This window comes from Corvus hawaiiensis, chromosome 4 (assembly GCF_020740725.1).
Source record: "Corvus hawaiiensis isolate bCorHaw1 chromosome 4, bCorHaw1.pri.cur, whole genome shotgun sequence".
NCBI classification, from domain to species: domain Eukaryota; kingdom Metazoa; phylum Chordata; class Aves; order Passeriformes; family Corvidae; genus Corvus; species Corvus hawaiiensis.
This window is the reverse complement of record NC_063216.1, coordinates 64,739,064-64,881,334: the sequence shown is the minus strand read 5'-3', so window position 1 is coordinate 64,881,334 and position 142,271 is coordinate 64,739,064. Positions and strand designations below refer to the sequence as shown.

At 43.2% G+C, this 142,271-nt stretch overlaps 5 protein-coding genes and 1 long non-coding RNA gene across 13 annotated transcripts in view; 3 read left to right on the top strand and 3 right to left on the bottom strand.

Moving 5' to 3' along the window:
* Positions 1 to 45,369: 45,369 nt before the first annotated feature.
* Positions 45,370 to 50,686, bottom strand: ALG10 (ALG10 alpha-1,2-glucosyltransferase). The gene is made up of 3 exons (XM_048300989.1): positions 50,485 to 50,686; positions 50,038 to 50,235; positions 45,370 to 48,222 (listed from the first exon to the last, which is right to left on the bottom strand). Exons 1-3 carry the CDS (start codon positions 50,647 to 50,649, stop codon positions 47,167 to 47,169), a joined length of 1,419 nt encoding a protein of 472 aa, XP_048156946.1. The 5' UTR covers positions 50,650 to 50,686; the 3' UTR covers positions 45,370 to 47,166.
* Positions 50,687 to 50,703: 17 nt separating this feature from the next.
* TPRKB (TP53RK binding protein) lies at positions 50,704 to 53,030 on the top strand. The gene is made up of 4 exons (XM_048300990.1): positions 50,704 to 51,025; positions 51,496 to 51,618; positions 51,911 to 52,087; positions 52,914 to 53,030. The coding sequence occupies exons 1-4, from the start codon at positions 50,885 to 50,887 to the stop codon at positions 52,998 to 53,000; spliced, it is 528 nt and encodes a 175-aa protein (XP_048156947.1). The 5' UTR covers positions 50,704 to 50,884; the 3' UTR covers positions 53,001 to 53,030.
* A 3,444-nt stretch (positions 53,031 to 56,474) lies between these two features.
* LOC125324736 lies at positions 56,475 to 60,271 on the bottom strand. Its single transcript, XR_007203109.1, has 2 exons — positions 58,491 to 60,271; positions 56,475 to 57,258 (listed from the first exon to the last, which is right to left on the bottom strand). It is a non-coding gene; the product is annotated as an uncharacterized LOC125324736 (long non-coding RNA).
* A 651-nt stretch (positions 60,272 to 60,922) lies between these two features.
* Positions 60,923 to 72,770, top strand: GTSE1 (G2 and S-phase expressed 1). 2 transcript variants are annotated; one of them, XM_048302473.1, is made up of 12 exons: positions 60,923 to 61,019; positions 61,525 to 61,608; positions 62,307 to 62,370; positions 62,447 to 63,050; positions 64,148 to 64,318; positions 65,677 to 65,830; positions 67,018 to 67,395; positions 67,586 to 67,658; positions 68,067 to 68,297; positions 69,437 to 69,614; positions 71,221 to 71,361; positions 72,348 to 72,770. In XM_048302473.1, the coding sequence occupies exons 2-12, from the start codon at positions 61,530 to 61,532 to the stop codon at positions 72,429 to 72,431; spliced, it is 2,157 nt and encodes a 718-aa protein (XP_048158430.1). In that variant the 5' UTR covers positions 60,923 to 61,019; positions 61,525 to 61,529; the 3' UTR covers positions 72,432 to 72,770. The 2 variants fall into 2 exon arrangements, with proteins under 2 accessions (XP_048158430.1, XP_048158431.1); XM_048302474.1 differs by having other exon boundaries at positions 60,938 to 61,051.
* Positions 72,771 to 73,267: 497 nt separating this feature from the next.
* TRMU (tRNA mitochondrial 2-thiouridylase) lies at positions 73,268 to 83,926 on the top strand. Of its 3 annotated transcripts, XM_048301846.1 has the most exons (11): positions 73,268 to 73,385; positions 73,797 to 73,962; positions 76,122 to 76,228; positions 76,785 to 76,907; positions 78,049 to 78,221; positions 79,202 to 79,255; positions 79,762 to 79,828; positions 80,646 to 80,746; positions 81,736 to 81,880; positions 82,128 to 82,210; positions 83,405 to 83,926. In XM_048301846.1, the coding sequence occupies exons 1-11, from the start codon at positions 73,298 to 73,300 to the stop codon at positions 83,549 to 83,551; spliced, it is 1,254 nt and encodes a 417-aa protein (XP_048157803.1). In that variant the 5' UTR covers positions 73,268 to 73,297; the 3' UTR covers positions 83,552 to 83,926. The 3 variants fall into 3 exon arrangements, with proteins under 3 accessions (XP_048157803.1, XP_048157804.1, XP_048157805.1); XM_048301847.1 differs by lacking the exon at positions 83,405 to 83,926 and having other exon boundaries at positions 82,102 to 82,183; XM_048301848.1 differs by lacking the exons at positions 73,268 to 73,385; positions 73,797 to 73,962 and having other exon boundaries at positions 73,970 to 76,907; positions 78,108 to 78,221.
* Positions 83,927 to 113,975: 30,049 nt separating this feature from the next.
* CELSR1 (cadherin EGF LAG seven-pass G-type receptor 1) overlaps positions 113,976 to 142,271 on the bottom strand; it is a 176,979-nt gene continuing 148,683 nt past the window's right edge. Inside the window, exons 20-35 of one of the 5 annotated variants that reach the window (XM_048301140.1) lie at positions 141,941 to 142,084; positions 140,599 to 140,800; positions 140,097 to 140,264; positions 137,594 to 137,720; positions 137,018 to 137,218; positions 131,987 to 132,161; positions 126,242 to 126,354; positions 124,845 to 124,924; positions 123,205 to 123,331; positions 121,170 to 121,295; positions 120,726 to 120,862; positions 120,141 to 120,244; positions 119,175 to 119,342; positions 118,065 to 118,307; positions 117,503 to 117,767; positions 113,976 to 116,190 (exon numbers count right to left, since the gene is read on the bottom strand). In XM_048301140.1, coding sequence (XP_048157097.1) covers positions 116,166 to 116,190; positions 117,503 to 117,767; positions 118,065 to 118,307; positions 119,175 to 119,342; positions 120,141 to 120,244; positions 120,726 to 120,862; positions 121,170 to 121,295; positions 123,205 to 123,331; positions 124,845 to 124,924; positions 126,242 to 126,354; positions 131,987 to 132,161; positions 137,018 to 137,218; positions 137,594 to 137,720; positions 140,097 to 140,264; positions 140,599 to 140,800; positions 141,941 to 142,084 — 2,405 coding nt within the window. In that variant the 3' untranslated portion in view covers positions 113,976 to 116,165. Of the gene's footprint in view, positions 116,191 to 117,498; positions 117,768 to 118,064; positions 118,308 to 119,174; positions 119,343 to 120,140; positions 120,245 to 120,725; positions 120,863 to 121,169; positions 121,296 to 123,204; positions 123,332 to 124,844; positions 124,925 to 126,241; positions 126,355 to 131,986; positions 132,162 to 137,017; positions 137,219 to 137,593; positions 137,721 to 140,096; positions 140,265 to 140,598; positions 140,801 to 141,940; positions 142,085 to 142,271 lie in introns of those variants that run through there. The other 4 variants (XM_048301141.1, XM_048301136.1, XM_048301138.1 and 1 more) reach the window with 4 other exon arrangements.

Here is a 142,271-nt window from a genome sequence, read left to right as displayed (position 1 = left end):
CCTTCAAAGAGCAAGGTGAGGTGCCCTACGTGTTGTCAGACACTTGTTTTTTAATCTCTTCTCAGGAAGAGAGGGATGTTTCAGTTTAAGTTGTTAGTTTAGTTGGTTGAGTTGCTTATTTGCCATTTGCCTGTTGATGGCATTTATTACAGTTATTTGCATACGCATTATGCTTATCTTGAGAGGAGGGCAGGTCAAAGAAATGTGCTCTGAATCTATAATGGCAAGTAGTGTGATCAGTATGGTCTTTTTCTCTTTCCAACAGGTCCTGAAAAGTTGTGTTTGGTTCCGTGATAAGCTTTATCCTTTCTGCACAGAGCAGGGTTGTCTAAATTACTGATTTTTAAGGTCAAAAGTAGAAAATTAACATTAAAAAAAAAATCACTTCAAGACAACTCAAGATTGAAATCTTTCAAAGTTTGAATCACATTTAGAAAGTTTATTTTAGGACAGGTTGCAAATTCTTGATTGGTTTCATTTTTCTAAGGACTTAGTGAGAGCAGGAAGCAGCCTGGCAGGTGGAGCAGAGCCTAGTTTTCCTTCCTCTAGCTCCCTACAGCAGCAACTTTGCAGCAGCTTACAGGGTCTGGAAGTGCACCCTCCCTCCATGGGCCTGGGTACTTGCTTGTCCACACACAAAGCTGCCTCTCAGCAGAGAAAACAACAGTAAATGTCCCTGGAAAACATGGAGATTACATGCAACTCCAAGCTCAAGTAAAAATCATTATTAAAAATATTTAAATCTGGATGTTAAGATGATTTTTAGGCTCTGAGTCCCAATGTTGAGGCTCTCCCCATGGCAGTGGGGCTTGGGAACATGGGGGGCTAATAGCCCCTCCTGGGCCTGAGCTTTGAGCAGTAGATCATGTAGATCATGTTTGGTCTTGGCTGTGCTCATTCCTTGTTCCATGCTGACCATGCTGCAGGAGGTGAAAATCTCCATGCCCCCAGGTCAGCCAGGCTGGCAGTGTAGGTACCCCCCACACAGGAGAGGGGAAGACAAGGTGCTGAGACTACCTCATCCATGAGCCCTGTGCTGAGGCCACAAGGAGTTTGGCAGGACCCAGCAAGGAGACCTTTGCCTTCTGTCGAGGTCCCTCCCCCCCTGCCATGGAGCCCTGGGAGAGGGGCCCTGGGGGGAGACACGGGGTTTCCCTGCCCCTTGTAAACCTCGTCCCCCATGGGTTGTTTTGTGTTCCCCTGTGTGGGCAAGGACCCTCGGGTCCCGTGATTGCCTCAGTTCCTCGGCAGAGCCTCAGCCATGTGGCTGGAGAAATAAACATCTCTCTGAAACATCTATCAAGAATCAGTCCGTATATATTTCTTTTCCATGGGCCTCGTTGATTTATACGTGTGTTGCAGTTTTCCCACTGTAACACCTTCAGTGCAGCTTGGAGCTTGAGCTTTTGGAATGGTCACCCCAGTCATTACAGGAAACACCTCTAATTTTGGCAAGATGGTTTGGTCAGTCAGGAGTATTCTCACACCTCACCCCACCCCCCAGTACACTCATGACCCTTCCTAGCTTTCTGCTATTTAAAATTTGAATAAATGCAGTTCTTAGTTTATCATCCAAGTCATTGGCAAAAATATTGTGTTACTTGGGGCCCAGGAGAGGTGCCCATGGAAAGCATGGCTGGTGTGTCCATGTTGGCCATGGAGCGTGGATCATGGTCCTGCAGCCAGCTCGTCAAAGTGCAGAAACAGGAGCTCCTTCCTGAAACGTGGTGCTGACCTCCTTCTTGTGGCCCACGAGGCCTGTCATGCTGGTGTAAATGGAAATGACCTCTGTTAAAGATCCTACATTCCTGACAAATCCCTGATAGCTGTTACTTATCCTTCATTATCTTCTGGGTGTTTACTGATGGTTGGATTATTTCTTCCCATTTTAGGAGGAGAAGATAAACTGGCAAAACTGCAATTCACCAGTTCACCCTCTTCCCCATCATAAAGATAAGCAGGCTCCCAACCATACCCGTCCTCTGGTTTTCAGTGATTAGCCTCTAATTGCTGTCAGATGTGTTTCATCTGGTTTTCAAAATTACCTGTGCAATTTCATTTGTTCCAGAGAAATTTTTTGGGAAAAAAATCAATTTACTGATTTGTGGTCTCAGCAGATTTTCTATTTCTACCTGAATTCATACCCTTTTTCACTGTTGTCCCAGGGAACGCTGAGGCAAAAAAGAAACAAAACACTTCAGTCTTCTCGATATCATTTATAAATAGCTTCTTCTCCCTCTGAGTAGAAGACCAACTCTTCCTTTCATAATCCTCTCACTATTAATCTAAACTTAGAGTATTTGCTTGTTACCTTTCATGTCCCTTTCTAGATATGTGACATTTTATGCATGGACTTTCTAATTTTCTCCTTATATGCTTGCACTATTCTTGTATGCAGCTCCCTAGACATGTGACCTGGTGTCTAGCCCTGTATACTTTCAATATGCCATCTGTATGAGATCACTGAAAAGCTCACTATTTAATCTCATTTTCTTTGTAATGTTTTATATTCCTCATCCTTTTTTATAAAACATGCAGATTTCTCTGGTATACTGATTAGTAGGCACATGCTCACACTAAGCCTTTGTTAAAATATTGGCCAAAATAGACTTCACAGTCTGAGCAGAGTACAAACTGTTTACACAGTGGTAAATATGCTGACAAGGTCAACAGGGTGGTAAACATGAACATCTGCTGAAGGAATGAGTAATGGAAAAAAGCCTTCCAAGGCTTGCACAGTGCTCATACGATAAGGGTGGAATGTGAACATATTGATATGAGGGCAAATAAGGTACAAAGTATTGGACAATTTGAGAGAGAAATATGAGACATACTTGCTTTAGTCAACATGTAAAACGGAAGTGAAAAACTTCATAAATTTTGTATTAACCGTGAGGATGACATTTTCTTTGATATAATGATGTCCAGGTGGGTGATGCCACATGGTATTCCCTTGGTTCTTGATCATATAGAAAGCTCCCTGGCATTGCAGTAAGATTTGGAGATACAGAAACAGCTTCACATCCATTCATGTTGAATTATCTCCCTTCAGATTTGCAAAACTGTTCATCCTGGCTGCAAATTAAGCTGCTTTCCATGCCTCCTGTCCATTCCTCACAGTCCTGCCTCGGTGATTCAACTGCTCCAGTGCCAGCAACCAGCCTCCTCCTGCTCCTTTCTTTCATGAACTTAGCAAGACCAAGCCCACGTGTCCCAGTTTATGAATCTTTCCTTGGCCACACTTGTTCACACCCAGAGCAGAGCATCTCTCTGTCCAGCTGCAGGCACAGAGGAAGATATGAAGGAGGAATAATCAAGGTATGTAAGGGAATCTGAAGGGAAGGTGCCAAGAGGATGAAGCCAGGCTCTTCTTGGTGGTGTCAAGTAACAAGAGGCAGCAGGCGCAAACTGATGCACAGGAAGTTGCAGCTGAATATGAGGAAGAACTTTATTGTGCAGCGACCATGCACTGCAACAGGTTTCCCAGAGAGGCTGTGGAGTCTCCCTCACTGGAGATATTCAAGAGCTGTCTGGATGCAATCCTGTGCCATGTGCTCTAGGATGACCCTGCTTCAGCTGGGAGGTTGGACCAGATGACCCCTGTGGTCCCTTCCAATCTTACCTGTTCTGTGATCCTGTGAACAAAGCAATCTTCTTTAGCCTTTGCCCTGTAAATCTAGCTGCTAGTAATAGTCATTAGTTATAACTGTTATATGCATACATAACATTTGTGAGGACATATATTAAAAATAGGTAAGTGCCTCTATTTCCTGGGTGTGCACTGCCACTGCAGGTCTCCTTGGGCAGTGTTCTTGCTGATTTGCACTCATACTCCACAAAATCATTCCCTAGGTACAGTACAGGAAACCAGTGCTCAGCCCAGGGCAGGGTTCCACAGCAGGGTCTAGATATATGGAAATCTGCATTGATTATATTCAGTAATAAGCCATGATTACCTAGTTAATGAAGAAATAACTGCGTCATTTGACTTGTCTTCATTCATCAGTGGGATAAACTCATTAAGGAAAAAGCAGCTGTCTATACTTCTGATTTGATCTATTCACTGCACCACCTAAAACTAGCAAAGTGATTATTTTATTGTCATTTGCCCAAGGAACTGAAATGCATTATTCTCTTACTTTGCTGTAAGCAAACTAAAGCTTTAAAATATCTCATCTCCTTATCCATTATTATTCCTTGTCACCATTAAACTGTAGTCAACAAAAGGGTCTAAAAAGGATCTTCTTGGTGCTTTCTACTATACTGAAGTTATTTGACCTTCAGCTCAGCTCAAGAAGAAAGAAATCTTGGAAAGAAATCTCCTTGAGACTGTATTAACTGTATTCATTATTCAGCTCACTTCCATTACTCCCTAAGTGAAGACCTAAAGTAACAAAAAGAAATGCAGAATAAGAGTACTGGAAAGTTTTCTGTCTGCATTTTAATGCTATTCTGTCTTTATGAATCTACTCATTTGATTAGATGATGGCTCAGTGAGTTTTATGTGTAATGTTTCATTATATTTTTAAGGATTTCCCATGGCATCTAGCAGTAACTAGAGATAATATAAGCTCTGCTTTTTTGAAGAAAATTTAAAATTATCTTCAAATCTTCTTAGAATCTCTCAGAAGTATAGGAACAAGAATGAGGGTTAAAATATAAATTTATTTTCATGTCATGTTTGTTTCAAGAATCATGATGGAAGTAATACAATTCAGAGATTATATAGCAAGAGAAAAGAGTTGTAAAGAAGTTTGCTTCAAAGCTTACATAATACATAGTAGAAACCAAACAGCACCTTTGTAAACATCTTTGAAACTCTCTAAAACTATTGAAAAGAATTATGGGAATTATATCATCTATTACATCATATACAGCCTTTCTGTTAAATCAACAAATTAAACTGTGATTCCTCTGGCCCCATCGCCAGTTGGATATAAACAATTGGATGATCAAATTTCTCTGCATTCACTTGTTAAACTGGCATGTATCCCCCTCTGCCTTGCATTAGTTTTTGGGCTTTTGCCTCCTACTAAGGCAAAGTCTTTCATCTCACAGATCCAAAATTCAAATGATTGGAACCAAGTCTGGCATTGTCCCACATGTTTGGAACACAAGACTGTCATCTCCACAGTCTCATCCTCTAGGAGATTAATTTCTTTAGTCTGGGACATTAATGTCTTAGGCAGAACTGTGTTTATCCCTGAAATTTATAGTGTTCCACTTACCTTAGAATAAGGGAGCCAAAGGAAGCAGTTCTGCACTTCATATTAGTCCAACAGTTGTTGCAAAATTTATAAAACTTTCAAGAAGACAAACAGGCGGATTTTAAGGGAAAACTGACACCACATAATTAAATAAAAAAATCAATTAAATTCAAAGAAAGCAGTACAGCTGTAAAATGTCCTTTGGAAAAATCACTTCCACCCCAGCAGCTCACATTCTATTTAATCTATTTTGTTGTATCCAATTCTGTCCCTCCATTAATCTGTTTGGCAAGAGTCAAGCAGATCATGTTGTAAAGATACAGAGAGAAAATGTTGTGTGGTAAAGAGCACAAAAAATACTCACATTGGTTGGCCTAAACAGAACCAGGCAACTCAAATAATGCACACAGTGCAACCTGGATGCAGGATCACTGCTTCAGTCTTTCCAAGACTGCCTCAACCAAAAATATTTGAGCATTTTGAGATTCCTTTCCTCCCAACATCCAAACTTGTCATTTTTGTTACATGCCTTGCTACTAGTACAAAAATGTCTCCTCCCTAGAGTCACAAACACACTTTGCTTCTATATCTGAGCACTGACAAAAAGTAGGACCCCTGTTTTACACTCTTTGATAGAAAGGACGTGCATTTTTCTGCCCTTTCATTTAAAAATATTTCAGCTGAAATGAAAGTTGATTTTCCCTATTTTTTTTACTTGTTTCAGAAGTCAGTATTATGGCTTTTCTATTTGAATCCAGGAGATATATTAATTCAGACCTTGATTTGCAGCGTTCACAACTGGTGTGAGAGAAACTGGATTTGCAAGGTGAGGTCAAATTAAAAATGCAGAATAACAAAGTATAAAAACAAAAGAATTAACAAATTCCAAAACTATAAACGAAGCCTTTATTACATGCTTGGAGACCTGCAAACAAATTTTGAATTTGAGGGACACACTCACTTTATCTTTCTGCATTACCTCCCTACCCTCCTTTCCTCTGACCAAGTACCCCTGGGCTGTACAGGTGTTGGGGTTTTAGTTTAGTCTTAGGTTTTCCTGTTAAAGGAATTTTCTCCCATATGCATGTTGCTAGGGGACAAATAGCTGTACTTAAGAAAGACAAAAAGGGGAGTGGGGCGGGCCTGGCTACTCCTTTGTCTACACCTGGGTGTGGGGACAGTTCGCTCTGAGCGTCCGGAGAGAGAAGCTGCAGAGAAAGGAGCTGCTGCTGCTTTCTTTTTGGCCGTTCTTTCTTCCTGCTGGAAGCAACGCCGGGACCCCAAAAGCCGCTTTCCCTGCCCTGCTGGAGACCCGGCTGTGGCTGCCCTGCCCCGCTGCTGCTTCGAGCTTTCGCTACGCTGTAGCCCTGCTCGCCCTGCCTGCCTGGGCCTCCATGGTTTTTTCCCATCTGGATACATCTCGTCTGCCACCCGGGATTTGCGTCCGTCCCTGCCATTCCAGCCTGCTGTTCCTGAGAGTCCGGGATCAGCTGCCCAGGGGTTTGTGAAGCCTTTGTTCCATCCTTCCCGGGATCCCAGGGCACCAGAGCCGCGGGTTTCCCGAGCTCGCTCCGGAGCGCCCCCTGCAGCCGCGGGGGAACCATCGCACCTGCCCTGCTCACCGGGAGCCGCCAGCGCCCCTGCCGGCTGCGAGCGGAACTGCACCCGAGGGGAAAGGGCCCGACAGCCGAGAAGGCTGGGACTGGGTTTGTGATTGCTGTTACTGCCAGAGTTGTTGTTGTTTTGTTTGACTGGTTATATACATATATATATATAGTAAAGAACTGTTATTCCTATTTCCCACATCTTCGCCTAAAGGCTCTTGATTTCAAAATATAATAACTTGGAGGGAAAAGGGGTTATATCTGCCACTTCAAGGGGGGCCTCTGCCTTCCTTAGCAGACACCTGTCTTTCAAAACCGAGACAACAGGCAAACTTGCACCAGTTGCACCCATGTACATCCTGATACAGATACATTTCCCTTCACTGAGGTGGGAACAGCCGGCTGCACATCTCTGGCATGAGAACAAGTGTCTGGGTAACAGCTCTGCAGAGGATGGTCCAGGGTGAATCAGAGAGCAGCATGAGTCAGTGGTGCTGACCCACTGTGGAGAGGGGCATGCCCCCTGGGGGTAAACAGATAACTCGTCCTGCAAGACATAAGGACTAACCCTTCCGTGGTTTCCAGTGCTGCTGGTGGCCCTGCTGCAGCCCTGTGTTCAGCTGGGAGTAATGTGTCCCCAGGAAGACATGGTGCAGGCAAGGGGGAGTTAAGTGGATGAAGATGAGAAGTTCTGTCCTTTGAAGGAAAATTGAAAAAATTGGAATTGTATAGCCAGGAGGGGGAGAGAATTAGTAACACTCCTCAAGGACAGAAAAGGCTGTTGTGAAGAAGAACGCAATAAACTGGATTTTGTGTCCTAAAAATATCTGTACTGAATCAGACTAAACTTTTGCCTGCCAGGATCATATTTCTGACAGCACCAAAGTGAATGTCTGGGGAAGTAAGAAAACAGGGCAAGTATATGAAAAATAATTTCCCCAAACATTCCAGCCCCCAGCTGTCTTCAGATTGGAGACTTCCCAGTCGAGACGTTCACGTTCGCTATGAGTGGGACAAATGGCCACTGACCTGCCAGAGGAAGTGGCATTTGAGGTTGGTATCAGGAAATTTTTCCAACACAGGACAGCAAACCATGAGCAGGCTGGCTGGGGAACCAATATTCCCTTCATCAATGCAAAGCAGAGCTGGATCATAGCTTGAAAAATCAACGAGCCTCCATTTAAAAATGAATGCCAACAAATTCAAAATAGCAGACAGCAGAATGGCATGTTACCTTCTTCTCCCCTCATACTCTGACCTTCTGCCAGAATGTGATCTGGCCTCTGAATTTACAGAGCTGGCACCCCTCTTCTGGAAGGAAGGAGCACAGTCACAAATGTAGAGCAGTCTGTTGGGTTTACACACTGCCAGCTGTGCCACAGTTTGGGAGAGAAACAAAATTAAACTTGTTGCTATTTTGGCAAGAGACAGAAGGAATGAGCCTTGGGCAATCTGTTTTCTAAAGAAGGTACTCTGAAAATAGCCACTGAAAAAATATATGTAAGGTGGGTCTAAGTGGTGTGTGTAAAATTTAACAATAGAACACATATTCTTATATAATATGTATATTATTATAACATGTTTATGTTTTGAATTAAATATTATAACATGCCAGTTGGATCTTAACATAAAAACAATTAGATATTTGTACTTTTTAAAATTCAATGAGTGACAGTCAGTGAGGTGATGTTCCTTATGCAGCTTTGGGAAGCTGTTGCACAGACAAAACACACTGGTGAAAAATACCTATACACTATATATAGTATATATATCCACTATATAAATAGTGTGTATATATATATATATATATATATATATATATATGCCTATATGCTATATATACAGAGAGTTAAATATTGAAGATTGCTGCCTGTCCCTTTGATAAATCAGAACTCACAGAGAAAGAAAAGAAAACATTAAAGCAAGGCTTGAATCCTCAGCTCACCTCTCCCCATTATTTCCACCAGCAACATGTGAGCTGGGCTATCACTTTTCTATACAGTCCCAAAGTTACATAGTCATTACCGGAGCTGACATTTGCTCTCACTCCATCCATTTCCTAAAGATTATTAACGTCAAACAAAAAGTTGGTTTTACACAGTTGATCCTTGACCTTCGCTCATGTTCCCAAGCAGCAGGCTTTTTTTTCACCAGCTCCAGCCCCTGCTCCCTTCCATGAGTCATCCAGCAAAGAAACACTTGCATTACTGAAGTTATCCTTCAGATCACACTGCGATCGTAGATTCTCTGGCATACTGTTTGCTCCTCTGTGCTTCTAATTTTCTCCTGGAACAGCTGTGTCTGAGGTAGAGCATTTGATTGCTTGACACTCAAATAATTAAAATACTTTTGGTTTGGCGGAAAACTGGTGAGAAATGACTAAGATCAATTTATTCTCATGGATCTGTAAAATTCACGTAACAGCTTGCCAGTGCCAGGGATCAAATCTGCTCCTGCAGGAGCAGACAGGGAGGTGGTTTAGTCCATGTGTTCCTGATATTGCTTTGACAGGACCAGACATCCCAAATGCACCTGGGAATGAATTATGTACATGTTTTTTGTTCCAATGTTTCATAGAGATACCTGAGTAAATAAATACATCTTGATAAGGAGCCTTGTTTCAATGGTTCTTTTGGGCTGTGGTCCAGCAGCCTTGGGAGCTCAGAGGCAGTTTTAGGGAGTCTGAGGGTCCATCTGAGACACTAAAAGCATCAACATTTCCCAAGCTCACTCTGGAATCCTTCTTGATTTTTATTTTTTCTGTGTGCAGTCACATAATCTGAACAGCACTGAAAAGGGACAAGATCAGCCTAGTCTTCAGCATACTCAGACTGGGTGTTGCTTTACCACCTAAATACAAGTTACTGTGGAAAACATCTTAAAACATCTAAAGATATTTCAAATAATGCACATAGTACAAAGGTTATTTCACTGTATACCACTTTAATGAACCAGATTTTAAAGTTGGCAGTAGAATTAGCAGTTAACAGAGTCACACAAGTGCAGTGCCTGAATCTTCCCTCTGTGATCTGGTGGCACAACACAATGGAAATGTCACCTGCCCGGTTCCTATGTGCTGAGACCACCTTGAGTCCTGCTTTTTTCTACATCTCATAACAAAAACAAAGCATTCAAACAAGAAATATGTGAATTCTTGTTTAGGGAGGCAGCAGAAGGGCATAAAATATAATCCCCTCAAAGGAGAACCGACCCCATGTTGAACCCAGCCACTCTCTCCAAATATTGGACTATTAAATATAGGGGACCTGTGATCTGCAAAAATGCACTTGGGGAGTTTTTATACAACTTATTTATGCGTCACACCAGTGTTGAGGTCAAGAGGGCTTATATATAAGCCAGAAGAAAAGGAAAGGTGTGTGGCAGCAAATGCCAGACACTCTGCTGATGGATTCGAGTGGCCTGGTGGGGAGCAGAAGGGCTATTGAGTGATGAGAGCTACTGGTGACAGCACCAAGGTACAGAGATATGCCAACAACATCACCTTGTCTTTCCTAGCCTGCACCCTGGCAACCCCTCATGAGGAGCTTTCTGTGTAACCATGTGCTGACATGCAGACCGTTCCCTCATGGATAAGCACAGACCTCCCAGGCACTGGGCACTCCTGGCTTTCCCCCTCAGGGTTTATTCCTTTCCTTCTACTTATAGAGTTCCAGGGCAGGATCCTGTACTTGTACTCTATTTCCAGTAGCCAGTGTGGATGTGGAAACAGTACTTTTACAATTCCTTTCAGCTCAGGGTGAGGCCGTGGGAGGTGTATTTTCACTTGTACATACTCTATAGGCACCAAAGAGCTTTCTCCTTGTCATCACATCTTCCAAGGACCAACAGCTGCCTGCAGGGACTCAGAAAAGGAAGAGAGAGAAAGCTAAAAAATATCCTGAAAAGTAGATTTGTGGGCAGCCAAGCCAGTAGGACATATTGTCCTACTAATACAAATCCTTCATTCCCTGAACATCCTCCTTCCTTAAGTAACCTCCATTCCTCTCTTGTCCTCTATGGCATTCCCACTTGGCAGGACACAACATGAGCTGTGGTTAGTCCAAATTAAAGCTAGAGCCTTGCACTTACTGCTTGGTTATCTAGGGGCTGACAAGCAATGGGAAATACCAAAGTTTTCCGAGCTCTTTCCTTGGTGGAAGCCCTAAAAGCTGTTTTTTAAAAAGGCTCTGTAAAGACCTTCACACCAGTTTGCACAGAATCCATAGGGAAAATTGATCTTTGAGGCTTCCAGCCCTCTGTCTCATGGGAGATAAACCAGTCAATGGGCTCAGGAGTTGAGAGAAAAGAGGAGAGGGAAAGGTAAAGGTCATGCTCAGATGGTTTTGTTTCCTTAGGAAACTGGACTAAAGTCACAGTGGAACTAGAGAAATGCTTCAGGCAAGATGCACTGTGCTATGTTTGTCTAGGAGAGCTAGGATGCCACGGACCAGGGAACCTTGGCATTGTCCATGATTGGAAATCATGCTGTCACTTGCTGGTAGCAAACCATGGACCTAAATAACTTGGTATTACAAGAAAACATTTTTAAAATCCGCTTTTTCAGGGATTTACGTGGAATGTGTAATGTCATGGCACCAAAATCAATTATTAAATACAAAACAAACAAAAACCCCCACAAACTTAAATAAATAGATAATAATTAAGTAAAAAGACAATTAGTCACACTACTATACAGACCTCTTCTCCATTTTGGCTATACATCAGTGCAAGGCCTTTTAATCCATTTGTATAATAGGTCAGTTTGTTTCACCAGCAAAATCCCTCTTGAAGTGTGAAGTAAAGGGCAAAGTGTCTCGTGTTGCACCACAGGACAGAAGACAAATGCTAGATTCATGGGCCTTCTGTCAAATCTGGGACCTTCCAGGTAAACTTCATTTCAGATGCAGCAGCTCCTCTTCATTTGCTGTTTTTTGAGAGAAAACATTCCATTTTCCTCATCATTTACTAGACCAACTCCACTCCAAGCAATGCCTGTTCTTGTTTTTTCACATGGGGGGCCGTGGGGCATGACAGGTAATGGTTTACAGGTGGTTCTATTTACCTCTGCTACTCAGGCTCTGAGATCAAAAATAAATGTTTCTCCAGTGAACATAAATAGCTATTTCAGAGTTATTTTCTGCTGTATGCCTCAAAGTGTTACAGGCAGGTCATTTTTCAACTGTTTAGATTCAGTTGGTGTGGCTAAATGAAATGTGGCTGATGATCTCACCCTCCATTTTGGGTGGTGTTCCAAAAACCTGCAGTGGGATGCAACAAGTAATCCTTGTGCAGAGAGACTGCAGTGATTAGGGCAGCATGCAATTTCCTATTGCCCTTTAGGCAGGTAAAACTGAACATGTACATGGCACACTGTATAGAAAAGCTCAGCCTTTGGCACTTACACCGTGTTTGTCTGGCTGTCTCCTGCAATAGCCTCTCGGCTTTTGTGAAAACAAATATTTTCTCAATTTGTCATTTTCTCCTGTGAGTTGTGAACACATGTAAAATTAAGGTAAACATCAGAAGGCAAAACGAAATCTCTTTGCATGTTGCAGCACAAAGTAAAAAATGTAGCTGCCAGACTCAGGGACTCAGTGCAACTCAGCTCCTGCAGCACTGGCCATCCCAGTGTTCACTTCACCACAAAAATGAACCTCAGCTGCCATAGAGCATTAACTTTCATATGCTACAAATTCGACTCTGGGACAAAGGTTTCTGGTGGGATCTGTTTTGCTTTTCACTTCTCTATGCAAAATGTGTAAGAAGTCAGAGAATCTACCAAAACTCCATTCAACCAAAAAGAAAAGCATTTCCCTGACATTTCCATGTTTGCTTTGGGACACCATCACATATACCATAGTGTGGCGGGAGCTCGACTGGCTCCTGGGTAGGGATGGGGTCCACAGCTCCTCTGCCCAGCTTCTCCCAGGGATATACTATCTGGATTACAACTGTCTTTCAAACACTATTTCTTTCCCCATTTTAGTTTCTTAAAAATTTTTTCCTGGGATCCTCAGTTGAGCTGTCTCCTTGAAACAACTTACTCTGATCCGCTTTTCAGCCAATAGGCCGGCACTCCTTTGTCTGCACATTTTTAGCCATTTTTTCTCCTAAAGCTTCCCACGTTTGGAGAACAGCTCATTGCTGATCTTGCACCTTCAGTACGGAAACACGTCATGCTTTCCATGCTGACAAAAGGGAAGGTGTGTGGCCTTTTCTCATCCCAGATCTCTCCTTGTGGTGCTCCCTCAGCTCATCTCCCAGGAAGGTAGAGGACTTAAGTATGTAGTTCAAGTTCTTACTTTGTTGTTCTCATTGCAGTATCTAATCTCTTTCCAGATATGTGAAGCAAAGTGACTGGCACCTATCACATCTCTGCACTTTCCTCCTCTGCCCTGGGGAATAAGTGTGTGCAAAGGAGTATCTTGGCCTTGAGCCCATCTATTTTAAGCTTGATTTTCCTAATGCAGGGCTTATGTATGTCATTTCCCCACCCCAGACACTACCAGACCATCTGCTCACTTTCAATCTAACTTCACAAAGGGACAACGGCCCTCAAGACAAGATGCCCTGACAAGGGCCAAACAGAAGAGAGAGAGATGAGTATCTCGTGTCTCTGATCTCAGGAAGAATCTGCAGCAGGAATTAATCCCTGTTCAGATGGTGGGACCTTGGCTCCAGAACACCACTGTTGTTGGTAAAGAAAACTTCATAGAACACCTTATTGATGTCTGTGGCAACCCTTTTTCCTAGGCCAGCCCTGTCTACAGTTTGCCACACCACGAGTTCTTTCATAGGTGCCATGGGTGGCCTCAGTTGAGCAGAGTCACTGTCTGTGCTCTTTGTCCTGGTCTTCTAACTCATCTGGTGGGTACATGAAGCAGTTTGAGGCACAGTGACTGGGAAGCTGATGAGCAATTCCATGGGAAGACATTACAGTGATGATGGTGGCAAGCCATGCCTTAGCCTTGTCTGCCAGCTGGTGTGCAGGGATTGCCTTAGGCTTCATACCAGGGATGTTGCAATGCTCTAGGCAAGCCAAGAGGTTCAAGTCACTGAGACCAAGTCAATGCTGTGTAAAGCTGTTTGCTAAAGAAAAAGAAGGAGTTGCTCCTAGGCACTGCTGCAGAGCCGGACATGGTCAGCAAACATTAGAGTAGTGCTGCAGCTGAGGCTCAGGCCACGAGATGGACCTTCAGACAATGGTGACATGTGTGGATGGATTTCTATCCAAATACTGTCCTATGACTGACACCTTCATCATGCTTGGATGTTAGAGAAGATTAATCAAGACCTAGCCCTGAAAAATGGAAACATACTGTTTTAGGGTAAAGATGAGACATGCAGCTGATCACAGAGCTCCTGCAGAAAGGCACCCAGTGCTGGAGGGCTCACTTGAAGTACAGGGATTTGCCACTGCCATGTGCTTTGCTTCTGGGTAACCCTCAAAGCAAGTGCCATAGTGAAAAGTGGGTGTCTTTAGTGTAGGACACAGTAAGGGGACAACTCTGTCACGACACATTTTTGGCATCTAGATCACAGCTGGTGCACAGCACGCAGGGACCAAGAGCATAAGGGAGCTATTGATCACTGAAACCCACACAACCAATAGCTCCTCCAGCTGCTCTCTTATCAGCCCGAAACCTTTTATCAGTAGGCAGGAGTTGCAAGAGCGAGAGCTGAGAGGGGCTGCCTTTGTTATACTCCTCCTTGCCTGGGAGAGGCTGTGATTCCTGCCTGGGCTGCATCACTCATGGGACATGACTTCAAAAAATATTTTCTTTTGGATCTGTTCTGCATTCCAAGCATTACTTCTGTCAGGGAGGATTAATGAAGCATTTAATTTATTAAATGGGAGCATTTGGCTTCAGCAAACTCATGCGGTTGTTTACAATTTGCTTCTCTGCACATTGTTTTTGACAAATGTTTCTGTTTTAATCTGTACATTTGCTATAATCTCTTCCTTTATGTCAGCATTTCTCCAAGTTAACAGCATTAATGAACATTTATATGCCACATGCTGAACAAAACTGCCTGCCCACAAACACTGTTTACCTAATTTGCTTAAGCCAGTTGGTTGTTTATTTACCTGGCATCTACCTACAAGGGATAGCAGGCAGCTTTCTAGCTTAACAGTGCTAGCAAAACATATTGACTTAAAACTTATACACATGTTTGACAGCAGTGAAAAGCAGCCCTCTGAAATAATTCTGAGCTCCTGAATAAACTTAATACCTTATCTCACTTTTTGCTCATTTATTTTCTCAGGGTTTTTTTGACTTGTTTTCTTGGATGTAAAGAATACAGAAAAAGAGAACGGGGAGGAAGTGTTTCTAAATCTCTAGCTGCTTTTAAGGCACACTAAATAGGTGGGGTTTTTTTACTTGTGATGCTCCTAAGAACTACTGAGAATATGGGACAGTGAATTTGTTGGATAGACCAGACTGTGAATACTTGTCCATGTTTTATTTAAACAGGTACAGCTTGTATGGCTGATGTGAGCAGACTAAGAGGAGAGCTGAGACGGTAATGAGTGAGCTACCTCTGGACTCACCATTTAATACTTGCTTTGGTTTAGGCTTTTCTTTTTCTTTCACTATCTTTCAAATTCGATGAGTTTTATGAGGCCCATGAACTACAGATGTTCGGGATATCTGCTTGTTGTCCAGGTCAGAAAATAATGCTCCCTGAGCATAACTTCTCGAAGAAGCCAAGTGTGGTCAGCATATGAATGTGCTGATTCTGAATCTAAGTATTTCAGAAAAAAAATAAAAATATGTAAAAGATACAAAAAAAAAAAGAAAAGTGGGTGTAGTACAGCCAAGATGCTGAGTTGCTGGAGGATGAGGAGGTCATAGAGGTGAGCTGCAGTAAAAAGTTACCTGTGTTATTCAGTAAGTGGCAACACCCTGCTTTTCTGCAAAATACCATTTATCTCTGAATTTCTGACTGTTTCTGGCCCCAATCAAAGACTGGATTTTATAACATATTTTATATCTCATGTTTTTAAAAACATCAGGAAACAACTGAGGAATCAAGAGTGAAGCTCAGATCTGCTCTCATTCAGTGAGACCCCTGTCAATGAGGTAAAAATTCTACCATTAATCTTTTCCCATTGCACGTTCTATTGATAGAAGTAGAGATTGGTCAAGCTCTTCTGACTCCTCCTGGTCGCTACAATTTTTCTTATGAAACTGTGTCTTTCCCTAAGAAAGGCATCAGGATGGCAATGTCAGCTTTCTGAACTACCCTTTTGTGCATTGTTTCCTTGTGGAGAACATAAAATATTGCAATTTATCTGCAGCAAGAAAGGTTTCTGCATCAAAATGTTTCTTAACTGTGTCTCATGTGGTTTGCCTCAGCAAAACAGTAGAAAACACTTTCTTCTTTTCTGTAGTATGAAGGTGCTAAAGGTCTCCCATGATAATCAAAGACCTGTCAGAAACAGTCAAGATAGCTCTTGCTCTAATATATGGGCAGCAGAAGGATGGAGCAAGGGAGATGAGGGGAAACGGCAGAAAGAAATGAAAAAAGATGGGGCAAGAAGGAGTTCCTTACCTTTTGTGTGAGAACAGTGGGAGGACATCAAAGGCAAACTTCGTACACATAGCAAGCCAAAAGATCAGAGCTGGATGGGGGCAACAGCCCAGCAAACTCTGGGCAGGCTGGAAAACAGACCTTCTCCCACATCCTTAACATTGTCGCCCAACACCATCACCACCACCTTCTGCTCCCTTTTTGGAGGAAAAGACACTGTTCTCTGCTGTCTTCACCGTTTCTCTGTTGGACAGACACCAAGCTGTGGGTAAAGCTGTAGGACATCCTGCAGGACTGGGGTTTCAGCCCAGCAGAACAGGCGATGTTCCTCTCGGGGAGCCTATGCAGGCAGTGCAGGCCACCTGAGCCTCCTGGCAGAGGTGTGGAGAGCCTCGAAGTGTGATGCTGATGTCTGGTCATCCTTCCTGGGTCTTGGAGCAACAAAGATTTAGGCACCCATATCGCTTTAAGCTGGCCTCAGATTAGTAAAAAAAAAAGGTAAAAACCAAGGATTGGATTGAACAACGCAGGCATGAATCAGACAAACCGCCTATGCCCACCTTTGAGTTTGTTATCTACTTCCATGACATCCAAAGATCCAGCAACTTTTTTTTACTTCAAATAGTGAATTCAAGACATACTAATTCTTTTTTTTCAGACAGCAACTGGCCTAATCATACTATAATCTTTAAAAATATGTTTTGTCTCCTTTAACTTATTCTCCAGCACATTCAGAATCTCATTACAGAACAGCATTTCCGTTTCAAGAGTGACCTAAGGTTTAATAAAACCCTTAAAGGATTCAGTCCTCCAAAATAAAATGTTTGTTTTCCTGTCAGATTAATTGTCATTTGCACAATTCTGTACCTCAGTTGTGCTGATGACTCTTGAGCATAGACTGTACTGGCTGTCACCTTCCAGAGAAAAGCTTTCCATAACAATCTAAACTCCTCACAAACAAGAGTTATGCTTGAAATTCCATCATTGAGAATGTTTTTTAATTAGCTTATGGTTTCTCACCTTCTTTTGCCTTAAACCAGAACTGCCCTTATCTAACTTGTGAAATATTTGTTCTCTGAACCCTTTTTATGTAAATGTCCCTCCATTTTAAATTGTGTTTCAAGCGGGGATTAGAACACTCTTTTAGAAATGTGTTGGTTTGTTTTAACAAACTGTGCCATCTGGTGAGATAATATGTCCCTGTCATTCTGCTTTTAGCTTTATTATATCAGAAACTTTCCCAGTACCTGAGGCTGAGTCTGGGCTGTATATTAATCTGTGCATATTAATTATCTGCAAAGCTTTAAACATATAGCTTAATATAATGGTAATAAATTCTGAAAATCCTAAATGTGAATTTGGGTGAATGTATCGATAATGAGTTACTTTATGCTGACATCAAGTGGTGTCTCTTCAGTCAAAACACACCAGCACAGCTGCTGGATGCTGTAACTGATTTGGCACAGGCACAACAGAAAAATATTTGTGTTCCCAGCACAACTGAGGCAGTGCTGGAAACTCACAGCATGCAAAAGGGCCACCACTCATCTGCTCGGCAAACCTGTGACTCCAAAGCTGGCACAGTGCATACGCGCCTTCCCTTCCCAGCGCCCTTTCCCAGTGCAAGCAGGCGCAGTGGTCCGAGCGGGATGTGTCCCATGCTCTCCTGCACGGCCCTTGGGGAGCAACCCCCCTTTGCATTCCATGCCACTGTGGCTGACCCTGAGCAAGGCAGAGTGGCAGGGGGGACAGCTTCATCCTGCCCTGAGCAATGTTGATACCTGCTTGCATCTCCTGGGTAACACTTCTGCTGCCACAAAAGTGCTCCACCTGCTGAAGAGGATCAGAGGAAAGAGAAGGATGGGGTTCTGCTATCTCTGTGCTCACACTGCCACGCAGCTGTGCAGCACAGGAGGTCCTGGGGCTCAGGTTTGGGAGACAGGCTTGTGTTGAGATCCAGCCACTCACTACAGATTGCAATTAAATAGTCATTGTTTATTGGATGGAGAAATATGACATGCTTGAATTTTCTATGTAGTCTTTATCTGATCCCAAGAAAAGGAATCCATAGTTCTGTCTTCTAAATGTCTTGTTATGTACATCATCCCACATCACTCTGTTTCTCTTGCAATTTTACATGAAAACTTTTTTCTACTTTCCTGAACTTTTAGATCAGGCTAGAGGAGCAGATCTTTTGCAGCACAATGCTGAAAGTGTAGGAGCAGTGTGGGGCATCAGCAGCATCTGTGCTGTTTCTGCACCTTGGACTGTCCCTGCAAACTCCCATCACTACAGTTCCCTCCACAGCTGAGCCAGTTTGGCAGGGTGTGAGAACAACCTGGCAATACAAAAGTATATACAACCAGTGCCTCATAGAAACACGCTTCTGCTTCCTTTTTTTCCCCTCAAAGTGATTTGTCTGTGCCTGGAGAGACTGGGCCAGGAGCAAGGTAGAAGTGGTTAATGAGGATTTAACCAAAGGCTGTGCTGCTGGTTGTGAAGTTTTCTCATAATTGGCAGGTTTCCCTGCATTTGGGTTCAGCTGTGATGCGCTCAGCTGGAGGGAAGCAGCTCTCCAAAAGCTGTGACTCAGGTGGCCCTCGGCACACACAGACTCACTAAGCCACCCCACATTCATCCAGCCTTGTTAAAGCCCAACATAAAAATAAAATCATTCATCATCTGTGATTAAATTAGTGCCCCTATGAAATTTTGATATGTCTTCTGAAAATCAGTCACATTCAGAAAGCACTGTCCTAAATATTTCATCAAAAGCTTTCCACAGCAGTGGCCACACTGCAAATCTTTTTATTTACAATGACAATGTTTTAGGTTAATTGCAGTGTTAAAGACAATGCAAGTTCTCTGCTGAATTGCCTCTTGCACAGAGGCTCACTCCCACTTCCCAACCAACCTTTGTGCAGAATGTGTCTCATTGTGTTTTGAAACACACATCATTTCTTATGCAAAGATTCGTAATTTGGGTAGGTTATTTTAAGTAGTCTAAACAAGATACTGTGGGAGCAGCGCTGGGATGATTAAAGGCATTTGTGTGTTGCACAATGCCGTTACTGAGGCACCTGTGGCAGTCACCCTGTTTGCAGCATAGATTGTGTAGGAGGGTATAATTCCTCTCTGTGTGCTGAAATAATCAGAGTTCGTGGTTTAAAGCCAGGGTAAGGTCTATGGTGCAACACAATGCAAAGAGAAGCATAAAGCTATCAGTACAGCAGTACAACTGTTACTGTTAGTGCTATTTGTTCAGTGGTAATTACATTCTAGACTTCATGCAAGTCATGAAATAACAGCTCCTGCTCTGAACTGTTTGCAGATTTGTCTAATATGTGGTCTCTACCAGGCTGGCCACTGGGTCTCCAGCCCTGATGCATCCTTTCCCCTCTCTGTGGAGGGGTTTGTTCCCCTGGCACCAACAGCCAAATGCTGAGCAAGCCACACGTGTGCTCTGGCTCTCGACAGGGAGAACATGCTGCTTCTGCAAGTGTTTGCTAAGAGGGAGCAGGAATTCAGAGCTGGGGCTTTCACATACTGGTGAATACCACCAAAAACAAGTAATGGGGCAACTGTAGAACATGGATGTCAGTTTTCTTATAAAAGCTTAAAGAATCTTAAATTCACTCACATGTGAAAATGAAATTGTTGTATTATTAATTTATACCAATTAGTGAGGACTCTGAATTGCAAAGCAAATCTTGATGTGCTTTTACATACAGCACAGGGACAATGTTTTAGGGCCCTTCGTTATGCTGCTGACAGGAACCAGCAACTGTTTTCCTGAAACCAGGATATTTCCCAACGTGCAGTCTTGTGTTCCAGCCCTCTGAAGAGCTACTTATTCCTTCAGCAGTAATTTTGAAGTCTCTAACACCTTCATGTTTTTTCTTGACTAAAACTGCTAAGAATATATGTTCTTTCCTGAAAAAAAAAAAAAAAAGTTGTCTCTTGAAATCTTTACTATTTGTTATGTTCAGGAAAACACAAGTGCTCTCTGATTCATTTGTTCTCTGGAGAACTCAGTTACAGAGTTTTGATAATGAGTGGAACTTTTCAATCTTTTAACATAAGTAGATGGTTTGCTTAGGCTCAAGACACCAATCCTTCAGCAGACATCCTTACTGCCAGCTTTACAAAGAAATAAGGCTCTCAGTTAAAACACAAAACCATGTTAGCATACATGACACATGCAGTACTGGCATTTTTAAATGAGGTTAATGTGTGCTCAGCAATAGAATGAAAGAGCCATTTTGTGGTATCCTATTTTCCTATTCTTCAAACATTGTTTTCAGACTGCACAATTTCACCTTCTCACCTTCAGAAGAGGCTTCAGGCAAGATGTGCCATAGGTAAGAAGAGAGAAAGCAAATGCTGCTTTACTGATATCAAGGCTTGGCTGCCCCATTAGATGTGGATTTACCATGGGGACTGGGGTTTACCCAGAACTGTGTCCCACCACCATCTGTGGCAATCAGCCATGTGTGCATGCAATGAGCCCTGAGACCCATCTCACGTGGCCTCAAGCTGCCAGGTGCCACAGAGCTTTCAAAAAGCAATGTCATGCTGGTGGATAGTAGTGGAAACATGGAGGAGGGTGATGGGACACAGCTTGAGAGGAACTATAAACATGACTGTGTGCTCGTGCAGAAAAACCCTGCTTTTTGAATGGTATGTAAAAGAGCACGGCAGCAATAACTCTGAGAAGTAAGAAAACTTAGGGAGTTATTGAGACAGGCTCTGCAGAGATTCATAACCCAGGAAACAGAGCAGACCTTTCATCACAAAGAAAAACAAAGTGCAAAGGATTTGTGAAGCACTAATAACACTGCTTTGAGATGATGTACTATAGAAAGTGTCTTTTCATTTGTGCACCAGAAATGGACAAAATTAATAGTGCAAAATACTGCAAAGTAGGTTGTCCATGTTCTGAATTGCTAAAATAGAAAATGTCAGATGAGGAGTGTTTCCAAGTCCTCAGAAAACTTACTAACCCAGAGGTGGAAGGAATGACTAATACCATAGCAAGAGCAATTGCATCTTTGAAGTAACACAAACACAGTGAGATTTGGCCACAGAGTATATCTGTCATAAGAGAGATGTTCTGTTCAGAGGCCAGCTCCCCATCATGCCTGGATGATGCAAGGAAAAATGTTTCAGGTAGCCCAACCACTCACTGCTTCCCTGGCTAGCCCACCAGCCTGCCGTAGATCAGCGGGTGCTGACAGCTGAGCTGAGAGCAGCAAAGAGCCTGGCCTTCAGGCAGACCCTGCAGTGGGTGAGGAAACTCTTTTGGAGAGAGATCCAAGTGATTTAGCTTCTCAATGCTCAGAGCTGAAGCAAGATTTCATCAATATGCCTCCTTCAGGCAGGCACTTCTGTATCATTTCAGCAGCACAGAAGGAAGACTGAGCTCATTAGCTGGGCTGGAACTGATAAACTCCTCTACCAGGATGTACTCTTTTCAGTTACACACAGAAGAAATATCACCTGTCAAAGTATGTTTAGGTGCTGTGTGCTTTGAAGCCATCAGCATTAGCATGGATCTTATTCAAATCCTAGATAAACTGGGAGACCACATGCTTTATTCAATTGCAGAGGAATCTGATAAGGCCGTTTTCCTCCAGAAGTTAAAATAAGCCTTCAACCAAGACATATTCCTGCCAGTAAAAACTCGCCCCTACATACACTAGTCTTATTTGGGGAAACATTATTGAGGGGAAAAAATTTAAAATTACTTTTTGTATCATGTGAGTGGAATTGCCCATCAGTCTGCTTTCCCTGGATCACAGGAAGATGGCTGGGGCATTTACCATGTGTGACATGAGGAGGAGTCTGGTGTGGACCTGCCATATGAACTCACCGAAGATGGGGTTAAATCAAGCTTACAGCTGTGTCTTGGAGAGCCTGCAGTCTTGCCCTTGGAGAGCCTGCAGTCTTGCCCATGATCAAGTCCTCTTAAAAAAATGTCTGCACCCAAGGAGATGATGCAAACAAGCCATTGCAGATCATGCAATTACAATACTTGCCAAAGCATTTTTGGGGGTTGACCCAGCTCTTCAGCAGGAAGGACACAGAAAATTACTGTGTTTTTCAAAACCTTGGTTGCAGGGCATTGGCCATCTTAAACCAACTCATTCTTTACTGCTGTCCAGGATTTCCTCCTCTGCCCCACTCAGATTTATGTGGTTAAAAATTAACCCTATCAAGCCACTTCTCGATGAGAGAAGCACATGAGCAGCTCCATGGGTGAGCAGGGAGGGCTGCACAGAGCCGAGGCAATGGAGAGCAGCTCAGGCCAGACTGGCCTCTGCCTTCTTCTGCTTGCAACTTCTCATTTTTCCAGGGCTGACGTGTGGGTTCACTATGGGTATGATGATGTAGCCCTTACCAAGGGCTATCCAACAAATGAGGAAGGAGCACCCTCATAACTGTGCAGTAGAACTCCATGAGGTTGTTATGAAGCCTTTCTTGCATTAGCATGAAAAGCTTCTCTGGCTACGGCATAATTTTGCTGCCAAGCATCCCATCGTCACTTGCTAAGAAGTGTTTAAGTATTTCAGCAATGTTTGTGACAACATCTGCCAGGCACAATTCAACTCAATCCCTTTTAATGATTCATTTTCATGAATTTTACATCTATTTTAAGTGCACTGCAGTTACTTGAGAGGCAGTAGTAATGAAAACTTAGCACTTTGGATTTCTTACACTGTCAGGGTAAGCATGAGATGTGGACCATTGCAGGCACCCAGGGTAAGTGCCTTTACAAGAGCTCTAGTATAATTTCTTAGGAAATGATGCAGATTATTTATGGTATAATTAAAGGTATGGTATAATTAATTTGTAATTCTTCACTTGCAGTGCAATTCTCCTTTTGATTAGTAAATATGCAATGCTTAAGTGCTATTATAGAAAAATATATTTATCATCAGACAGAGGGGTTGTCATCATTAAGTACATAATTACAGATCTATAATTATAAGAAAGGCTATGTAGGCAATGTCTAGAGACACAGACATCTTTAAAAGACACCATTATAATTTGTGCTCTCACGGGGCACAAGCAGCTGAAACGTGTACCTTTGAGTGCCTGGCAAAGTGCTGTGTGCACATCAGGAGCAGGGGGCAGCCCACAGCACACAGCTATGGTTCAGCTCCCTGAGACACCCATCTTCTCCAGCAGTCCTGCCCTTGATTTAATTCACAGCTTAAGCTGTGAAAGAGGCTTTAAACAGAATGGCAGAAAAAGAGGACAAGTCTGCTTGGAGAACTCACCTCGTAGGTCATGCAGTGATTTACATTCTACACCAGGGAAACAAAATTGATGCAAAGTTCTTCTTCTCAAGGAAGGCCACATTTCAGAGCAACTTTGCCCTTCTTCTAGAGAGCCGTAGATCATCACAAGACATACAAAACAGTAGAAAATCAAGCTTTGACTGTTTTGTTTAAATCCTCAGGGGCACACTTTTTTCCTCTGTCAGGTGGTTATTGAAGGTGAGCTGCAGAGCATGGGTCAGATAGTTGAGATAAAATGTCAGGTGCCAGACACTCCTTCAGCATGTGACACTGAAATGCCTCCCTACTCCCTTTGGCTGCATACACTTTGGGACTGGCTTAGTTCATGCTGCTCGTACAGCTGTATAACAACCTACTCCAGCCATTTACCCCTGAAAATTGGACTTCTGACACTTTAAAAAAAATCCCAAACATTAAAATGTGGAAACATAGGTGTAAGAGGATTTCCAGAAAACAGGCTCTAGCTGGTCTCCTAAGCCTTCCAGAGATTTCTGATACTTCTTTTAAACGTTTTCCCCATCCAGCCCTGCTGTTTGCAAGGAAGCAGGGATAAAGGCCATAAATAAAGTCTGTGGTGTGTGATCTGCATTTTGAGCTGGAAGCTATTGCTCTGGCACAAAGAATCATAGATAATATTGCAGAGTGCTGTGTGTGTGACTAATGGTAACAAATGTGCTTACTCCCCTGATTTTGCAGAACGCAGAATTCCTGAGAATGTTTATGTAGAATTGGAAATGATTGATTTCTATGCAAACTTTCTAACTGGGCTTCTCCAATGTGTCCTGAAGAAGACAAGAAGTATTTGTTCTTCTATCACAAGTGTTCCATCTAGATAGAAAATTTTCAAATGTTTATCAAAAATAAATTCTCATTTACTGTCTACTTTTCAAAGCAAATTAGTTGAGCTGCCTTGCAAGTTCCAAATGATACACCTCACTTAAAGTACAGTGCTGCAAAAATGTCACTCTGAGGGGAAAGCCATAAATGTTCCCAGCAATGAACAGCTGGAGGTTCCTTTTTTTTAGGCCAGCCTCTTGCAATAAAAAAGTCAGTCTTTGCTTTTATGCACATCATATGAGACATTTCCCAAGTAGTGGGAATTAGACTAAATGTCCAATAAATATTTAAAATTAAGTCAAGCAGCCCTGCCAAAGTGTGGGCAGGGGAAGCAGCCACTGCAGGAGCAGATCATCTCTACCCCAGTGGAGGTGCAAGAGCACAGGGTGGCCAGGAAAGCCAAGGGCTTGATCTGCAGCAGATCTCCCCCAATGGAGGCTGCAAAGACGCCACTATAAATTCCCGTTGCCTGCTTGTGTCTCTGCCCAAGGAAAATCTGTAGTGCTGCAACTCTCTGATGTTGGTGCCAGAAAAGCTTTCACCTGCAGCACTTGGTTCTCTGCCAGCCAAAACAGGCGTTGCCCACCATGCTCCAGTGCTGATGAAGTGACCCCAACAGCTCCGGGAGGGGCTGTGCAGTCCGGGCTCCCCAGCCATCCTCTGCACCTCCCCGGTGTCTTGCTGGAATTGGGGAAGATCATTACTTCACCATCTGAAATGCCAAACAAATATGCTTTAATTGGATTCAGTGTTGATCATAATATTGATTTAAATTGGAAGATAGCCGATGCGTCTCTGTTCATAGAAGCAAAACATATTTGGATGAAGAGGAGTCATTTGCAGCTTCCCACAGGAGAATAATTCTAGTTATAAGTGATGCTTGCCAAAATGCATTAGCTGGCATTATAGATGAAGGAGATAAATTAATATAATGATTACCTTTTTTAAAAGTTAATGCATTTATCTAGGGCTTGCAGGAAGCCTAGTGCAAATGAGCTCAGAGATAGTCCTCAGTCAAATCCTTATAGCAAGGGAATGTCCCTAGTTGTAGGATATGCCTTAACAGTTGTGGGGGTTTAAAATTATTTTTCTTTCTAGGGCTATATTTAGGAGTATGTAAGAAATAGAGCCAAATCCTACTTTACTAATTTTAAGTGTGAAAAAATTAGGTGCAGTTACTACTGATACATGTTAATACAATGCTCTGGAAATTATGGGTCAGTAAGAAGGGACCGGTTTCTCTCACATAATATTAATAAGCAAAACAAGTACATTCTCAATACTGATCTTATGGGAATACAAACTCTGACATTGCAGCTATAAATTCAATATGGTCTTTTTACAGGTCAACACGGAGTACATTTCCTGTTTATTTTATTAATTAGTTTCATATGTTCTGGAAATCAAGATATGCAGTCATCTGGCTTTTGATGTCAGACAAAGTCTGAAAAAAACCTTCTGATATTTCCTTAGTTCCACCTCTTCATTTAAATTAAGTGCATTTAAATAGCATCTGAAATAAAGGTATGGCATTGGCTGGGTGTAGAACATGATTCATAAGCCTTTCACAAACAGCAGGGAAATAACAGCTATTCTGACTGCTATTGCATATATTTTTGGCCTTAAAAGCCCATCTACTGTGTCAGTTAATAGTATCAATTTGAGCCAAAAATAACTGTCACTTTTCAATTTTTAATTACTACATCTGTTACCCCACTTAATCTTGGCATAATAAGACAATTGGACATTTCCAAAAATAATCCCACAAATTATTTCCAGGCTCTAGACTGAACTGCCACTGCATAGCTGAAACATAGACCCCCCGAAGGATTTGCAGCAGTGAACAATGCTTTTTCTTGCACACAAATGTTTATAGTGAATTGCCAGACGTTTTTCTAACTAAAGGTGCCTTTCTGGCATCCCTAATTTGACTCAGTCAGCAGTGCTGCTCTGGTCCCCGAGGGGAGGTGGGATAGGAGCTGGCGATGTGCCTGGGCAGCTCCTGGAGGCAGACCCACAGCATGGCATCCTTTGCTAAACAGATGCATTAATGGCACCAACAGGGCTGCTCAGCCCTTGCCCTGCTCCCCAGCAGGAAATGGTTGCATTTTTTGGAAGGGGTCGTATCCTGAAGTGCAAAAGGCCTCTTCAGATGAGTGACACTGGGTGCACATGAAGCTGGGCTGGAAAAGCTGATGGGACAACAGGCACCAACAAGTCCAACCTGCCCTGAGGTCACACCTGACCATGAAGGGGTGCAGGCAACTGCCTCATTCTCCAATCTGCTGTGGGAGAGCCCAGGAGACCTGGCAAAGGCAGAGAGAGAAATGCAAACCCTTGGGCTGGCATCACAGCCACATCTAGCAACCTGTAGCAAGGCAGCATCGAAATGCTACACATGACAGCAGCACAGGCACTCCTCACCACTGCCAGACAGACAGACTGTGTATATGGCATCTTGCCTGTGCTTGGGTGGGTGGTGAAAACAAATGCCAAATTTTAGCACAGCATTAGGCTAGGGAGAGAAGAATTCATAACAAAAAGCATCAATTCAGAGGGCTCCTCTGATTCCTCTACAGCATTGCTATTGAAGTTTCTGCTTTTCAAGGAAAACTTAGAAAACCTTTTCCTTTGATTTTCAGCACATGAAGGCATGGCAGAGTATGTGGGAAGGGCAATGGCTGTCTTTCCTGGCAACTCGAAATCTATTAAAGAGTACTGTAACACTTTCTAAGTTTAGTTTATCAGTAGTTTCTGGGGCCTCCTTAGGTATTTAAGTAATTTTAAATGAAAAAATTCCTAGAGTAATTTATGGCACTTGCTTTTTGTTTTCATCTGCCTTGGAGTTTTTTGGAAGTTAATAAAATCAACCTGCATATATCAGTAATTGTGTTTACAGAAAGCTAGGCTGTAAATTCAGATTTCTAGCTTAATATTCTGTCTTCAATTGCTCATTATCCATCCGAAGCATTTTATTTTTGCTGGAAACTTCAAATAAATTCATAGATTTATCTGCACCTATCAAATATTTTAGATGAAATGTTTGTTTTCCCTGCTTTTAGTAGAATAAAGTCTGTGGCAGATGCTGGAAGCTGGTTTTTGAGATGTAGAAGAGTAGAAGCAATGACAGGGAGGAGGAAGCAAAAGATTGAGAGCATGGGGAAGGACAGACTGAGCTTTGTTCAAATAACTGGCTCCCAATGGCAAAAAAAATAAAAGTACAACTCTCTTGCTGACAATTCAGTGGTAAAAGCTTTGAGAGATTTGTACTTTTGTGTAATCTTGATGGAGGTGCCTGTGTGCTGAAACCAGCTGAATTAAATGGCCATATTCTTCACAAGAGCATCACAGCTGTATCTTTTGCTGAATAGAGAACTGTAATAAGTCGATGTTGGATTTGAATGGGCTGTGGTAAGGTGGCAACATCAAAAGAAAAGAAAGCATCCACTGGGAATCAAGGCTAGTATATCTGACCCCAATATTGCTTTTATAAATGTTCTCCAAAACTTCTCATCTTGATTTGCAGCAATTTGAAAGCTGCATTTTTGATTCATCAAATGAAATTATCAGAAGGAAACTACTTCAGATAAATATACCACTTGAAATGTTGATGAGGGCATTTCTGGTATTCAGGGAGCATTTCAATCAGCAGTGAAAAACATACCCCTTTTGGGTATATATAAGAAAGATTACAAAACTCCCCTATCGTGGCATATCAAAAAGACAACTAATTTATATTGGATCATCTTTGACAGTATCAGCAATGAGATACTGGAGATTAGCTGGAACAACATATTTGATACATGCTACAGGCTGTGTCTATTTCAAGAGAATATCTTTTAAAAAATAAGAATGCATTACGGAAAAAAGATGTTCAAAAAACTCATTCGTTTTGAGCTCCAATGATCACCTGCTACACCACAGAGTAGATGACTGAACTATGCCATGGGCCACACCCTGGCCCCCTCAAAGCCCAGGGGAGTTCTGCAACTCATTCAGAGAACCAGAGAAAAACCCTAATTCTCTTGTTCAGGCAAGGCTGTGGCAGGGCTGGGGACCAGGCCCCAACAGCATTGCTGGGACACGGACTGGTGGCTCTGGACTGTGCTGCAATGGGATCCCAGGCCATGGGCAGGGTGGGCAGGGACATGAGTGTCCTCGGGACTGTGACACATTCTCGAAGACTCTGCCTGTCACCACAAGATATAAAAATGGGATAGAAAACATAATCTTCTGCTTTTATATAGGAACCATATAGGAAGCAGTGTGCATCCTTACCTGCAGAACATGAAGAAGTATAGAGGATTATGGAGGATTTTGAAGTGATGCTACCTGGTTATCTCCCTTTTCCTTCACCAGGCAATCCCTTTTTAAGTTACTACATTTCATTGATGCATCATCACAATTCTGTTCTTGCCTAAATCTGATCTTGTGTGTGCCCAGCTGTTCCTTTTCTTCCTTCTGACTGTGCTATTTGATCCATTTCTCTGATAGTTCAAACTACAGAGTCCTTTGTAACATCTGAGCTGGAAGTGTGTCTGCTCACAGAAAGTCGTTCCCAGGATGTATCCATCCCTGTAAGCTGTTTGGTTTTTCTCTTTACTTGTTAGTCTATTTAAGAAGGATTTCTTTGTCTGTTACTTTTCCAGAGGTGCATAATGGTTACTAATCCTCATCTATTTCCTACATGGAAAAACAATAAGACTTGATAGCTACACATTGCTTCTGTGCCCTTTGAGAGGAGACCAGGGAGCCTAGGCAGGCTGGTCCTTCTGCTACAAAATAGTTTCTCAAGTCATTGACAATGACTCTGGGAGAAACCAGAGCTTAGAAATGAAACACATTAATAAACAGCAGAGAAAGCAGGGGATTCTTGATACAATGAAATCACTGATATAATTAAGATATTTTTCTCGGTGACATTTCCCACATTTTGTCCAATGGGAAATAAATTAATCTAAAAGATTTTTTTAAAAAAAAACCCCTAACTAATGGTCTGAGGCATAAGAAAACAATTATTTTTATTTTAAATTGTTTAAAGAAATTGAGAACTCAAAAGTTCAAATATTCTTTAAAGCACTAAACTTCTTTATCCATCCTCACTGAGGACCTACAGTATAAATACTCTGATTACTCAAGGATAGCATTTGTTTTTCTGGGAGCAGTGATGCCTTAAGAGGCCTCCCAGAAACAGAGACTGGACAGGAGTAAAAGAATAAAATAGGTATTTATTTGAAAGGCCTTCAAAGGTACACCCTGGGAGCCACAGGCTGTTGCCAAAAATGGACCCCAAGATAGACAACAGGTCATGAGTTCTTCACACCTTTATAGGTTTGGTTCATTTGCGTATCAGTTAATTCTCCAATTAAAACTTCAGTTCAATGATGTAATTTCCCCCCCTCCCCGGCCCCCTTAGAAGCTCTTTGGATTATACTTCTTGGGCCTAGGACAGTCTGGGTGACCTTGGAGAGCAGGCCCAGAGAGGCTTTGTTATGTCTACCTAAGCATGAGAGAGCAGAAATTAGCAAGCTACAAGAAACCTCAGAGTTACACACTAAGCAGTACAGAATCAGGAAAATATAAGTTAAAACCTAGGCATCAGCAGGGCTATGGAAGACATAAATAATACAGCCCATTACAGTGTCTGTTGTAGTGGAACGAGACTGAATGGTGCAAACATTGACATGTACAGTATATATTTCCTGGTCTTTTCACCTCCTCAGCTTCTACATGGATTGTGTCACAAATGAATAATACTTGCTAGACTGGTTGACCCCAGAAATATGGTGGTCTTCCTTTTTGCATTATGCTTCATTCCACCTGCAGTTTTTCTTTGCTTTCTCTCACTCTTTTTTTCTTATTCTTTTCTTTTTTTTTCTTTTTTTTTTCTTTTTTTTTTTCCTTTTTTTTTTTTTTTTTAGTGAGCTAGTTGGCTGAACTCCATTTTGGCTTGTGTTTGTGAAAGCACCAGTGCATTTTCCCTCCGAGACAATGTCACTGCTCACCCATTCAGCCAGATTGGTGATTCAGTGCCATCATACTACAAATGTTGCACAAATTACTCTACTCAGAAATAGTTCATGTCAAGAGAAACACGGATGGGAGCTTTGAAGTCTCTTGTCATGGTCTGGGCTGATGGACAAAATTTCTGACAAAATATTTCATTTTCTCAGAGAATGATGATTGTTGAGGTTTCAAATTTGTTTTTCATTAAATTGCAGAGAAGTTCCACATATTTAAAGGTGTGATGGTTCTAGTAAAGGAGCTGTGTAATACTATCACTGTTAACATAAAATAATTAAATGGAGGTGCTACTAGATACCAGTGTGATTAAACTCTATTATTACTAATATCAAGAGATCTAAATCCAGTTTTAGAGGCAGCTGGACTAGACTGCCCTTGGACTAGATGTCTCCATCTGAGTGCTAAGACTCATCTTCCTGGTCACCTATTCCAACAAAAAGACTCCTCCAGAGTTTAAGTAGAAGAGAAGGAAATTAAGGCCAATAAAAAGAGAAGAGGGAAACTAATACAAGGAAAGGACCTACTCTCAAAATGCTGATTGTCAGTCCATTCAAATGGCACTTTCAATGGGGCAAATCGAGTTAAATTAGTCCACCTTGTCGCATGTTCCAAAAGTAAACCCAAGTATAATTTTAAGATTTCTTGGACAGATTGCATAGACAGTTTTTTGAACATGTTTCAAAACAAGGCACAGAGTGTAAAGTCCATGAAATCTTTGCATTGTCTACAAACATGCTGAAAGGAACCCTTTCCTTCTATAGAAACACGCTTGTAGTGTTACATGCCCACTGGCTAATCTAAAAAGTACTTGTAAAAAAACTCCAGAAAATCTTGGAACTAGTAGAGTCTGGGATGTGAAGCTACTCCCATTGTCACTGAGAGCCCCAAGCAGCACAAGCACCTGTGGCTCTTTGGGAGAAAATTCACCATAGGGATCAGGACATGGAAATTTTCATGACTCTCCTCTTCTCTTGTACACCCAGGGGCAGCCAAATATTTGTAAGAATATGCACCAAGTGCAGCTATGCAGGGAAATGTGCAAAATGTAGCACACAGAGGTGTTGAAAGTGCTACATGAGCAGGGTGAAACATGGACACTGTAGTCATGTGCTCTGCAAGGTCTGCAGTGCCAGAATACTGGAGTCAGCTCAGAAACCACATTTCAGAAGGATCTGGTAAACCCAACAGCTTCCAGTGACAAATGACATCCTTTTGGGAGCAAATACGCTGCTCTGAGTCCCCAAGTAAAATGCTAAGTGATCTGCTTTAGAGCATTTTTAGTAGAACAGACTCTTATGAGGAGATGCTGAGCAAGTAGGGAGGGAATATGAGGGAATGGAAGGACCACATGTTTCTGTCTGACACAGAGATGTAAATAGCTTGTTACAGCAGTCTTGAGCTGAGTGATTAAGCCCATATTAAAAACTGTGATTTGTAAACAGATGGCTTTACAACCCTGCTGCTGCTGCTTGCAAATAAACACCACCAAGTACCAACATCAGCAGAAATAAGTTCTTCTGGTCTTCTTAATGGAAGACCTTCACTAGAATAACAGCAAATGGCCTATTGGTATATTCAGTCTTTCTTACCCATATTGCTTAGAAATCTGAAGCCATCCTTCAATTTGTTCATGTTTTACGAGTTGACATGCAGCCTTTGACTCTAACTGGAAGAGATGTGCTTCACTACAGATCAAAGAAAAGCTGGTTTCAGAATGCTTATTTTAGATTTGCAACCACAGGCTCAACTAGAGCAAACAAGAGCAGGAGGAGTGGCTTCTAGCCAGCCGTGTAGTAGGGATCTTCTCCAGAGCAGTCGGCTGAGCATCGAAATGAGGCGACATGTAGTACCACTACAATAAAGGCAGCCAAATATTCTCATGACCCAGACAGATGGTCTTAGAAAAAGATCTATGTATATTTGAGCACATTTCAGAAATTCAGAATTTGGAATTTGTTGGGGTTCATTTAAACACATGTAACTAAATCCCCGGCCAAAGCTGATCTGACTTCTTAGGCTTGCAGGAGGGCCAGTGTTATTCCCAAATTCAGGCTGATCTCTGCTATATCCCTCTTCTCTTTTTCATCAAACTCTTACAGTAAAATGGCACTTTCAAATTTTATAATAATCCAGAAATGCACTCACTGACCTGAGTGCCCCGAATGCCCCTGAAGAGGGCTCACCTGTCACCAGTGGCCACATCAGACCACACCAACACGAGCTTTCCATCTCCTTCCCTGACTTGGGACGTCAAAGACAGAGAGCACGAAACCCCTCTAACTGTGCTGTAAACTAAGACAAGGTCTTGACTCATTTTCCCTGGTAGATGTTCTTCCTGACCTATTTCTCCTGTCACTTTACTGTACCATCATAGTTTCAGGCCGGCTCCTGGGGTCGTGGCTGTGCTCCAATCTCAGTGAACAGCCTTTAAAAGCAAAGTGGCTTGAGTGCCAGCATCAACACAGACTTATTTTATTAGTCTGTATAAACTGTCTGACTCTATTTAAAGCTCAATTTGGCAAGACCTATGGACAACAGGCACGCTGGCATGGGGAAATAATTTAAAAACACACCTTCTCTGCTCTGCTTCTTTCACCCAAAAATCCTGCTCCAGGAAAGCTCCTGCATCACTCCCTTGTCCTCATGCAGCAAAGCCAACGTGGTCCTCAGGGCACTGGGATGAAGGCCAGGAAGGACTTTCAGTTCATGTGGCCCGAGGAGAGGACAGTGCCCTCCCCCATGGCAGTCAGGGCCTCGCAGGAGGTACCCCCGTGGCAGGAGCCCCACTACAGGGTATGGGCTGCACCTCCTGTGCCTGAGGGGGAATCAGGGTGCTCGGCAGGTAAATGCTCACGAGCAGGAATACTAAAATGAAACACAAACTCCTCTCTTCATCCTTATTGCAAAGATGAGAAAACAGAGATAAAAAATCAGGTCACCCTGAAAAACTCCCAACCTTAATCACACATTCTCATCAAATATATTTCCCTCCACTTCATGCTTTTAAAAATAGCTCTGGGAATGTGGTTTTTAAGTGTTGTAGAGACGATGACACAATACAACACAGGGCACTTTTTCTACTGTTTTATCGATGATTAAAATAGAAGATCCAAAGTACTACTTACTGTAAGACTAATCTTCCACACAAAGACTATCTGTCTCTCTTCTCCCAAAAGTGAATTACAGGCTTGGTTACTAAAATAGTGAATCAATTTGCAGACACCAAAGTCATTGACGACTTTGCAATCTTCTAACCCTGTTAGGTTACAATGCATATATATAGACTCCCAATTACTAGGCAGCATTTATATGTGAATCCATACTTCTTGCAAGTATTTGTTATTTTATATTAGGAATACAATATCTGGAGTTACCAAAGTCATCCTCTGGGATCCTGATGATATTGACAAATTCTTTATTATTTTGGGGAAGCTGTGCTCTATAAAAAAAGGATGCTTCGGCAAAGTTTTGGGATACATTATAGTAAAGAGAAGTTATAGTTTCGAAAGAGAAATAAAAATGAAAATACAATTAGTTTTCAATTACAGCACATGTACTATATTGTACTATGATTGGTACTAGATTTAAGGGTCAACACAAGAACTTGCAATAAAACACATAAATTAGAATTAGATATGGTTTGAGCCTGACACAGCAATTTCCTTTGAGCCCTTACAGGTGAGCCTTCAGCAAAGTGATTCTAATGGATGCTCACATCATTAACAGTGAAACTGTAGGACTTTGTTGACCACTGTGTCACTATCAGCTTCAATTACAATAATTTGTCTCCAGCCAGGTGGATCAAAATCTAAGTGATTTTAGTAACCAAAGTCTGAGTAAGAGTATACTCTTTTGTTTGAAATCCAATGGGATCAGAAAGCTCTTTATCTCCAAGCTGCATAGTCACTTATTTGTGAGAGATGGATGTACTTGGAACAGCTCCTCATACAATCATATGTCTAATATCCTGTGACATCCCACCCTTAAGGAGAAGGAAGCTCCTGACATTAGCAGATGCTCACTTGAAAAAAAAAAAGAAGACAAAAGTCAGAGGATCTGCAAAACTTAGAGAGTTTTATTAGTATATTACACACTTGCCATGGAAATTGGTATAAATTAGTCCTTTTTCTCATAGTATAAGCACACATCCAGCTATCAGTGTTTGAGACATACACACCAGCCCATCATCTTCTGGGCTTCTGCAGTATCAAAGGAGGAACTAAACACAAGGAGAAAGGTAAAATACCATTTTACTGTAATTTTAAGGAACCTGGTATCTATTGAACAATTTATTTAAAAAAAACAAACCAAAGCTTTTGGAAACCATTTAAGTCATCATCTGTTACCTCTCCCTGGATTCTGACCACAAGAATGTGACAGACTTATTTTCTTTGCATCTTGTTTAATTAACATGCCTTTGGAGGAGCAACGGCAGTGGCAGCAGGTACCACCCCTGACAGTTACTGAATTCCAATAAACATTTTCTGTCCTCCTGCAGACAGGCTTTATCTGACAAGTGATTCTTCACAGCTGACTAATATGCCTTGGGTCATGTTCATGGTTAGCACAGATACTTGCAGTGCAGATATGACTTACTACAACATGTGCCACTTGTAATTTTGTAATGAAAAATCTCATACTCGCCAAGAGAGGGGAAAAAAAGAAACAAGCAACAGCTTTATAAAGGAACATCTTTCAAGATGTTCTGCCTAGACGATATCTAATTCCAAGCATACCAGCATTTTATTTTCATTTGGACAGAAAATTGTTACTTTTTGAGGCAGGAATGCTTTGTGTTATAGAAATGCTATAAATCAAATGCAGTAAGTTTCTAACAGTAAGACACTCAAGAAATCCTGGGTATTTAAGAACAACACAGCCCTATTTGCAATGAACTGAAAAATTAAAATGACAGAGTCAGTGCTAAGGTCTCAGCTTTTTCCTTATTATCCATGTTGTACAGTAATATGTGAGGTGAAGAACAAAAAATGTCATTGTTTGAATCAGGAACTCTCAGCACTGTGGCTTTCATCAGTAGGTCACCTACCTGCTCTCAGGTTTAAAACTGTCAGCAATTATTTTAAGTTTCCATGAAGGAAAAGGAGCAAATTTGGCACAGTCAGAAAAGCAAAAGCTGATGGGAGCTCAGCTCTTCAAGAAATACAGAAAGTATTGCAATAGTTGCCTTGAATTCTTGAGCCCCTCATGGCACCACCACTCACTCCTGTGAAGGAGCTCTTCAGATGGAAGGAAGCAGCCATCTCTTACCAGGTATCTGGAAACTGAAAGATTTCTGTTGATAAATACATAGTACTCAGGCTTTTCTTCTTCATCCACCCACTTTAGGTTCTTCTTTTTCTAGAAGATATATTTTTATTTATGTATTATTTGCAAATTATGTATTTAATTTGAACAATAAAGGGACGGTTTAATAGGAGCAGTAGGAATTTGAGTATATTGACTCTCCTTGTCCCAAGGAGAATAAATTCCCAAGGGGAATAAATCCAATCTGTGTTCTATGATTGAAGCCAAAATATAAAGGTTAATTTTTTTCTTTTAAAGAAAAATCTCTTTATAATTAATGATAAAATATTAATCTTCAGTTTAATATTTTTCCTTCCATGAGGACTTGCGTTTTCTTAAATAGCTACAAAGAAAGGAGACTATCCAATACATTTCCTTCAAAAAACACTGGTTGTAATTTTTTGTTCAGTTATGTGTATTGGAAATATACTTATCCAAAGCAATTTTTAAGTATTACAAAATAAAGTATAGATCAAGAGGACAAGACTGGTTCTATGTAAATAACTCACCATCTGCTTATAAAAAACTTTGTAAAAAGCCATGAGATGCAGGGAGAAAATAAAGGCAGTACACACAAAATCAGAAAAATGTCCTTATCCAGTAAGAGGAAAGCCAATGACACTAGTTTGTCACATATCACAGACAAAATTCAAAATGAAGAAAGTGACTTGAAATTAAAGAAAAAAGCTATTCATGAGTGCCACTTGACCACTATCACCAGCTGCACTCATGCATTTTGAAGGACATCAAGCTCTAATGAGCCACCAGAGAACCCATCTCAACAGCAGAAACCAATGTAAGTTCTTTCAGTGTTTGAGAGGGAAACTCATGTACATAGAAAACAGTGAAAAGTGTATTTTATTCTGTAGTCACATGTCTAGTAAAAAATATTCTTTCATGCATCATCTCATCCACTCTCCACTACATTCAATGGGAACCACATGATGAAAAATACAGGACAAAGCAAGGGTTTTATAAGGTGAACAGTTTTCCATATCTATTTCAGTTCTAACAAAACTTCATTTAGTGTATCCTTGAGTACAAGAAATTAAGAAACACCACGGAAATTGTCTTTTCCTTTGTTTGTTTATCTCACGACTTCTGAAGCCCGAATCATACATCTTAAGTGCAGGTCTGCATTTGTGCCTTTCAAAACATCTTCCATGGGTGAATTAGGGACACAATTTATATTAGCCTAAATAAGAACCAAATAGTTTATAAGTTTAGGAAACATCAAAAAACAACCCTTGGCTTTTGGGTTGCTGAAGACCCATCCATTCCCAGGTTGAGCAGATGCTGATGCTTCAACCTCTCAGAGGAGGAGGCCAGGCTGGGCCAACAACTGACATCTAATTTTATGGCTATCTTTATTGCTTCTTGAAGGTAGAACAACACAGTCTGCTGAGCTTAGAGCTTTGTTACATTATCTCAGGACAAGGCAAAAGGGCTGTCAGCTCACCCCAGCTAAAAAGGATCAATCATCTGAAGAGGCTCTACTAGGAAAATCAAGACAAGCAGAACTCCCACACTGCAAATTTGCTTCTGACAGCCAGGGAAGGATTATCACACACTCCTCCTTTTGCCAGGCCAGTCTTTTTGGTGCCATCCCATCAAGCCAATGGTTAAGTACAGCCTACACTTACATCTCTTGAAATCCTTGCTTAAATGAACAATGAGTTTTGGTTTTTGGCAGCAAGAATGAGATAAAGAAACAGTCATGAGCATGCCAGGGTGGCTGGGACAAAGCCAGCTACAACTATGGACAGTCTGTGACACATGCTTACATGGAGAAGAGAGGTTCCTTCACAAAAGGAAGAACAGCCAAGCAAAAAGAAATACAGCCTCTGGTGGGAGGAATGGGATCATTCACCCTAGAAAGGGATGAAAATGGAGGCTGAGGGGCCTTTATGGAATTCATTCCTGGCCTAAGCTTCCTGCAAATGCACACAGCACTACTTTTATCTTTTTTCTCCATGCAATGTACCAGGAACACCCTTCAGTTTATTCTTTTATTTGTTATCAAAATACAGAAGTCCTAGTGAAGGTTCAAAGAAAAATATCAGATTTATAAAGGTATTTAGAATGATAAAAATGCAGATGAACACATGAACAAGTAGATCCACCTTTTCAGATTTGGTGCACAGCTGCTTTCTACCTTAGATGAGCTGACAACAGAAAATCTGTCACAAGAAATCTTTTCACCTTTGTATTTCCTTGTATTGTTCCATTGTTGTAAATATCAAATGGTGGTTTTACCAAAAAAAAAAAGTAGTCACTGCCCTGAGTTTTATTTTATTTTTTAACATTGTACATTCTAGTGAATATACAAATCCAAAAATCTGTGAGGTCTTTATGCCTGTTCTTTCGGGTTGTACGATTGAGAGCACGCAGCTGGAGCATCTCCACAGGGCATTATTATTTCTTTAGTGTGTAGTTCCTGTTGATTTATATCCTCTAGTGTCCTTGGAGAATGCAGTATTGAAATGAAAATAGATTCATCCCGTGAAGTTGTACTTACTACAATTTCAATTAAATTAGTGTGTGGGTAATGGAAAAGAGACTTGGATTGTAATTACCTTCTTCAACTCTTGCCTTGGAAGTGTATGTTCAAAGGACCAAACAAATTGTCAATATCTATGCACTTACTTGCAGAGTAACGTGAAAGATTAAGTCTGATACCAAATTATCCTGTCTACTTTATGCTAGATTTAATGAGAAAATAAAGTATTAAATATATTCTGTCAATACATACTGTTGTTTGCATTTTGGCGGCAGGGTATAGATCCATTTGGTCTAAGTATTACTCGTGTTAATGCATACATTTCTTTAAAGTAATAAAACAGACCTCCAAAACAATTTTTTATCCAAGAGGCAATAAAGCCACATCGAGGGAAGAGGATCTTGCATTTTGAAAGAAAAAACAAAAAGGGTTGAAGAACATTTCTCATGAGATCCATCCCAGCAAAATCCTCAGAAATCTTTTAAAGCTCTTTACAAAAGAGACTAGAAGCTGATTTTGACAGGCTAGTTTTTCACCAAGTAACTGCAGACTAGCAGTTAGTTAGACTTTAGGATTGACTTTAAAGGCTTTTCTTGCTTGCTTATTCTCTGACAAACTGATGGGCAAGAAAGTTCAAGAGCATCATGTATTCTATTGTGTGTGACTTAAATAAAAAGGCAGAATCTTCACAGGTGTTAACATCTTTGACTCAGATTCAGTCACAAACGACTTACTTTAACTGATCTTTGTTGTAACTGCATGCTAAGGTTTATAGAAGCCTTAATTGCTAGTAGGATTGACAATTGTTTTCCAGAAAGAAAAAAAACTGTTTTCTTTATTCGCAAAGAAGTTTTAACTATAAAGCTAGGATTTGAAAGTGCAAGAAGAATGAGCCCAGTTGATGGTGGTGGTGATTTGTTATTCAAAATCAAAGGCTTCCTGCAAAGTTAGGTGATCTGATAGTTGTCTACAGCAACGCCTAACACCCTCTGACCCTCAAGCAGAGTGATTCCAAGTATTAGAGAGTACATAGAGACCCATCAGGGCAAATGAAATTTGGTTTAATCAGTATAAGGATAAGAAAAGCAGGCTTTCTTACAGAACCAGCCAATTCTCATAATCTGAATACCTTTATTTTTAACTGGACAGAAAAAGAATATTCCTGTGCACAAACTCCACAAAGAAACTGTGTCTCAAGGCAAACATAGCCAACTTCTCGATACAACAGCAAGTGACTTGAGTTAGCCCTGGCTTTACAGATCAAGACAGTAATCAATCAATTAAATTTGCCTCCATAAGCATTTAACTTCAAGGAGCTCCACAGGAAAGAGCCAAATCATAAACTGCTCAGCCAAATTGAAACTTCACATGCCCTAACTACTATTAATATAGTAATAATCAAGGAGAAGCAAGAAAATAGTTGTGTGTATCTCCAGCCACTTCACTAAAAAAGATGAAAGCAGTTGTTACGGGAATTGTTAGTATATTTATTTTGGGCTGATTTTTCCATTAGCTTGACTTTAAAAGTCAAGAATTGATGCTTCATGTACAAGGTAGCCAGCATGCTCCTCACAGTAAGGGTATCCATGCATACAAGGTGCCACAGACCTTGTTTCAGCTAAACAGAGCAGGTCTAGGTAGATGATACTTCCTCTGAGAAGATCTCAGAAGTTTTGTGAAGTCTTCAATTATATTAATCATAACTTCTTTATATGCTGAAAATAAAGCTAGAGAAAATCAAATCTGGAGTGCCAAATCCTCATGTCTCTGGAGGCTGTTGTGTTGTGTTGTGATCTGTACATACCAGCATAAATTATATGTATCTGCACAAGTGGAAGAGGAAAATGGGGAGAATTGTCTTTGCACAGATGTAAAAAAAGATCATAACTAGAGAGAAAAGGTTTCTAAGAGTAGAAGTAATTAACTCTGCAAAAGCTTGTCTAGTGAAATGGCAAATTCATCACTACTTGACTGCTTTAAATAGTGTGTTTTCAAAAGATGTGCTCCATTTCAGCTTCAAAATATCAAACTCTACAGGATTCACTTATATAATGTGGAAAGTAACTCCCTCCTTGGTGGAAGTTCTCAGACAAAGTCTTGTGGCCTCCTGGCCTGATCAGGCAAACAGCCAGATCAGGCCATTGTAATGCTACCCCCCTCTTCCACCCTTCCAAAATTTAAGTAATATATATTTTATAAGCAGTATAGGAGGGAGAAGTGAAATTACTAGTATTTATCTTGAAGGCGAACTTAAAGCTTCTCTCAGACAACAGCTGTTTCTAGAATCCCAAATATGTTTTCTTAATTCTTAAGAAAACTGCCAGACACCTAATTTCTTTTTGGTTTCAAGCAAACTATTCTTCTTCTCTGTTTCAGAAAAGAAGGCAGAAAATTCCATCCTAGTAATAGTTAAGGGAACAAAACTCGCTGCTATTGAAGCAAACGTGCACTGATACAGTTTTACCAAGGATACATACAACTCTTCACTATAAACAGCAAATAAATTCCTTTTCCTTTGGCGTGTTACTGTTTCTTTCCCCAGGGGCTGGACCTGAAGAGAGAAGGAATTCCACAAGGCTTCTTGAGATTTTAAAGCAAGTTAACAACACACTGGATTGGGCTGAAACTTTTCAAATTCAGCTAGCAGAGTGGTTGCCAGGAAAATCAGCTCAAACATCGGTCATTTGGGCCTCAGTCTTGGATATGAGGCTTCCCCAGCTCACAAGTGCCCTGCCTGAACAGGCAGGGTTCTAGCAAGCAGCTCGAGCTAGAAGGCGGTTTCAACAAGACATCTGGCAGATGAATTCCCACTGTCACAACTATCTCCAATGTAAAACAAGGCTATTGATAATGAGAAGGACGTAGTGCTGTAGCAGCTCAGGAATGCACAGAGCAGCTAGTAGGGAAGGAATCCCATAAGCAGCACACAGAACACCCTCGCTGCCCTTCGCCAGGACTATGGTTATGCTGTGCTTACTCCCACACACCAACAGCGTGGTGGCATTTGATCAGCGCTGACTCCGAGGGCGAAGTGCTATCCCTGAAATCGGTGATGTTCCTAGCTGCGTCTCCTTTGTGCTTTTGAAGCTTGTCATTTAAATTTCAGTTCAGCCAGGCAATGCTTTGAGATTTGATGGGAACACAGAAAAATGAAGCATGCTTTATGTGTACTAAACTTGCAGGTCTGAAGTAGTGCCCTAAAATTACTCTTGCCACTGATAATCACCATTCCTTTTTCATTATACTTTCACAAGATTACATTTTGACATTTTGATATCAACTCTTCTAAAAGTATTGTCATAGAAATAATCTCATTACAGAAGATGGGAATGTAGCTAAGGACACGAGCTCTCACAATTACATCTTTGAAAAGGCATACACTGCTGTTACTAATAGGAGTTCAAACCAATTGGAATGAAATGCATGGGATATTAATTTACATCTACTTAAAACCAGGAGATAAACCACATGGGAAAGACTGCTTTAATGATGTTTATTTTTTAAGATACATCAATTTTGTATTATAAACCCACTAAAGTATCTGGGCAACTGACAATGTGAAAATTAGCCAGACAATGCTTTGAGATTTGATGGGAATCAAATGGGAATCACAGAAAAATGCAGGAAAATGTGATTTACATATAATAAACTTACAGGTCTGAAGGAGGTGTCTGAAAGTTGTCTCTGAAACAAGGTTGTAGCCAGGTTGGAGTTGGTCTGTTCTCCCACATAACAAGTGAGAGGACCAGATGAAACGGCCTTAAATTCAGATTGGATATTACAAAAAAATTCTTCATGGAAAGGGTAGTCAGGCATTGAAACAGGCTGTCCAGGGAAGTGGTGGAATCACCATCCCTCCAAGGGTTAAAAAGGTGCACAAATGTGGCAGCTGGGGAGATGGTTTAGTGGTGAAAAAGGTAGTACTGGGTTGATAGGAGGACTCAATGGTCTTAGGAGTCTTGTCCAACCTTAATGATTCTATGATTCCATGAAAATGAAAGCAACCCCTTCCCCATTTGTGACACACAGCTGTGTTTCAAGCTCATATTTCCTGAACACTGCAAGAACAGTGTTTTTATTTACAGATGCACAGTGAAGCACTAAAACATCTTCCAACAAACCAGTTCACTGTCAGATTTCAGAGGATCATTCTCCCTGTGCCCTAGCAACAAGCAGATTCTTCTTGCAGCTGAAGACTTTCCCACTCAAGTATGGCAAGCAGCTCTCCCCTATCACCTCATGCTTTAGCCAGCCACAGTGCTCTGCTAAGTACAGTGGTGCCCTCTAACCCCCAAAAGCACCCACTCATTCCTGCTCCTGGCAGCCTTGCACGCTCCCAGCTACGGCAGCACTGCAATGACAGTGATCTGCAGAAATGTTTTTCCTCTTGCTTCCTGCTCCTTGTATCCCAGCTATCCCTGAAGCTGAAGGAACAGCGTGAGGTCCCAAACATATTCTGAGATCAAGCAGAAAAACTGGCAAATTAAGGGCATTTTAGCTACACATGGCTAGGTAGATTAGTATTTCTGTCTCATGGAGAGATCCTTTTTGTTGGCAAAAGGATGTTTGTTAGCAACACCAATTATCTGCATTCGTCTAAAGCATACTTTTAAGAAGGATGGTTTTTTATAAAACGTGCCTCAGGTAACATACGAATGTCACTGAATTGAAAATAAAAAGCATGTCTTATCTAACAAGGGATAAGCAAAGAGAGCAAAGTTTTTCAGGGGAAAAAATTAGGATGCTGAATATAGACAAAGTTTAAGATAATTAGAAGCATTTTCATGGATTGGGCTTTACAATTTTTCATTACGCAAAAACTAGATGACACATTTAAAAGAAGGTATACTGACTACTATAGGGCCAACAGACACTTGAACATTTATAGTTTGAATGTGCATCACCCAAATAAGAGTGAATATTTTAGAAAATCACCATGTGTCAGTCTCAAAAGCATAATTACTCTGCTTTCCTCAATTTGTCCTTCAGTTTTTTTTCTTCTTAGACAGAAACAAATAGAATGAATATGCAAAGAAAGTAAAAATACTGTGAAATTTAATAATAAAACACCAAAAGGAAATCTGCTAATCTGCTAAAAACAATGACATCTTTACAACAGTAGGATTTCGAGTTTCATTTTGTTCTCTTAGAGCAGATATGAAAATTTCCCAAACAGAAAAAAATGCCAGAGACACTTTTAAGATTAATAGAACTTAACATACTATACGCATTTAAAATTAACAATGATATTATAGCTAAATCAGTTACTAAAACAAGCAACCAGCCATGAGAGAACTTGAAATATTCTAATTATCAAAGTGTTGCTGGAACAACATTATGATTTCAAGCAGCATTGCACTAAGCACTTGGTCACCTCAACAAGACAGCACAGGACTGCCACCTTGTGAACAACAGAAAACATCAGAGCTGCATTAACAGGACAAAAACCAACCGCCCCCAGACACTACAGAATACTTTTTCCTTACTTTCTAACAGAAGTAATCCATCTTATTTATCAACCCTCTAGAAAATTAACAGATTAAAAAATATTTCAGCATCGCTTATGATATAAAATTCTTGCTAATTTTGAACATGAACATTTGTTGTCAAAGAAGTTAAAAGGAATGAAATATAGAATGCTCACAAATAGCAGGAAATGCAGTTCACAGCATAAAGGATTATCAAACTTCCTATCTTGATGAATAACAACATTTTTTTAACTGAAAGAAAAAAAATTGTTCAACTATTTGTATTTTTTCCCCCCACTTCAAAACAATTCAGCCATGCTGTGACTATTCAGCTATTTTTATTATTCCAACAGTTACTGAAAAATCATCTTTCTCTCTAAGAAAAAAACTGAGCCCTTTTTTTTAAGCAGCCATTATAGAAATGTTAGCTATGCCATTTTTGGTTTTACCTTGGATACTTTAAGAAATTAGTGTGACTTCATTCTAAATTAGTAACTAATAAAATTTACAAGACCTGAACGTTTTAAAGCTGTTTTAAGACATTTCATTGCCAAATGACACCTGCTGAGAATTAACCTAAAGTAAGCAATTATGGTTCTATTGAATCTAGAAGACCTTGGCAACATAAAGCAGGATAAATACAACCCTTTCTGCATGTCTTCAAGGAAAACAGCTAATAAACTAGATAATATTTCAGGAGCAAAATACTAAAATCCATTTTTCAATGAATTTCAATAGTGCTAGTGCTATTTGTCAAAGTTCTAGGAAATACTGACGGAATTTGGAGACCTTTCTTTATGACCAATTCTGATACAAATATAACCACCCTGATTTCTGGACTGACTTGGCCAACATTGAATATTACCTGCAATATTACCAGGCTCATAGGCAAAAGTAAAAACATAGCTTTATTCTACAAATACCTTCTCCTTTCATACTTTAGTAATTCATCAACTTCCCTCTTTAAATAAACTTTTATCAGCTCAGCCTGCTTTCAAATGAGCAAAACATATTAAGCATAATTGTACTTTTAAATTAAAATCTGTAAGTATAGTGATAAATTCCATTACAAAATATTATGCCATTTCATAATACTGGTTAAACAGCCCCAACAGGTCACAGGCATCTCTCTGTGTAATTTTTCTAGTGTCTCCTGGGGTGGAGCTCATTAGAAAGGTATTGTGCTCTAAATTTTGGTGGACTTTTTGCATTCACTTTTCACTACAAAAAAGAACTTTTTAAGTTGTACATGTTTAAGCCAGCTCTTTTCACTTGAAACACAGCTTCTACTTCTGTTAAAAGTAGGAAGCCTAACAGTCTCTCAACAGTGTTGATCATCAAAGGTATTTGAAACCAGTAACTACAGACATGCTGGACAAAACACCTGTGGACTACACAGGGATCTCTGCAAGGGAATTTTCTTTTCCTCAAGGGAATGGACACCTGCTCCCCAATGTAAAACCAGAGAAAACCCTCAGATCTAAGATACAATTTAGAATACTAGACAGAGCCCCATGCCTTCCCATGTTACCATTCCAACTCAGTATTTCAGGGCACAAATGAAGTTGTACTCAAGGCAGCAAATGCTCTTTATCTTATAATTTTATTGGCATGGCACACAAAAACAAAATTGGAAGCAGAAGGCAGGCAAGACTTCCCCTCCCAAATCTGTGACACTGAAATCGCAACACAGTATCTGGACTCGGCCAGAACCATGCTGGATTCTTCAAAAGCAACCCATTTCAGGTTTCTCTTGTCCCTTCAATTTGAAGAAGCAAATAGGGAATGATTGAAAATGGTGTTCCCTACGGTACACATTGACAACAAATTACCAGGCTGGCAAAAGGCCAAGAAGCAAAGAGTGACCTGGCAGATATCTTAAATTCAATACAAACACACCTACTCATTGAAGAGTGGCTTGAGGATTTCCTTAGGAGAAACAGGGCTGCGAAGGCACTGATCAGAATCTGAGCTCACCACACCCACAGTGTTAGTACAGGGAAGGAACTGGAGCCAGGACACTGATCTTAATGTCTTAATGTTGTAAAAGGAAGCAGTAACAGTATTGACCTGAGTCTGCAACTCACCAGTACTGACCCCTTGAAAAACAATTCCATTTCAGAGTGACTTGAGTGCCGATAATATGATGTTTGCACAGATCTGGCTGCAGTATTTTCATTACAGAACAATAACGAATTTAAAGAGGCTACACAGTACCTGAAGTTTTGGACACCACCCTCCTCTGCCACACACTTTAGCAATCAAATATTTTTCAGACTTAAGAAAGTCATTACTGACAGGAACCATTACAGGCTTCATTTTTTCTGATAATGCACACTAGATGCTTTTAAATACATATACATACATATATGTATATATACATTGCATTTTGCCTTTGTAAAACAAAATATATACACTCAAGTTCCATTAAGTTTGTATAAACATGAAAAATACTTAAAAGACTAGTTCAGTAATGCCATTAGTACTTATTGAAGATTACACATCAAAGATCTTTGAAATACTCAGTGCAACTCAGGAGTGCACTCAAGAGCTGATTTCAGCACACACCTGTAAGCCCAGAACCACAGGACATAAAAGCTCAATTATTTAAGAGGCTGCAATCCACTGCATGTTACAGTCTGACATCTGTAAATTACTCCCCTTCTTATAGGTCACATAATCAACTGCAATTTATCTTTTCTTGTACAGTAACATTTATTGCCTCAAAGAACGCACACAGCCTCCACTGTGTTTTCTAAATACCAGTTTGAAATAAAATGTTCAAAATGCTCTAATGATTTAAGAGCCTACATTCTGTTTATAAAACTAATGTAAGCATTTACTGACAAAAAAGTGATGAAAACTCAGTGAGACATAGGAGGTTTTGAAAACATTGTACTTTAGCAGTGGTTTATACCTGACAACTAGTAAACCTAGAAGGAAATGGCCTGATCTGAGGAATAAATATGCACACAGATAAATAAACAAAAAGGTTGAATACTGAAATCCTTCTTTTTTAAAAGAGAAACCTCTGAAACATACTTATAAACTGTTATTCCTTCAAGGGCATGTCATATAATACTTTATTATCATGAAAAATGACAGTAAACATCTCCCTTATTTTACAGTAGTTACAGAAAGGTGTTCTCACATTTCCCCTCATATTGAATTTTAAAATTCTCATGAATTCAACATCTGGAGTATCTTCACATTATAACAGATCTTGCATTTGGTTGCAACAATATAAGCAAAGAGCTTACTTCCCAATTCCAACTAGGGAAAACAGTCCTTACATGATGCAAAAGACATTGTTTCATTCCAGAGTCCAGTCCTGAAACAGAATCGTGTTTTCCTACAGGTATAAAAGTACCAAAAAAAAAGTCACCACATAAACCTCTGTACTTCATCACTATTTTCCCATTTGAATGTTCTGTTTAGAAAAAGATAAAAGGTAACAGCATTTACTAAAATGTAAAAAGCCAGCTCCAGAAGTTGTCTATATAGTGACAGAAATGGAATATTGAGCCTATATATTAAGAATGGCAAAATAAAGTAACGAAATTCTAGCAATTTTTGAGGAACTGTGACTGCTAATAAACATACAAAATACATTAAGATCCAGAATATCGATTTTGATTTTAGTGTATCAGCAAAACTCCAGCCAGCAAATATATAGAATGGAACTAACAGGTATTTTACAAGCTCATGTCTTTGGAACACTTTTCTCCAGACATAAAATGTATAGTGTCTGTTATCTGCTAGTAAATATTTATGGACGTAGGTAAATTTCCAGATCAGGAATAAAGAGATGACAGCAATTAAGCTATACTGCACAGGGTGCTTTCGCAATGACAAAAGGAATTTCCTGATTTTAGTAGGGGTCAATAAATGAGGGAATGAAAAAAAAACTGTAAAGGACAGAAAATAGAACAGCTGAGGAAAGTGCAAACAGGCTTCATGACTACTTTTATCACCAACAACTATTCCACCATTGATAAAGACAAAACCAAAGAACAGAGATACTAATATGATGTATGGCCAAGTTAAAGCACTAAGTGTAACTAAGTTTTTAGGTGATGTGAGATATTCAACAAGAAACTGCAGTATTCTGGTCAAATCGGAAAATGATCCTTTCCTGGAAGAAATCTTTTCATCTTTCTTTTTCTGCAACTCAATCTTCCAGGCTTCATTTAGCTTCTCTGCAACAACATTTCCAGCACAAAAAACTGTCCACACAATATTCGTCTGACGAAACATGAAGCCACAAAATCCAAGGAGAGCAGAAGTTTTATGGTTACCATAAAGGCACATTAAATAGGAAAAGAGAGAAAAAAATACTGATCCTGGATCTGTATAATAAAGGAATGTAAAAAAATAAAGGGTGGGAAACATTGCAAGAGTTAATGTAGACAAGATTCTCTGGAAACCAGACACAGCCTAAAAAAGAAGCAGAAAAATGTGGTTAGACAATGTCTAATAAAATAATAAATTAAAAGAAAACTAGTATCATTCTTGAGAATTCCATTAACACAATATAACATCTCCTATGCTCTTTGTTTCCATTATTGCACAAATGCTATATATTTCTTAAGCTCCTGTGATGTTAATACAGTTACACAATGTTAAAATCCAAGTGGAAAGTACAAAACATTACTGCAGGTGAGTTAAAAATATGGCAACAAAAATACACCAACTTCTTTCACATGTCAGGTGTGCACGTATTTGTGGCATTAAAATCATGGTGGGAGCATAATTGCCCCCATACCTTGGATAAAAAGGCTGCACTAATAGGCAGAAGAAAGTAAAATCAATGGTTTATGCCCCTGCAATCTCATAATGAGATTCTGTTTATCTGTGAGACAGCACCATTCTGTGCCTCTACTATCACCTCTCTTGAACCCAGTCCACAGAGAGGTCATCTCCAAGTTTCTGATCTTTAATGCAGCTTTTATTATTTATCCTCATTATAATTCATGAGTCAGAAAAGAAACTTTAAAAAAGGTAGGAGACATGCAGTTAAAAACTCTTCCCAATCATCCCACTCACTACATGATACACCACAAACCACAACATGATAAAATGTTGCATGATGTTTCTGAATGATGTAGTGTGGGGTGAAATAGCCACTCACCACCTTACAGGAAAGAGGAATAGAGAAAATGCTGAGGTCAACGAAGTGTCCAAGTATTACTTAATGCTTAGACTACTGTCATGAAACTTTTTCTTACATTTATGTTTCCACTTCCAAGTATAAAATTAAAAGTGGAAACAATTTATCTGATCTAATTCTGTAGTGTTATCATGTGCTTAAAAATGAAGAGGTTTCTCTAAGAAAATACACCAAAAGAAATTTTCTTTATAGTAAAGGAATCCTTCAGTTATCAGGGAACAGGAAAAAATGTTTTAAGGTTAAAAGTTAAACTGAGTAACTTTACTAACATGAAGGATTTTAAAGAAGCCATTAACCACTAAAACCATCTATTTACTGCAGTGGTGGATGCTCCAGAATTTTAAATATATAGCATTCTTGTATCCAAGCTGAACTGTTACGGTATGATGTACGGACAGCTAGACAGGTAAAAACTGGCTGGATGGTGAACTGGTCACACTCTACCCAAAGGACAGTAACAACCCAAGTACCACGGGGATCTGTACTGGGACCTGTCCTGTTTAATGTCTTTATCAAAGACAAGAAAGCAGTGAGAGTACACTGTCATCAAGTCTGTAGTTGACACTACATGGGTGGGACCAGGCAATTTACTAAAGAGTACAGGTGTCATCCAGAGTCACCCACACAGGCTGGAGGAATGGGATAACAAAAATATGATGTAATTCAACACGGACAAAATCAAATGCCTGCAGCTGAAGAAGAAGAAGTCCACATAAACAACACAGGCTGCTCACAGAGCAGCTGAGGAGCTGCTGTTCAAGCTCTGTGAGGACTCCTAGTAATCCCAAGTAGATGAGCATTCAGACCTTCGGATAATAAGTCTGCATATGTACTAACTTTTATTTCAATGGGACTCCCTGTAGTTATGCGCAAGAATGAAATTTTAGAGGACTGCACCTTGTACGAGAAAAAAGATATTAAAAAAAATTAGAGAATAGGAATGTGTCTTCTTGGCCAAACTGGTGGTGGTACTTGCAGTTACAGAAAACTGAGAACAGCTCACATATGTAGTGAAGGGAACATACACTAAGCCATCAAAGCTGCTTGTACAAGTGCATAAAATTATTTTACTCTGACCGTACCTTATTCTTCTGATGGATCTTGAACAGAAGCAAATACAGTAAATAGAAGTTCCCAGCACTGAAGAGGAGGTTGATGAACCTGAGCATTCCCACGGAGCACACCACGCTTCCCGTCCACCCGAGGAGCCACGCCGCGGGCTTCACCACTCCCACCGAGAGCAGGTACAGGCCGGGCAGCGTGGTGATCATGGGGTCCCACTGCGACGCGACACACACAGCGTTACGGAGCGCTCCCGACACAGCGGCCCGGCTACCCCACCCCGCCACGGCCCCTTCGCTCGGCCCGGAGGCCCAGACAGCTCCTGGCATTGTTGTCCGGAGGGTTCTGAACTCCGTGTGCGCTGCCAGGCGCGCTGCTCCTCCACCCCGGTACAAAACCCGCCTTCGGCCACCCTCGACCCCGAGCGGCTGTTACACTGCTGCTGCAAGGATGAGTTCCTCCCTGACCTGCAGGAAGCGGCCGTGGCAGTAGGCCTGCGCCTGCGGGACGTGGAACACCTCGTCCATGTAGGGCCCGCGCTGTCGGCGGCTGACGGCCGCGAAGAGCAGGCACGACAGCAGGAAGGCGCCGCTCAGAGCGCCCGAGAAGCCGTAGGCCTCGGCCCGCTCCATGCCGGCTCCGCGCCGGCCGCGATGGCGCCGCCCTTCCGGGGAGGGGCGAGAGGCGAGGGGCGGCACCCGGCCGGGCGGGAAGGGCCGCGGGGCAGCGGCTGTGGCGGGGCCCGGACATTGGGGATTCCTGTCGGAAGCGCTGAGCCCCCGGTCTGAGTGGCCGCGTGTCGGTAGCGCTGCGTTGTCCACGGGACGAGCGGCGCCTCCGTGCCACTGATACCCTGGGGCGGCCGGGATGGAGCGAACGCACCGGCTGGAGCTGTTCCCTGGCCGCAGTGTCACGCTGCTCCTCTTCCAGCACGTGAAAAATGCCGCTGCTCTGCGGAAAAAAGCCATGGAAGGATCCATTGACGGAGCACTGATAAACCCCGCGATGGTGAGTGAACGCGTGTGCCGCCCTGTCGGTGTGGAAATCCTCGGGGGAGCTCAGTGAAGGACGACCCGTGCTCTCAGTCGCTGTCCCACGAGTTGCTTTGCGCGTCCTCCAGGCTCTGCGCAAATGCCCTCCTTTGATTTCATTACTATGTCCTACAGCAGAAGGGTTGGTCTGTGTAAAACACAGCATTGGCAGGATTGGCCAAAGCAATTGTTGTCTTGATTCGTTTCACATCCTGCTTGGTGGAGCGGTTTAAATCTGCTTCATGTGTAAACTCTAATGCTAACTGATTCATGCTGTCAAGAATCGACTATCTGGTGCCTTTGTTCTCATTTAAACCCATAAATAGTTTTAGAATCTACTCCTTTTTTGTTAGAATTAGGCTATAAAAATGAAGTGGTCAGGATTTTTTTCATATTTCAAAACAGTATGTTAAAATTCTGTATAACTGTTTCTGTTGTGTTTTACAGATTGTAGATCCTTTTCAGATTCTTGTGGCAGCCAACAAAGCAGTGCATCTACAGAAGATAGGTAAAATGAAGACCAGAACACTCTATGCAGAAATTATTTTCAGCCTTTCACCAAGCAACAATGTAAGATTTATTGAACAAATTTCTTTTTTGCCAGAAAAGCTTGCTAAGATCCACACATCCAAACTAAGTACATGTATTCATTTAACAGCCTACCTGGCTACTAGTAGAAGCTACTGTTATTTTTAATAACGCTAATATGCTGTTACGGTTTGTAGCTTGTCAGAATTCCATTAATGTAAAATGTCTGTCAATTTATACTCTTGGTGTATCTGACACAGTAACTGAAAAGGTTCCTTATATGTAGTCAGAAAGTGACTCATAATATTTTAATTTTTTTTTTATCTTTTCTCAGATTTCAGATGCATTTAAAAAGTTTGGCATTTCAGACAGCGACACAGCAGTACTCATTGTGCTGGTTGTGGATGGAGACAAGACTGTAAATCTGGCGGATATAGCATCTCAGGTGGAAGGCGAGCAGGTTTCCCTAGATGAGCTCCCCCAACTAACAGACACTGCCAAAGTTAAAAAGGTGTGTAGCCAAAAGAGAAGACTGACATGGAGAAAAGGGATAGTTTATTTAGTTGTCTGATTGAATATCAACAGACATAATTAACTTAGGATCTGTATTTCTTTAGCACAAGTGGACAACTCATTTTAAGTGGACCTTGATTATTTCTTAGAATTTTTTAGTTGAAACAAGTTTTAGTTGTCACACCCTAACATCACAAAGTTTAAGTCTTCAAATTATTAATGTTGTCAGGGAATTTGACCATAAAAATAAATTCCAAATTGCTGCCTACCATCCAAGCACTTTTTCTTCCTGTTTTCTCAGGCAAATATGCATTTAATTAAAAATTTCAGTCCTGAGCAGTTTCATAATCTTAAGTACATAGATAGTCCCAGTAGGGGTGGTTAAAGTAAAAACATGTCAATTAGCTGTTAGGAGCTGTCTTAGGGCATGTATGCTCTTAACAGATTACCACATGCTAAATAGGTATTTTGAAGCATATGTGTCCTACATGATAAAATTCAAGTAACTTAAATAATCGTTATGATGTCTGTCAAAGTATTGATAGGAGACATATGAATAAAATTGAACAAATCGTAGCATTTAACATGTGGAGTTAGAAGTGCTACTCTCATTCAGTTTCATAGCTTTCCTTGTTCTTGCAGTTTCAGAATTTGCTTCAGTCCAAATTTTGTCTTGTAGTCACAAGAAGGTAGGAATTTCCAATGTAAAAGTGGGGAAGAGGGGAATAATCTTTTCTTGTGTACATATTTTTAGAAGGTATGTCATCAGTTTTTTTCTTCCTCATACATATTTCCTGTTTTTCTTGTTCTTTTTTTTTCTGCAGGTGTACAAAGTTACTCCACAGGAAGAAAAAATCGGCACCTTATTGGATAGTGTTGTTTGCAGAATGTCAACAAAAGATGTTTTGTGAAAATGTGGAAATAAATTTCAGAGGAAGTGATGTAGTACTGAGTAGTTTGATAACATCTGAGCTTTAACCAAGCTTGGACACAAGGGTAACCTGAGCTGTGTTCTAAGCACAGAGAGCAACTCTGCCAGGCCAAGCAGAATTTGCCATTGGCATTTCTGTCCCTTTTCTTGACAAGGGAAAATTGCCAGTACTGTAAGCTGAACTTAAACAAAAGGCTTGGAAATGTGTACTTACTCTTTCGTCAAATGTTTTGGTAGTCCCAGACAGGGTTCAAACATTGTAAATACTTTTTATTAACCGTGCTCTGATTTGTTTTGGTTTGGCAACCTGATGTATGATATCCCTTTAACAATACTACTGCCAGAAAAGGTGTCTTTACAGCCCAAGTATTTCTGATGGACTAGGAAAAGGAAATTTTCCATAAATAATCAGCAGCATCTCCCTCTTTTTGCTACTGGGATAGAATTGCTGCCCACCCTTTGAGGACAGGAAGGGGCAGAGAAGCAGTGTGGCAGCCAATGGCAATGTGGAGCAGGCGCACCAGAGATGTGTGCAATGAAGAATAAGGTCAGTGTGGATAATGCTGTGGTGGTGTTAGCACCTGGCAGTCTGATGTCATCCATTGCTGGCATTAAAGGATAAGAAGTGGTGCTTTTACTTCATAACACTGATACATGTGATGCTGAACTCGTTCCAAGTGCAGAATTCACAGACAAATCTGCACCATAGATTGTCTCCACTTAAATTGTTAATAGAGCTTACATAGCATTCTGAAAGGATCATAAATCTTGTCTTGGTTTTTTGAACCAGTGCTAGGAAAGGCCATCAAAGGGAACTAAGAGGACTATTGATTTCCAGTAGTGACCAGGTGCAACAGCCCTGCGTGTGTATCATTTAATCACAGGCAGGCATCCTGTTCAAGTAAAACTAATGTCCTAATTAGGTAGAAATCCATCCTGTTTGTTATTTTTATGCTGTAGTATTTTTCTGGGATGTACATAAAACTGTGTAGCTGTCTGCATTTTTTTTTTCTGAAGTTCTCTGAGGTATTATGATTTGTGTACTTAAAAGATCTTTGGGAGAGTTATTCTTATGCATAATGTTTGGGAAAACAAAATATATTTTGAGGGAGAGGTAGTCTGAGTTAGAGTTCAAATGTTGTCCAGTACAGTAAACAGACGAGTGAACTGACATGTAGACCTGGTTTTGTCTGTTCCTGTATTTAATACAGTAATATACAGCTTCTGTTTCGCATTTTGATTTCAGTTAAGTCTTCCCTTAGTTAAAACACAGTAGTACAAATACCATCCTTTTCTTACCAAGCAGACCAATGGCAAATTTAGTTACAAAGTACCAAGGGAATTGCAAGGTTTATCAAAGGATTTGGGACAAATGCCTGTGCTGACTTCTTGCTTTAAAGATGGCTTTACAGAATGCATCATCCTCTCTAAAGGGAAATGTGAGGCAGTAGCAAAAAATGGAGCTTGGAAGGACTTGAGTCTTCAAAAGTGTGTAACATCAGCATGTGAGAATGACCATGGAAAAAAAATAAGAGACTTGTTTTCATTTTCTGACAGTCCATTTGGTACATGGAATATATCATAAGATTTACTGGCTGAACTACAATGTTTTGGTAGTTTAAAATAACAGCAGACAGGTTTACTTAAACCATTGCCTTTTTTGAACATGTGTAAAATGTTTGTCCAGTCTGTTTAATACAGGAGAAATAAAATGATCGCTGCATAAAAGTTTTGACACAATTTCCAAACTTGGGTTCCCAGTTTCTGCTTCTTGTCCATCTATTTCATTGGTGTAGAGACATTAAATAGCTTGTTACTGTTGACATAAGTTAAATTGTGATTTACTGTGAGACCCAAATGAGGTGTTTTCATGGGTGAATTTACAGGAAATTATTTTGGGACCTGAAGTCTCCAAAGTATCATTCAGTCAGGCAGATGATTTGGGACTGTTTGCATTGAAAACTATGCCCTGCAAGACCACAGGTTTTCCCTAGGTGTGGTTGCATTATCCAAGTTAAATGAGTTCTTTACAAAAACTGGTAATAAAAGTAGATTTTGTTCACCCTGCAAAGATACACTTGTCTTTCTGAACACATTAAAAATTAGTTAATTTAGATCTCTAATGTTACCACTAAATCAACCAAGGCTGTTTTCTGAAACGCAAAAATATAAGAAAAAAGTATGTTTTTCAAAACATTTAATGTTCTGCTGCAGTCTCTTCTGAACTTTCATACCTCATCTCCTCTATCACAAGGTGAAAGAGGAAGCTGAAGTATTTTCAAGACCTTATTTGGACCTCCAGTGCTTCAGAGGCAGGATTATACCTGCAGAATTTATTAATTTAACAACTAAATGCTTAATTATGATGTGTGGTCAATTGTTCTAGGTGGTTTTTTTTTCCCTAGGTGGGGTGCATTTGGGATTTTGTGTTTGACTTCCAGCACACTGAGGCCGCTGTCTGTCCCACAGCCCTGATCACCAGAGGTTTTTTGCTGCTGTCAGAATGCATAGGTCCCTCTACCATCTCGTGTACTTCAAAGGTACATTGCCATCCTTTTGTGTTCACTTGTAATGTTCATGCTACGTGTTTTATAGCTGGGTCCCTATGTTCTGTGACAATGTATTTAATGTGCTAATCATCTGGTTTTTTAAGTATTCCTTTGTGTGCTGTTCTTTAGGGAGCATCACCAAAGCACCGCTCCCCTGTTAAAGCATGCAGGTGCCTTAACAAGGGTGTTTGCCCTGGTAGGGTAATGCTGGCTGAGTGCAGCATCAATGGAGGAACACCAATTCCAGCCACCTCACTGCCTGCTGAGAGCTGACATGGGTGTCTCTGGTGCTACACTGAGCTTTGTTAACACTCCTGGAGCTATGCCATGGAGCTCTTCTCAGAGACATTTCAGTTTATGTACCCCTCCTGATTACGGATGGATACCAAAATGGGGTACACAATACTTAGAAGAATTGTGTTGTCTGCAGGTACTACCTAATTACAAGTGTCTACCTATGTGAGTGTGTAAAATGTCTAAATATCTTGCAGGTTTCTTTTTTTTTTTAATTGGGATACTATTTATTAGTTTAGGCAATGCTAAAATTTGGGGTTTAAGCTGAGTTTAAGCTCTCAAGGCTTGGACTATTGTCTCCAACAGTCACTGCCCCTCCAAACTGCCAGTCCACTAACTTGTGCTCATCAGGAGTAGACAACTAACAAAGAGTTGAACAGAAACTGTCAACCGGCTCTATATTCAGAAAGCTTGCAGGTTGTCTGAGTGGGGTTACTTCCCTGTTCCCTGAAAATGTGGGAGTATGGAATGCTCCCCATCAGTGATGGGCTGGTGTATGTAGAAGCTGCTGCTGCCATGAGATGCTAATGAATTATGGAAAAGCAAGTGGTGGTTGCAGATAAATTATACAAGACTGAAAACTGAGCCAGCTGTGACAAAGGATTCAGAAATACAGCTCATTTCATAGTTTTATTCCTGAGCTTATAAAATCATTACCATAAGTTAAAAATAATGGATGCAAGTCTCATACAAACTCTCTTCAGCAATGGAGATGAGAATTCAACTCTTTCAGTGATCTTCCTTTGCTGGCAGAATAGCTGGGTTTATTGATTATTTTTTCCTATGTTGTTGTGACATGGCAGATTATTTCCCTCCTTATATTGTATGTTTTATCATGGATTGGGACAGGCAAACTTAGCAGAGGTAGAGACTCGACAAGTGCACAAATGGAAGGCTGGGGTGGACATACAAAACACTAAAACAGAAGTTGAATTCTTCTTTCTAGAATATGGTGCTTAAACTTTCATATACATGCTGAGTGTAATATAAATGTGTACAGGTCAAACAGGTCTATGTTCTTCACAAAATTATGTTCTGTGCATGGCCCATTGAATTGCTTCATAGATTCACTTCCACAAGTAGCAACCATTTAAGCAGTTTCAAATAAACTGAAATAGGCTGATTTTTTTTTCTTCCTCTTGAGTATGGATAATTGACACAAATACTTCTTTAAATATTTGACAAAGAAAGTTGCTATATTGCTGCTATAAGGATGAATCCTTTCTTGACCAGGCTCCCCAAAGTGCCACTAGAAGGATCATGATGATCACTGTGTAAAGGGTGTGGACCGTAACAAGATCATCTCCATGCTGGTACTTGAACCCAGAGGTGCTGTGCCAGTTCTCAATTTTGTTTCCATTAGTTTTCTGTCTGTGAGCACGAAGAGAATGTATCCTGACATAACAAAAAGCAAGATTAAGGTTAAAAATTATTCTTTTTTTTAACAGTTCAATACTGTTTGTAATGAAATCCAGAGTGTGCATTGTATCATTGACTAGATTTGGGAAAGAGCTCTTCAAACTGTCTGCAGCTAATAAAATAATTTCTATAATTGGAAATGCAAAACATTTACCAGCCATTTGGTATTTCTCTCCCACTGACAGGCAGAGAGACTGGGTATGGGCTTGTTAGAGGAAACAGTGTTCTTACTCCTCACTGTTGATACAGATCATTGTATGAGAAAAAACATACCCTTTCATTTTGCAATAGTATGAAAGTGGCAGGGTTCAAATAAAAAATTACCAGTTTCCAAAGCTTTAATCCACGGGAATAAGCACAGCATGTGAGCTTCCCATCCTGCTCCGGCATGTTTTTCTATCTCTGCTTTTCAGAGGGGACTTGTGTCAAGGTATTCATTAGGCAAAGATACCCATCAGGAGTAAGTATGCAAAGCATATTGCAGGATTCTCTGCAGTAACATTTAACATTGCTTTGTCATCTTTTCTAAAGGGTTTGAAACTAGAATTATTCACCTATGGCAACAGACCTCCAGTTACTGTTATCTCCACTGAAAATTGCCTGCTAAGCCCCAGTGCTGAGTCCTTGTTCTGCTGCCTTTGTTTTTTGCTTTTTTTTTTTTTTTCTTAAGAGAAAAGTAATGTTTAATGTCCACGATTACATCTGAATTGGAATGCCAAAAGGAGATTAATTAGCTTGTGATTTTCACATTTGTTAGGAAGGGGTCTGAGATGTATTAGATGTATTGCAGGTCTGGTTCATACATGTTCCTGCTGTTACTATGACAGAAGAGTAGAGATTACCACAAATGTTAGCACAGATACAGCTTATGAGTCAAAAAGAACTTTAAACCACAAATTACATACTTATGCACATACTTGGAAGAGAGCTGTCAAAACTAATTTTTTAAAACTGAAAGACTAGGAAATGCAATCTCCAAAAGGGTATTCATCAATAAAACAAAAGTTCTGCCATTGAGCTTGTACAGAAGGTAGTTGCAGAATTAAACATTTAACATTTGTATGAGGACAGTCTGTCATGCGTAGCTGCAAATCAAATAACAGTTCATGATCATTTGGGAGCATCATGTGAGGACCACAAGAGGAATATTCTGCCAATAGTTTGCTTTTCTATTCCTACCTGAGGGGAATGCAGTATATGCAGCTTACCTTCTGCAAGCATTCATGTTGTCTGGGGGATTGAGTTCCCACTGTGTCAGATTTCTTCTTGCAGAGGGAAAGAGCCTTTTTTATCCTCGTTTCCTTGTACAAAATGAGAAAATTTTCTCTCAGTACCAACAAAAAGAATCTTCCTTCCAAGCCCACCAACTTGACCAGCAATAATCTTGGAGCACTTGTTATGTGTCAATGAAAGCTCTCAAATTAATGGTTTCTAAAGCTGATTTTGACATAGTTCTTGAAGAAATTCCCTTGAGCAGTTCACAAGGCAAGTAATGAGTAATCCCAATGACTAGCTTCTTTTAGCTGCTGGGATCTCATAAACAGTAGCTTGCTGCTGAAGTGTTGCCAAATTCATAACAACACAAGTAATGCACAGATGGAGGGTGCTGGTGATGAAAAATGCAGGATGAGCTGTAGCTTAGAATTACTTTCTATTAGATCACAGGCTATTTTGGGGTAAAACTTAGTTCCTTTCTGCAATTTGGTTTAAATTGCCTGGAGTGACATTTCAAGCCACCATCACTTACATGTGCTCTAACAAATATTTTTTATGAAAAAGTAGGTGCCTTTTTTATTAAACCTTTGACTTCTATGACATGATCACATTCAATAAGCAGTCAATAAGTAATCTATCAGCACAAAACCCCACATTTAGATATCTAGGGTTAGTAACAAAGTCATGTACATCCTATTATTCCCTGACCACCTGGAGCCATTAATTAACAAGAGGCTGTGCCAATGCAGAATTTCTCCCAAGCTGGGTGTTGTATGATCAGCTGGGTTAATGGTGAGTTTAGCATAATCAATTCAATGCCCCTGTAATGATTTGTAGGGCTTGTAAACAAACACATTTAAATTTGCAATTTAAAAAGGCAGACCAAAACCCTTCTTTCCCAAAACACTTTCTTGCATCATCTTTCCAAATACGTCCTGGAAAAATCACTTACACTCCAGAAAATTAAGACTGAGTTTGTTCAGCCATGTGAGCAAAACTGTGTCACTGGAACCAATGAGGAAAACACCAAAGTAGAAAATCCTGATGTAAAAAGCTGGAAGAGAGAAACTCTAACAATGAAGATTGGCCTGTTTTACAAGCAACTAAGCCTGACAGTTCCCCATGCAACTGACCACTGCCAGCCAGGAGGGACTCCTCATGTCATTTGAAGGGAGGAAAAGTGTGAGGTGAGCATGTTAATATTCAGCACAGAAGCCTATTTGTCCCAGCCTATTTGTCAATACATAGGATACTAGCTATATACTCAAGTTGCATACATACTGCTTGTGCGGCTCCATGAAATGTAGAAAATTACAAATGGTTAAGTGGAAAAAAAATTATAGAGTATTTTATCTATATGAAAACCTGTAGGTTATGATTAACTATTCTTATTCAGCTGATAAATTCCAGCCGAGTGATTTAGTCATCCCAAAATACTTGGAACAGGGTACATCACTGGAACACAATTTCTGATGCCATGCATGCATTAAGAGAAAACCCTAAGCACTGTGCAGCATTAAATGTTAGAAGAAATGTGAAGAGTGGTGTTTTCCTAGTGTTTTTTACTAACACGGTTCTACTTTTAAAACTACCCTATCAGTCAGGCTGTATTAATGGGACTGATAATAACAATCCACAGTTGGGACTGACATCCAGGCATCTTGCTATTCCTTATGCCACTTTAGGATTAGATATACATCCCCTTCACAAAATCACAGAATCCATTAGGCTGGAAAAGACCTCTGAGTCCAGCCTTTGACTGAACACCACCGTGACAACCAGACCATTGACATTGAGTGCCACATCCAGTCTTTCCTTGAACACCTCCAGGATGATGACTCCACCACCTCCCTGGGCACCCCATTCCAATGCTTAATCGCGCTTTCTGTGATTAAATTCCCCTTATGCCCAAGCTGAACCTCCGTTTAGCTTCACTTCTAAAGTTAAATTACTAGGAAAACCATATCCAGCAAAGGTGTCAAGGACACCACAGGAATCGGCGCGCTGGCCCCACCGCAGCCAGCACGGCGGTGCTGCCTGGAATCACCGCGCACGCCGGCACGGCCTCAAGGTGAGACGTTCAGCAATGCCCACGCGCTGCTGAGGCTTTCCCTTGCGCTGCTGCCAGCACCGCGGCTGCCGAGGCCGCCCAGGCAAGCCGGGCTGTCCAAGGCCAGAGCCCGCTGTAGGGGCGAGGACGGGGCCGAGCGGGGTGATGGGGCCTGCGCAGCCAGCAGAGCGGCCGTTGGGAGCCCCTGCTAACTACAAGCCCCAGAATGCACCGGGAGGGCCCGTGTATCCTTCGAACCTGCCAATGAGGACGCGTCGGGCGCGTCACGTGAGCGGGGCGCGCTTTCCAAGTGCGGGCGGGTGCGCAGCGCGGCTCGTGCGCGGTGGCGGTGAGGGGCGAGCGGTGAGCGCGGCGACGGCGGCGGCGGCGGCGGCGACGGCGGCGGCGGCGGCGGCGGCGTGCCCGGAGGCCTTTCCCCGTTTCCCGGCCGTAGAGGGGCCCTTGCGGTCGGGTAAGGGAGGCACCTGTGCGAACTCGCCTGAGGTGGGGCGGTCGGCGGGATGGTGAACTGTGTGGCATCCCATAAACCACTTTTTCGGTGGTGTCCAGCCACAGGATGAGTAGTAATACTAAATTAAACTAAAACACAGGAAGTTTCATTTCAGCGTGAGTAGGAACTTATTTACATGGAGGGTGGCAGAGCACTGGAATAGGCTGCCTAGGGAGGTCATGAGGTCTCTCACTCTGGAGATATTCCTAACCCACCTGGATACGTTCCTGTGTAACCTGCTCCAGGTGACCCTGCCTTGATGGGGATTGGACTGGATGACCTCCAGAGGTCCCTTCCAACCCTAACTATTCTGTGATTCTGTGTGGCACTCCCTAAGTATGAGAGTCTTCAGAGGGAATGTTTACCCCCTCACTAATTCAGCAGTATCATCAAAGTCCGTGACCCTGTTGTTCGGTTTTGGGGTTTTTTTTTAAACCTCCTGCATGTCTACTTCTATATTTTCCAGGTACTATGGAGGAAAAAAAAGAAATGTCAGCACATAGCCTGAGTCATGTGACTGAAGCAAAACTGGATATTTGCATGAGCAATGGTAGGTGTAGAATAGGGTGAGTTATTCTCCATGTGGTATATTCCCTGTTATAGGTTAGGACAGCTCATATCAGTAGACAACCTCTGTCTGCTTTATCTCATGTTCTGTGTACTCATTTCCTTGGATGGGCTGCTGTTGCCAGTCTCAGAAGCCTCCTGAGAGCTTGTGGAGCATGGTGCTAAAGCTTGTGTAATAGTGACTGATGTCATCAACCTCCTTTCTATATATCTAATCTGAGCTCCTCCCTTTTCCTTGTCCATCAGCTGCTGATTTATTTAGTGTATCTGTTAACTAATAAGAAAAGGAGCCTTTCTCACTGGTTCCTGCTACTGTTCTGTGGTAGCCTGAACAAGAAAAGAACTGACGAATGCGACAAATGCATTGTCACATAGCTCTAGATTACATGTTCTCGCTCATTTTAATTGGAGGCTGCTGATGAGCTGTGTTCCATGTTCCTGTTACAGCTGCTTAGAAATCACCATTGAGCTGTTTCAGAATATTTGGGCATCTCACAATTATGATCGTATTCGCAGTTGTAACTTAAATTTCTTGGACCTAAAGCATGTTTTTCTAAGTTTAATTTTTTAAACTTGGTAGCTAAAGCTTTTTTTGCCAGTTGACATCACTCACCAAATTGTCAAAGCATAATGCAATCATTTTCATTGCAAATCCATGCTGTGATAAAATCTTTGTTATAGTTTCAGACTTTCCTCTTCTGACTGATGAAAAGTTTGATTTTGACCTTTCACTCTCTTCAACAAGGTAAGTAATGTAAGTACTGTACACCCTTCAGAATTGACACACGTAAGGTGCTGGGCTAAACTATTTTTCTTTGTAGTGGAAATGAAGATGAAGTTTTTGTTGGACCTGTGGGACACAAAGAAAGATGTATTGCTGCCAGTATTGAAGCAAAAAAGTGTGTGTCTGCTTCTGATGATAAACTCATGTGGAGCCCACTTCAAGGAGAGAAATTTGTGGAAATTTTCAAAGAAGCTCATTTGTTGGCACTGCAGATAGAGACTGGAAGCAAGAACAAGGAGAGTAAAATAAGCCAATCAGAAGAACAGGAAAACAAGATTGTAGAAACATTTGTGGAGGACTCAAAGTCAAAGCTGAAGATACTGAGAAACAAAAATATAGCAATAAGTCCCAGGGCTGTTAAACGGGAGACATACTGTGTGCAGGATAGCCTGGCATGTCAGCTGCCACCTTGTTTTCAGAAGGTATCGCATAAACTTGTGTCAGATGGCAAAGTACGTGCTCCTCCTGCTCCTCCTAACAACAGCCCTGTTAAAAGTTGTGTGTCTCCTACAAAAAATGCTAGTTTGCCCCTGACAGAGGAACAGAAAACTCAGGAAACAAACACAACGGCAGTTGGCAAACTGCCAATGGCAAAACCTTCATCTACTTCTGGGAAAAGCAATTTGTTGACAATTGACAAGGTAAAGTCAGGTTCTGGGCAACATTTTCTTCAAGTAAGGTCTCTGTGTTTTAGGAATGTTTAATCTGTCTACAATCTTTTATTTTTAAAAGTGAACTTTAATCTTCTGATGCTCCTCTACCTCATAAGATCCTTAGTCAGAAAACATATATAGAAAAAAAAAAAGGGCAGGTCCTATGGTGTAGTAACCAATTACTTTATCTGTTATGACAATGTAGAGCATTTGCAAGTACATTTCTGTTGTATTCTGGTTTTGTGAATACTATAATTCTTGGCTTCTCTTCTAACTGGTTTCTAACACTGCTGTGTTGCTGGCAAAATTACTACACTGTTACACTTCATGTGTAATTTTACACTTAATGTGTAAAAGTGGCCTTTTTTACTGTTAATCTTTGTCAATGGAAATGTTCTGGGATAGCAAGGAAACAGTGGTGTTAGTGACCTTGTGAGCACAAATCCCAGTCTTTAGATAGAATATCTTCTGGATTTTATTGCTCTACACTTTATGGCTTAGGCTCCAGTATGTATCGTGGATTTTACTGAAGGTGTGGTAGGGGCTTCTTAAGAACCATCACCTATAGAAATTACAGGACTCTGATTTTCCTTTGTGGTATAAATTTCTTCGTGATTTTGTGTGCTATCAGGAAAGACATGATCTTAAACACTTTAACTAGACAAATTATACCCCACTGTCTGAACAGACAGTTTGCATGATCCATCCTACTACTGTAATGTCTCACCTTTTGGAAGGCAGAGTAAAGTGGAAGAATAATAACTGGAGAGTCCAATATAGTTGTAAGGTACAGTTACAGTATGGAACAGTATGTGGGTGAATGTGATTATAGGATTTGTACTGATGAATTGTTGCAGAACTGCCCTTAAGTTGCTGTCCAGTCTCTGCGTTCAGGCATGTTCTAGTACTTGGCAAATACAATCACTAGACTTACTTCAGACTGTATTTGTCTAAAGACTTCACTGGGTTTGGAGGCTTCATTGACTTTTGTCTCTGTTTCTGAACAGAATCAATGTGTGTAAAAAGCTTTATAGTGGTTTCTAGAAGCACTAGTACCTGTTAAAATGTTGCATTGAAATTTGCAGCTCAAACGAGGAAAAAATACTAGTATTTCTACAAAAAGAGACTTGAACAGCATGGGATCATCTGAAGATGTAATTTCCGATAAATCTAGTATTGCTTTAGATGCCTTTGAGTCTTCATTCAGCGGCAGTTCCTCAGTGCAAGACACAAAAGTCCTTCCTGCACCAAGTAAGGTAATGGAAAGCCTCCTTAATATGAAAATAAGTTCTGTAGTATTTCTGATGAAAAGAAATTAATGTAGTTTACTTTCTAATTTAATTTAAAGCTGTTGTGTAAAATGATTTTAAGGAAAAGTAATTTATGTTTTATATTTGCCGTTCTTGAATGTGTGTTCTAAGTCTGTAATGCAATGAATGTACTTAAGAGCAACGGTAAATGTGCTGGATTAACAAGCATGCCTTTGTTTTTAAAGCACTAGCTGCAGGTAAGTGATGAGCAGTTTCCTGTAAGAAAGTTTTTGATGTGTGTAGCTAACTATACCATATGAAAAGGTTGCCATAACTTGCATGAGGGTAGTATACCTACAGCTGTCAGTTGCTTTGAAGCTTTAAATGCCTGTTTTAATGCTGTGTGCCACGTCACAGAATCACAGAATTGTTGAGGTTGGAAGGGACCTCTTGAGGTCATCTGGTTCAATGCCCTGCTCGAACAGGACCACATGGAGTCATTTGCCCAGGCTCATGGCCCGACAGCTTTTGAATATCTCCAAGGATGAAGTCTTGGCAACCTCATAGGGCAGCCTGTGCCAGTGATTGGTGACCCTTGAAGTAAAAGAAGTGTTACCTGATGTTCAGAAGTAGAACCTCCTGTGTTCTGCTCTGCCCATTGCCTCTAGTCCTGTCACTGGGTGCCACTGGCTACTGTCCTTTCAGATATTTCTATATATTGATGAGATCCACCTTGAGCCTTGTATTTTCCAGGCTGATAAGTCCCAGCTTTCAGCCTTTCCTCAGGTGGGAGATGCTCCAGTCCCTTAATCACTCTAGGGGCCCTTTGTTGGACTCTTTGCAGTAGCTCCAAATCACTCTTGTACTGGGGAGCCTGGAACTGTAGGGAGATCTTCAGGTGTGGGCTCTCAGTGCTGAGCAGAGAGCAGGATCAGCTCCCTTCACTTGCTGGTGACGCTCCTCTTCGTGCAGCCCAGGATACTATCAGCATTCTTTGCTGCAGGGGTGCATTGCTGGCTCATGTTCAGCACTCCCAAGGGCCTTGCTTGCCAAGCTGCTTTCCAGCTCCTTGGTGCCCAGCATATACTGGTGCCTGGGCTGACTCTTTTTTTTTCTTTAATTCCTTTAAGTCCATACTCAGGTTTGTGGCAGGAATAAAAATAATTGTTTGCCTCCTAGGTCTGATATTCCAGTTCTGTATAATAATCCAGATACAATGATCTCTCTCTAAGAAAATTCACTTTTAAAAATGTAATCTGAGTTAAGGAGCTCCTCTAAAATTCACAAGTAAAAAGTTACAATACCAAGACAAATAATGGCAAAATCATGTGTTAAATAGGGCATTTTTTTTGCTTTTGATTCAGCCTGGCTTAAGGAAGATGACATATCTGAAACGTCCTGGTGTTGCCAGTGGTCTCACAAGAAAGACTACATCATCATCATCGTCATCATCAGTTTCCAGCATGAACTCATCAAGTCTTAATTCAAGTTTACCCATTTCTCCTATAGGCAAAACAGGTAACGCTCTTATTACACGTTTGCGCCACAAATCAGTTTTGAAATAGCTAAGCATGTTCTGGACTTTGGATTTGGAAATGTTTTAATGGTGTCCAGTACATTCAAGCACTAAGAAATGTTTTGTATGGAGAATAAAATTTTGTAGGCTAGCCCAGTAAATCCCTGTGGACTAAAGATAAATGTTAGACATACATCATTTGTAGAAACTAGATTGATCCAAGCCCGATGCCTACATGTGAGCAGCTGACACAGCTAGAAAGGAAGCAATGCCCCAGGAATTCTGTTCCTTTTATGCATGATCTTCTCTATTATAGCCAAGAACGTGAGCTTCTGAATGCTCTAAGCTTGTCTGACTGGAATTAAAAGAAAAAAAGAAAAAAAAAACCTGCCAAAACAACTGAAATTTGGAAGGAAGGTGGAAGGCTTTATTCCACATTTCTGTAAGCCTAAATAAAGGATGAGCTTTACTCAAGCAGATGGGAAAAACACCTTTAGGGAGATAACACAGCCAAGAGGCTTGTACTGTATTGAGGCCATCAATTTGACCATTTCAGTAAGCCTCAAAGGATCAGGAAAATAGTCTTCTAAAAGCACTGACAGATGTAAGGACTACAGTTCTTGTACATCTATAAAAATACCAAGTTACAGCAAATTTTTATTTGCACCTTGTTTCTGGGAGATTAATAACATACTATTAAAAGCTTAGTAAGAACTATTTTATGCACTAGAACTGTCTAATCAAGATTTATCTTCTTATTGAAAGTAACCTACAGACTAAAAGTAAGAACTTTACAGAAATCTGGGAAAAATGCTTGTGGGGATGTTTAGTCTGTGGTGTTAATCAGTGTAACTCAAACTGTTACCTCCTTGAAAGGCTGCTTAAGGGAACAGGGCCAGCTATGCTGGGAGAAAATGCTGGAAGTAATTTGAATCTGCAAGCTGTTTTGGCATTCTGTGAAGAATATTCTTTCACCTGATTGCAGTAATTTGGGAATTTGGTGAGAAGACCGTAAAATAATATTGCTGAAGAATTTGAGGAATAGGTTTTCAGTAGTTGTATATATTCTCCTTAAACTTGAATTATTTGAACCTAAATTTAAATGCTGTAAATTTCTATTTTTCTTTCCTGTGTTAGTATAATTATTCTGCCTAGTCAAAAACTTCAGAAGTACAATTTTCTATTTCAGGGAAATCAAGCATATCATCAAAAGCTAGTGTGAGTGGCTCTAAGGTTTCATCTAGTACAAACAGGCTGGCCCTTGTCAGACCTACCACAGTGTCATCTCTGCAGGCTGCCAATACTGAGAAATCCAGGAAGCAAGTGAGATCAGCTAGTACTCCCAAAATATCTAGTGCCGTAAGCCTGACTAAATCTTCAGCTTCTGCAACATCATCTGAGTCTGCAGGCAGTGGAATTCAGAGACCAAGCTCTGTTCCCAGTCTGCAGCAGCTATGTCAGCAGAATAAAGATGGGAGTTCACTAAAAGGAAGCCTGTGTGCAAAGCCCAAGGCTAGAGTTTTGTCTGTTTCCACAGGTCAGGCTAAGGCTCCTGTGAAAACTCAAGGTAAGCACATACTTTGTATGACCTGTCTGCTACTTTGGTTATTAAAAGCAAATGTTACCTTGAAGGTTTGTGATTTGTTTCATTACACTTCTGTCCACCTTTGGGAAGAAATTAGTATTTAACTGAAAGATAACTGCTATAAAAGAAAAAATATTAATGTGATAGCAATTAACAAAACTTTTCTCTTTAGATGCAACACCAAACAAATTGGCACCAAAAGCAACACCATCTTTTGGATTAACATTTTGTGGCACACCTGGAAGGTAGGGCTTCACTGAAAATTGAATACACTGAGGCATCCTTCTCAGCATGTGACATGGTTGGGTGTTGCAACAGTCTTAAAAGTTCTAACTTAATTATCTAGTCCCTTGAGACATGCCAAGTTAGATGTGTTAATGCCTACTGGAACTGACTTAAATCAAAACCCAAAACTAAACCAAATAACCCCTCCCACTCTATTCAGAAGAGGTTTCTTTGCAGTGCTAAATAGACTAAAATAATTCATAAAAGAATTCTTACCAAGTAAAGCCCCTGCTATGCTGTGATTATCAACTTAAAGTTGAATACTGTTCCCTTGCTGACCAATGGGAAATGGATTTCTATTGTTTGGTAGAATGGTGTTATTCAAACAATTTCTAGAAGGTGTTGGCTAAGGCATGTTCCTCTTCTAGTGCCATGGCAGTCAGCACTCCTATGAAAGGCCAGAGTTTTTGTTTTCCTGAGAGGTCTGCCACCATGACTCCTGCCAGTGTGAAACGGTCTGGCCTACCTACACCCATCCGTCGGATCTCAGGGTTCCCAGCAGTGACTCCTAAAACTGTACCAAGAACGGCAATTTCTCCACATGCTGCATCTCTCCAGCAAAGCTTCAGCTTTTCTACCAAAAAGACTTTTACAGCTGGGTAAGACAGAAATCTGCATATATGAAATGAGTATTGTAGGCAAACTGCCTCTGAATGAATTCTAGTGATGACTCTTGGGTTTCAGGGACCTCTGCTAAATGTTAGAATAAAGCATTTGAGCATAAAAAAGCTGTATAGCCTAATAAAAATTTATAACTTGTGACTGGTAAAATGCTATAAGCTGTACTGAGGTGAGTCAGTATCTAACATGAAAGAATTACAGCTTTAATAGGAAATTATTTGTATTTCTTGAGCTAGGGAACAATTTAAGAGTTGTATCTGATGCTCTGGTGTCATTTTGCTATTGCCTTCTGATGAAGGGAAATAGCTGATTAAAATGCATATTACTTCTAACTTTTGTTTTATATTGTTGCCAATGGTCTGTAAAATTACACTTTTTAAAGCATCAGTCAAAAAGCCAAGGATTTAGTTGACTTAAACTTTATTTTCTGAGCAGCTTTACTTATGCTTTTATTAATTCTGTTTGTTTTCTGTGAAAGTAGTGTTCTCCATATTATCAGCCCAGCATCTTCTGACAAGGGCCATATGTATGCAGGCTTGTTTTGTGGCTGGTGGAGAGGAGCAGTATTAAAGTAGGAATGATTCATGGCTAGAAAACTGTCATGCTACTGAGGTCAAATGTCTCAAATGGTCTTTTCTTTCAAGGAAACAATTATTCTGTCTACAGTGACTTTATCATACTAATCAGATTACAGCCTCTGGTCCTCCAGCCGGTGTCAGTACTTCCTTTCAGTAGGGACTGAAGTGGGTTGCTCAGTGATATACAAGATCAATGCCTCTTTGCTAGTTCTTCCAAGTTTAAAAAAATCGCAACCAAAATACCTTGTGTGAAATTTAGGCTGGACAGAAATGTCAAATAAGATTAAATTCTTCTTAATCATTTCCCTTTCTCTTTTTTTTTTTTTTTTTTGCATGGGTAGGCTATACTTCTATTGCAAAATGAAATATTTTGGATTTTGCAGGTAACTACCATTTATTTGAATAAAAATATTGGAAGCCTTTTGGTCATTAAAACTTGGGGTAAAAAAGGAGAAAATGAGGTTAGAAATTAGGTTGTCTGTCTTTAGTAGTTAATGCTGATTAAAGAGCTCAATTATTGCTGATGCTCTTTTCCGTAGTTCTAAACAGAAACAAGACAGTAAGAGACAGACATCTTCAGAAGATGATACATCTCCTCCACCTGTACTACCTCTTGCACTTAACTTCTCACCAGAGAAAACTGCTACAGAAGGAGTAGAAAATGTATTAAAAGAGACAGAAGTACAAAATGAGCTGGCTGAAGAGAAACAACCTGAGGTAAGAAATGACAATACATTTTCCTACAAAATTACTAAGTAAACTGCTTGAAACCAAATTATTTCAAGGTAAGGGATAAGTAGGAAAACCACTTCAGTATACATGAAGTTAAAATGTGTTGGAATCATGAAATAATAGAATATTTTGAGTTGGAAGGGACCCATCAGAATCAAGTCCAACTCCTGGCCCTGCTCAGGACACTCAGGAATCACACTAAATGCTTCTTGAATTTTGTCAGGCTGGTGCTGTGACCATTTCCCTGGGGAGCTGTTCCAGTGCCCAAACACCCTCTGGGTGAAAAATACTTTGCTACTATCCAACCTAAATCTCCCCTGACTCAACTTCATGATGTTTCCTCGAGTTCTGTCACGGATCACGAGAACGAAGAGATTGATACCTGCCCCTGTGTTTCCCCTCTTGAGGATGTTCAAGACCACAGTAAGGTCTCTCCTCATCTCTTCTCTAGGCCGAACAGACCAAGTGCCCTCAGCTGCTCCTCGTAACGCTTCCCCTCCAGACCCATTGCCATCTTTGTTGCCTTCCTCTGGGTGCTCTCTAATAGCTCAATGTCTTTTTTTATATTGTGGTGCCCAACTAGCTGTAACCATGTGCACCCTCTAGTGCCTGTATTTAGCATTGAACATAATTTGTTCAGTATTTCCACTAAGTGTGTTCCCATTTCAAATGCCCTGTCAAATACTTGCAGATTTTATATTAAATTTCCACTTTTGGAAGAGTACTGTGAAATCCTGTTGGATTCAATTAAAAAAGTAGTGTTGCAGGGCAGTTCATTTTGCACCTATAAAGCTCCTTCAGGGATTAAAAAACCCAAACCCAAAACACTGCTGTAGCTAAATTCAGTCACCTAACAGGAGTGCTAATCTGCAGTGAGGGAGGATTAAACCCCAAAGTCCACATAGTACTAAACTTAAGTGTCAAGTAATTAGTTCAGTGAACACTTTCCCTCTCCCAGGAATGACGTGGCTTCATGTTGAAAGCTGGTACTCCACAGGCATTAAAAAGAAAGGACTGAAGTTGTAGTTCTGAAATATTAACCTGACAAAGTGGCTATTGTTTTACAAATACTCAGGTGTAGAATAATGTGTAGATAAATTACTTGATGTTACTGCATCAGTATGTTCCTTGTTAGCTTACTCGGGGGCATAAAGTCTCTGTTTCAGAATTGCTTAGTACATGTATGGGGTAGTTAAACTGGACCAAAGGTTAACTAGAGTGTGAAGCTGTAGAGAATAGTTTCTATGGCTAAATAACATTGCACAATAATTGTAGTTAAATCATTTAACTATTAAGAGGGTTATTAATCTTCTGTTTTACATTTAACTCTACTTTTAAGTGAAAAACTGTTTTATGCCATAGGATCTCTTTTGCTTTGTCTTACTGCATTTTCCCTGTGATGCTAGCCGCTGGCAGAGCAGGAGCTGAGGTTTTTACACTGTGTGCAATGAATCCTGCATGAAAAACACCCAAGCTATAAATTAAGCCTGTTCTGTGATTATTATAGCTGTATAAGCTAAATTGACTCCCACAATATATATGAAGGAAGCTTGGTGAACAGAGGACAAAACCTGAATTATTTTTTTTAAAGGCCTTGCTGCTAGATACTGGAGTAGACAAATCTCTCCCACAGCCTTCTGAATGTGAAAGTAGACCTTTGATTGACCTTTCCAATACTCCTGAAGTGAGTAAGATTACTTCTCCAAAGCCTGTATTATCTGGGCAGATAAAGGTAAGTTTTATTCAAATAATCTGGTGCAAGTATGTTAGCAGAAAAATGTCAGCTGGCTACATACCCTTGTCTCCAAAGCAGTTCCACAATACTGTAGGAATATTTAATATTAGCTCAATATGATATACATAATGAGGTGCTCTTAAGAGAATGTCATGTTTAAAATCAGTGTGTTCTGAACTAGAGCTCAGTGAGCAATCTGCAAATAAGAAAAGGAGGAGGATGGAGAAAGAACTTAGTACTTAAAGCAGTTGTTATAGAATGAAACTGTTCTGAAGCAGGAAGTGAATGTTGTCTTCAGGAGAATTGGCATGCTTACTCTTGTTTCCCCCTTTTTGCACATTTTCAGTTCTTGGCAGCAACTCCTTTTAATCAAAAAAGAAAGGTGGCCTCTCCTGTTTAGCTCCTTTTCTAATCCTCTCCTTAGCTGGAAGATGTGTGCTGTTGGAATCTGCTCTAAATTTTACAAGCATTTCTAGGCAAGTGCTTTTCATGCATTAGTGGCTTGAAGGTAGATACCTCTATTTATTGTCAGATGAATGCTGGTAACTATGAGGATGCAGCCTTTGACAATAGATGTAGTTGGGCTCAATTGAGTATCAGGCCCTTCAAATTTTGTCAAAAGAGGAGGATTGCAGAACTCTGACTTGGGGGGGGCATGTTCAGAGGAGTTCAGAAGTGCTGTGTCCTGCCTGGATGGCACTGTAATTAGAATATGCATTGTAGTGAAACTCAGAAAAGCCTTTTAGGCTTTTAAGGTAAGTATGGACAATAACCACCTTGTGAGAAGCTTATGCTTGTCTAAGAATGAGCATATTTTAAAAAACCAGAACACAAACTCTTGAGTGTGGTGCTTGTATTTGTCTTCTGGATACTAAAAGGAACTCTAAACAAAACAAGTAATTGAGAATAATACAGATTGTAGCTGCTAGTAGCTATGCACAACAGTTGACTACAATAGCTAAATTTTATTGTTTTTCTTTCAGCTAATTGATTTGAGTTCTCCTCTTATCACTCTGAGCCCTGATGTAAACAAAGAAAATCTGGATTCCCCTCTACTCAAGTTCTGAATTTGAACTGAAATATGAAGAATTCTTGGCAACTGTGATCTTTGAAGTGTTTTAGGTGTTATTCTTCACTTGTATAATTTTTGGGAGATGGCTGTAGATTATCTGTTGAACTGCATTAACAAAATAGAATTCTAACAGTCTTGATATAGTCAGTCTGGTAATGGTTTTGTTCATGGATGTGCTGCAATGGATGTATTTAAATGATATTGTTCTAAGGTAAAAAAAGGTATATTCTCTGAATTGGAAACCTGCCTCCTTACTTCCTACCAATTGTCATTTGATTCCTTTCCTCTATGTACAAAAAAGTTTTAACTTACAATAAATGAGTTGTGTGCTGAATGTGTACAAAATAGCAATTTATTGCATGCTTGGGGTAGACTTTTCTAGTGCTTCACTTACAAATGCTAATGTGTAGGTAAAAGCTAGTGGACTTCAGCGTGGTGTAGCAAGTTTGGAAACAAACATTTCAGTACTGAATGCCAGTGGAATAAATCAACAGCACCACCTGAATTTCTGTAATGCAAAGGAGAAGACAGCAGCTTGTTCCTGCCCCATGGTTTAGTCGTGGCTGGCCCTAGCTGGGATAAACTGTGGCTTATTCAGGGATAACGGCCATGAGACAATCAAAGGGAGATGTTTTGTTCTGTTTTCCTTTGTCTAACTCACGGTGCTGGGCCCTGTGGCCTGTGTGCGGGTTTTGGGTGGCCTGATAAGGGCCAGAGGCCGCCTCTCCCGTTCCCGGGGCCCTCTCCCGCTGCCCTCCCCTCCGGCCGCGCGGGTGCCGCCCCGCCCCGCCCCGCCCCGGCGCGCAGGCGCGTGCCCGGCCCGGCGCTGTGGGGAGCGCGGGGCGGGCGGAAGCGGGGGCGATGCTGGCGGCCCAGGGCCGCCGCGTGGCCTGCGCCGTGTCCGGCGGCGTGGACAGCGCCGTGGCCGCGCTGCTGCTCCGCCGCCGAGGTGCGGGGCGGGGGTGAGGGCGGCGGGGCCGGCCGTGCCCTGTGCCGCGCTGCGCGGGCCGCGTGTCCCCTCTCGGTGCCCGCTCAGCCGCCCCCTCGGGCTGCCGGAGCGGCCGCACGCCGGGCAGGGCAGCGCGGAGAGCCGGGCACCGCCGGGACGGCAGAATAGCCGCGAAGGAGGGGGTGGGAGTTGGGGCTTACCGTCGCGTTAGGTTGCCACAGGAGCTTGGATTAGCTATTACCTAGAGAAAAAAACCATAGCTATACAATAACTCTGCTGTAGAGTTTAGCACAGGACTACTCAGCATCTTCGGAAAGATGCAGTTACCAAAGCCATTCCTGAGAAACACAGGGTTTGCGTCCAGGCTGTAGGAATTTAACTTTCTAAGACATTCTCGCCTTCATTTAATAGGGTACCAGGTGACAGGTGTGTTTATGAAGAACTGGGACCCTCTGGATGAACAAGGAGCTTGCTCTATTGACAGAGATTGTGAAGATGCTTACCGGGTGTGCCAGAAGCTTGATATCCCGTTTCACCAGGTTTCCTACGTGAAGGAATACTGGAACGAAGTGTTCAGGTAGAAACGCATTTACACTAGCTGGTTTTCCAGTATATTAGTGTGGTGCCATGTTATAATGAAAAGCAAGAATGGACAGATAATGGGCAATGGCAATTCACTGCAGTATTATCAGTGCTAAGAGAAAGCCCTGAAGCCTGTTAAATATTGAGGAATTACCTTTTCTCTTGTTTGTATTTAAGGTCAGAATTTATATCTTGGTTTTAATGTGTTATTTTAAAATTAATAAGAGATTTCTCCTTGTGGTAGTGTGTAGCAGTTGCTTTGTTGCAGCTTATTTCTTCAGCTACCCGTGTACTGGCCCAACCTTACTGCAACTTGAAAAAAAATTATTTAATGGGGTGCAGTTATTGTCTGTATGTGCAGCTTACACAGAGCATTTTACATAATGTGTGCTGAATCCAGTTTAGCATAAAATGATTGTGACCTAGTCTTGTTTCTTTAAACTTAAAACGAATTTGAAGCTGTTCTCTGAAGAGGGTGCTCAGATTTTCTGTGAATTTATTTCACTTTAAGGGACGTTCTACATAGGAAAAGCTGAGAGATTTTCTTGGAAGGTAGGAGAAGAAGGGACATGTTGGTATAACAGCATAATTTATCTTTATGCGCTGAACATAAGTACATAAAAGTTGGTTCCTGATCTTCATCATCCCCCTTTAAGTAGTGCTGTTACTACGTTACTTGAAAGCGAGGAATAACCTGGTCATGCTACTTGTACTGCATGTTGAAATGACATCAAGCTGAGCACCAAACTTTTGGATAGTCAGTGAAGAAAACAGCAAAACAGCCCTTTGCTGGGGAAGTTCACTCCATTATTCTATTTTTGCTGTGAGAGAATGAATAAGTGCTACAAAACTTTTTGGGCTTTATTAATACAGTGTTTCCTAACTCTCTGTTACAAGTGTCTCGGTTTGTTCCAGAATCCTTTTTTCTTTACTGTCATCACTGACCTTAAATTTACTCCTCCTCTGGATCTCTCTTAAAAGGGTTATTCACCATAAGACACCTTTTATCATGAGAACTGTTCCAGGTCTTGTCTTTTCCATGGTTTTTGCAAAGCCTGTTTCAGTTCTTTGCGTTAGAGAAAAGGAACTCTGTCCTGTAGACATCCTTCATTGCCCTTTCTCTGGTTCTGTGCTTTACTAGAAGTTCTGAACTGATGTGAGTCTGGCTTTGTGCTGAGTCCTTTACAGAACTCCCAGTGTACCATAAGAGTACAGTGTGAGCCAGCAAGAGGGAGGCATCTCTGGGTAGACCCAGGTGATTTAATTATTAGCAGCAGTTGTTGAATTCAGAACTTTTAAAAAGGAGTTAGAGAAAGTAAAAGATATGTTGCTTTATTTTCTATTTACTAATGTAATGTATCACACATAAGGCAGAAGCAAGTGATTCAGTTTCAGATGGAGAAAAGTAAAACCAAATACTAGGATTGCTGTTGTTCTTTTAAATCCAGTCTGTGCCCTCAGTTCCTCTTGACTGCAGTGGCTATTGACAGCAAGCAAAATGATGCAGTGATGAGGCCTTTTGATATCTCAGGGCAATGTTGTATGCAGGTTTAATTTCATTAGTTATTATTTCAGTGTTTTCAAGTGAATAATAAATACTAAGTAATTGTGCAGCAGTGTAAAAGGACAACATAACTTTGAGAAGCTTTGAATTTCTAGAAGGGGAAAAAAAAGGACAGGAAAATGTCTCTAAAATTAAGCCCCATGAGTGATGACTGCTTGTGGTGACGTTATTGCAGCTGAAGTTATTGTCTGTTCCACTGAGACACTCCTGGTGTGTACCACCACATTGTCCCACTGAAAAATTAAATAGGGTTGTTAATTCTGAAAGTAAGTATTCCATAAGAGTTGGGTAGGATGTGCACAGTGGACAGCCACATCTGCCCAGAGGGAATATTAATTTAATAAAGCGGGGTTACAAGATTGTAAGTGATAATTTGACCCTGTCCTCAGTGCACTTTGGGGAAAGTCTTCCAAGGATTGGGTTTTTTTGCGCATTACAATCTAATATTATTTCTAACATAAAATGTTTAGTATAACTGGATCTTCTCCGAGACTGGGACACTCAGGTTCTCATAGTTAAACACTGTCCAGTTTCTGATAGTATTATGCATATTAATGATTCTGATAGACATTTGAGTCTTTATTTTACAGTGACCTCTTAAAAGAGTATGAATTGGGAAGGACGCCTAATCCTGATATTTTGTGTAACAAGCACATCAAATTCAACTACTTTCTGCATTATGCTATGGATAACCTTGGTAAGGTATTTTCAAGTGTGTCAGTACAGAGTGTGTGCCGTGGAAATGCTTAAAGGAAACAAACTCTTTAAAAGGTGGGGAAATACATGAGTCCATGTGCATGCCTAACTCATATATCTGTGGTAGTATGTCAGTAATCACAAAGTATTTGGTTTTAAGATTGCTTTTGCATACAAAATTATAGAATGTTTCAGGTTGGGAGAGACTTCCAAAGATCATCTAGTCCAGCTCCCCTGCCCTGAGCAGGGACATCTTCCACTAGATTAGGTTGCTCATATGTAGGAACAGATTTATTTCAGGGATACGCATTGACCTGACCACTAAGTTCTACATTCTTAAGTTTTCCTTAAAGTACAAAAGCACAAGTGCTGGCATGCTGGTGAATAGTTTGCGTTATTTAAATAGCAGGAGTACAATTATTGTCAGTATAAGACTTGTCTAGGTTTTCTTCTTTCATTACTTTCTGCTTTTCTTGCTGTATGTTTGCAATCCTGTTTCGAACTGTGAATTTCAAGTTTGTGCCTTTATGTTATATTTGGGTTTTTTTCCTTGATAGGAGCAGATGCAATTGCTACTGGGCATTATGCCAGGACCTCACTGGAGGATGAGGAAGTGTTTCAACAGAAACATACTAGAAGACCACAGAGGCTTTTCAGAAACCGTTTTGAAGTTAGAAATAGTAAGTTGTGACTTCATTTCCTGTTTTATCCTACATATGAAAGGGAAATTTAAACTACATTTGTTGTCACAGAGTCAGAGATGTTTGTTACCTTACACACAATGATTACCGATTAGACCCCAGCCTTTGTAGAAGGTTGGTTGTGCTAAACAAGGTATTTACATTACTGAAAAGGACCCTGACTTCTCAAATACTACAGATTCTGTTTTAAGAGTCAGATGAATGTCTGATACATGGTGAGAAGCATGCTATACCCAAAGGGAAAAAAACTTGTAAACTGAAGCTATGCAAAGCTGCCACAGTGATGATTTTACTTTATAGATTCTCTGCTTTCATTTGTTTGTTCTGGACTTAAAGGGGTTTATTTTTTTCTTTGTTTTAATTTTACTTCTGGGAAGTTGAAATGGCCCCAACTGGACCTATGGTCTATATATGGGACAGACTGTGATTTACAGATGTAGTGTTTTGTGATGAGCTTCCTTTCCCTGTTACTGAGATTTTATATTGCCAGTTGTGACTGAACTATTGGCCTGTAGTTCGTGTTCTAGTCAAGAAGCACGTAAGTAGTGTTTGTACAACAGCAGAGCTATTAACTTTTAAAGAGAGGGGGCAGAACGTGATTGAAGAACTGTACCAGTTTTATTTCATCTGGGCAATCAGGAGATTTCATCTATTTTAAAGAGCAAAGTCCGACTCCCATCTCTGAGCATTGGCAATAACTCCACTGATTGCTCAAATCATTGATTTGAGGTGATTTCAGGGCAAAACAGTGTCTTTCTGAAGAACAGTGTACTCCAAGGTATTTGAATCTTTGTTCTCTCTTTCACAGGAAATGTGAAAGTTGTTTTTGTTTCTTGTATTGTCAATGTCCTTGCCAGTGACACATGCACTATTGAAATAGATGTGAGGCAGTGTAAGACTTTGTAAGATTCTGCACTGTACAAATGCAGAATCTTCAAGATCTTATTAGTGACGAGAAAATATCCGGGTGTTTTCATTAGATTTTGAAAAACATGCAAAATCCTGTCTTTAATATGTATTTGGAAATACTAAAACAGAAATGTTGATTGTCAAAATACTAAAGCAAGTTGAACTATTAATGGTAGTTATGATGAGGTGTTTTATGTGTTTAACTTTGCAGCTGTGAAACTCCTTCAAGGCGCTGACCTCTTTAAGGACCAGACATTCTTTCTAAGTCAGATCTCACAGGATGCTTTGAGGAAAACGATCTTCCCTTTAGGGGATTTAACAAAAAGTTTTGTAAAGAAGATAGCAGCAGAACATGACCTTCATCATGTGTTAAAGAAAAAAGAGGCATGGTAACACTTAAAACTCTTTTGATGTGTATTTCTCTCTAAAACAACTTTCCTGAACTTTTCGAACTTTAATCTCTGGCAACCCATCAGTTTCTAATAGAAAAGAATAATATAATAGGCTGGGAAGCATTTTTCATAGCTGGCTACTGCCGTAAAAGTACTTTCAGGAGCTTGTGGTTAGTTGTGTATTTTAGCTTGCAGGTATTTTGTCTGCTGTTGTATGTCAGAAGAGCTAAGATGAAGGTGAATGTGTCAGATGCTGTGAGCCTGAAGGAAAGCATCCTCTATCATAGCAAGGGAGAAGCCTCTGGTCTTTATTCTCCATAGCTTTTAAGAGCTTCCTCACTGTAATTTTTCACTATGTCTTTAGAAATTGGATCATACTCTTTTCCCATAGTTACTCTTAAAAAAAAAAAAAGTTACGTTTCTTTGAGAACTAAGACTTCATGAGTTGATCTTAAAAACTGTAATGCAGGCAGTAGTTGTTTTGCTGATGCTGCCTTGATTGCTTTTCATGTTTATATTCAGCCTCAGTAAATGGATGCTTGAAGAATGTCAGCAATAACTGAAAGGAAAAGAAAAGCCTGTTTTGTTCTGAAAGTGTTTTTTTTCAAGAGATGGACCATCACTGTATCATTTTGTTACTTTTGTACCTCAGTATGAAAGAGACTTCTGTTTTTAATGTACATACAATCTAGTCACCAAGGTTAATGTATTTATTTATTGAACAGATTTTCTATTTCCTAGTATCTCTCTTACTTTCAGTGCTTACAGCTCTCACCGATTCTGTATAGAATTAGTTTACCTATGTTGCAGCAGATGTTGTGGATTTGTTTATGACATCCCTAAGATAGTTTGGCATATATGGGAGGGAAAAAAACCGTCTTGGACAGATTATTTCAAACAATTTCTTGGACAGACATTATTTCAAATGTTTTTCTCTGCTTTTATGGATTCAATTCCATGTTTCCTTTTCAGAGTATGGGGATCTGCTTCATTGGTGAAAGAAACTTTGAAAAATTCCTTCTCGAGGTGAGCAACACTAAATCTGTGACAATCTTTGTTTTCTTCTGGCCTTCAGTCACTGTCTATAGAAAAATCTCCAGCAGCTTGTGGCCCACAGTAAGTAGCAATGTCCCACCTGCCTTTGCAGTCCGAAGCCTAGTTAGAAGCTGACACCCACAGCCTGGGGGAGGTATCTTGCCCCTCTACCAGCAGTCACTCCTTTTCTGGGGCAAAAGGAGTGAACATGCACTCCTGTGCCTGCCAGGCTCTGACAAATGGTTGGAATGTGAGAGGGACAAATTGCTGGATCCTGCTGTCCCCTGACATATGTGAGGATAGGGGACTTGAAGCCTAGAGTTACTGCCCTTCCTGCTTTTCTGTGAGAGCAGTATTGAGGAAGAGTCAGTAAGCTGCTTGGGCAGAGTTTGCTTCTTTCTTCTTCTTCAGCTTCAAGAGAATGTAGTTACAGGATCTGAAATATGCTGTGAGGTCTTCTTGGGCTGTCTTGTGACTTACCTCTTCCTCTTTGTTAGTATTTGGAACCTCAACCAGGTAACTTTATTTCCATTGAAGATAAGAAGGTGGTGGGAAGACACAAAGGTAATTGGCTAACTTACCGTAATAACTTACTTTTAGATAAATGGAACAATACTGCTTATATCTGGAGGGACAAATTTTGGGAAATTCCAAAGGAGTCTACAAATTTTTACCCTGTTTGTTAAACCATGGAAAATTTGCTGTATCCAATAGTAGAGCCTTGAACTACAACTGATTCTTGATTAGTTGTTCCAGATTGCAGGAAAGCAAATAATTATTAGGGTTACTCTGTCAATACTAAGTGGTTGTTATTTTAATACCAGGAGATCATTGTTCACTTAATTCCTTCAAAATGAGTGTGCTTCCTTTCCATAATCTTTAGTATCTAAACTTTGTAGAAGAAAATGCACCTCAGTGATACACAGCAGGACAGCATCAAACATGGGCACCTTAACTTTTCCTTTTCTCCCATGTGTTCTTCCTTTGCTGTCCTCAGTTCAAGCTGCCAGAATTGAGTTCCTCTCCCAAGTAATGTATGGTAATAGAGTGTTACACTGGTACATAAAAGTAAGGGACTGGCAAGACTGAATGGTAAAAAACCCACAAATTGAAACTGAAATAAAGAAATGTTTGTCTTTTATAAGACTTAAGAATACCACAGGTGAAATGGATTATTTGAAATCTTTAGTTTGCATTTCAGGTACAGATGAAATTTCAAGTAGATGTTAGTTTTAGTTTGTGACTGGTCCTCTTCTCTAAGGCAGCTTGGTTTGTTATTCTTTGTTTAGTGGTAACGTTTTGGGGAAATTATTTTAATGTGTTTTTCTGAAAGAAAAAGATGAAAAGTTCCTAGCAATATTCCATTTTTATATTTCTTTAGGTTGGTTCCTCTTCACAATAGGCCAGAGGGCTCGGCTGGCAGGCCTCAAGGATGCTTGGTTTGTTGTAGACAAAGATGTCAACACTGGAGATGTCTATGTGGTGAGTTAATTAACACTGGGTTTGCAAATGACTGATGCATACATTTTGTGACTGCTGCTATATGGAGCATGAGCCTAACGTGGGCAGAATTCTTGGCTTTCCTCTTGGGGGAAACAAGAACCAACTAATGTATCAGCAGATATGAAACATTTTCCAAACAGGCTTTTCATGAGCACCAAATTGTTTTAGATTTTGGCACAGAGCTTTTCCAAGCAAAAGGCAAATACTGAAAAGAATCAGCCAATCTCCTGAACTCTCATTTTCTACTCTAAAGGATGAGGATTTTATCTTAGTTATTAGGACGTGGTTTATAAAATACGTATTATCTTGCTTTATGATCTATTGCTGCTTTGTTTTTCTAGTAAAAGAATAAGGAGCCAGTGACAGAGTTTTATCATTTTGAAAACTGAGGCAGAATATGTATAATAATGCAAATAATTGGTGTGTTAATGGCTAATCATATGATGTTTCTTCCTGTTCATGCAGTTGTTACTCCTCTTGGATACTGATGTGATTGTGATAAGGTGTTCTGCTACTTGTTGGTGTGCTGGTGGGGGGGACCATAATCAAATGAGAATTGAGAAGAAACACACAGGAATACTAAGAAATTTTTTTTTATGCCCTGCAGTGAGTTTGTCAAAGGCAGTGCCTTTGTTGGGGAGGTGTTCATTTGGGAAGCTGAAAAAGAAGAAGGTAGCATCTTGTTGAGATAGGATAAAGGAGGTCAGATTTCTGAACTCAGCCTGAAGAAGGCAGAAATGCAGTTGGAGGGAAAAGCATACAGGAAGAGACATGACTCTGAGGGGAGTGGAAGACTGACAAAGCATTCAGGCTTGCTGTAGCCTACTTAAGTGCTAACAAATGCTTGCTTTCTTGCTCATATTGCCTTCATCTTGCTATGGCTTGATGCTCCTTCTATACTTCATGCTTCACTTTACAAGCTCCACCTCTTTGGCAAAAACATCAGCAATAAATAAACATTTTTTAAGGCACCATCAAGAGATCACCCTGCTCTGTACAGAGACCTCCTGCGGACAAACCGAGTGCACTGGATAGCGGAGGAACCTCCGGCAGAGCTTGTTAGAGAGAAGATGATGGAATGTCATTTCAGATTTCGGCACCAGATGGCACTGGGTAGTCAAACCTTGTTTTACTTTTTGTCTTACTCAGTCTGTGAAACTCTGGTAGCGTGTTGCTGTAGTTCTGCAGATAGTGGAAAGGTTTTGGCTTGGCCTTCCTGTTTCTGCAGTGTGTTATGCAACAATTCTGTACCTTGACTTAGATCTGTTTAGCCTAGGTTTTCCTTCTTTAACATGAACATAATGGTTAACTGTCAGGTTTTCTGCTCATGTCAGGTGTTTCTGATAATTTTCTGCTCTAGTGCCTTGTGTCCTGACTCTAAACCAAGATGGGAGTGTGTGGGTAACACTAGTAAAGCCAGCAAGAGCTATCACACCTGGACAGGTAAGTTATTAGAAGTAGTTTTCCTGCCATTTTTGTGTTTTACCTTATCTGGCTAATAACACAGAGTAGCTGGAGCAAAATAATTAATTTATTTACATGTGAGAGTGGTTAGCTCTATTTTGACTATTCATCAACTGTTTTCGAGGAGATTGTTTCTAGTTTTAAGTGATCTGTTATTATCTGTATAGTCTGAGAAACTTGCTTACAAGTTTTAGAAATACATGGAAACATCTCTGGTGATCAGTTGTATATGCAGAAATGGAAGCTGTTGTTGTTTGCAAGAAATAGATTTTAAAAGGCGTTAATTTGGTAATTGGCTGCTTAACATGGGTTTAGTGTTCAAACCAGTTTAGGGAGGCTCTGTCTGGGGAAGTCCATTGTCCTGTAGAGTACTGAGAAGAGGTGCTGTGCCTAAAAGCGATGCCTTTTAACACTGCCAATATAAATATACTCCATCACATCCCAGCACAGTGGCTCTCAAATATTCCCTGCATGCCTTCTCCCAGCATCTGTTGTACCCACCCTCCCCGATACTTGGGGGCCTGTGGGTCACATCAGGAGGGAAGTTATTTGAGAACTATTTGTAGTGGAGAGAAGCTGAGAAGAATCCAGACAGCTTATGAGAGACATGAGAAGCCCCTGAGTGCCAGCAGCTGCTGAGCCTGTAACCGGGCTCTGTTTTGCCAGGGAGTGAGACAAGGCAGGAGGTCTGGGCTCCCCTGTCCTGCAGGAACCTGCTGAGCACATCGGGGAACTCCAGTTGCTTCCTTGCAGATGGTCTGCTGCCATAGTCCTTGGCCCCTTCCTGTTTTGGGAAGTGCCACTGCAGGCTGGGCACAGTTGTCTGGGGAAGGTCCAGTGGAGATGCAGATGATGTTATGTGTGTCATCCCGTTTGGAAAGGAAATTTTCCAGCACAATCTATTCCACCTCAGTAACTGAAGAGTTTTGAGATGGTCTTGTAGAAGTTCATGATGAATTTTCCACCAACATGTTTATAAATATACACTCATGTGAGCCAACAAATCCTCTGTGATTTGCGTGTTTTTTTGGTTTTTTTCAGGGTTTTTTTCAGATTTAGCCAGAACAGGTATAAATGAACGTGCTCACTCTCCAACAGGTCTTGCACAACCTGCAGTTGCTCACGATGGTTTCTGCAGCTGCTAAAAAGGCTCTCCCTGTGTTTATCTCCTAGTTTGCCGTGTTCTACAAGGGGGACGAGTGCCTGGGCAGTGGGAAGATCCTGAGGATGGGCCCATCAGTGTATACCTTGCAACAGGGCAAAAATCGAGAGGAGAGTCCAAAGAAGGAAGAGATTGACAAAATAGAACCAGCAACATAACGCTTGGGGTTGTTTATTGAAGGACTTCGGAGAATTTGCTGCCTGAGAATAATAAAAACTATAATGAATGTGGATTTTGTTGATCGGTATGTTCTTAAGGCCAGTTAACTGAAGAGTCCCAGCTCTTGACTGTTAGCACTGAAGGAGTTTAATGCCAGTCTGGTGTAATTTTGCTGGACTGTATGGTGCTATTTATGCTAATATGTATCAAGGGATGTCCTAAGGTGTTCTGTAATAGTAGTTACACATAAAAGAATTTTAATATAAAAATCATGTCTGAAATAATAAATCTATCTCTTACATGTAAGTGAAATACTTTTTTTTCCCCTTACTTAAAGGTGTACCTGTCCCTAGTAAAGGACATACATTATTTTACTATGAATGTGTGCTTGTGCTTTGAATTCTGGAAAAGGAATTAATGATGTTCAAGTTCAGCATTTGGAATGGACTCCAGGCAACAGATACTTATTTTTCATTTTGAATAGTTTTCTAAAAATTGCTTTTGATTCTTAAACTGTATTAAGTAGTTGTTTCAGATGTTTACATAAATCAGAATTACAAATCTTAGGGGCTTAAAAACCATCTTGAATGTTAAATGTTTTCACAGAGCTGACTCATTTTCTGTTAACTGCTGAGGTCTGAGGCTGTTTGGTTTGTCTCCTGGAGAAGAGAATGCATTGTACTTGAAAAAAATGCAAATTCATAGGGATTTCCTTATTGTGGTTCGAGCTTAATATAGACCTAATAATGATTGGATCTTGCTATGTCTCAAATTGGAATGCTATTAGGAAGAGCTGAATCCAAATTGAATGGGTTTATAAGGACTGGGTGCATATTGAGGATACCCCAAGCTTATAATAAAACTTCATTGCAGCAAGTTAGCAAAAATGAATTCCTGTCTTTCAGCATGGTAGTAGAAGGTAACTATTCCTGAGGTACAGGTGTGCAGGAGCAGGACTCACCTGGTGATGTAGAATTTTGAGATTTTAACTGGCACTGAGATCCCAGGTTTGCTGAGAGCTGCTGGGCCAGTGCCTCATAGCAAAGGTTAACCATGTCCTGCTTGTAGCATAGCTGGCATGGGATGCAATGAATGTCTGCTACAGCACCTGCAGGACAGAGGCTTTTTAATCTGTGCTCTGCATCCCTCTTTTTGTTTAAGCATCCTAAATGTTGGATACAGCAGTAATCCAGGATGGCTAATGTAGAAAATTCAGAAGCTAACGTGCTGATCTTTGGTGGAAACCGCCCCAGCAATGGTCTCCATTCACTTTATAGGCTCAGGGGACTTTGATTTTTATCATCCGAAGTGGACCTCGTGGTTCTGCTGAAGAATCCTCATCTGAGGTAGAGGTGAATGTGGGCAATGGTTGGTTAGTACAGACTCACTGTCTGAGAAGCGTGGAGGCTGCAGCTCAGCCTCTTGCCGTGATGATGAGCAGAGATCTTTGACAAGATGAAGTGATTGCTGCTCTTGCTCCCGGTGAACCTCACCACACTGCTGCGAGCTAGGAGCTAGTGGGCATTTGTGAAATTCAACTTGCTAATAGCTTCTTGCATGGGATGCTGCACAAGAGGCTGCACATGCCCAGCAACGCTACATTTGCATGTTCAAACCAGCATTTCCAAACAGCTTGTACTGTTCAGAGGGGTTGCTACATTTCTCTTTTTGTCCCATGTGCTTCTCCTGGATAAGGGTTTGAACTACTGACCTGGATGAGATCCTTGCTCCTCTCATATGTAGGGTCTTTGGCCAGGAGAATTTTATTATGTCCTACATAGGGACGCAGTCTCTCGGGGGCATCTGGCAGAGCAGCCTATAGAGGCACATTTCTATTCTGGAGCTGGCTGTTAACCTGCAAGATGAGCAGCCCCATCACCACTCGTGCCTGCATTTGTGACGACGGTGGTGGTTTCTGTAACACCAGTGCCCAGAGGTGCCAGTGCTATTGACAGCAGTGCCTGAATCCCATGCTCCAGCCTGCCCCAGGGCTAGCAGCCTGGCCTGGCCCAGCCCAAAGTGGGTGTGAAAATGCCCAGGGGCACAGCTGTAACGGCTTGGAAACCGAGGTAGAGGGGTGAGGTGAGAGCAGAGGTTGGTGCTGGGGTCAGGTAGCCATGCGCCCTCCAAGGGACCATCACTGATACCATTGCTTGCACAGCCTTTGCTAAGGCTGGAATTTGGCCAGGATTAAGCTTGAATCGGGTAAGAGCTGTCTGGCTGGTGAATTTCCTTTTATGTCTATTGCCGAAGATTAGCATCAACATGCTTGTTGAACTTCATTGGCTTTTCACTTTTTTTGGTCATTTTTTTCTGCCACTGTGGGCAACAAATTGCAAGCTGGTGAATTCTCTTTCAAGTTGTCATTAAGCTTTTCAGGTCTTGAAATACTTGGTTTCAAACGCTCACATGCATAACTATTTAGAAAAGGACTTTTTCCTTCCAAAGTAGAAAATGTGGTAACAAGATTAGGATCATGTAACTGAAAAACCACGACTTATGTCAGCTAAGGCTGGGTCTGAATTGAAATCTCTGTTGTGCCCTGTGAATATATTCGAAACCTGTGTTTCTGAGTGTATAATGGCTGAAAAATTGCACTCCAAGTGCAGTTTTATTCCAGAAATGCTTGTGTGAAACCTGTCTTAATTGCACCCCTGGTTTTGCTCCTTCTTGGCGGTGTTCCTGCCCCAGCTGGTGCTGAAGAGCTGGAGGACAGAACTGTCCCCATGCAAAGAGAGCAGGGCTGTCACCTGATTCTGTCTTCTCCTGGACAGGATCTCTGGAGCACTGAGATGTTGCACAGGTGTGGTGAAGGGCTTCGTTCACACTATGGCAGCGCAGTATTTACAGTCCAGCAGTAAAAGCATTGGCTTGTAGTGTTTGCATTGGCTTCTAGGGCTGAGAGAAGCTGTTATATTCCCATTTCAAAACTGAGTGTTCACTCTCTTCAGCTGCTTTCTCTCTTTAGCTGCAGACCACAGGGAACAAAGCTGGTGTTTTTATAAAGCTTTTTCCCCCTCCTCCTCTTTAAAGTAGATCTGTATTTTTAGCATACTTACAAGCAAAAAGGACCCCAAATTGTTGGATGCAGCATTTAAATTTGTACTTTTATGTATGTAAATATTGAATCTAGCCCCTGTGAACAAGGCTGAGCTCTCCCTGGAAGCTGGGAGATGACTGTGTGCAGCCTCCTGTGCAGACTCTCCCCCGAAGGCAAGGAGATGGGACTGGAGTGAAGGTTCACAGCACAGCCTCCACTGCCTGTATTTCAGGATCATGCTGTTCCAGAGTTAAGGATAAAATTCCCCTTTCCACCTTTATTCCCAAACCAGAATTTCCTGATCTCTCTTTGTCCAAAAGAGCCCTTTCAGCTTGGAGACTTCAGCACAGGAAGGTCTGGGGAGGTTGGTTTTCTGCTGTCCCTGCTTTGCATGGGACGATGTTGGGCTCTGCAGCCAGGGACGGCAGAATGAGCTGCAGGGGGGTCTCAGCGCCACCAAACAGCCTCTGGTTTAATTTTAAAAACGCTTTCTCTGCATTTATATGTATTTACATGCTTTAAAGCATTGAACAAAATGAAATTATCTATGATAAATGCGATAATCACACCAGAGTGGCACACACCAATGATGCAGGGAAGTGATGTGCCATTTCCAGCTTCAGCACCAGGAGGCACCAGGGCATCGCGTTCATCCCTCCCAACCGTGGGCAACGTTGTTGGGAGACGGTGGCAATTAACACATTCGGAACTGTGAGTTTTCCCCTTTTTTTAGATTTTTGCTGAGCCAATACATTGGAAGAATTGCCCCTCTGTGGGTTTGCTCGCGGCAGAGATAAAGCCCAGGCGTTTCAGCACAACCATGAGCTGGCTGAGGAGCAGCATCTTTTAAGGGCCAGACTCTCACTGGGGCTGGGCGGCGCCCATGGTACAGGTCAGGCCAGTGACAGCCCCGGCAGCCGGGAAAACACACACTTTTAGTCAGGGTTCAGGTCCTGCCTGTCCTCCCTCCCCTGTGCCGGGCTGTGCTGCTGATTCGTTTCCTGGTCACTCTCAAACTTCATCTGGTTCTTGAACAGCTGGAGGTAAAAGGGAGATTTATTTTTTTTCTCTTGAGAACTAGCACCAGATTCTTACACTTGTTTGAATGTGTGAGGATTCTGATGAACAATGGCTTTTGGAGTTGTTCTTTTCTAAAATGTCTTGCTTTTTATTACAGGCATAGCATCAGCCAGAGAAACCTGAGAATGCAAAAAGTGAATGGACTCCACATTCTATGCAGTTTTGCAGCATATAGAGTAATTTTTTCAATACAAAAGAGCTTCCAACTCACTCTGCAAGTTTAAGGTTCTAGAAACAATTAAATACGTGGAGAGATACCACTTAAACAGACCCAACCTGGAGAAATTAAGTTTTTTCTGGGGGCTGTCCCGCTCTGGACTTTGATAATTCAGTGGCACCTTTCCCATTCTATAGCACCATCTTTTGAGGAGGCTCCCAGGAAAATACAGTCAGTTAATTACAGCCCACCAGTTCCTGTGATGAAAAGCAACAGAAGACCTCCTTCCAGTAAGAAGATTCATCAAGAGGAAAGTGACCTGACTGCTCTGTCCTGGATTTCTCCAGAAGTGCTGTGGGAGCTCATGACAGAAATTCTTCTGGTGCTTTGCATTCCTGCAGGGCTCCTGGGTTTGTGTCTCTGGGCTTACATGAGCTGGATGTAGTCTGCAAGAAGTGTTGGTGGCAGTTCTGGCTGGCAGATGGGACGTCTGGGTTGTATCAAAAAACTTCAAGTTGGACTCCTAGACAAATGGTGAATTCTTCCTTTTCCTCCTTTTCTCTCATTTTCCTAGGGAGGAAAGAGACTCAAGGTGTATGTAGCACTGACTTCGTGGGAGCCAGCTGTTTCATCCCTCTGTGCATCCAGTTCTCTTTTGATTTCAGTGAAATTTGACCAGAACAGAGAAGGAGGTTCAGCCATGTCCTTGGGAGCAGGGAAGATGTCCCATGTGCTCCTCTTCCCTGTGGCAGGTGCTACAGAGATTCCCTCTGTCTCCCAGTCTGCTGTGTTCTCCAGGGCTGATGAACCCCAGCACAGCAGGAAAATCCTGGGCTGTGCCCACTGCTCAGTGCAACACAGGAGAGACTGAGTGAGAACCACTGATGGAACATTTCTTCTCTCATTTGAAGGACTTCAGTGGAATCTGCACAGACTTCTTTGGCAATCTGTCCATCTCGAAGGCTCCCAGCCCTGCTGCAGCTCCTGCCTGGTGGCAAAGCAAACTCAGCTGGTCTGGTATGGCCTCATTACACTGGATGAGGCTTTGTATGAAACTGTCAACATCAAACAAGGATGGATTGTAAACATAAAAAGGGCTGGTATGCAAAGATAGGATAACTAGCCATGTAGCATCTGGTGGATTTCAGATTGGTGCTGGATTAAAGGTAGTTTTTATTTTAATCTAGTCACTTAACTACTCTTCACACATCTTTGTCTCTCCTCTCTGAGAGTACACAAAGGACTCTATGGGCCAACCATAGAGTCACACCAACAGTTCTATGGCTGTTAGCAAATTGGCTATATATAGTAAAACTGTGCTCAATCTGTTACAAGTTTGAAAGGTTCCAGGTGTGGCATTTAAACTGAAAATTGCTTTATGTATTTTAAGTACTGTCTCGGTTTTGAAAGACAGGTGTCTGCTAAGGAAGGCAGAGGCCCCCCTTGAAGTGGCAGATATAACCCCTTTTCCCTCCAAGTTATTATATTTTGAAATCAAGGGCCTTTAGGCAAAGATGTGGGAAATAGGAATAACAGTTCTTTACTCTATATATATATGTATATAACCAGTCAAACAAAACAACAACAACTATGGCAGTAACAGCAATCACAAACCCAGTCCCAGCCTTCTCGGCTGTCAGGCCCTTTCCCCTCGGGTGCAGTTCCGCTCGCAGCCGGCAGGGGCGCTGGCGGCTCCCGGTGAGCAGGGCAGGTGCGATGGTTCCCCCGCGGCTGCAGGGGGCGCTCCGGAGCGAGCTCGGGAAACCCGCGGCTCTGGTGCCCTGGGATCTCGGGAAGGATGGAACAAAGGCTTCACAAACCCCTGGGCAGCCGATCCCGGACTCTCAGGAACAGCAGGCTGGAATGGCAGGGACGAACGCAAATCCCGGGTGGCAGGCGAGATGTATCCAGATGGGAAAAAACCACGGAGGCCCAGGCAGGCAGGGCGAGCAGGGCTACAGCGTAGCGAAAGCTCGAAGCAGCAGCGGGGCAGGGCAGCCACAGCCCGGTCTCCAGCAGGGCAGGGAAAGCGGCTTTTGGGGTCCCGGCGTTGTTTCCAGCAGGAAGAAAGAACGGCCAAAAAGAAAGCAGCAGCAGCTCCTTTCTCTGCAGCTTCTCTCTCCGGACGCTCAGAGCGAACTGTCCCCACACCCAGGTGTAGACAAAAGAGTAGCCAGGCCCGCCCCACTCCCCTTTTTGTCTTTCTTAAGTACAGCTATTTGTCCCCTAGCAACATGCATATGGGAGAAAATTCCTTTAACAGGAAAACCTAAGACTAAACTAAAACCCCAACATTATCCACCCCGAATTTTTTCCCATACTAACATGTTACAACCATATAAATCTATGCATTACCCAAATTATATACAAATATACATGCTGATATTGATACAAGTACAGAGCCATGGGTAGTTCACCCTAAAACAAGGTCCTCTTGAGGTAAGCATCGGGTCTCTCCATCCTTTTGCATCACCCACCAGGTGCAACCTGGTCCCTGAGCAAAAACAACCCCACGGATGGGTTTGTCTTTGCTCAAGGCAGACTTTACCCAAACAGTTTTTCCAAGCATACCTCTCATGTGCACCACTGGAACCTTATCTCCATCTGTTGTTTGTAGGGGTTCGGATTGGGCAGGGCCTGCTCGGCTGGTGGAACCTCGAGTGTTAACTAACCAGGTGGCTCTTGCTAAATGCATCTCCCAGTTTTTGAAAGTCCCCCCACCCAGTGCCTTCAAGGTGGTTTTAAGCAGTCCATTACACCGCTCAACCTTCCCAGCTGCTGGTGCATGGTAAGGGATGTGGTACACCCACTCAATGCCATGTTCTCTAGCCCAGGTGTTTATAAGGCTGTTCTTGAAATGAGTCCCATTGTCAGACTCGATTCTCTCAGGGGTGCCATGCCTCCAAAGGACTTGCTTTTCCAGGCCCAGGATGGTGTTCCGGGCAGTAGCGTGAGGCACAGGGTAGGTCTCCAGCCACCCAGTGGTGGCTTCTACCATTGTGAGCACATAGCGCTTGCCTTGGCGGGTTTGAGGCAGTGTGATGTAATCAATCTGCCAGGCCTCCCCATACTTGTATTTGGACCATCGCCCACCATACCACAGAGGCTTCACCCGCTTGGCCTGCTTGATCGCAGCGCATGTCTCACAGTCATGGATAACCTGGGAGATACTGTCCATGGTTAGATCCACCCCTCGGTCTCGTGCCCACTTATAGGTGGCATCTCTGCCCTGATGGCCTGAGGCATCATGGGCCCATCGAGCTAGGAACAGTTCTCCTTTATGTTGCCAATCCAAGTCTATCTGGGACACCTCTATTTTCGCAGCCTGATCTACCTGTTTGTTGTTACGATGTTCTTCATTAGCCCGGCTCTTGGGGATGTGAGCATCTACATGACGGACCTTCACGGATAGCTTCTCTACCCGAGTGGCAATGTCTTTCCACTCTTCAGCAGCCCAGATTGGTTTTCCTCTGCGCTGCCAGTTTGCCTTCTTCCACCTTTCCAGCCAACCCCACAGAGCATTGGCTACCATCCATGAATCGGTGTAGAGGTAGAGCTTTGGCCACTTCTCTCTTTCAGCTATGTCCAGAGCTAATTGGACAGCTTTGAGCTCAGCAAATTGGCTCGATCCACCTTCTCCTTCAGTGGCCTGTGCAACTTGTCGTGTGGGGCTCCATACAGCGGCTTTCCATTTCCGGCTAGCGCCTACAATTCGGCAGGAACCATCAGTGAAGAGGGCGTATTGTCTTTCACTCTCTGGTAGCTCGTTATATGGTGGGGCTTCTTCGGCACGTGTCACCTGCTCCTCTTCTTCTTCAGAAGATAACCCAAAAGTCTCACCTTCTGGCCAGTTTGTAATTATTTCCAAGATCCCAGGGCGACTTGGGTTTCCAATTCGGGCGCGCTGCGTGATGAGGGCAATCCATTTGCTCCAAGTAGCGTCGGTGGCGTGATGCGTGGAGGGAACCTTTCCTTTGAACATCCACCCCAGCACCGGTAGTCGGGGTGCCAGGAGGAGTTGTGCCTCTGTGCCGATTACTTCTGAGGCAGCCTGGACTCCTTCATAAGCTGCCAGGATTTCCTTCTCTGTGGGAGTGTAGTTGGCTTCAGACCCTCTGTAGCTTCGGCTCCAGAATCCCAGTGGTCGGCCCCGAGTCTCACCAGGCACCTTCTGCCAGAGGCTCCAGGACAGACCATTGTTCCCGGCTGCAGAGTAGAGCACGTTCTTCACCTCTGGTCCTGTCCTGACTGGGCCAAGGGCTACGGCGTGAGCAATTTCCTGTTTGATCTGGGCGAAGGCTTGCTGCTGTTCAGGGCCCCAGTGGAAATCATTCTTCTTGCGGGTAACCAGGTAGAGAGGACTCACGATCTGGCTGTACTCGGGAATGTGCATCCTCCAGAAACCTATAGCACCTAGGAAAGCTTGTGTTTCCTTCTTGTTGGTCGGCGGAGACATTGCTGTGATCTTATTGATGACCTCAGTGGGAATCTGACGTCGTCCATCTTGCCACTTTACTCCCAGGAACTGGATCTCTCGGGCAGGTCCCTTGACCTTGCTCTTCTTGATGGCAAAACCAGCTTGCAGGAGAATTTGAATTATTCTCTCTCCTTTCTCAAACACTTCGGTTGCAGTGTTCCCCCACACAATGATGTCATCAATGTACTGCAGATGTTCTGGAGCCTCACTCTTTTCTAGTGCAGTCTGGATCAGTCCATGACAGATGGTGGGACTGTGCTTCCACCCCTGGGGCAGTCGGTTCCAGGTGTACTGCACGCCCCTCCAGGTGAAGGCAAACTGAGGCCTGCACTCTGCTGCCAGAGGAATGGAGAAGAATGCATTGGCAATGTCAATAGTGGCGTACCACTTTGCTGCTTTGGACTCCAGCTCGTACTGGAGCTCCAACATGTCTGGCACGGCAGCGCTCAACGGTGGAGTCACTTCATTCAGGGCACGATAGTCCACAGTCAATCTCCATTCCCCGTCAGACTTGCGCACAGGCCAGATGGGGCTGTTGAAGGGTGAGTGGGTCTTGCTGACCACCCCTTGACTCTCCAGCTCGCGGATCATCTTGTGGATGGGGATCACAGCATCTCGATTTGTCCGATACTGCCGGCGGTGCACTGTCGAGGTGGCAATTGGCACTCGTTGCTCTTCCACTTTCAGGAGCCCAACTGCAGAAGGATTCTCAGATAGTCCAGGCAGGGTGTTCAATTGCCTAATGCCCTCTGCCTCCACAGCAGCAATCCCAAATGCCCACCTGAGTCCTTTTGGGTCTTTGTAGTAGCCATTCCGGAGGAAGTCTATGCCCAGAATACACGGGGCCTCTGGGCCGGTCACAATCGGATGCTTTTGCCACTCCTTCCCAGTCAGGCTCACCTCAGCTTCCAAAAGGGTCAACTGCTGTGATCCCCCGGTCACCCCAGCGATGGATACAGGTTCTGCCCCCACATGTCCCGATGGCATTAAAGTACACTGTGCCCCAGTATCAACCAATGCATCATATTTTTGTGGCTCTGATGTGCCAGGCCATCGGATCCACACCGTCCAGAAAACTCGGTTCTCCCGTGCCTCTTCCTGGCTAGAGGCAGGGCCCCTCTAGCCCTGGTTATCATTCTTTCCCTGGGCGTACATGCTCGAGGTACCTTCAAGGGGATCCGACATATCATCCTCCCTTCTGTAATACCTGGCAGCTCGGTCACGGGAGGCTGAGGCTACCTTCACCTTAGCGGAACCCCCTCGGTTAGTGCCTCCCTCCTTGAGTTCACGCACCCGCGCTGCCAGGGCAGAGGTGGGTTTCCCATCCCACCTTCTCATGTCTTCCCCATGCTCACACAGGAAAAACCACAGCTCAGCTCGTGGGGTGTACCCTCTCTCTCTAGCAGGGGGACGACGGGCTCTGACTTGGGGGCCTGTGACTCGCACTGGTGCCACACTGACCCTCCTCATCTCCTCCCTCATCTCCTCCATCTTCTCCTTCATCTCCTCTTTGAGGTCCTGGACCACAGCAGAGACATGAGCTTTCAGCGGGCCATTGATCATGCTGTCATAATGCCTGAGCCTGTTGGCAACAGAGCCCACTGTTTCTCGGGTATTGTCAGCATCAATCGTTGCAATGAAGGTGGTGTATTGCGATGGCCCTAGCCTTGCCAGGTTCCACATCATCTGTCCTGTGCACCTGACCTTATCGGGGTCATTATCATGCTGTCCATCCTTCCCAAAGAGTACCTCTAATATTGCCACCTCTCTTAGCTGTTGGATCCCTTGCTCGAGTGTCTTCCACTGCATTCTATGATGATACTCCTGCATTCTTTCTTTGTGAATGAACCTTTCTCTCACACTCATTAAGAGCCGCTCCCAGAGAGAGAGAGGCCCTGGCTCCCTCACAAATATCTGGTCCACACCTGGGTCCTGGGTCAACGATCCCAGATACCTTGCCTCACCACTATCCAGTTGCACACTTGTGCCCATAAGGTCCCAAACCCGAAGCAGCCAGGTGGTATAAGGCTCACGCCCCCTTCGCACAATGTCGTTTCGCATAGCACGGAGACTGTCGTGCGACAGGGACTCAGTGATGACTTCTGGCTCTGGCTCTCCTGCTGGTTGTGAGGGCCCTGGTTGCCCATCATCATTAACTGGTCGTACTGATTTGGTCTTATACTTCCTCCTTTGCACAGGGGCGACCGCTGCTGGCTGTGGTTGTCCTTGTGGTTCAGCTGAAGCCTGGACGGTTGTAACATCCGTGGGTTCCACTGCTGCACCATCGGACTCACCCTCTTTGGGGCAGGGAGAGGGTTTTTCACTAGCTGAGGAGGTGTATTCCCTTAGCAATTGGCATATCTCCTGGCGCACCTGGCCCATCTCCTGGCACATCTCCTTGCGCACCTGGCCCATCTCCTGGCATATCTCCTGGCGCACCTGACCCATCTCCTGGCATATCCCCTGGCGCACCTGACCCATCTCTTGGCACATCTCCTGCATCCCTTTTGCCAGTACCCCCACCCAGTTTGGGTAGTCCATTTCTGAGGTGGACTGTTGGGCAGTATCAGTCTGTGGAGCGGGATCTCTAGTGTCTGGGGCTGTGGCAGGCTCTGGCTCTGGGGTAGGATCTCTAGTGTCTGGGGCCGTGTCAGGCTCTGGGGCAGGATCAGGCTCTGGGGTAGGAACTCTACTCTCTGGGGCCATGTCAGGTTCTGGGGCAGGATCTCTAGTCTCTGGGGCTGGTGTCCGGGTAGATATCCAAGCCAATCTCAACTTATCCTTGAATGCTAAATAGAGTAGGCCTATCAGCAGCAGATGGTTAGTATTCAGAGGGAATTTAAACCCTTCGAAAATTGATGGGGTGGGCCCAAAGAACTGGTTGAGGGGTTGGGAGAAAACTTCCCCTGGTGTCATTTCCTCACAGAAGGTACCATTGTTAACATAACCCCAAAAACATGTGCTCAGTGTGTGATAGCTGTTTATCCATGTGCCCACATTCCGGAGGAAGTTAAAAACCCATGAATTCCTCACCTTCTCGACCCATAACGCAAGCTGGATAACAGCAATGGTAGCCTTAGTCAGAGGACCCATACTCAAGTAAGGAGCTGCAAAGGGGAAGAATATAGCCACGGCTACATGCCACCCAAACCAGGGTAAACTAGACCACATAGTGCTGCCTAACAAGGTTCCAATATCCAGCACACAAAATAAAGTTATCGAGGAACTGTTATTCCTTTTTCACCTCTATCTCTTAATGCCCTCAGGCCCCACGTTGGGCGCCAAGATCTGTCTCGGTTTTGAAAGACAGGTGTCTGCTAAGGAAGGCAGAGGCCCCCCTTGAAGTGGCAGATATAACCCCTTTTCCCTCCAAGTTATTATATTTTGAAATCAAGGGCCTTTAGGCAAAGATGTGGGAAATAGGAATAACAGTTCTTTACTCTATATATATATGTATATAACCAGTCAAACAAAACAACAACAACTATGGCAGTAACAGCAATCACAAACCCAGTCCCAGCCTTCTCGGCTGTCAGGCCCTTTCCCCTCGGGTGCAGTTCCGCTCGCAGCCGGCAGGGGCGCTGGCGGCTCCCGGTGAGCAGGGCAGGTGCGATGGTTCCCCCGCGGCTGCAGGGGGCGCTCCGGAGCGAGCTCGGGAAACCCGCGGCTCTGGTGCCCTGGGATCTCGGGAAGGATGGAACAAAGGCTTCACAAACCCCTGGGCAGCCGATCCCGGACTCTCAGGAACAGCAGGCTGGAATGGCAGGGACGAACGCAAATCCCGGGTGGCAGGCGAGATGTATCCAGATGGGAAAAAACCACGGAGGCCCAGGCAGGCAGGGCGAGCAGGGCTACAGCGTAGCGAAAGCTCGAAGCAGCAGCGGGGCAGGGCAGCCACAGCCCGGTCTCCAGCAGGGCAGGGAAAGCGGCTTTTGGGGTCCCGGCGTTGTTTCCAGCAGGAAGAAAGAACGGCCAAAAAGAAAGCAGCAGCAGCTCCTTTCTCTGCAGCTTCTCTCTCCGGACGCTCAGAGCGAACTGTCCCCACACCCAGGTGTAGACAAAAGAGTAGCCAGGCCCGCCCCACTCCCCTTTTTGTCTTTCTTAAGTACAGCTATTTGTCCCCTAGCAACATGCATATGGGAGAAAATTCCTTTAACAGGAAAACCTAAGACTAAACTAAAACCCCAACATTATCCACCCCGAATTTTTTCCCATACTAACATGTTACAACCATATAAATCTATGCATTACCCAAATTATATACAAATATACATGCTGATATTGATACAAGTACAGAGCCATGGGTAGTTCACCCTAAAACAAGGTCCTCTTGAGGTAAGCATCGGGTCTCTCCATCCTTTTGCATCACCCACCAGGTGCAACCTGGTCCCTGAGCAAAAACAACCCCACGGATGGGTTTGTCTTTGCTCAAGGCAGACTTTACCCAAACAGTTTTTCCAAGCATACCTCTCATGTGCACCACTGGAACCTTATCTCCATCTGTTGTTTGTAGGGGTTCGGATTGGGCAGGGCCTGCTCGGCTGGTGGAACCTCGAGTGTTAACTAACCAGGTGGCTCTTGCTAAATGCATCTCCCAGTTTTTGAAAGTCCCCCCACCCAGTGCCTTCAAGGTGGTTTTAAGCAGTCCATTACACCGCTCAACCTTCCCAGCTGCTGGTGCATGGTAAGGGATGTGGTACACCCACTCAATGCCATGTTCTCTAGCCCAGGTGTTTATAAGGCTGTTCTTGAAATGAGTCCCATTGTCAGACTCGATTCTCTCAGGGGTGCCATGCCTCCAAAGGACTTGCTTTTCCAGGCCCAGGATGGTGTTCCGGGCAGTAGCGTGAGGCACAGGGTAGGTCTCCAGCCACCCAGTGGTGGCTTCTACCATTGTGAGCACATAGCGCTTGCCTTGGCGGGTTTGAGGCAGTGTGATGTAATCAATCTGCCAGGCCTCCCCATACTTGTATTTGGACCATCGCCCACCATACCACAGAGGCTTCACCCGCTTGGCCTGCTTGATCGCAGCGCATGTCTCACAGTCATGGATAACCTGGGAGATACTGTCCATGGTTAGATCCACCCCTCGGTCTCGTGCCCACTTATAGGTGGCATCTCTGCCCTGATGGCCTGAGGCATCATGGGCCCATCGAGCTAGGAACAGTTCTCCTTTATGTTGCCAATCCAAGTCTATCTGGGACACCTCTATTTTCGCAGCCTGATCTACCTGTTTGTTGTTACGATGTTCTTCATTAGCCCGGCTCTTGGGGATGTGAGCATCTACATGACGGACCTTCACGGATAGCTTCTCTACCCGAGTGGCAATGTCTTTCCACTCTTCAGCAGCCCAGATTGGTTTTCCTCTGCGCTGCCAGTTTGCCTTCTTCCACCTTTCCAGCCAACCCCACAGAGCATTGGCTACCATCCATGAATCGGTGTAGAGGTAGAGCTTTGGCCACTTCTCTCTTTCAGCTATGTCCAGAGCTAATTGGACAGCTTTGAGCTCAGCAAATTGGCTCGATCCACCTTCTCCTTCAGTGGCCTGTGCAACTTGTCGTGTGGGGCTCCATACAGCGGCTTTCCATTTCCGGCTAGCGCCTACAATTCGGCAGGAACCATCAGTGAAGAGGGCGTATTGTCTTTCACTCTCTGGTAGCTCGTTATATGGTGGGGCTTCTTCGGCACGTGTCACCTGCTCCTCTTCTTCTTCAGAAGATAACCCAAAAGTCTCACCTTCTGGCCAGTTTGTAATTATTTCCAAGATCCCAGGGCGACTTGGGTTTCCAATTCGGGCGCGCTGCGTGATGAGGGCAATCCATTTGCTCCAAGTAGCGTCGGTGGCGTGATGCGTGGAGGGAACCTTTCCTTTGAACATCCACCCCAGCACCGGTAGTCGGGGTGCCAGGAGGAGTTGTGCCTCTGTGCCGATTACTTCTGAGGCAGCCTGGACTCCTTCATAAGCTGCCAGGATTTCCTTCTCTGTGGGAGTGTAGTTGGCTTCAGACCCTCTGTAGCTTCGGCTCCAGAATCCCAGTGGTCGGCCCCGAGTCTCACCAGGCACCTTCTGCCAGAGGCTCCAGGACAGACCATTGTTCCCGGCTGCAGAGTAGAGCACGTTCTTCACCTCTGGTCCTGTCCTGACTGGGCCAAGGGCTACGGCGTGAGCAATTTCCTGTTTGATCTGGGCGAAGGCTTGCTGCTGTTCAGGGCCCCAGTGGAAATCATTCTTCTTGCGGGTAACCAGGTAGAGAGGACTCACGATCTGGCTGTACTCGGGAATGTGCATCCTCCAGAAACCTATAGCACCTAGGAAAGCTTGTGTTTCCTTCTTGTTGGTCGGCGGAGACATTGCTGTGATCTTATTGATGACCTCAGTGGGAATCTGACGTCGTCCATCTTGCCACTTTACTCCCAGGAACTGGATCTCTCGGGCAGGTCCCTTGACCTTGCTCTTCTTGATGGCAAAACCAGCTTGCAGGAGAATTTGAATTATTCTCTCTCCTTTCTCAAACACTTCGGTTGCAGTGTTCCCCCACACAATGATGTCATCAATGTACTGCAGATGTTCTGGAGCCTCACTCTTTTCTAGTGCAGTCTGGATCAGTCCATGACAGATGGTGGGACTGTGCTTCCACCCCTGGGGCAGTCGGTTCCAGGTGTACTGCACGCCCCTCCAGGTGAAGGCAAACTGAGGCCTGCACTCTGCTGCCAGAGGAATGGAGAAGAATGCATTGGCAATGTCAATAGTGGCGTACCACTTTGCTGCTTTGGACTCCAGCTCGTACTGGAGCTCCAACATGTCTGGCACGGCAGCGCTCAACGGTGGAGTCACTTCATTCAGGGCACGATAGTCCACAGTCAATCTCCATTCCCCGTCAGACTTGCGCACAGGCCAGATGGGGCTGTTGAAGGGTGAGTGGGTCTTGCTGACCACCCCTTGACTCTCCAGCTCGCGGATCATCTTGTGGATGGGGATCACAGCATCTCGATTTGTCCGATACTGCCGGCGGTGCACTGTCGAGGTGGCAATTGGCACTCGTTGCTCTTCCACTTTCAGGAGCCCAACTGCAGAAGGATTCTCAGATAGTCCAGGCAGGGTGTTCAATTGCCTAATGCCCTCTGCCTCCACAGCAGCAATCCCAAATGCCCACCTGAGTCCTTTTGGGTCTTTGTAGTAGCCATTCCGGAGGAAGTCTATGCCCAGAATACACGGGGCCTCTGGGCCGGTCACAATCGGATGCTTTTGCCACTCCTTCCCAGTCAGGCTCACCTCAGCTTCCAAAAGGGTCAACTGCTGTGATCCCCCGGTCACCCCAGCGATGGATACAGGTTCTGCCCCCACATGTCCCGATGGCATTAAAGTACACTGTGCCCCAGTATCAACCAATGCATCATATTTTTGTGGCTCTGATGTGCCAGGCCATCGGATCCACACCGTCCAGAAAACTCGGTTCTCCCGTGCCTCTTCCTGGCTGGAGGCAGGGCCCCTCTAGCCCTGGTTATCATTCTTTCCCTGGGCGTACATGCTCGAGGTACCTTCAAGGGGATCCGACATATCATCCTCCCTTCTGTAATACCTGGCAGCTCGGTCACGGGAGGCTGAGGCTACCTTCACCTTAGCGGAACCCCCTCGGTTAGTGCCTCCCTCCTTGAGTTCACGCACCCGCGCTGCCAGGGCAGAGGTGGGTTTCCCATCCCACCTTCTCATGTCTTCCCCATGCTCACACAGGAAAAACCACAGCTCAGCTCGTGGGGTGTACCCTCTCTCTCTAGCAGGGGGACGACGGGCTCTGACTTGGGGGCCTGTGACTCGCACTGGTGCCACACTGACCCTCCTCATCTCCTCCCTCATCTCCTCCATCTTCTCCTTCATCTCCTCTTTGAGGTCCTGGACCACAGCAGAGACATGAGCTTTCAGCGGGCCATTGATCATGCTGTCATAATGCCTGAGCCTGTTGGCAACAGAGCCCACTGTTTCTCGGGTATTGTCAGCATCAATCGTTGCAATGAAGGTGGTGTATTGCGATGGCCCTAGCCTTGCCAGGTTCCACATCATCTGTCCTGTGCACCTGACCTTATCGGGGTCATTATCATGCTGTCCATCCTTCCCAAAGAGTACCTCTAATATTGCCACCTCTCTTAGCTGTTGGATCCCTTGCTCGAGTGTCTTCCACTGCATTCTATGATGATACTCCTGCATTCTTTCTTTGTGAATGAACCTTTCTCTCACACTCATTAAGAGCCGCTCCCAGAGAGAGAGAGGCCCTGGCTCCCTCACAAATATCTGGTCCACACCTGGGTCCTGGGTCAACGATCCCAGATACCTTGCCTCACCACTATCCAGTTGCACACTTGTGCCCATAAGGTCCCAAACCCGAAGCAGCCAGGTGGTATAAGGCTCACGCCCCCTTCGCACAATGTCGTTTCGCATAGCACGGAGACTGTCGTGCGACAGGGACTCAGTGATGACTTCTGGCTCTGGCTCTCCTGCTGGTTGTGAGGGCCCTGGTTGCCCATCATCATTAACTGGTCGTACTGATTTGGTCTTATACTTCCTCCTTTGCACAGGGGCGACCGCTGCTGGCTGTGGTTGTCCTTGTGGTTCAGCTGAAGCCTGGACGGTTGTAACATCCGTGGGTTCCACTGCTGCACCATCGGACTCACCCTCTTTGGGGCAGGGAGAGGGTTTTTCACTAGCTGAGGAGGTGTATTCCCTTAGCAATTGGCATATCTCCTGGCGCACCTGGCCCATCTCCTGGCACATCTCCTTGCGCACCTGGCCCATCTCCTGGCATATCTCCTGGCGCACCTGACCCATCTCCTGGCATATCCCCTGGCGCACCTGACCCATCTCTTGGCACATCTCCTGCATCCCTTTTGCCAGTACCCCCACCCAGTTTGGGTAGTCCATTTCTGAGGTGGACTGTTGGGCAGTATCAGTCTGTGGAGCGGGATCTCTAGTGTCTGGGGCTGTGGCAGGCTCTGGCTCTGGGGTAGGATCTCTAGTGTCTGGGGCCGTGTCAGGCTCTGGGGCAGGATCAGGCTCTGGGGTAGGAACTCTACTCTCTGGGGCCATGTCAGGTTCTGGGGCAGGATCTCTAGTCTCTGGGGCTGGTGTCCGGGTAGATATCCAAGCCAATCTCAACTTATCCTTGAATGCTAAATAGAGTAGGCCTATCAGCAGCAGATGGTTAGTATTCAGAGGGAATTTAAACCCTTCGAAAATTGATGGGGTGGGCCCAAAGAACTGGTTGAGGGGTTGGGAGAAAACTTCCCCTGGTGTCATTTCCTCACAGAAGGTACCATTGTTAACATAACCCCAAAAACATGTGCTCAGTGTGTGATAGCTGTTTATCCATGTGCCCACATTCCGGAGGAAGTTAAAAACCCATGAATTCCTCACCTTCTCGACCCATAACGCAAGCTGGATAACAGCAATGGTAGCCTTAGTCAGAGGACCCATACTCAAGTAAGGAGCTGCAAAGGGGAAGAATATAGCCACGGCTACATGCCACCCAAACCAGGGTAAACTAGACCACATAGTGCTGCCTAACAAGGTTCCAATATCCAGCACACAAAATAAAGTTATCGAGGAACTGTTATTCCTTTTTCACCTCTATCTCTTAATGCCCTCAGGCCCCACGTTGGGCGCCAAGATCTGTCTCGGTTTTGAAAGACAGGTGTCTGCTAAGGAAGGCAGAGGCCCCCCTTGAAGTGGCAGATATAACCCCTTTTCCCTCCAAGTTATTATATTTTGAAATCAAGGGCCTTTAGGCAAAGATGTGGGAAATAGGAATAACAGTTCTTTACTCTATATATATATGTATATAACCAGTCAAACAAAACAACAACAACTATGGCAGTAACAGCAATCACAAACCCAGTCCCAGCCTTCTCGGCTGTCAGGCCCTTTCCCCTCGGGTGCAGTTCCGCTCGCAGCCGGCAGGGGCGCTGGCGGCTCCCGGTGAGCAGGGCAGGTGCGATGGTTCCCCCGCGGCTGCAGGGGGCGCTCCGGAGCGAGCTCGGGAAACCCGCGGCTCTGGTGCCCTGGGATCTCGGGAAGGATGGAACAAAGGCTTCACAAACCCCTGGGCAGCCGATCCCGGACTCTCAGGAACAGCAGGCTGGAATGGCAGGGACGAACGCAAATCCCGGGTGGCAGGCGAGATGTATCCAGATGGGAAAAAACCACGGAGGCCCAGGCAGGCAGGGCGAGCAGGGCTACAGCGTAGCGAAAGCTCGAAGCAGCAGCGGGGCAGGGCAGCCACAGCCCGGTCTCCAGCAGGGCAGGGAAAGCGGCTTTTGGGGTCCCGGCGTTGTTTCCAGCAGGAAGAAAGAACGGCCAAAAAGAAAGCAGCAGCAGCTCCTTTCTCTGCAGCTTCTCTCTCCGGACGCTCAGAGCGAACTGTCCCCACACCCAGGTGTAGACAAAAGAGTAGCCAGGCCCGCCCCACTCCCCTTTTTGTCTTTCTTAAGTACAGCTATTTGTCCCCTAGCAACATGCATATGGGAGAAAATTCCTTTAACAGGAAAACCTAAGACTAAACTAAAACCCCAACATTATCCACCCCGAATTTTTTCCCATACTAACATGTTACAACCATATAAATCTATGCATTACCCAAATTATATACAAATATACATGCTGATATTGATACAAGTACAGAGCCATGGGTAGTTCACCCTAAAACAAGGTCCTCTTGAGGTAAGCATCGGGTCTCTCCATCCTTTTGCATCACCCACCAGGTGCAACCTGGTCCCTGAGCAAAAACAACCCCACGGATGGGTTTGTCTTTGCTCAAGGCAGACTTTACCCAAACAGTTTTTCCAAGCATACCTCTCATGTGCACCACTGGAACCTTATCTCCATCTGTTGTTTGTAGGGGTTCGGATTGGGCAGGGCCTGCTCGGCTGGTGGAACCTCGAGTGTTAACTAACCAGGTGGCTCTTGCTAAATGCATCTCCCAGTTTTTGAAAGTCCCCCCACCCAGTGCCTTCAAGGTGGTTTTAAGCAGTCCATTACACCGCTCAACCTTCCCAGCTGCTGGTGCATGGTAAGGGATGTGGTACACCCACTCAATGCCATGTTCTCTAGCCCAGGTGTTTATAAGGCTGTTCTTGAAATGAGTCCCATTGTCAGACTCGATTCTCTCAGGGGTGCCATGCCTCCAAAGGACTTGCTTTTCCAGGCCCAGGATGGTGTTCCGGGCAGTAGCGTGAGGCACAGGGTAGGTCTCCAGCCACCCAGTGGTGGCTTCTACCATTGTGAGCACATAGCGCTTGCCTTGGCGGGTTTGAGGCAGTGTGATGTAATCAATCTGCCAGGCCTCCCCATACTTGTATTTGGACCATCGCCCACCATACCACAGAGGCTTCACCCGCTTGGCCTGCTTGATCGCAGCGCATGTCTCACAGTCATGGATAACCTGGGAGATACTGTCCATGGTTAGATCCACCCCTCGGTCTCGTGCCCACTTATAGGTGGCATCTCTGCCCTGATGGCCTGAGGCATCATGGGCCCATCGAGCTAGGAACAGTTCTCCTTTATGTTGCCAATCCAAGTCTATCTGGGACACCTCTATTTTCGCAGCCTGATCTACCTGTTTGTTGTTACGATGTTCTTCATTAGCCCGGCTCTTGGGGATGTGAGCATCTACATGACGGACCTTCACGGATAGCTTCTCTACCCGAGTGGCAATGTCTTTCCACTCTTCAGCAGCCCAGATTGGTTTTCCTCTGCGCTGCCAGTTTGCCTTCTTCCACCTTTCCAGCCAACCCCACAGAGCATTGGCTACCATCCATGAATCGGTGTAGAGGTAGAGCTTTGGCCACTTCTCTCTTTCAGCTATGTCCAGAGCTAATTGGACAGCTTTGAGCTCAGCAAATTGGCTCGATCCACCTTCTCCTTCAGTGGCCTGTGCAACTTGTCGTGTGGGGCTCCATACAGCGGCTTTCCATTTCCGGCTAGCGCCTACAATTCGGCAGGAACCATCAGTGAAGAGGGCGTATTGTCTTTCACTCTCTGGTAGCTCGTTATATGGTGGGGCTTCTTCGGCACGTGTCACCTGCTCCTCTTCTTCTTCAGAAGATAACCCAAAAGTCTCACCTTCTGGCCAGTTTGTAATTATTTCCAAGATCCCAGGGCGACTTGGGTTTCCAATTCGGGCGCGCTGCGTGATGAGGGCAATCCATTTGCTCCAAGTAGCGTCGGTGGCGTGATGCGTGGAGGGAACCTTTCCTTTGAACATCCACCCCAGCACCGGTAGTCGGGGTGCCAGGAGGAGTTGTGCCTCTGTGCCGATTACTTCTGAGGCAGCCTGGACTCCTTCATAAGCTGCCAGGATTTCCTTCTCTGTGGGAGTGTAGTTGGCTTCAGACCCTCTGTAGCTTCGGCTCCAGAATCCCAGTGGTCGGCCCCGAGTCTCACCAGGCACCTTCTGCCAGAGGCTCCAGGACAGACCATTGTTCCCGGCTGCAGAGTAGAGCACGTTCTTCACCTCTGGTCCTGTCCTGACTGGGCCAAGGGCTACGGCGTGAGCAATTTCCTGTTTGATCTGGGCGAAGGCTTGCTGCTGTTCAGGGCCCCAGTGGAAATCATTCTTCTTGCGGGTAACCAGGTAGAGAGGACTCACGATCTGGCTGTACTCGGGAATGTGCATCCTCCAGAAACCTATAGCACCTAGGAAAGCTTGTGTTTCCTTCTTGTTGGTCGGCGGAGACATTGCTGTGATCTTATTGATGACCTCAGTGGGAATCTGACGTCGTCCATCTTGCCACTTTACTCCCAGGAACTGGATCTCTCGGGCAGGTCCCTTGACCTTGCTCTTCTTGATGGCAAAACCAGCTTGCAGGAGAATTTGAATTATTCTCTCTCCTTTCTCAAACACTTCGGTTGCAGTGTTCCCCCACACAATGATGTCATCAATGTACTGCAGATGTTCTGGAGCCTCACTCTTTTCTAGTGCAGTCTGGATCAGTCCATGACAGATGGTGGGACTGTGCTTCCACCCCTGGGGCAGTCGGTTCCAGGTGTACTGCACGCCCCTCCAGGTGAAGGCAAACTGAGGCCTGCACTCTGCTGCCAGAGGAATGGAGAAGAATGCATTGGCAATGTCAATAGTGGCGTACCACTTTGCTGCTTTGGACTCCAGCTCGTACTGGAGCTCCAACATGTCTGGCACGGCAGCGCTCAACGGTGGAGTCACTTCATTCAGGGCACGATAGTCCACAGTCAATCTCCATTCCCCGTCAGACTTGCGCACAGGCCAGATGGGGCTGTTGAAGGGTGAGTGGGTCTTGCTGACCACCCCTTGACTCTCCAGCTCGCGGATCATCTTGTGGATGGGGATCACAGCATCTCGATTTGTCCGATACTGCCGGCGGTGCACTGTCGAGGTGGCAATTGGCACTCGTTGCTCTTCCACTTTCAGGAGCCCAACTGCAGAAGGATTCTCAGATAGTCCAGGCAGGGTGTTCAATTGCCTAATGCCCTCTGCCTCCACAGCAGCAATCCCAAATGCCCACCTGAGTCCTTTTGGGTCTTTGTAGTAGCCATTCCGGAGGAAGTCTATGCCCAGAATACACGGGGCCTCTGGGCCGGTCACAATCGGATGCTTTTGCCACTCCTTCCCAGTCAGGCTCACCTCAGCTTCCAAAAGGGTCAACTGCTGTGATCCCCCGGTCACCCCAGCGATGGATACAGGTTCTGCCCCCACATGTCCCGATGGCATTAAAGTACACTGTGCCCCAGTATCAACCAATGCATCATATTTTTGTGGCTCTGATGTGCCAGGCCATCGGATCCACACCGTCCAGAAAACTCGGTTCTCCCGTGCCTCTTCCTGGCTAGAGGCAGGGCCCCTCTAGCCCTGGTTATCATTCTTTCCCTGGGCGTACATGCTCGAGGTACCTTCAAGGGGATCCGACATATCATCCTCCCTTCTGTAATACCTGGCAGCTCGGTCACGGGAGGCTGAGGCTACCTTCACCTTAGCGGAACCCCCTCGGTTAGTGCCTCCCTCCTTGAGTTCACGCACCCGCGCTGCCAGGGCAGAGGTGGGTTTCCCATCCCACCTTCTCATGTCTTCCCCATGCTCACACAGGAAAAACCACAGCTCAGCTCGTGGGGTGTACCCTCTCTCTCTAGCAGGGGGACGACGGGCTCTGACTTGGGGGCCTGTGACTCGCACTGGTGCCACACTGACCCTCCTCATCTCCTCCCTCATCTCCTCCATCTTCTCCTTCATCTCCTCTTTGAGGTCCTGGACCACAGCAGAGACATGAGCTTTCAGCGGGCCATTGATCATGCTGTCATAATGCCTGAGCCTGTTGGCAACAGAGCCCACTGTTTCTCGGGTATTGTCAGCATCAATCGTTGCAATGAAGGTGGTGTATTGCGATGGCCCTAGCCTTGCCAGGTTCCACATCATCTGTCCTGTGCACCTGACCTTATCGGGGTCATTATCATGCTGTCCATCCTTCCCAAAGAGTACCTCTAATATTGCCACCTCTCTTAGCTGTTGGATCCCTTGCTCGAGTGTCTTCCACTGCATTCTATGATGATACTCCTGCATTCTTTCTTTGTGAATGAACCTTTCTCTCACACTCATTAAGAGCCGCTCCCAGAGAGAGAGAGGCCCTGGCTCCCTCACAAATATCTGGTCCACACCTGGGTCCTGGGTCAACGATCCCAGATACCTTGCCTCACCACTATCCAGTTGCACACTTGTGCCCATAAGGTCCCAAACCCGAAGCAGCCAGGTGGTATAAGGCTCACGCCCCCTTCGCACAATGTCGTTTCGCATAGCACGGAGACTGTCGTGCGACAGGGACTCAGTGATGACTTCTGGCTCTGGCTCTCCTGCTGGTTGTGAGGGCCCTGGTTGCCCATCATCATTAACTGGTCGTACTGATTTGGTCTTATACTTCCTCCTTTGCACAGGGGCGACCGCTGCTGGCTGTGGTTGTCCTTGTGGTTCAGCTGAAGCCTGGACGGTTGTAACATCCGTGGGTTCCACTGCTGCACCATCGGACTCACCCTCTTTGGGGCAGGGAGAGGGTTTTTCACTAGCTGAGGAGGTGTATTCCCTTAGCAATTGGCATATCTCCTGGCGCACCTGGCCCATCTCCTGGCACATCTCCTTGCGCACCTGGCCCATCTCCTGGCATATCTCCTGGCGCACCTGACCCATCTCCTGGCATATCCCCTGGCGCACCTGACCCATCTCTTGGCACATCTCCTGCATCCCTTTTGCCAGTACCCCCACCCAGTTTGGGTAGTCCATTTCTGAGGTGGACTGTTGGGCAGTATCAGTCTGTGGAGCGGGATCTCTAGTGTCTGGGGCTGTGGCAGGCTCTGGCTCTGGGGTAGGATCTCTAGTGTCTGGGGCCGTGTCAGGCTCTGGGGCAGGATCAGGCTCTGGGGTAGGAACTCTACTCTCTGGGGCCATGTCAGGTTCTGGGGCAGGATCTCTAGTCTCTGGGGCTGGTGTCCGGGTAGATATCCAAGCCAATCTCAACTTATCCTTGAATGCTAAATAGAGTAGGCCTATCAGCAGCAGATGGTTAGTATTCAGAGGGAATTTAAACCCTTCGAAAATTGATGGGGTGGGCCCAAAGAACTGGTTGAGGGGTTGGGAGAAAACTTCCCCTGGTGTCATTTCCTCACAGAAGGTACCATTGTTAACATAACCCCAAAAACATGTGCTCAGTGTGTGATAGCTGTTTATCCATGTGCCCACATTCCGGAGGAAGTTAAAAACCCATGAATTCCTCACCTTCTCGACCCATAACGCAAGCTGGATAACAGCAATGGTAGCCTTAGTCAGAGGACCCATACTCAAGTAAGGAGCTGCAAAGGGGAAGAATATAGCCACGGCTACATGCCACCCAAACCAGGGTAAACTAGACCACATAGTGCTGCCTAACAAGGTTCCAATATCCAGCACACAAAATAAAGTTATCGAGGAACTGTTATTCCTTTTTCACCTCTATCTCTTAATGCCCTCAGGCCCCACGTTGGGCGCCAAGATCTGTCTCGGTTTTGAAAGACAGGTGTCTGCTAAGGAAGGCAGAGGCCCCCCTTGAAGTGGCAGATATAACCCCTTTTCCCTCCAAGTTATTATATTTTGAAATCAAGGGCCTTTAGGCAAAGATGTGGGAAATAGGAATAACAGTTCTTTACTCTATATATATATGTATATAACCAGTCAAACAAAACAACAACAACTATGGCAGTAACAGCAATCACAAACCCAGTCCCAGCCTTCTCGGCTGTCAGGCCCTTTCCCCTCGGGTGCAGTTCCGCTCGCAGCCGGCAGGGGCGCTGGCGGCTCCCGGTGAGCAGGGCAGGTGCGATGGTTCCCCCGCGGCTGCAGGGGGCGCTCCGGAGCGAGCTCGGGAAACCCGCGGCTCTGGTGCCCTGGGATCTCGGGAAGGATGGAACAAAGGCTTCACAAACCCCTGGGCAGCCGATCCCGGACTCTCAGGAACAGCAGGCTGGAATGGCAGGGACGAACGCAAATCCCGGGTGGCAGGCGAGATGTATCCAGATGGGAAAAAACCACGGAGGCCCAGGCAGGCAGGGCGAGCAGGGCTACAGCGTAGCGAAAGCTCGAAGCAGCAGCGGGGCAGGGCAGCCACAGCCCGGTCTCCAGCAGGGCAGGGAAAGCGGCTTTTGGGGTCCCGGCGTTGTTTCCAGCAGGAAGAAAGAACGGCCAAAAAGAAAGCAGCAGCAGCTCCTTTCTCTGCAGCTTCTCTCTCCGGACGCTCAGAGCGAACTGTCCCCACACCCAGGTGTAGACAAAAGAGTAGCCAGGCCCACCCCACTCCCCTTTTTGTCTTTCTTAAGTACAGCTATTTGTCCCCTAGCAACATGCATATGGGAGAAAATTCCTTTAACAGGAAAACCTAAGACTAAACTAAAACCCCAACAAGTACTTATTGCTATAGTGACACCTTTGGAAATAAATCAGCATAATCTACACTGGTTTTAATTATTAAGGTGTTTTATGGAATAAGATTATTACACTGAATTAGTTTTACACCTACCTTTTAGGTGAATAAGACAGCACAAGCAGAATCTCTGTGAGCTGATTAGTAGCCAGATGTTAAACCTTGTTTAAGACACGACCATTTCATGGAGCAGAGACTGTCCTCATGTGGTGTGTCTCCTCTGCACTGCAATACAACAGTGGTGCTTGAACTCCAGAGCAAGCAGGGGAATTCGCTACTGAGAGGAGATCTAAGACTGATGACTTTTAAGGTGGCTCCCTGCAAGATTCTTTCTTTCTGAGACCAGAGGGAGAGAATCACTGATGGATCAGAAGAAACATGTAAATACTGTCTAAGCACAATAGATTGATCCTGGGAATTAGAGCAGGCAGCTCTGCTCCTGTGCTTCTTGCCACAGCTGTCCAACCCTTTAATTACAATGGACTTCCTGTAGCTACTGCTGCTGTACTGAGCACCTGCCATGAAAAGCCAGCCCAGCAGAGGCCACGCTTGAACCTCCTGTGTTAAACCTCCTAGGAGGCAGGTTTAACACGGAGCTTGCAGCAAATCCCAAAGGACGCATGGTGTGTCTCTGTATCACCACAGAGGCAATCTAAACATTCTGCAAGAAACAGGAGTGCTTTGTTGCCAGTCTTCTCCAGCAGAGGAACAGCCTTGACAGAAACCCCTTTGGGGTCACCTCGGTTGTGATGGCACTGGCTCTGCCACGGATCTGCCCACAGGGAAGTGATGCAGATGGATGTTTGAGGAGGTGCCCTGTCACTGAGTGAGCGAGAAAGAAAATACACAAGCTGCTTTTGGTTTGTGCTTGGTATAACCTAGGTGAGATCAGCCAGGAAAGTGTTTTTCCTTGGACAACCTGGTGGAGAAAGCTGCGCGTCAGGAGTGCTTTGATGGCAGCTTGGTTCCTCCTGACCACCTGCTCACTCCTGTTTGTTTGGCCAATTTGTGCCAGCAGTATGAACCCTAACTCCTAAAGCTCCTAAGCCAACTGGGCTTTCCCCTGATCCTTTCCATCCCTGAAACCTGTGCATCTGTAAGTGAAGGAGTTAACCATTCTAGGCATTTCTGTTTGTTTTATCCAGGAAATTGAAACATGTGCTAAGAGGTATTGATTTTTCTCAGAATCAATGCCCGATTTATTGTTTTGCCTGGAAACTTGTTCAATTTGCTGGCTCCCAGCCACAGCTGCTGCTGTTTTGTATGGGATTCAGTGGGATGTTCCTAACCTGAGGGGAATAGATCATTCACAGGGACCTTCTGCTTCAGCTGCCCTGTTTATACATACACAGGATTTCCCATGCTCACTGTTTCCTTCAGTATATGAATATCTAACAAAAACACAGACCCAACTCTACGCTCTTCACTTGGAAAGCACAAGTGGTGGTGCTGGTGTGGACAGTGGCGACATCTCACCAGGGGGCCTGGGGATCTCCTTTCTGTGATCCCCCAGACATTTCCAGGCTTAACATCCAAAAAAGATCATTCAAGAAGGACTTCCAAAGAGCTTCCATCAAATAACCAAAAGGAAGAAGTTTTCCTACCCATTAGCCCAAGGGGTTGGTGGTTTTGCAAACAGTTATATTTGTGGAGGGGAAAACCCCCAACCTATAAGAAACTAATAGAGGAAACCACCCAACTGGTTGCACTATGACTATTTTAATAAAAGAGAATGGCAGCACCTGGAAAGCTGGAGCTGTGAGCTCATTTCTATTTCCTGGGTGGATCTGATGGAAAACGATGGCTTTGCAGAAGTCAGGATGGGCTCCTGAAGCCAGGCCATGCTGGGCAGGGCAGTCCCACGTTTTGGCCAAGGATGGCCCTGGGACACATGCAGCTGTCAGAGAGACAGGGCACCTCTCACCTTAAGCACAGTTCTCCCCCTAAGAGGTGCCTTAGCTCTGCTCCACCTCTGTGGTGTCTCCTGACCCACTGCAGAGGCTGGGCTCTCACAGCACCTCCATGAAGCATCAGTCCACAGGGAAATCAGTCTGGGCCTCCCTTCAAATAAAGACAATATGCTCAGACTATGAAAAATGTGAGTTTGAAGCTGTGGATACTCTATTCAGAGCTGTCTTTGAGCAGAAGGATGGCAGCAGATGTCTGACCAAGGCAGAAGGGGACACACCGGCACAGCACTGAGCTCCAGGGGGCTCCTGGGGGCACTTATAAATGCTTTGAAGTATTTAGAAGACAATGATGAATTAACACGGTCTCTTTGCCACACACACTTCAGATTAATCTAATTTTCTTTAATACAGTGCCTGGCATGGTGGATAAAGGAGCAGCAGCAGCAGATGGAACATGTCTTCAGTAAATAGTTTGATACTGCCCCACACTCTGTTCTCATACACAAAACACTGTCAGTGCAGACTGACGTTAATTGATATGAGGTAGGTGCAAAACTTGTTTGGCAAGAACAGAAGTGTTTGAAAAGCCCTCTTGGGCTTAGTTTTGTTTGATATTTTCATTCATGGTTTGAATGATGAGATATAAGGTAGCTAGTAAAGGTTGCAGATGCTGCCTCCAGGCATCCTCATGGACAGGACTAAAATCCAAAATGAGTATGAGAAACTGGAGGATGGATTCAAAAATCAAAGGACTAAAATGGAAAATGAGTCTAGTACAAATTGCTTCTTTAAGGGACGAGAAGTGAGTTGCACATGTGAGAACAGGAGCATAAAGGCAGAGTAGAACCTGTGAGGCTGAGGCCCAAATGCATCCTAGACTGCTCCTGGCGCTGTGGGTGTGGTGTTGGTGTGGACAGTAGTGACATCTTCCCAGGGCTGCTGGGAATCTCCTTTCTGTGATCCCCCAGACCTTGGCAGGAGCATCCTCTGTGGCTGAGCAGGCTGTGTGCCTAAGCACAACATAAGGATTCAGACAAACTAACTCATTATCCTCGGAAATGCTACTGCAGGCTATTGGCAGATGTACTGGAATTATCAGTTAGGATTTTTAAGACTTTTAGACAGATCCCTGAGTATATTTGAATATATTTGAGTATACTGTTGTTGAAGGGGCTGGGGTACATGACTGCTTATGTTACTGCAGCCTTACCATGCCATGCTGCTGCCAATGGTGCATCTCTTCTGGAATTTTTTTCTTATAATTTGCTTAGGCCAAATGTCATTGTAAAGATTAGGATGGGAAAAGTGAATGGAGATTTTTTAAAATTTTTTTTTCTTTTTTTTTTGGTGGGTGTTGGCAGGCCTACTGCTTGCATTTTGTGGTCTGCTCTGGTCTCTTCTCTCTCTGCCACCCCAAAAAGTCTATATTTAACCTGGTAATGGGCTGAAGAAGAGCAAGAAGGAAGGTAAAAGGTACAGCAGTGTTTCTGCACATGGAACAATTGCAGAGATCCAAGCTGCTCAGCTGGAAAGAGATTACCCAAGTGCTCTAGGACAGAGCCTGTCTCTCTCTTTGACCTGGAGAAGATGAGAGATGATTCTCACTGCCTCTCCTGCTGCAAGCAGCAAAGGTGTCCGTGGTAGGGGATGGGAATGAAGCTGAAGGAAGGCATTTTTCTTACTGCTTGTGACTGAATCAGGCAGCCCACTGTGTAGTAGAAGTTTAAATGGGTCTGAAACACAACAGGAGAGATGTATGAGGGAAAAACATACATGTATGAGGGTTTGCTGGAGACAAGCACAACTCCTGCCTCTGCCTTGAGCTGCAGAGAGCTGGGGGCTGTGGACCCTGCTGGGGCCGCCTTGCCATGTAATGTGTGGCTGATAATCCTCTTTTTCTAAACATCTGCTGTAGGTCACTGCTGGAGACAGGATCATAGGCTGGTCTCTGCCTCAACTAACCTGCTTATGTGAAAGCCTGAGGCTTAATTCTGCTTCTCCACAGAAAAGTGAACTAGTATTTCAGAAAAAACTCTGTGTTCCCCCAAATAATGCACTTGTACAATAGAATTAAAAACAGTTTCCCCTTGGGCTAATTACTTGAGTTTGTTTAGTGGCAAGTTTTGGTGGAGCTGTTTCCAAAATGAAGATCCTGAAGATTTGATTTTGCCCCTAAATCAGTAGCTAGGCTCTCTCCACCTGGCTTCACCCTGGCTGGTTGATACTGAGAAATACTTTTATTTCCAGAAAGCTGACAGACATGTGCAGGTCACTGCTGGGCCTTGTGAGATCTATGAATGAGGACTTGCACAACAGCCTGAAAAGGACTGAGTGAGCAGGACCACAGCTCAGCCTCAGCTGGCTTGGGAGAGCCAAGGACGGAGCACAGACCATCTGAGAAGGTCCTTGTCGCTCACTGCAGGCTGTTGTGGGCTGGGCTGGCTGCCACTCCCCTGGCTGCTCTCACACGTCCTTTTCTAAATCTGCTGCTTTCCTGGTGACCTGCTTTGCTCTGGGTTAGCAGAGGGCATTTCTCTTCCACAGGCCATGTCCCATGTCTGAAAAATGCCGCAGGTTTGGACTGAAATGTGATGCAGTTCTGGCACCCTGTGCCAGCACAGGGTCCTGGGCTGGCAGCGGGGTGTGTGCATTGCCTGGCTGGTGCTTTACAGCCTCTGCTGCCTCAGTGAGAGAGATGGGTATCCGTATGTTCCCGCTCCTGCTACTTTCTAAACCCCAGGAAATGCCATTTGGACCCTCAGCATCCGCACTTAAAAATAAACAACCAGAGGAAGAATACAAGTCCAAAAAAATTTCTTAATTTATTGTAAATTCTCCTTTCATCTGTGCTGCAATTCCAGTGTTCTGCACATTAATAAATATACATTTGTTAAAAAAACCAAACAAACTTCCAGTGTCTAATCTGCCATAAAGCTTTTAAAAAGTCATAAAAATAGGTTTAATTTTTTTGTCATTAATACAACTGACCCTCATTTACTGCAACAATTCTGATCAAAATAAAAACTACCTACATCTCACTGGGACAAAATACACATACACAGATGTAAGAACAACTAGCATGGGTTATACACAATGCCTGAGCACACAGCCAAGTGCCAGACCCTTAAAACATTCAAAATTTTTTTCTGTCAGAAAATGTCACACAGTATGTTGCATAATTTTTAAAGGAACAGCATCCTTCCTCCCTCTCCCCTTCTAAAGGCTTCCTTGATACTTTTGAAAATGCATAGGAATATAATGAAACCAAGATTACAGTATACTGTTTTTCACCTTTTCCTCAACTCTTGCATTTTATTTAGCCTGATTTTCTATTTCTTCCCTTTCACACACACATTTGCACAAACAATAGCCAGTATTTCCCCAAAAGGGCTGCTGTGGTGAGCACGGAGCTCCTGAAAGCCTTACTGGCAGAGAGCAGGCACAGCCACACCACTGTCATCCTTGGAGTCACATATTCCCACCACGAGGAGCCACCGGCTGAGCTCTGCCTAACACTGTTGGATGCAAACTTTTTCACATCTTACTCTTCCTTTTTTTTGTAAACATTGCAGGAAGGTGAAGACAGCAGACAGGTCACGCTTAACTTTCTGATACTTGTGAAACCAGCACATTTTGTGGGAAATGTGAAACCTTAAGCCTTCCATGTGCTTTTTGAAACACCAGGAAGGCCAGGGTTTTGTCAAAGAGCTGGACAGTGAAATCTGGACATCTTTAAAGTCTTCTATTTCTGCTATGATTAGATGTGCTGAATCCAGTGAGAAGAGAGAAAAAAAAAATACTGCACCTGAGGCAGAACTTGCCCATGGAAGGAGGGCCCTCTCCCTGGGACATGCAGAGTGCTGGTTTGTTGCAGAGCCTGACCAAGGTAAAAACCTACCACACAACCGCACCACTTAATTTTCTTGTTCTTGGTAAGGGAAATACTGATTTGACTTCTTCCAGACAAGGACTGAGTTGAAACCTTACACAAAGATATGCGTCCTGAAGTTCAGTTCCTGAACATGTCAATGAACTTGTGAGAAGAGATCAAACTACCAAAAAAATGCAGAAAACAAATTTTTGTGGGTTTTAGAAGGTTATGAGAAAAAGATACTGTGCCCTTAAAGTGTTCCAAAATCTGTTAACAAAACTTATAAATTATAGTCATGGATTTTGATGTAATTTACTGTATTACTTTGAAAACTGCATCGTGTCTGAAGGTGGCTTCCAGGCAAACCTCAGTTACTTATCAAACGCCAAATTCAAGTAAAATTGTGCAATGTTCATATAAAAAATATCAAAACATCTTTTTAATTGATTTCCTATTATCAAATTAAGAAGATCAGTATAAATGTAAAATATACAAAGGAACTTTTTCTTTAGCAACACCATACAAAATATATAAAAGTATCTACACTTTTTATATATATATAAAGGATTTTTTTTTCTTAAGACGACGTGTCCGTAGGGGGGTGGACAGAGATGGTGGCATAGAAACCAAAGGACACTTGTTGGGATATTCCTCCTGGAGCCCAGCAGCCTCAAGGGTTCACACTACAGCCATCAAAACTCCACAAGAGACACGTCCTAGTGCTTGTCTTCAGGCTGATGGATTGCCTTATCGTAGGTCCTCTAGGATAACAATGTGTTTTTCCTTGGTTCTCCCCTGCAAAAAGCAACCCCTGCAGCACTGTCTGCACCGTGCACAGATATCCATCCAACACAGGGCATCCCTGCGGCCGTTTCCGTGTTTTCGGCACGGGTTCCTGCGGGAGGAGCGTACCACACAGCGCCCGTATTGCAAGTGCAGCCGGGCACTGTGGCTGTGCCAGGAGCAGTCAGGAGTCTGCCAGAACATGAAACCAGGTGGGAATCGATGCCCACCTCATCCTCCTCACCGTGTGGCCTCTCTGATGAAGTCCGAGGCGGGCAGGCGGCGACGCCGTGGCGAGGAGTCAGAACCGTGCAGAGGGGATCACAATTTCCTGATGGTTCAAATTGAAGTTTCATTACTGCCTCTGTTAGTGAGAAGAAGTGATCATGCAGGCTTAGGGTTAAACAGGTACAGGCAAACTGCTCCACCCAAACCCACCTAATCCTTTTCAGCAAGGGCTCATGCCCTGTGAAGTTACCATGCCTTGCCAAACCAATGCTTGCAGGGGGGATGCTGTCTTGGAGGGGAAGACCACCTGAGAGAAACAGTTCCAGGTAGTACACAAGAGAAATGCTTTAGAGGAAGTTCTACAGAGAGTCTGTATTTGGCTAATGCTTCGCTGAGGATGCAAGGTTCACATACAGATCTTACAAGCTGTTAGAAGCCTGGTGTATCAGACAGATTCGTGCAGTCTGCTGCCAACAGCAGAGCTTTCCATTATGCCAAAGGTGCATAGATAACACAGTTGCTTAGTGCAAGCTGGCCAGTTATTCCCCAGTAATGACTGTGTTACCTGGTAGCAGCAGGTAGTTATGGCTTACTCAAAACATCCATGTTTCCTGCCTAACCAGGATCTATTTCATCAGCCAACTCCCAGCAATCCAAAGATGTGCTTTTATAGTGAGCTGGGAATGGTCTGTGCACCCAGACAACAGGCATATTTAAAACCTGGTGAGATAGTGCTAGAGTTAAAGCTGGGTGAGAATTTTTCTCTTGGTTTGGTGAAAGAATAAGACTATTATTCATGTTAATAAAGAATGAGACTATATGAATAAAATGTTTGCATAGACTTTACATATGGCTGTTGTCTTAATTTGAAATGCAAGAATTATCAATGATGAGTAATGAGGTTTCTGAGAATTCTCTTTGGCTGAGAGCTTGCTCAGCCTTTTGTTTATATTTGATTTAGTTTACAATGATAAATTCACACACTGATTGCCAATTTAGGATTGGTAGCTTGGTTTTTCTCTCCAGCCTTGGGATCTCCTGCCTCAGCCATGGTTTCCCTCTGCCCTCTGAGACATGGACACTCACACCATGCTCCCCACAGCCTTGTCCCTTTCCCCAGCCAAGCCCCGGCAGGGTGGCAGGGCAGAGTGAGGCTGCTCCTGTCCAAGTGTGCCAGTACCACATCAGCCTGGCAGTTCAGAGCATGCCAGGGTGGCCCAGTAGCAGGTCTCTGTCCTGGCACCTTGCCTGTGATACCTGTTTTGGCCTTCTCATGACTGAAACACCACGGCCTGGGGACATGGTATGGGCAAACCATCAAGACAGTTACTGGTGAAGGACTCTGGGCAATCACCAGAGGAAATTTTTGCTCATGTCTGAGTCTGGGATTGGAAGGTGGAGGGAGAGACCATAGGAGGTCAGCCAGGGCATCCCAATGTGACACTTACTCTGAGTCTGAGGTGTCAGCATGTCCTGTTCCCACGTGGAGGTTCATGGCCATGCCATTGAGCTGGTCTCGAGACTGCTCCCTCCGAACATTTTTTACTGTTACCCCCAAGTCTAAAGGAGAGCGGACCCCCTCATTTGTCCCTAGGGAAGTAGTCCTGGATGAGATTGTGCTCTGATTGTAATCCGACAGCTTTTCCCGCAAACGATTCTTCATATTCTTATCCACCAGTGGGGGAGGGTAGGTAACTTTATTTTTTAAGATGCCTGTTAAGGAAAAGAGAGAATAATGAAATTTTTTAAGTGTATCAGTAATTTCATTTATCAAGCTGAGCGCATGCAAGATGTTACGTTCTCTATTTCTTACTAAGACTTCTAGTTTGGCACTTAATTTCATAACCAAAAGATCAGACTGCAGCAACTACCCACTAGCTTCCCATGGTGTATCTGGCTACACAGATTGGAGCCATTTGGAAAGTGTTCTTCCCTGACAGAGCTACCTTTTAAACTAATTAATGCTCATTAACCCTCCGGTCTCCCAATCCAACGGTGAGGCTGTGTTACCTTTCCTCTGCTCCGGCTGCTGGTTATTCTGGTGGGCCAGAGGTCTGTTCTCCTTCTGCTGCCCTTCGTTCTCCTTGTCCTGTGGTGCTTCATTGCTGTGGTTCACCTGGTTTTCCCTGTGAAGCTCTACGTTGACCTTGGTCTCTACTTTGAGTTTTTGTTTCCTGCTGGGGTCCTCGCCATCGCTGGCTGATACGCATTCTGTGGGCCAATAGGGTTTCACATGATTGGGAAGGGTATCAACTGCAATGCAAAAAAACACTAGCTCGAAAACCACTTTTGGTATGTTCTCTCAACCACTGCCTGGCATCTGTGGCTGGAGAGGAGCTGTGTGTCAAACCAGAGCGATCCTTCAGTTGGTCCTTGATGGACTGCACTGCCCTCAGGGTGCATTAAACCCCCCAAAAAATCACCTGGTAGGATGACAGGATGTCCAAACCCTTCCCAGAGCAAGGTTGCCAGCTCCATTAAGGAGAACTGTGAGGCAAACCTGCCTTCTCAGCTCTCCAGGGTCAGAGATCCTTCCTTGGGGAAGTTGGTTTCTGAAGGCTGAGGGTACCCAAGGCACCCTGTGCTGTATCTGTGAAGAGCCTCTGCACACAGCCTGGATGTTTGTCATTCAAAGTTGTATTTCATTAGGACAGTATCAACAATGCTTAGAAATGCCTGCACCCTGTCACACAGAAATTATATTAATGGTCAATGATTTCCAACTCTTTAGGTCCAGGACCTCCCCAACACCACTGGATACAGATGCCTTTATTGTATGAGGAGAGGCAGACATTTCCTCCCCCTGCCTGCAAAACAAGTGGCTTCTTTCTCCTTTTCTTCATGAGATATTGCTGGCTTGGTAATGCCATGTCCAAATGCTTTGGGGACCTGCCTGCAAAGCTCACTCTGCTTTAGGGTGTTCAGCATTCAGTACTCAGTCACCCCTGGGAACAAGCCTTTGGAAGAAGAAAGGTCTCTAAGCTGGAAACAAGGATCTCTACCAAAGCAAGGTGCAGAGGTAGAGATGCTGCCTCAGCTGCACGGTAGTGTGGCAAATGCATCCCATCTAATCCAAAGCTACTTTAGTGCACCACTGCCCTCCCCTCGCACTGGGAGTACCTTTGGGTGTGCTGTGGAGTGGGCCATGTTCATTGTTTTTGGAAGTAGATGTGTTCCACTTCTTCTCCATCTCGAGTCCATCTTCCTCGCTGTCCGATGAATGGGAGGAGGCATAAGAACTGCTGTGTTCATCGAGGGACAGCTCGCTGTCAGAGTCTGAATCATGCTCTGCAAAGGTGGACAGGGGAAACACAGTGATGGAAGTGTAAATAGGAGCTGAACAGATCTATCTGACAAATGCACAAGGAGGAAGGAAAGGCAGGCATCTGGTTCAGGCCGTGCCAGGAATGAGCTCTTACATCTGTAAGTGTACCTAGGATAAATGCAGAGGGACTGCAGCACAACCATTGGGAAGCACAACCACTCGGCTCAGCTAGTGGGCAGGATGTGCAGGACAGAGTGGGAGCACATTTTTCCCTATTTAACATGCAGAACAGTAACTCTATTGGATCTCAATGAACACAACACACAGGCAAAATAAGATACCTAGAAATACCAGGAATCTGAAATGCACTTAACTTAAAAACTGCTACAAGGCAACAAAATTGAATGTCAAGACCAAAATGAAAGGAAATCAGACAAGAGGCACTTCTCATTTTTTTTGTACAAACCACAGACAAGTAAAGGAGAATATTGCCTCAAGGTCTCAAACATTAAAATTTCTCCAACTAAAAATCAAGAACAACAGTACATAATTTGTGAGAAAGAAAGGGGACTCCATAAACTGTCAACAGCTGTGACAGCATCAGATAAAAATTAAACCATCACAAGCAGCAGATATATGATATTTCCATTCCAGGATTTCCTTGTAAGGCAGCCATTACACAGCTTGTTATGCCAACAGCATAATCAGAATGAGAACATCTAATTATTGTAATTATTCTTCCTGTTACAGAAGACTTCGGAGAAAGTGCTGAGAAGGAGAAGGTGCACAAATGGGTCAAAGCATTTAGAAATTATTCTTACCATTGGATTTGGACGGATTCCTATGAAAAATGGAGGAATCTGCTTCAGTCTGACCAGCCCTTGCTTGACTTGAGGATCCACTGAGTTTATGAGCAGCCTCGTCCCTTTGAGAAGAAAAACAGAGGACAACTTTCTTGGTCACTTTACTGTTCTTAACAACAAGGCAGACATACAGACAGCTTCAGGGGATGCCAGCCAGCCTGTGCTTGACTGTCCAGTGGTCACTTTACAGTGAGACAAAGGTTATCCTGATCTAGTTATCTACCTTGTGCCACATGAATCACACTCTGAAAAACCCTAAAGCTAATGAGCTAAACTGTGCTCCTTGAGACACATCTGAATTGCAACAGGCAAGCAGCATAGCCCATATAGGTAACCTCACTCTTAGGTTAACCTCTGCACTGCCAGAACCCTGCCCCAAAGACACATGCAACAGAAAATGCACCAAAGAAAATGACAGTCACATGAAACAGAACTGTTAAGACATAAATCAAGTAGCATTTGAACCAGATTTCTGGTTTCCACAAGAGCAATAAAAAAGGGAAAGGCAAGCACCTGAAAGCCATGCACCTGCCACCAGATTACCTGAGAATATAAGCAAGGTAGCTATTGTGGCTCTTGGCTGACCTGACGGTGCTTTCTAGGGAGACAGTGGATTCCCCCATAGTTGTGCGATACATGTTTGGCTCTTCTATATATGTGTTGTTACAGTTCAGAGATCGCTGAAAGGGAAAAAAAAAGACATAAAGCATTAGAGAATGATCCTTCCAGAAGCTCATGTTACCCACAAATGTACGAAGTTTCAAAGAACCAAATGGGTTTTGACACCAGGGAAAATAATTATTTTCTCTCAAAGGTTTAAATTAAAATAATAACCAAAACTTTTGAGAGAGGCCATCAGTAATCTTTGTAGAACTCACTGAAAGCAATCATTCAGTTCACTTATTACAGGCAAGCCACCTATAAGTTTATTTTAGGTAACTTCTACCAGCAAAAAGGATGGTTTTTCTCCCAATGCTTTTTTCTTACAGTTAATAATGTAGCTCTTGTTGCAGTGGAATCATCTGGAAGAGGTTTCTTTCCAGTTAAAGTGTTCTTCAAGTGCTTTCTGACTTCTTTGTTAAATACGCAGTGGAAGAAGAAAATGAACAGCCCCTGGACAATTTTAGAGAGAGGAAAATGTAAATGATTCACTACTACCACATTGCAAATATGGATATTGGAGAACATCCATTCTGAAACAACCCCTGAATTCTAGTTTATAGTCCGTGATGGTGTATTTCAAAAGCAATAACTATTTTCTTTCTTTGACTGAAATGGCATTGACTGATCTCCTAGCACTTCTTCATAATTTGATTCCAAATTCAAATGTGCATTAAAGGCCTGGGAAAATATACACAAAGATGTGTTTCTCCAGAATTTACAGAGCACAGCTTGATTTGGGAAGAAATCCAAAGGGAACCTGAATGTCCCACTAGAAAACATCACAGGAATTTTAGAATTTGGGATTTTAGAGCTTTTACACAGATGATGAGAAAAAATCAATAGCAGCACATGAAAAATATCACAGCCTTTAGTGAAAGCCTCTGGAAATGGGCAACTTCTGTGAAAGGAGCCCTTAATACTGTGTCTAAGAGAATTTTAGAAAGCCTTGTGAGATGTGAAGATGGACTGGGGGCAGAGAGGTCCCAACTTTTGTCGTCTAAGTTCCTTGGTTAAGCAATACCTCTGATGGGAAAATCAGTGAAGTCCCCAGGGCCGGGCAATTGTTGGCTGCCAGGAACACACATTAACAGCTTTTGCTGGGGGCAGGGCACACACACGTGTCTGCCTTCAGATGTATTTGCTCTGAGGGAATTAATGCAGCTGCCAAATAGTTACCAACTTTGGTTGGACATACAGTATAGAAAAGCCAATACTCATGAAGTTGCAGCTGTACCAACATCATAAGAAGCCTGAATTTCATTATTTCAGCCAAAGCAATTGACTTAGAGTAACTTTAAACTTCAAGCTCACTTTCTAAACATTCGAGCAAATGTGATTTTAGCTGGCACTAGCACTTTGGGATTATTCATTAATAAAATTCACATAAATGTCTCTTTAAAAATACAAGTTCAAAGAAGGCAGTGATGTGAAATGCCACATACCACTGTACCTCTCTGGGCAAGTTTGGAGAATTCCAGCTGTTGATCTTTGTCCCTCTCATCAGGTTTATGTTTAATTTAATTTAATTTTAGATTTGTGGAAGCCTGGTTTTACAGCCAGAGTAGGTGCATTTATTTCAGAGCACACCAGTTGCAGTGGCAAAATAACCTTGCTCCAAGGTGAGCTATCTGCTGTACTTCCAGGGCACTGACAGCCATCTCCAAAGGAGACCCATCAGACTTTTTTTTCTCTGTGGCTGCAAGTTGTGGCTGTTGTGCTGCAGCTGAAAGAGTGTCCTACAGTAGCTGTTTTAGTACTGCAGACACTTGAGAGGACAGTTACTGCCATCCTTGGTCACATTCAAATTGTGACCGACATGAAGCTCTGTGACTACTTCCATGCCAGGTCTCCTACAAATAACTCTTTTCTGCATCTTTATTCAACAATTGTGCAAACTGGGACAGGCAACCCAGGAAAACCCTAATACAACTCGCATTGTATTTGAAAATCATTACTTGTCTCTTTTTTTAATTTGTGAAAGCCTTGAACTTGGAGCCATCGACTCTGGGTGTAATATAACAGTCTCTTGTTTGTGGTAGCAACAGAATGACTTAACAATGAGCACACAGAACACAGTAACAACGACTTTGTCTCTAGAAAGACAGAGGTATAACTGTCTACTGTCACAGGTTACTATAGTAATGCACTTATCTTTAGAATGACTAAAAGCAAGAGATGTAATTACACCGAATTATAGTTTTGGTTAAAAAAACCCCACTCTTTGAGAAAAGAAAGCAAAAATTGCACTTGAGATCTCTGATTTTCTTAAGTTAGCTCATGTTGAGCAGGTTTTTGGAGGTCTGGGTGCAAGCAGTGTGCTCACCAAGGTCTGCCACAGACAAGATGCCATCCAACTTACCTGCAGGCAGCTGAAAATGGCAAAGAGATAGTGAAATGTCATGACGTCGCTGTTGACCGCCATGAGCCCCAGGAGCCACGTGGCACTGATAAGCAGCAGGAGCAGGAATGCTGTCCGCAGCACAGAGCTGTAAAGCAAACACAGATGGACATTTGCAGTGTGATGGCACACAAGAGATACACTTCTCCCCATGGGTGCTGTTATGTGCCCAACAACTCAGCAACTGGAAAAGCCCTTTGGGAGAATTAGGGCAGTGTTCACCAGGTCCCAGTTTCCAACTCTCTCACAGCAATACTCCACAGCTTAGCATATTCATGTTAAAAACGTGATTTCTTTTCAAGTTCATTTCCAAGACTTTCTTCAAACAAATCTGACTGTTTTCCAAGCCCTTGCTGTTCAGCCTTGATGACTCTGAGGAACACATCTGGGCAGTAAATGGCCATGTCCATCTCATTTCAGTTTGTCAGCCTCACTCTCACATTCCTTTCCAACATTACTACCAGAGGTTTTGAATCAAGGGCACTCAGGGAATATTTGTTTTCTTAAAAATACAATTTCCACAGACACTTTCAAAAGACAGAAACAAATACAGTAGCAGAAGTTTTATATTATGAGTAAAATTGCTGCCATTAGGTAGCAATTATACTCCTTGGTTTAGGGAGATTTGGATGTCATCCTCAACCCCTGCACGTTAATGGAGTCAGGGTAGGGTTCAGAGTCCCACAAAGCTGACAGCTGCATGGAAACTGGGGCTGGAAAGGGCATGCCAAGGGGAGCACGGCACTGCACCAGCATTGCTCCTTCCACACTTTTATTAACTGGGCCACCCATGTTGCTGGTGAGCTCACCCTCAGATTCTAGTTTTCTTTAAGTTTAGTGTTAGGGTTCAGAGAACCACAAAGACTACAGCTCCAGGGACACCAGGGCTGGAAAAGCCATGCCAATGTGTACACAGCACCCTACAGCCAGAACTGAAAAAGAGAACGAGAAGCAGCCATTTGAAATCTCATACAAAAAACCCAAGGGGCTGTCTTGCCACTAGATAATCACATTTGGGTTCACAGGTAAATCCTGAGCTTTGGGCAAAACAGATGTTAATGAGAACAGGCTGCCACAACAGCTCAGGAAGGTGGCAGGTTGCAGCGTGCGATGCCGCTCATCCCATGGAGCGTGGGATGCAGGCAGGCTGGCCCTCAGCACGGGAATGTCAGTGTGTCTCTGCCATGACACAGCTGGGAACCCAGACACTTGAGAGGGGAGACCTATCTGAGCCATGGACAAGAACAGGGAGATGCAGACTGATGTCCACCTGGGCATGCTATAGGCAGAGGTGAAGTGACAGTGTAGTAGAGAGTATAATGAGAGATCTGGAAGGACTGCAATGATACCATCTGGAGGCTAGATCTTTCCCTTCTCCTTTCTCCTGCCTACACCTGGTGATGCAGAGCACCTTGGTGGAGGCTTTACAGGACCTCCAAGGGAACCCCAGGAGTGGGTGGGGTGAAGCAGCTCCAATTGCCTTTACCAACACTCTCCTCCAAAAAACTTTTTTATTTCCTGCTCCAAAACTTGCTTTTAGGCAATTCTGTCTTTTATTATTTCTGGCCACAACTTCTACAGGTTTTTGAACTCAAACTTACATGACTCCTGTTTTTTCAAATGAACGTTGCCTTCGTCTGCACGATGCTTTCATTGCTAGTATAAAGATGACAGTGTTTATCTGAAAGGGAAATTGAAATAACAGCATGGATTCTTTCTGTACATTTGTTACAGCTCTATTTGCAATGACAATGCAATTTTTATCATAAAACAGTTTGTGGTGCCAAGAATATTTTCCCTTCAACTTACAGGTCTCTAAATTCCAAGATTCACCTTGTTTCAAGGCAACATAGTCAAGGACATCCTGGCACTTGATCTGGATGAAATTCAGTAAGACAACCCTATGCAAAGATTCTTGAGTGAAAGATAAAAACTCGAGAATGGCTGTTGTTGTCCAAACCAGTGTCCACCTCAGCCCAGCACCTTGTTTCAGTTTGGTCAAACCAGAATTTAGGAGTATTTTCTAGCAGAGCATACAGTGATAATTACTCTGAATAAACCTCTAGTCTCCACTCATTTCCACGTCAACTGGGATGTACTAGGTTGGTGGTGCATTTATACTTAATCACTCGTAGTGAATATTCATGCTGAGAATTTGTCTTGTCATTCACTTTCCAAAACTGTGCAGAGCTTTACCACTGCCATTGTCCTGTTTCTCAGAGTTTCTAACTTAAAATGCTGTGGAGAAATGATGCAGCTTCTCCTGTTTCTTCAGGATCTGCTGCCTCCTGCTACTGCTTGTGTTGGAAAGACCTTGAATGGTTGGGTCCATAGCCATTTTCTCCAGACCAACCAAGGCTTCTCCTTCTCCCTTCTCTGCAGCTTTCTCTTCTCTAAGCTTAAGACTCCTAGTCCACTTGTTTGTTCTCCAGTGGGAGCTGTCCCATGTCTCTGATGACTCCTGACCATAACCTACACTGCTTCTAGGTCTACTTCATACTTTTTGAGATGAGGAGACCAGAACTGCATTTGGCATTCAAGGTAAGAGTCAAACCACAAATATTTATCTTCTGGTGTTACTTTGAAGGAGAAGCTCTAAGAGAGAAGTTAAACACCAGTCCATTCTTTTAAATTCCTGAAAGCGGAAATATTTAATATTCCTTTAGGACTTCTGGATGAAGTGACTTGTTATGGTTTATTTTGTTGATTTGTTTAATAAGCTCACAGACCAACCCTTCGAAAATGGAACAAAGCAAATGGGAAATAGGTTTCTGGCCATACAGCCATTGCTCCACAAGCAATCTTTGTACTGGCAAGCAGCTCTCTGATTTCAAGAAGCTTAACTCATGTCGTATCTATTTAAACAAAAGATGCAAGCTCGAGTACATTTGCTTCAAATGTAAAGAACACAGTTGCTTTGCATGACTACTGCTTGACAAAACATATGAGAAAAGGTTGCAGGAAGAGACAGCTCTGGATGCCAACTCCCCCTACTTACAACAACAACCATTACGATGGGCCCAGCGAAACTCCAGATCAGGGTGTCATGAACAGACAGCCAGCAGAAATCAGGATTCCCATAGCCTTGTGGATCCAGACCAACAGCAAGTCCTGTGTCATAAAATGGAGAAAAAGTAAATCAGAAAAGTGCTGCCTATAACCAAATGTAGTTTCAAATAAGCAAAATTATCACGGCAAAATTTATTCAACAGGGAAGTCTGTAAAGGCAAAATCAAAGCAAATATTGAAATAAAATTTTGTAAATCAAAAGCTTTACGCTGGTCATATCAAACAATACTTTGAGTTTTGCCAGCTAGAACAAAGTTCAGCTACATAAAAACTATAACAAACGCAAGTCCCAAATTAATTCTGTTTCAGCACAGTTTTATAGTCATTCTCACACAGTGTGAGCCTTGAGGGTGAGTGACGTGAGGAATTTCAATAAGCCTGCGCAGCAGAATGAAATGAATCATAACTGAGGAGATGTCTATGCTACGAAAAAAAAGGGCATTCTTAACTTGCTGTCACTAAAATAACATCAGAGACAAAGGAACCTGGGAACTTATGGGAGTTAACTGCTTGAGCTCAGGTGGGATTCATTTTGAACTGCCATCCCAGGTACCTCACCTTGCTTTCAGCATTGTCTGAAAAGGACTTAATGCCCCAAGGCAATTGAGTTAAAACCACATCTTTTATTATTTATTTTTCAAAACCTGGCCAATTCCAAGGGACTCTCTGAGCCCAACATTCACCTGGTGATTTACAGTGCTGTCTGACTTGGTGACCTACACCTCGCCCATGGTGATGGACTGGGATTGCTGCCTTTGACCTGCAAAATCATACAACCATAGAATCGTTTAGGTTGGAAAAGACCTTCCAGATAAGATGTCCCCTGAGACCTCTTTTCTCCAGGCTAAACACCGCCAGCTGCCTCAGCTGCTCCTCATCAGACTTGTGCTCTACACCCTTCATCAGCTTCATTGTCCTTCTCTGGACACTCTCCAGCACCTCACTGTCTTCCTTGTAGTGAGGGGCCCAAAACTGAACTGATTTGCAGTGTGGCTTCACTAGTGCCGAGTACAGGGGGATGATCACAACATCCTTTTAGTCCTCCTGAGTTATCTGCCTTTTCCTCCATTTTTCCCTGGATTCCAGCAAAAGCTCCCTGTTCAGCCAGGCTGGTCTTCCCCATTGCTTTGTCTTTTGCCATGTGGGGATAGCCTGCTCCTGTGCCTTTAAGATTTCCTGCTTGAGGAATGTTCAGCCATCCCAGACTTCTTTGCCTTTCATGACTGCCTCCCAAGAGACACTGTGGGTAAGCCTCTAAACAGGCCAAAGTCAGCCCTCTGGAAGTTCAAGGCGGAAGTTCTGCTGAATCCCCACCTTTCTCCTAAGAGTATTGAAAACTATAATTTTGTATCACTGTGTCCAAGACAATCTCCAGCCATCACATCACCCACCAGTCCTTCTCTGCTCACAATGAACAGGTCCAGCAGGGCATCTTCCTTTTCTTGCTCACTCATCAGCTGCATCAGGAAGTTCTCTTCCACACACTCCAGGAACCTCCTGGACTCTTTCTTCTGCTGAGTTGTATTCCCAGCAGACACCTGTTAAACTGAAGTCCCCCACAAGAACAAGGACTAGTGATGGTGAGACTTCTCCCACCTGTTTATAGACTATTTCCTCTGCCTCCTCATCCTGGTTGGATGTCTATAACAGACTCTCACTGTGGTATCTGCCTTGTGGTCCTTCATGATGATTCTTACCCATAAAGACTTTTATCACCAACATCAAGCTCTAGACAGTCAAAACAACCCCTAACACAGATAAGTGTTCCCATGGTTTCTAACACAGAAACACCTGCATCTTTGCTGCCACATGGATCTCCAACCCCTGCCTCCACTGAGATGGCAGACAGAAGGACTTCGCTAGCATACTGCCCCACGAACACTGGCATTCTTCCCTCTGATTGCCTCTAGTGAGCCTGATTTTATCCCTTTCCTCTTTCAAACCTAGTCTAAAGCTCTTTTAATGAGCCCTGCTAATTCCTGTGCAAAGATCCTTTTCCCGCTTTGAGACAGGTGTACCATGTCTGCAGAGATCTTCCTTCTTCAAGACACAGAAACTGATCCCTGTGAGGTCTGTGGCCAGTGACAGATGGCAGGTGGCTGCAGCATGTTGTCTGGGCATGGGAGGACCTAACATGATGAGCGTATGTCCTGTCTCAAGAGGCGGCCAAGGCTGACAGCAGAGCTGGTCTCTGCAAGAAGGGTCCATGTGCATTAATAGTCATCTTTTTTGAATTGAAGCCTGAGTGCTTGGATGAAAAGACACAGAGAAAGGGAAAGGTAGCTGCATTTCACTCTTGCTGCTTAGAACTGGCCCACAGCCAATATTCACATCTGGTACAGGCCTATGGTCTATGAAAACTAAACCGGCTATTTGGCAGACCAGTGGATATTGGATCTGTTTTCACTGAAATGTGGAATGAGATAGGACTAGTCTCCCTCCCTGCTCCCATTGGCTCTTCCACAACCTCCTTCAGCAGTTGCCATCCAGAAAGAATTAGCCATAAATGATTAAGGGACCATAAAGTATTTTATACAGATGTAATTCTACGGATACAGTCTGTTTCCCAGGACTGGATTTCCTCATTTATAGGACTCTGGCTCTATGAGTAACTGGCAGGCAGCAAAATTTTTTCACTCTCACAATCCTACCCTGAAGTTCTCCATTAAACAAATGGGGAAAATTGCTGTCTTCAGGTACATGGTTCAAATATTACTGCAGTCAACAACATGTGAAATATCACTCAGCCTGCGCACTCAGTCCGCTAAGGGCAGCCAGGTTGCAGCATTTAATTGATGTGCCAAAATGTTTCTCAGTATTACATTACATTGGCTTCATTCTGCCTTTGAGTAAAGTGTTACCTTGCTGACATTTGCAGGAACTGGGGCTGGTCCTATGGCCAAGAGTCCTGTGGGGACCAGCGCCCATCCCAGGACTGTGCCAAGGGTTGCAAGAGGGGCACATTTTGACCCTTCTGAGCTCCTGAGGGCTCAGCAGCCATGTGTGACTCAGGCAGCTGTGGGGCAGCCTTACCTCTCTCTGGGCTCATTGCTTTGCTTAGGATTTGAGAAGTGCCAGTTTCTGGGTGATACTGGTTTTAGGGCTGCATAAGAACCTGTTTTAACACAAGTACTGCAGTCTCCATGGCAAAGCTGTTACTGCACACATATGTCAAGCAGCTAGTGTGCTGCCACAGAGACAGGCAGAACTGGGGGGGTCTTGCTGGATGCCAAATCCAGCCCTTTGCTCCTCAGGCAAGGAAGTAATAAAATCCCTCTCCAAGATGGATCAAACTACACTTTAAAATCAGCAAGCTTAAAGCAAATTTAAAATGTTCCACTATCACTCCCAATGGAGGACTATTCCAGATCCATACTCTTTTGATGACTGTAAGCCTTCTTCCAACTTCTATTCTATTCTATTCTTGTTCATGGCAATTTCCATTTCTATGCTGTGATTAAATGTGGTTCTTCCCCGTTTGAGTGTTCCTCTGTAAACCTTTTACTAAGTTTTATCCCCTTCTAAAGGTCAAGGTTCCCTTCTGCAAGTAGCCTGCTCCCATCACAGATGCCTTAGGACCACTATGTCCCACTTGAAATGAATATCAGTTTGAGCACAGAAAGTAGAAAAAACTATATACAAAAAGCCACTGCTATTGTAGGTTTGGTTTTTTTCCCTCTCAGGATAGCTATGATGAAGATGAAATAGTATTTATCTTTAAAATAAAAAAGTTCCCTGCATGTCCCAAGACTAAAATTTCTTCCCATACCTAGACTATACCACTACTAAGAAAAATAAACAATCCTTCTCTCATAAAGCAATATAAATAATGTTTAAGATTCATGTTATGAAGCTAGAATCTTTTTACTGTTTAGAAATTAAAATTTATAAAGAAGCTTATTTAAAATATGTACAGTAACAAGTTATCTAGAGGCAAGAAATCCTACATTGTGCAATTTATGATGAAACAATTTTCTCTTCAGATGATTTATAAGCCTGGAAGGGCAAACTAAAGGCTTCGTTTCCTTTATCCTTCATTTCACAAAATCCCCTGACTTTTTCAGTAATAGGGATCTGACTTTTCATTTAAACTGAACTGCAAATTCAGTAGATTCAGAGATTAAATTGAAGGACACAACCTGGAAAGTTTTAAAAGTGCAAAATAGTTCCTTATCACAGAGAGCAATATCTAAGTAGAAAAATGGTATGCTTGTGATATTTAGACTGCATAACACTGCTGTTGAGAGGGTCCAAATTAATTTAAATTTCGGGAGAGAAAGTAAACCTGAAGCAGAAACTCCTTCCAATAAAGTTCTTCTAAAGATAATGAGTTTTGAAATGTAATTACTTTTTGTTATTTAATGATACTTCTTTTCTGCCAGAAATGATGCTGCCAAATATCTGATTGCACTTCAGTGTTCCTGAAAATACTGTAGTAGTCCTGTATGTACTGATAAAAGTCACATAGGTCTGAAACATTTCAGAAGTTCAAGGACAATTTCTATTTAAAATGTCTGGGATACGTCTAGAGTGGCAGAACCTCCTGGGCTGTGCTTTCTACTATAAATTGATAGAAGTAGAAATTATTTAGGCACAAAGTGATATGGAAAAACTTACCAGCTCTCTGAAGAGAGAATTAAACTGTACCAGCCTATGCTGTGTTTTGGTATTACACCTTCTTAAAACACACAGAAAAAAAGAACAAGTATGTATTTTTAACTTGGTCCATAATATTTTTGCAAGTGTACATAAGCGATAGCTATTTGTTTGATCTCAGAGACATCTAAACCTCTGCCATTGCTGACAGTATGTTATTATCTGTAAAAATAACACTAATTGCATAAAAGGTAACTGCCTGCCTATGATCTGATTTCCCATATGGAAACAGATACATGCTGAAACAGTTGAACCAAAAAACTCCACTCCAACTGTTCTGTGAAGCACAATTCCTGAGGAGCTGTCTGCCTGAATTAACACAGCGCCGTGTGCTTACAGTAGCACTGGAAATGTCTGATGGCAAAAATAGGCACGGTGAGGGCGGAGATGGATGTGCTCCTGTGGATCAATCTGGATTGGTTTAAAAGATTACTGCCTCCAGCTTTTCATTACTTTTCCTCAACTGGAAGTTACAACCTTTGTATCCAAAATTAAGTAAAAGGCAGCTTGAGTATTCCCAGCTTGGTTTTATGCCAAATGAAACAGAGCCGCTGAAATTCCTTTCAGGATGTATTTACTGCTGGTTGAGGGTAGGCAGTGGAAATGTCCAGTGAAGGACAGTAATATCCTGTGGGCAGGATTGCTTCTGAAGCCACTGCAGTTACTTCTCTCAGAGACAGTGTGTCCATATCTGGAGGTACCAGCACAGGGAAGGAAAATTCCTGAAAGCTACTGGCAAAGTTGTTGAAATAAAAGTACTGTTATTCCCAAGCAATGTTATCAAGTCCTAATTTAATGTGTGTCCCTGTTATTGCATAACCATCGATATCACTTCAGCTGGGGCAACAGACATTTGGTACACAGATCCGCCAAATTCGGGCTGACTTCTGCTAGATATGGCTTGGTGCTGCCCTGGTTCAGGAAAACACCCTTGGCTGTCTGGGATGGGGTAATTTCCCTGAACCTGGCCAGTGAAGATAGCAGGGAAACAAAGCTTTTTTGGGGTGGTTGAGGGTACCTGTTATGATGGCCGGAATGCCCCAGCCAACAACGTAGTAGAACCGCATGTGCCCAAAGTTGATGTTCCTCACTTCAGTCAGCATCCGGTAGATGTGGAGCTGCTCCACAAACATCCATGCGAAGGTGCTCATGTAGAAATAATGCAGGAGGATGGCAATCACGGTACACACAAACTGCAGAGGGAAAGGGCAGGGAAATTAGAGTTGCTCTTCTGAATCACAACCTGGTGAGTCACCAGTTCCCCCTGTGCAGCTAATGGCAAGTGTAATAAAAAGATTTTGGCAGAACAAATATACTGCCTTTAATAAGTTTTTTAGAGTTTAAGAAGAGCTGCTCATACTGTGAAAGATTTTTCTTTTTTTAAAGTAAATTATGTCACCTGTTCTGAATCTGGTTCAGCTTCACCCTTATCAACCCAACACACTTTCAGTCACTGCCCTTGCCCTCTCTGTTCTGTGGCTAATTTCTCTGTGCATACTTGCTGCAAAGGTGAGGATTTGAGCTATTCTGACCAAAGTCCTTCTGCCTGCAAAAAGGGCAGGGCTGGCAGAGCTCCTGGCTCTTTCTCCTGGGGCAGAGCAGGAGGTGAGGATGCTCCTCTGGAGGCCGAAGATCCTTTGCCCTGCCTGGTGTATGAGTCTCACCTGCACAATGCCACTACAGTGAATTCAACCATAGCATGTTTAACTGCATCAGCTAAACTGGTCTCACTGCAAAGCCCATAAACTGCCCTGAGAACAGCCACCCTCAGCCCCGCGCTTACTCAGGGTCTTCCATTGCCACATCAACAGCCATTCTATGGGTTTTTCTGACACTACATTCTTTCCAGAGAGAAAAGGAAGTATGCTAGTTTGGTACAGTTTTCTTTTGTTTTAAAGTAGACTATATTTTTTGTTTTATTAGTAGATAAAAAACTACAAAGCAAGTCTTCTCATATTTGACAGAGGTGGGGGGGATGTGTGAGAAGATCTTAGGCCTTCAGTTTAGGACCTGTCCCTGAGAAAGTTCCTTCTCAGGAAAACTTCCGTTTTGGGAACAGTAAGTCATGAAGCTTCAGGCAAGGAAAAGTGAACATGCTGAACATGAGCTACAGATGATGTGCGGAAGAAATCCACTCTTTCTTTGAGAAATTTCTTACTAGCTAAGTGAAATGTCACAAATAGACAAACTTTGGCAGGATCTTACAATCCAACATAAAGTCAGCCAACTATTATGCCCCTATGTGTCTGTCACAGATCTGAAATTATCTATTCCAGCTACATCTCCTCTTCTGGGACTCTTTCTCAAAAAAAAAAAAAAATTTGAGAAGCAAAAGCATGGATGCATCCATGGGGTAAGGCTGTTGCCATCTCTTTTGTCCTTGCACTCTGCCCTTCAGTGACAAACCCTGAAGACCTTGCACATCTGTACTTCATCAAGTCATGGAGGATGCCTGGTCATTATCACTGGACTAAAAGATGCAGCAGAAGTATAGCACCACCTACCCTGCAGACCAGTCTTTTACCTAATGTCAAAGTCAGGGTATTTGACTACAAAGTGGGAGAGTGGCTTCTTGTCTCTACCTGGCTTGAGCATGGCGGTTAACCCTCTTCTTGTCCACACAGAAAACAACCCTAATCACCAGGCTGTAGGATATTCTGGGTCCAGAAATGCTTGCTCTACCCCTCTCTTGGGGCTGTGCTACTTGCAGTCAGGCAAAGAAGCCATACGGACAAAGAGAAGCAGGGTAATGCTGGTTGGATAGTTCATGACTTCAGCTAGGAACAAAGGGACCTGGAGCTTCCAGTCCTATGTTTGGATTTGGTTTTTACACTACATCAGCAGCACAAAGTGGATCACTGAGCTCTGCCAGGCTGAGAGCAGCAAAAATTAAGGACCTGCTGAAACCAAAGAGATCAGGTCCACAGTGTGACTAGAAGTAACAGCTACAATGGGCAAACTGGTAGCTGAAGTCATCTTTGTGATCAAATGGCCACCTTGAATTCAACCTATGACCTTCAGATACTTGCATTTCTGCAATATTTGCTAACCAGTTTTCTCTCCCAACTTAACAGTTTGATGGGTGAAAACAGGAATGACCACAAGCATCCGACACCTGAATTGTAATCTTGCAATTAACTTTCTCCTTTCAGAAGCCGAACAAAGGATTTTGCCAAGGATCTGTTGACAAGCTTGAATTAAGAGAACTTTGTGCAACCATTCAGTTCTTGTTTGAAAATGTTTTACATTGTGTTTTGGAACCTTTTGTTCCCGTGCAGCACTGACCCTGCTTTCAGACTTTGGCATGACTTTTTAGTGGTTTTTCATGGTGTAATGCTCAGAAATGTACATTTCCCTATTTAACTTTGCTGAGTAAAAGAATCATACAAAGACCGCCAACTTTCTGGATTCACTTACTACATCAGCTTTATAATAACATCAAGTAGTATTGAAAATGTGGCTCACCAAATAAACCATCTTTATTCCCTCTATGTAAGCAGTGCTTTTTTTGTTCCTACTCTCACATGCATATGAGTAGAGTGCTGCCCTGAACATTACCTTTTTCAGGTAAGAAAAAAGAAAGAAAATAAATCACTTTCTATCAATAGTCCAGGGAAAGATTAAAACCTCACCCAGAAATGTGACTGTTAATTTACAGAAACCCATAAAAGCCAGGCTGGATGCCAAGCAGCACAGCATTATTTGTGCTCCAGCATTCTTTACCTCTTTATGTTCATCAGTGCATGACTCGTTAGACAACTCTCATTCCACACAGACAGATGAATAATTGTCTCAAGCAGACATGGCTTACAGCCCTCCTACCTTCTCAAATTGACTGGGTAGGCTGTAAGGAGCAGCTTTCTGCCACATGAAGTACATGCTGTAAATTAAAGATCTTTGTAAATGTTTCAAGGTTTGGGGTGAAACCTTTAAACCATTTACAAAAACCATTGAGTCCTGGTAACACTCCAGGACATGATCACACCATGAGCCCCAAAACATGAAAATGAGAAGGAGCGAAAGAGAACAATCTCACCAAGTACAACCATTAGGATTTGTGGTATTGATGTAATGAACTGTTTTACTACTTTTATAAACTTTTGCTTGGTGCTTCATGATATTATGAAAGAAATCTGGAAATGAGGAGCCATCATTTACGGCATAGTTTTTGGTAAAATTCTGCAGGGATGTGGACTTGGCCCTCAACTCCTCAGTAGATATGTTGGAGAACTGAAAGATTATAAACTCCTTGGTAGTGAAATGCAGTGAAAAACGAGTGGTGTGGTCAGCAAGGCATGGGAAAGGTCAAGTTACACGGAGTGCTGTGGATCAATTGGCAAGGTGAGCTCCTTTGAGCAAAGTTATTTTAGTATGCAAACTTTTATATAATGAAACAAAGACAACACAAATTCACACATGACATAAGACCATATCCCAGGAGGCAGGTCACTGCAGAAGATCTCACCATAGCAGCAGATAAAGGACCTGAGCTCCTGGTAAAGGGGAATATTGGTATATGGGACTGGAAGTGACACAACCAGCTGGAAAGCTTTACCCAGTTTGGCATTCACAGTTTTTCAAAAGGTAAAGTGGGAGAAGAAGCCCAGAAAAATACCTGTCAGACAAACTTGAATCTTAGAAATTGAATGATTTCAGCACCTTAGTTTTATACAGTTTTCCAAAAGAAATACTATTAAACAGAGGTTTCCTGGCCGGACAGTTTTTATAAGAGGGGTCTCTCAAATTTATGAGGAAAAGTCCTTGTCAGCACTCAGTTACCAGAAGGTGAAATTAGTCAAGGTCAGGTACTTTTTAAAATGCATGTTATAGCTCAAGTGGATATTAGAAGCCAGAGTGATGGTGTAGGATTAAGTTATACAGCAAATGAGGCTGTGTGATTAGGCACCATGGTGTCACTACCATGATGGTGATGATATTCATTGAATGTAGGCATATTCTCCTATTTCTTCTGCTTGGAAAATGTGAAATCAGGATGATGTTTTTGTTGTTTTTTTGTTTTGTTTTCATCTCAACACTGTACTTCCCTCTAAAAAATTTGATTGAAACATGTACAATAATGGATTTCTAGGAGATAAATTTTCTTCAGTGTTCAGATAACCCCTAAAGTATTATTTTGAATATTCTTCCTATCTATTACGGACATACATTTTATTGCATGCCATCCCCCATCACTGTCCAGCCTGTTTGGCACAGGTGCCTGTGCAGCCTGGCAGTGCTGGAGCCCTTGTCTGTCTCTTAACTGTCTGAATGGCAGCTGTGGCTTTTGGGATGGGTGCTACTAAGAAACAGCAGCAAGACTACATGTATGGTTAAGAGAGCAATGAGGTCTCAAGTACAGAACACACTTCATGTGTGGTTTATATCTATCTTGTCCTCAGTCTATTAATAATTTGCATTTCTTGACATGCCCAGTGCTGGAGATCCTTGCACTAAGCTTTGCCAACAGATGTGATTGGCTGAAGCCATCAATCACAGTGGCTGGAAGGCACAAAGCAAAGCGACAGGTTTCCTCCTGAATCTCAGATGTAGCAAGCTGTCCCATGCCTGGCAAGTGGCTTCTCCAGAATAGCCAGTGGTGTACAATGTGCATATTAGCACCTGCCCAGCACCACATTGCTGACAACCTATCAGTCAACACCTGGAGCCATTTGGGCTTGGGAGGTACCTGCTGCAGGAGAAACTGGACAGCCTCCTACTGAACAGACACAGCAAGACAGAAAACACACTGATGGAAAGGAAGGAAGAAATCAGTATTCAGGGTTCAGTTCCTGAGATAAACCTTCAACAGGGCTGCTGTCATATATACTCTGAAAATAAGATACAGTCCTATTGCCTGCCATTGCTATTAATGACATCAACCACACATGAATGTACTAAAAATCTGATTTTTTCAAATTACTGTTGAAGCCAAAGAGAAGCCAAAAAGAGGAGAAAGTGAAACAGATGGGAGAAGGTAAAAGCTGCAATATGAACCCCCTGAATTAAAGCGTGACAACAACTCTAGCAACGAACACAGAGTAAGTCTTACCGGGTTTTCAGTCTGGTTGATTCCAATTAGAAAAACAAGCTCAGAAAAGAACAGGGCAGCTACCAGGTTTTTGTGGATACTGTGCAAGTTGGAACGCAGCGTGCGGATCAGGACCAGCAGAATGAAGGTGATCAGCAAAGCCGCCAGCGAGATGGATACGGTTGTGTAAGTGACAATCTTCAGAGGAAGCACCTCCCCATTCTGTAGAAAGACAGATTGACAGGACCTCTTGGGGTTTCCCTTCCTTTTCCTCCAATCAAATCTACTACCCAGAATGTCAATGTTATCATTACTACTGAGACAACATACAGATTTACTTTAGGACCAATGGGACTGGGTGATGACACCTCTTTCGTCACTAAACATGTTGAGTATGTATAAGCAGCACCCAGAGGATGCACCAACCAGGTAAGAAGCTCCTTTCAGCAAACCCAGTAGCAGATGCTGCCAGGGATGGACAACACACTCCTGACACTGGGATCAATCTGCTCACAATGTCCTGAGTCACACTCAAAGCTTAAGCTCTGAGTCAAAGCCCTTGAAAACCCCAAAAATCATGAGCCTGACATCACCCACCTCTCGTTTAGAAATGTCCATCAGGACGGCAAAGCTGGTTATATGGTTGCACTGGCAAGCAATATGGCTCTGGTTTCTGGAAAACAGCTCACACCCTCTGGAGGACCAGGCACCTGTCCCACCAATCCTGTGGGGAAAAAAGGCATTTCTGAGAGCCATCCTCTGATCTCCCCCTGCCTTCCACTGTTACTGTCCTCTGTGGCAGCTTGTGCTGCACAACCAGAGAGGACAGTAAGTACCAGGACAGAATTATTTATAGCTGTCACCTGCCTGAAAGAATATCATCAACTTAAAAAGGCCTTCAGTTGAAGTAGTTTCTGATAAGACAGCTGGCTTTGGTACCCAGATTTTGTGGGTTTATAACAGTCTGTTTTGAGTTTAAAAAAAAAATTTAGAAGATTTGCTTTTGGGTCAGTGACCACACAACCAACATGCAGAAGAGATTGCACAGAATAAAATGACTGTAACCAAGGTAAATAATACCAGAACCAGAGAGGGATACATGTTTTTGAGTCACATGAAATATGTTTCAGCAGCAATATGATATCATTATAGAGTTCCTCCGAAAAGTACACAATAAAAGGTTACAACCTTCTCTAATAAATAATATTTCATATCAGAAGATCTCTTATATTAACAATGGGAAGGAACGGCTGCCTTGAAAATTCTTCTCTGTGCAGTTATGGTTAACTCCAGTGACTTCAGAAATTATTTTGTATCAATATTAATTATTCTATTCTAAAGTTAATGAGTAATAAAAATAGTCTTGCAGTTACTGAAAGAGTTTTTAATTAGATATGACAGGACCTCTTTTTCATTCAGCAATAAAATATTTGTTGAATTTTAATATCACTTTCTCTCAAAAAGTATTCACTTTCTAAAAGCTCTTTCATTACATGCAGCGTAAGAGCTGCTTTTCGACTGTGGCTGTAGGAAGACGTAACACAGACAACAATGGCACTGAAGTTGCCAGCAAATAGCTAACAGATGAATCACTTCAGAGCTAATGACTTATTCAAGCTCATACAATACCTAAAAATTTATGAAAGAGGGTTTGCCATTCCCTCATGATCAGCAGAATCATCTGTGCATACAAGCAAAACCACTACTTCACATGAGGGCAAATGGAGGCGTTCATTACTGCGAACATAAGAGATTTCTGTTGTGTCTTCAACCCTTTAAATGACATAAACTCCTGAAGCCTTTGACTAGGAGGCACACATTTCCTAGGTTAGTCTGCTGTTTTATTTCCAGCCCAGGATATTGCCTTTTAGTGGATTTTTCCATAGGTTTACTGGAGCTTTTGGGTCCTTAGGAAACAAGTAACAGCTATTCCTCTTCCCCTGGGCAGACCATATCATCCTCTCACTGTGTACCTGGGTTTGTAGCTGGAAATTGCAATATGTATGTAATAGTTACAATATTGTGAACATGTAATATGGATATGGTTACCTCTCAACACGTTTTCTTTGTTTTATCCACACTCTTGAAATATCTTCAACAGGACTGTGCTGTTTCCACAATGCCATAAAACCAATGGAACATCAGCATACACAGTTCCAGCTCATATAATTTTTCTCATTTTCAAGAAAAATATGTCTTTATCTTGAACTTTACTGAATGCAAAAAACCTAAATGAATCATTTTCAGAACTTTTCATCTTTTTCCTAACATTTCCCTCCTAGAGAGTCAAATACCCTCTCCTTATATTCTGCTTATATATTACAGTTGCTTTCCATAAACTGGAACAGGTCTAAAGTCCCAAAGAAGGTATTTCCTCTCCCTCCAATTTTTCACTAAAACAAATGAAAGCAAATCCACAATAGCTGATGAAATGAAAGTTTCTTATCACTGCAACTGCCTTTGCATTGACTTTTGATTAAAAAATTTGTGATTCAGAAATTTATAATCTTTACTCCTAATTTTATCTGCAAAACCTCAATCCTCATTTCTACCAAAATGAAGATTTGGTTTTATAATTTTTTGCACTGGCCCTGGCTGAGGCACCAAGGGTAGGTGCCAGCTTGCCATGTACTCTGTCCATAGTCACTGGAGTGCAACAGGAGAAGATTCAGCCCATGGAAGAGCTGAATCATCTCCTGGAAATCCTGACTTAAAGACCTCAGACAAGCTATGAATTCAGACACTGGAGTCGGACTATGCCTGTCCAGACATAGATCTGTGGGCAAAAAGCATGGGCAAATACAAGGAAATTGTGAGATTTATTACTTCTGGGTGAAAATGAACCCTGCAGAAAGACATGACAGCACTGTGTTTCTTAGAAATCACATGGCTAATCCTTTGTTCGAGAAGTTATGATAATTATTTTCATTTTTCTCAGGTTGGTGGGAAATGACTACATGGCTCTATTCCATCAAAAATCAGTTGTCAGTTGAATAAACAGACCAAGACAGGTTTTTCTCCAGAATTATCTTCCCAGGCAGGACTTTCCTGCTACTCAGACAGTTGCCATTCACAGCCCTAAAGCAAGCAGAAGACATACATGATGGAGTGATTCCAGAAGACACAGACAGGCTTCGTTCTCTCCTCTGTTTCCAGCATGGCGTACTCCACTATGACAGGCTTTTCCACCAGGTTGGGAGGAATCTCCCCATCACTGTGAATGGCTGTGCTCACTACAGGTGTGTTGATAATGGGGCGATTTGGCAATCTGCACAAGGAGAAAAATTGCACAGTGATCTACACATTAAAATGCAAAGCACTGATTCGCTATGTTCTGCAAATAAAAGATTTCCAGTTGCTTCCACTCAGAAAGTGAAGTAGGTGCACCATCAGCCTTCCATACAAATGTGTTTCCAAAAACTGCTGGCACTTCTGGCACAGTTATTCTCCCACAGTGTGCCAGAGGAGGACAAGAGACAGCACTGTGGTGACAACAGCAGCACTGATGGCATTTGGCTGGTATAAAAGCAGCTCTGTCTTCCCCACACACTCAGAGAGAGTAGAAGGGATCTGAACAATTCACAAACAGGTTTGAAGTTTACCTCAAGCTCCTTCTGTCAGGATCATAGTTTTCAGGCAGGAGGTGTCCCAGGGATCGGTATATAATGACCATGGCAACGGTATGATGTGTCTCAACATCTGGGTGTCGCTTCTTTCTCTTTGCAAAAGCACTCTCAGGGCTGAACGCATCGCTGTTCAACTTAGAGGGTATTTTTTGATTTGAAGGCTTCATTGTAGGCACTGCTATGGAATTAACACAAACACAGCTTCAGAGCTACCATTTAAACTGGTAATTTTGCTTTGCAAAGATACAATGACATTACAGTTGTTACAACTCTAGGCTTAGAGCACTCAGCATGCTCCTAATGTTATATTCCATATTTTTAATAAAATTTCAGCACAATTCATAGTTATATAGCTGAAAATCAACCACTGAAGAGTGAAAAGCCATTTAGTCTAGCTAGAAAATAAGCAATTTCTAAGCTAAAAGGTCCAGAAATATATAAGTACCCCATGCATAACTTAAGGAGAACATTAAAACATTATGCATGCTGTTAAATTGCATGTACCTTTATATAAGCAAAACTAGAATTAATGAATACACCAAGTAGTCACATAAGATTTCTTCCTGCTAATTCTGTCATTTAATGAGCTTTCAGCTTTGGAAGATTCTCTTAAAATTCACATTCCCCTTTTTTGTTACAGAAAAGATACAAATCATAGAAGCAGATACCCTGTTTCTAAGCAAAAAGTCATGAAGCCCTATTAGCTTACTATGTCTTATTTTCGGAAGAGTTACTATTTCCCCATTCAGAAGACATTCAGCCATGGTACATGTATTGAACTTTAAGTTACTCTCTCTCCCCTTGTCCAAAAAAACTTGTGGTGCTTCAGAGACATTGGGAAGCAGGTACTTCCCCATGTGTTCTCCCTCGTCACCCAGTTCAAGACCTTTTCATTGCTGCCTAGTTCTGATAACACCTCTGTCTGCTCCCAGATTTGGAATCTCCATCTCTCACACCACCTCCCTCTAACTCTGCAGGGACTGGAGGAAGGCGGCTGTGGGACTGCGGTGCTGGGCAGCCATCCCATCCTATCCTGGTGGGAACAGAGAGCATTTCTCCCACTTTGACAGGGCTTTGAGGGGCTGCAAGCGAGACCTGACAGACAGGTACAGCCAGTCCCACAGCCCCCCATGCCTCCATCGCTGCCGGCAGGCAAATGCCTCAGAAGTATGCACAGCTGCTCCATCCCTAAATAATGTTCACTTGTGCAGACGGTCACCCCGCTCTCACCCTAGTACCACTCTGCTCCCCAAGGATCAATCATGCTCCCTGGGAGCTGGTCATAATTGCTAACCAAACAGCAGCAGAAGGGTTTTACCTTTCCTTTCTGAAGGTCTGAACAAAGTATCAGGGAAGACAACAGATGACTCCAGATCTTTTGGGTAATCTTCTTTAATCTCATGAAATCGTGGTATTCTAGCTCCCGTGAAATTAGACTTGTCAAAGATGTCAACAGCAATAACTGGAGGGGATAAAAGTTTCCCATAAAATTAACTTCAATGCATTCAAATATGATATTGCAACACAATGAAATATTATTGAAAGATTAAAATATTTGCACAATGCAGAGAAAAAATTTAAACCCCAAAATAGAAAGTAAAATTTAATTTTTTTCAGTTAACACCTTATATGACAACTAAAAGCTTATG

Coding starts and splice junctions, on each gene's coding strand:
- ALG10 (XM_048300989.1), bottom strand. CDS start 50,649: ATGGAGCGGGCCGAGGCCTACGGCTTCTCGGGCGCTCTGAGCGGCGCC. Junction 50,236..50,484: donor GCCACGGCCGCTTCCTGCAG/GTCAGGGAGGAA, acceptor GTCGCGTCGCAG/TGGGACCCCATGATCACCAC. Junction 48,223..50,037: donor AGATCCATCAGAAGAATAAG/GTACGGTCAGAG, acceptor CTTCTTTTTTAG/GCTGTGTCTGGTTTCCAGAG.
- TPRKB (XM_048300990.1), top strand. CDS start 50,885: ATGGAGCGAACGCACCGGCTGGAGCTGTTCCCTGGCCGCAGTGTCACG. Junction 51,026..51,495: donor CACTGATAAACCCCGCGATG/GTGAGTGAACGC, acceptor TGTGTTTTACAG/ATTGTAGATCCTTTTCAGAT. Junction 52,088..52,913: donor ACACTGCCAAAGTTAAAAAG/GTGTGTAGCCAA, acceptor TTTTTTCTGCAG/GTGTACAAAGTTACTCCACA.
- GTSE1 (XM_048302473.1), top strand. CDS start 61,530: ATGGAGGAAAAAAAAGAAATGTCAGCACATAGCCTGAGTCATGTGACT. Junction 65,831..67,017: donor TTCTCCTATAGGCAAAACAG/GTAACGCTCTTA, acceptor TTTCTATTTCAG/GGAAATCAAGCATATCATCA. Junction 67,659..68,066: donor TTTTGTGGCACACCTGGAAG/GTAGGGCTTCAC, acceptor TTCCTCTTCTAG/TGCCATGGCAGTCAGCACTC.
- TRMU (XM_048301846.1), top strand. CDS start 73,298: ATGCTGGCGGCCCAGGGCCGCCGCGTGGCCTGCGCCGTGTCCGGCGGC. Junction 81,881..82,127: donor TCGGCACCAGATGGCACTGG/GTAGTCAAACCT, acceptor TTTCTGCTCTAG/TGCCTTGTGTCCTGACTCTA. Junction 82,211..83,404: donor GAGCTATCACACCTGGACAG/GTAAGTTATTAG, acceptor TTTATCTCCTAG/TTTGCCGTGTTCTACAAGGG.